The sequence below is a fragment of the Mchenga conophoros genome, linkage group LG5 (genome assembly GCF_057382185.1).
Source record: "Mchenga conophoros isolate Kocher_MC1m ecotype Shallow Benthic linkage group LG5, M_conophoros_male_GT1.1, whole genome shotgun sequence".
Lineage (NCBI taxonomy): Eukaryota > Metazoa > Chordata > Actinopteri > Cichliformes > Cichlidae > Mchenga > Mchenga conophoros.
Window position 1 is genome coordinate 40,395,815 of NC_140530.1, and position 138,641 is coordinate 40,534,455.

The window sequence follows — 138,641 nt, forward strand, 5'->3', positions numbered from 1 at the left end:
AGAAAAGCTTCTTACAGAAGACGTTACAGGTCTGTGAGAGCCAGAGATTTTCCTTGTTTGAGGTGACCAAATACTTATTTTCCACCCTGATTTACGAATAAATTCTTTACAAATCCTACCATGTGGATTCATGGATTTTTTTTTTCACATTCTGTCTCTCACAGTTGAAGTGTACCTCTGGTGCAAATTACTGACCTCTGTCATCATTTTAAGTGGGGGAACTTGCACAATCGGTGGCTGACTAAATACTTTTTTACCCCACTGTACATGCAGGTGATCGCATGACCGAACACCAGATTTCTGAGTTTAAACTGTTGGTGTGAGGATCTGATCAGAGTATTCTCACTAACTGTAAAGATGATCGGATCATTGATCAGCGCTTATCACTCACCTTCTTTCCATAAACTGCTCCCATGATCCTCGGTGCCCTGCTCAGGCCTCTCCCTGGCTCTGCGTCCTCCCCACAACTTCTCCTTCTTTTACTTTTTCCCAGCAGCCTCGGCGCCCCCTCCTCCGCCTTCCCCTCCTCTTGCTCACCCTGCTGCCTGGCAGCCTGACAGCCCGGTCGCTGGGCTCCGTTAACCCTGCAGACTGTGAGGCGACTCCGAAAACTTCATACCAGCAGGAACCAGAGAGGAGCGGCCAGCTGAGCACACGCAGTGTGACTGCGAGGAGGAGGCCACCTGTTCCTGCCTGACTCCCTGCTTTCAGCTGTGAGGAGTTAAGGAGCTCCGGCTGGATTAAAGTAATCAGAGGAGACAGCAGAGCTTTAAGTCTCCTCCTTACCTCCTCTCAGAGGAGTGCAGACAGTCTGAGGAGTTCAGCGTTCATACGAATGAAGTGAACCAGTGACACACATTTGAATATTAATGCTGCATATCGATCTGATATTGGCGCTGGTATCAGATCGATATTTGTTAAATCATTCTTAATGAACAAATACGGGTCAAACATGCTGAGAAACATGTGAACCTTTCTGTGGTTTATTTACAGCCTGCAGCACATTAGAAACAGGCACGTTTACACCCAGCCCTCCAAAATAAAGGCTGGGAGGTGTTTTATTGTGAAAAGTCAAAGTGACAGTGATTTAATGGTCAGTGTGTTTTGATGGTTCATGTCATAAATCAGGACACACTGCTCTGCCCATAATCAGCTGACTTTAAAAGGTAAAAGTCTTCAGTATTAACGACCAGACTGATACTAATGTTTGCAGTGCCACCCAGCAGTGCTCATCAGTCTTCAGCGTTCGGTTCCAGTCCGAGTTTCTTCGCTGGCAGAGGCCCGTTGTGTTTGTCTGGAGCAGATTTAGGAGTTCAAACCTCACACGTTTTTATTTCACTGCTTCATACGATTCTTTCACAAGTCCACATTTTATTTCAGCAGCTCAATTGTTTTCCTTTCCAGTCATGTTATCATAAAACTACACCCCAAACACGACCTTCATCATGCAGAGCATCCTGGAATTGATCCCCGAACTTCTGATTGGGTCACACTCACATGGAGTCTGCTACTGCTGCCCCCTGGAGGGCTGTCAGAGCACTGCGGCACGATGGCGAGGTGCTCTTTACAGTAAAAACCAGTTTTAAATTTGATTTTGAAATCACCATCAGGGATTCTTGTTTAGGTTTAAAAGCAGCAGGTAACCTCAGAGAGCACCTCCACCGCCAGCTCGTCTCCTGCTGCACCTCAGTCTGAAGAACAGACCTCACAGCGGGAGCCATCAGAGGTGCACCAGGACACGAGCCAGGGGGTTGGGAAGCGTATCTGTAACCGGAAGGTCGCCGGTTCGATCCCTGGGCTCTCTGTCCTGGTCGTTGTGTCCTTGGGCAAGACACTTCACCTACCGCCTACTGGTGATGGCCAGAGGGGCCGATGGCGCGATATGGCAGCCTCGCTTCTGTCAGTCTGCCCCAGGGCAGCTGTGGCTACACCTGTAGCTGCCTCCACCAGTGTGTGGATGTGAGAGTGAATGAATAGTGGCATTGTAAAGCGCTTTGGGTGCCTAGAAAAGCGCTATATAAATCCAATCCATTATTATTATATCAGATCTGGTTTTGAGTTTTAAGGACCTTCCGGGACCTTTATGCCCACCCTCCACCACCAAAATAACTCCACCACACAGAAGCTGGTCTTCAGACTGTATTTACTCATGTACACAATAAATTAAGCGCCATCCCGTCTCAGGGAATCAAACCTGCGGACACAACGTGCCCCTTATCACATGATCTGGTGTGGACCCGGCACAGGTTTCATGGAGACTACAGGTCGTTGGCGGGCGAGGTCTCCGGCTCGTCTTCGTGGCTCGGCCCCGACATCTGCATGAAGAGCTCCCTCAGTTCTGTGATGTCATCAGTGAGGGATGGCAGGGGAGGGACGGACCGCTGCTCGCGCTCCTCGATGAAGTCCCAGAGGCGGACGCTGTTCATGAACTAAACAGAGAGACAGAGTTTAGAGACTACTACACCCAACAGCCTTCCACTTATGGACAACAACAAGGACTCAAACTGACCCGCACACTCCCCTCCGAGCTCAGCTGCTTCCGTGGGCGCTCGGCCTCCGCCCGCGATCCGTCCGGGAAGGCGTGGAGGTACAAACACTTCCCACCAAACGGACACGAGCCACGGCCCTGATCAAAGTACTTACAGGCCTTCTTACTGCAAACACACACAGAGTATGACTGAAAGCTGAACACACCTTAGCTACCTTTGTTTACACCACCTGAAAGCACATCCTGGAAGATCTTTGGATCCTCTTCATAAGTGCCTGAGAGCAGGTGGGCGTGACACAGAGAGGCAACTCACCCGACTCCGGACTTGAAGAGGTCTATAAGGTGGTCTTTCTCATCCTGGTCCTCCACCCAGTACATCGACGGGATGACGAACTCTGAGATGACCCGACACTGTGGACACGACCTGAAAGAAACAGAGAGGTCATCAAACCCAACCAGACCCAACCAGAGCCAGTCACGCCCAGCCAGACCCAGTCAGGCCCAGCCAGACCAAAACGATATGACCAAAACCTCATATCCCGATATAAGACATCTATCGTCCGATAACGATGTAAATCACAACAATGTAACATTTTCTGTAAATTCTGTGAATCTCGGGCAGCTCGACCTGCGTGAAGTGTTTCCAGCTGCACGTCATGTAGCTGGAGTCGAGTGTTTTAACCGATGAATGAAACGATACATTTTTAGACATAAGTTGTAACGGCCGCCGTTTCCTTTGTGAGTATTTATTACACGGCGTGCTGCGGGGAAAAGCCTGTTCTAACGTTTGAGTCTACGGTTTATTTTTTAGCACCTGGCGGCTCTTTTTTGCTTCTCATCCATCAATGCTCTGCATAGTCTTTCACGTGATTCAGTTTATTTTGAAAAGTCTCAACAGGGTCCTGAGCTTTATTGTGAAAGGTTTATGTGGAACATAAACAAGCGGACATGCGATGGTTTTCCCGTCGTTGTTGTTAACGACAACACATAAAAACAGGCGCATGTCCGTCCGTAGTGTGGTTATATTAAATATAAGAGAAAGAGAGAACTTTAAGAAATGAATATAGCCACTACAGCGATCATCAAAACGATGAGAAAATATTGCTATAAAAAGTTTATTTTGCAACACCATGAAACAAACGATAGCGTAAAATGAAACGATAGATGTTTTTATATCGTCATCCGATATACAGCGGAACCCCGACTTACGAAATTAATTCGTTCCCGAGGGTTTTTCCTAAGTCGAAAATTTTCATAAGTCAAAGCACCCATCGCGACTTTTGAGTGAACGATAGGCTATAGGCTAATTGCTACCTGCAACAACAACACGTCGTTCCGGTGGAACAGCGAAGCGCAAGGACTAAGGGGGTTGTCACATGATTCGGAAGGCATTGTGGGCATTGTAGGCGTTCTGGGCCAGAGCCAGTGGATTTTGTTACGCGAGTATTTTGCCGTAACACAGGCTGAAATATTGCCGTTAAGCGCCTTCGTAACTTGAATTTTTAGTTAAACTGTTCCACTGTGTATCGCTATATCGAACAGCCCTATATGAGAACATACCTGAGTGGTGAATGACAGGTGTATAAAAAGTGTAATCAGACAAGGCAAAATTGGAATTCTGAAATGTTTAATGTTAGTCTTTAGAAATTACAGAACATTTAAGAAAGACTTCCAACTGGAGAATTATTTGTGTAGTTTGATCGTTTGGTATCCCAGCTGAACATATCAAAGGTTTAAGTGAACTTCTTATTTTGGGAAAGCCTGGAGATGAGTGTCATTATTTAATATCTGTAGTTATTTTAAAATACCTACCTGTATGATTTAGGTGAAGTTTAAATGTTTATGAGAGGAAATTATTATTCAGCAGACTTTTGTATTATATTTGCTCTTTGACTCAGGGAAGGATCCTAACGAGAGTGAAACAAAGTAAAGCCCCAATCAGATCTCACGAGACACCATCAGTCTTGGTTTCCCCCCAGTATACAGAGACCCAGTCCCTGACCCTGGTGCCTGACCCCTGACCCGGTCCTGTTGGATTCTTACTTGATGATCTTGTTGTGGAAGTTTCGGGTGCAGCGCCACTTTCGGATGCAGGACAGACAGAAGATGTGATTGCAGGAGGACAGGATGCCGAACCGGCGCTCTGACGGGTTCGCCTTCTGCACCACCACGTCCATACAGATGGAGCACACCTGAACAACAGGTAACTAATTAAGGCCGGTCACCAAGACAACCAATCCCAAAACAAATCAAACCCACCTTGTCATTGCTGAGCTGGGCCGCAAACGCCTTCTCCATGTCGGCCTCGAAGGCCAGCAGACACATCTGCAGACAGACACGAGATCATTTACAGCTGCAGCACATCTGTGTGCGCTCACACTGATGAACGCAAAGAGGTCACTGAAACGCCATGAGCATGCACACCTTCTCGTGCGCTCTCCTCTGCTCGGGGTCCTGGGGGTGGAGCACCTGCAGGCCGCACACCTCGCACAGGTCGCCGTGGAGATACGTACAACTGTCCTCATAGAAACAGCGCCCGCCGGCAGCGTAGGGACACAGCTGGGGGAGGTCCGGGTAGGCCCCGCCCACTGGAGGAGGAGCTGCAGAGAGCACGGGTAAACATCTTCATGTGCTACCAATAAGAGCCAATCAAATGTGAGGATTCTCAAGTCTTACCTCGTTCCTGCGCCGAGGCGTCTAGACCCGCCCTGATGGCATCCACGTATGAATGCGGAGATGCAGTCGCTGCTGCTGTGACCTCTGACCCCGAGTTGTCTGATGGGCCCCTGAACACGTCTTCGACGCCCAGCACTGAGAAAACACAGAGGGGGCGGGGTTACCTGCAATCATTATCGTGACTCTGTAAGAGCTTCATCGTCTCCTCACCTCTGTCTCTCAGCACCAGCGTCTTCTTGGCTCCACCTCTGCCAGACCTACTTGCCCCTCCTCCTCCTCTTCCTCCCCCTGTCAGGTCCTCTGAAGTTCCGCTCCCTCCTCCTCTGGATGACAGCCTGATGTGATCATACCTGCAGCACAAACAGGAAGTGAAATGAGTCACAGTGATGCAAACGTAGGTGAGAGGTAGGCAGGGCCTTACCTGCAGCGCTCTCCGTAGGCACACGCCCCTCTCTGGTAAAACTTGCAGATGGTGGAGGGTTTGCTGGTACTCGGGTCGTGGGAGAAGAGACAGCGGTTGCCTTCCCTGCACACGCCGTGGAGGAAGTACCTGAAACGCAGCACACCTGTGAGCCACAAGACCTGCTACTCTAGTGAAATCACTCTCGCAGTTTAACCTGTTACCTCAGTTTACTGTGTGTTTACTTCACATTCTGACCAATCAGGATCCTATTCTACCCGCCCAGGTGTTTCAGACCCCAGGGTGACACAGAGAGGACATCTCTTTGTTGGACGGATGAATATTTGATGGGAGAGGTGTCAAACTCTTTGACTTTTATAAGACTTTATTTTTTACTTTTATTTAAATAACTTTCAAAACAAAGTTTTTAACTTGTAGTTTTGTACACGTGCTACATTTTTCATCTTTTCATCATTCTGTTTGTGTTTTGATTCATCAAAGATCTTACAGAGGCCACGCTCCCTTTGATTGAGTTTAAACAGGTGAGTTCTAAAAACATTCTCCTCCTGTGCCCTTATAATTGTCTCTGACTTGTGATATGAACCCCAGATAAACTGTTAAAGCCTTCTCCAGTATTGAAAAGTGCGTCATCTGCATACAGTGACACTTTTCCTTCTCATCCCACTCTTTTACATCCTCTTTATTCTGTAACAAAAGTTTAATACAGGTGTTACAAAGGGGGAAATTATCTCTAGAGGCCAGAACAGTTTGTGTGTTAGGCTGTAAACATGTTTATTTCTGCTGTAAAGTTTTAACATGTCAGTCTGTGGGGAGTGAGTCACTGCTGCCCCTGCTGGACACCAGGGGAACTGCAGTTGCAGTCTCAGCGGCTTCTAATTGGCTGTTTGACAGTTTGTTCCCCTCCCACCCCCTGTAACCTACCAACTACCTGAGAGCGCTCAGACTCGGACCAGCTTCCGGTGTTCCTGTGCTTGTTATTGAAGTTTCACGCCATCAGCGGCCGCCTTCATTTTCGCAGGAGGGAACGTTCACGTGACCCCGAGGTGAGCCTCGGGGCGGAGTCTGCCCTCTGATTTAAAGCTGCAGCTCTTTACGTGACTTTAAATCAGAAGTATCGATCCTGGAGAAGCTGATTAGTCTCAGCTTTCACTTAAACACACCTGGAATCACTGATTACTAATCGATCAGTTAGAGTTAGAGGCACACGCGCTGACGAGGACAGGCGAGTGCGGAGCTAAGAGCTAAAAACATTAGCACGAGGCTAACAGTCCGCGGACATCCGGGTCACACCAGCGCGACACCCGACGACACTCAGACAGATCACACACACACACACACACAAACGCCCGCGCGCGCACGCACCCTCACCTGCAGGTCACCTGTTTGGTGCTCATCTTCCCCGCGGACCTTCAACAACTGCTCCGAGCTGTCACCGCGGTGCGCCGCTTAAACCGCTCCGACGGAGAACGGCGGGCACAGCAATAAGGTTCCACTTCCTCCGGAAGTACGAACCCGTGGAAAGCGTCTCTTTTAACACAATAATCACAACACAATCAGGTTTTTTTTGTTATTTTGCAAGTGGGATTTTTGAAAAGCTGGAATGTGAAGGTCTCTGTGTGTTCGGTAATAAAATAGAGCTGAAAGTGTTTGAGTGTTTTCAGTTGGAGTTTCTTTGCCAGGGTCTGTTCCTGCTTCTTCTTTTCTACTTTTTCGTGCTCTTCATGTCGTCATATAAGCTGGTGGTGTTACCACAGCAGAGAAGTTTCCTTCCAACATGCGTCATGTTTGCAGTGTTTTCATTTAGTAGGTAAATAAAGTTAATTCATAATATTCTTTTCACAGACCGGCAGTCATAAAGCAATGAACAACAATTACAACACAATAAAGAAAGAATCACGTTACAAAAGAATTTAAGGTACCCCCCCCCCCCCACACACACACACACACACACACACACACAAGAACAAAACAAAACAACAAAACACAAATAGTGAAAGAATATCAGCAGAAGGGTGGATTAAACCGGAAGTATTCAACTGCTTTTAAAAGACTCCAAGAGTCGACTAAGCTGGAGTGGTAAACTGGTAAACCTAATATTGTCTTTAATCGAAAATAAGATTACAACTCATAGGTTGCCTGCTTTACTCGAGCTTTTCAGAATCAGCATACTTTATTAATCCCAAGGGAAATTATGTGGGTTACAGTTGCTCCAGTACAGTAACATTAAGAAAAACAGACTGGACTATTTAAAATAATCAAATTACAGCATTTATGTTAGACGACTTTTAATTACCTGATTAGCCCACTGACAATGAGAATTTAAAAAAGATCTTGTCCATGTGCAGCATGTTAACACTACTGGAAGCAAAAATAACTTGAAAACACAACTTTCTTTTTTAAATTTTTTATTTATTTATTTTTGCTCTGACTGTATTGTGAGTCTGTGGTCTGGGAGAGAGTCTGTAACTCTGTCTGGAAATACAGTAAATAATGACCAATGCTGGGTAATTAATTATATAGTTACTTCTTCAAAAAAGTAACTGAGTCATGCAAACAACAAAGTGTTTTGCAGCTGTTTACCTAAAAATGCAGCCAAGGCGTTTCTTAAACAAACATTTCAAACTATTTACAGAACAATCAGCTGTTCTGCATCAAATCTGATGCCACACAAATTATTTGTGCCGCTCCAAAAATAATTTGTGTCCACTATGAGATGAAGGAGAACAACAGCCTGATACCTGCAGGCCTGACAGCAGCAGATGTTTCACTGCTGTAACACCTGTAACACTCAGCAGTCGCCTCATTGTTCTGACACACACAACAAAACTACTGACTACACTACACACTAACTACACACTAACTACACACTAACTACGCACTAACTACACACTAACTACACAAGATTTGTGCTAAACGTCGCAAATCTCTCACATCTCAAACACGCCGTCACTCCTAAAACTTCCCCTCCCTAAACAACTAACAACTAACATAAGGACGTTGTCATAGCCTGTCAACCACGTTGATTAGCTGCGTATATACGAATGTGAATCGCATCAGCCAGTCACTCACTGACTAACACTGCAAAACAGAATTGTTAAAGTTTTAATTTCAATTCAGGGTAGATTTGTTTTTGTGCACAAAGCAGATTTTCTGTGTGCAGAAACCGTGCCAGCAGTGAGGGAACATTGCTGAGGATGGATATCGTTGAGGCTGCTGCAAGGAGCTGTGACTTTAGGGTGGTTGGTGCCTGTTGGTGGTAATGAGCATGAAGCTGAAGAGGGGTCCTGTTGGGGTTCTGTTGGGCTTGGTCAGCCATCAGGTGGTGGCCTCCTGCTCTCACTGGAGCGAATCACGACTGAGTGTGGAGTGGCTGAAATGAGAGTCACCACCTCTAAATCTATGGCCACGATCCTCAGCCAGAAAAGGATGGAGTGCCCACTCTGCATCAGGGATGAGTTGGTGCCCCAAGTTGAGGAGTGTGTTGTTCACGAGAACGAGAGATGGATGGATTGGGGCCACAGCTGCAGTGATGTGGAGGGAGTCCATCCTGGTGAAGAGTCACTCAAGCTGGGCTCAGAGTAGAGCTGCTGCTCATCCACATTGAAAGCAGCCAGTTCACGTGGTCTGACTAGGATGCCTCCTGGCTGAGGGGTTGTGGGCGTGTCCCAGGACCAGCACACTCTGGAGTTCCCCTGGATGAGCTACGGGGGAGGGAGGTGTGGGGGTTCTCTGCTTAGACTGCCAGTCTCCACGACCCAGCTGCAGATGAGTGGAAGTAAATGGATGGATGGCATCATGTTTATATCAAACTTACAATATTGTTTGGTAATAGTGTAATAACGCAGCTCGATTGTCTGTCCTGAGGTCTGTTCTGTAGCAAATACAAGAAAAACGTTTAAGAAAGCAAATAAGTCGGTGTTCTAAAGAATATGTTTGCTTACATCAGGTGAGATGAGTCCTCCGTCACAGGTGGTGCAGTCAGTGAAGATGGTCACCTGCAGGATCAAGGTAATTGGCTCTCCAACCCACAGCCACTGCCACTGTACTGGAGGGAAGCTGGGACAGTGTTAAAGACTTTCTTCAGGCAGTAATGGAAATAAACCATCCTTAACATACTACAACACGCCAGCTTCTGTGTTGTTTGATCTGGAGACAATAAATACATTTATATTGATTATGTCAGTGATGTAACTACAATACAAAGCTACAGGAAGCCTAAACTTGGTGTAGAATAATTACATCTGAGACTTTGTTTCATTGTGAGATTATTAAATAGGCTAACAACTAAATATAACATTTAAATGTGATCATATTTGTCACGGCTGGGGGCAGTCGTGTGGTGTATTGAAAAAAGGATCCAAAATGCAGGTACTGGCTGGGGTGCGAGTGAGTGTTTATTTACAGCGGTGAGAAGGTGACAAAACAGGAAGAGCAGAGCGGGGAGTAAACAAACCTAAACTGGGAAAACTAAAGAACAAAACTTAAATCGATCGTGGCTCAAGAGTTGGGAGTTCACCTTGTAATCGGAAGGTTGCCGGTTCGAGCCCCGGCTTGGACAGTCTCGGTCGTTGTGTCCTTGGGCAAGACACTTCACCCGTTGCCTACTGGTGGTGGTCAGAGGGCCCGGTGGCGCCAGTGTCCGGCAGCCTCGCCTCTGTCAGTGCGCCCCAGGCTGGCTGTGGCTACAGTGTAGCTGCCATCACCAGTGTGTGAATGTGTGCGTGACTGGGTGGATGACTGGATATGTAAAGCGCTTTGGGGTCCTTAGGGACTAGTAAAGCGCTATATAAATACAGGCCATTTACAGGCCATTTAAACCAGACACTCATGGGAGGAGGAGCAAAATGCACAAAGAGAGATGGCAGAGAGACGCAGAATGAATACCAGGTAACAGAATAATGCAGACTGAGAAGGCATTAAACAGATGACGCGACAGAGAGCACAGGAAAACACAGGGCTTAAATACACGGGGAGTAATCAGGGAATGGGCCACAGGAGGGAGACACAGCTGGGAGCAATTAGGCTAACGAGACAGGGGAGAGGTAAAACTGAACACACTGACATGAGACATGAACTTTCAGAATAAAACAGGAAACTAACAGACACAGAGACCCAGACAGGACACTGAACTTGACCGGCAGACTCATGAGCATACACAATAACACCATGGACAGACAGAGGGAACACAGGCAGGCATGAAACAAAACACTAACACATAGCAAACCTAAACAAAATACAAAACAGAATAACCGAGAACAAAGAATAATGTAAAGAAACACAAAACACCGAGTCCTCAGACTCAGGACCATGACAATATTTAAAATATAATTAAATAACAAAAGCTACAGTGATGACATTGTACTCATTTGCTGTTCAGTAGAACAGGATGTTGGATGATCACCTGATTGTGGATTTGAAAATAAAAGTTTGTTGTTAATTATTATGTTTAAATCATACAGTGTTTATATTAAATGTTGTACCAGAAATCTCTAAAGTTCAACGAGATCAAACATAATGTGATTTAGTTGCATTTAATTAGTGTGTCAGCAAATTTTAAAAAGTTACCACAAATAGTTTTTGAATGTAGTAGAAGCTGAAATGTTTGTCAGAGGGTAAAAGTTCGTCCTGCACAGTCAGAAACTTTGAGCACGATGTCGTTATCTTCAGTAAGCATTACTTTTTTTGAGGCAACGAGTTTGCACAATTTTTTTAAGTTCTGGGAACTAATGAGAGCCTCGGTGCCCCCCCAACCCCACCTAACACTAATAGGTTAGATAGAGCGCAAGCAGCAGTGTGTTTGATGATGAGGTCGGTATGTGCGATCCCACAGACATGCTGTGAAACACGCCTGAATCTTTCCATAGTGCCTGTTTTATTTACAGCCACATTAAAACTACAGAAGCTGAGCCGAGTGCTGACGAGCACATTTACATCCAGCTCTTCAAAATAAAAGCTGAAAGGTCTGTTTTATTGTGGAAAGTAAAAGTCACTGCAATTGGCAGATTGAGGCCCACAGGCAGCAGCTGGTGCTGACGGAGGGGAGGGCTGGTCAGCCGTGTCGTCGTGCAGGAGATCGGGGAAATGAAATGCGATCGGCTCATCTGGTGCAGAACCAAAACATGGAAGAGACGATCAGAGTCTCAGGACAGGAAGCTGCCCTGAAGCAGAGCTGCTTCAGTCACGTTCAACGTGATGATAAAACCGGATGATGTCAGATCTTCTGACTGTGTCAGAGTGACGGGAACCTCTGGTTTCCATCTAAGTGAAATGTGATTGGTCGACTTCCAGTGAGATGCAAATCTGTCATCTGACTTCGAAGCTCGTGTATCAGGTGTTCCTGACAGGTGAGACGGAGAAACTGAGGCGTGTCCTGTGTGCTCGGCCAATCACAGCTCAGTGACGACTGCAGTCAAAGCCGGCTGTTCTCCTTGTTCTCTGGAAATAATGACAGTTGTTCTCAAGTTTCTCTGTCTTTTATTTTGTATGGCACTTCCTGCTGTAACGTCTTCAGCTTATTCAAAATGCTGCTGCCCGTCTCTTCACTATCACACGCAGCATCTTCTCATCGTCGGCTTCCTGTTTATCACAGAAGTCCTAACATTGGCTTATGAACGGTCCTGCTCCTCCATACCTCTCTGATGTTCTTCAGCCTTGTATTCCCTCGCCGGCCCTTAGATCAGCTGACCAGCTGCTTTTGGTTGTCCCGAAAACTAGGCTGGAACTTGGAGAACTTTTTCAACTGTGTCTCCCAAACTTTGGAATACGTTGCCTTTAAATATGAGACAGGCATCTTCGCTTCCTGTTTTTAAGTCTCTTTTTCCGTTTGGAGCGGTGTGAGTTGATGTGCTCTTTGTTTTGTTTTTGTGCAGCATTTTGTGTTTTTAAATGTGCTCTTTAAATGAAAGCAGGCCTGTGATTACAGGACATTGAAATCCCAGAATGCACTGCAGCTCAGGTCCCGTTTCCGTGACAACACTGCCCACGCAGTCCAAAGGTCGCCTTGTTCGAGGGGAAAAAGTGACAGGTGAGCCTGGTCACGTGACCATCTTTGTGACTGCACCCACAACCCGATAGGCTGGGGCCAGACAGTGATGTTATCTGATAGGCTGTAACCGCGCAGACGGTTGAAAAGGAGAAGGAGAGAAGAAGAGGAAGGCAGAAGTCAAAGAGGAGAAACGGAGGAGCAGGACGAGAGGAGACGAGAGAGGAGGAGGTGATGGAGCGCAGCGTGATCCGTCTGACTCACTGTCAGAAGGAGATCTTCTGCTTCTCTGTGCCGGAGCAGTGCCCGAGCTGCGGGGAGGAGCTGAGGGGGAGCAGACTGCAGGAGGCGCCAGTCAGCCTCCCCTCCCCCTTCACCAATGGGCACAAGACGTCCTGCTGCCTGCTGGTCACACCTGCACACGACAACCTGGACAGGTAACACACACACAGGTGAAGGTACTCAGGTGTTTACACACAGGTGAGCACACTGCCAGGTACACAGTCAGTGTACCCACAGGAACATGAAGAAGTTTGAACCAGTCATCATACTGGACCAGGTGATACGAGTATAACCAGTGTACCCAGTAGAATTACTAAATCAATCCCACCAGTCCAATCAGTGTACCCAGTCTAACCAGTGTATCCTGCTGTTTGATCCTCAGAGACTTTGATGGGGCGGCTGATCTTCACACCGGCATCTCCAACACCAAAGGTAGGTCTCTGAGGTCAAAGGTCACCTGGTGATCGTGGGCTCAGGTGCGAGCAGACAGGTGGAGGCTTGGTCAGGTGTCGTTTCAGCTTCAGATCAAACGTTCGCAGACAGTCACCATCCTCTCGCAATAGGACGCTACATGATCGCTGACCACGCCCCCGACCTGCCATATCCCTGATTTCATCTAATCAAAGACGTTCAACCACGTCTCAGTTCGGTCACGACGACAGGAAGGACGAAGGCGAGTGCAGAGCGTCGGTGTCAGTCGGCGACTTTACCGACTGACACCAAAATCAAACTTTCAGACACGTTTAAACATTTCATTTATTTATTTCACACTTGGTCAACAGCTTCCACAGTTAGTTCTTTCAGACAAACCAACCACACTTTCTATCAGTAAAGCAACCACGTGTGAAAAGCAGCAGGAAGAAGAAAATATTCTTATTAAACCCCGCCCCCTCTCTACAATCCAACTTATATTGCAAGCGGGCACCAAAAGTCAAGGAACAAACTAACATTAACATTTATCTCCGGTCCTAACAACACATTTACAATCAGAATATACCACTCCACATAGTAACAAGGAGAAAAGATGAGTAAATAAAATAATGGATCCTTTTTCAGTGAACTCCAATTTCATATTGAGTTATCGTTTTAAGATAAGATAAGATAAGATAAGATAAGATAGAACTTTATTAATCCCTCGGGTGGGTTCCTCTGGGAAATTCGACTTCCAAAAAGCACAGCACCGACAGAAGTTACAGTTACAGAATTGTTATATATATATATATATATATATATATATATATATATATATATATATATATATATATATATATATATATATATATATATATACACACACACACACACACACACACATATATAAATACAGAGACAAATATAAATAAAATATACAAAGGGGATAAATAGAATAAATAGGAATAAAAAATAAAAATACAAGTGAATTGCACATTTCAAGTATTGAGTCTATTGCACTGTTGACTATTTACAAAAAGTATTGCACAAGGTATTGTACAGTGAGGTGAAGAGGCACTACAGCTTAGTTTTTTAATTTTAATTTTATACATGTAACACTTTTTAAAACAATGTAAATTTATACAACTCTTTAAATGATGATGAAGACACTTCCACAGTCGTATACCTCTAACCGTTGGACTCATTAATCTTTGTGTAGCTGACGCTTAAAATAAAATTTCCTTCTGTCTTCTCCCCCCGAACACGTTAAAAATACTCTTTGTAACTTAAAAGGCAAAATATTATTTTTTAGCCTTAAACGTAATTAATAGTGTCCGTGGTTTCACTAAATCTCCTAATTTTAATAATTTAGATTTTATAAATAATTTATTTTTATGTTCTCTAAATTTAACGTTATGAATCATTCATCTCAGACAGATGTGATGTGATCCTCCCGCAGCGCCTGACAGATTTCAGCTCTGCAGCCAAACAATGATCAATAATCAATGTGATCGATGACCCGTGGCCAGTGATCAGAGTGATCAGCTCCTCCTACCTGTGTGCAGGTGTTGTGTATAACTACACTCGTGGCGGCGTCCGCAGGGATCAGAGCGGCTGGGAGCGCAGCATCAGCGTCCCTCTGGTCCGACCCGACATGTTCCACCTGCTCGCTCAGTGGGACCAGTACCTGGAGCGCTTCTCTGACGGGCCTATGTGGGACCCTGCCTGGCACAGGTAACTCACACCTGACCTTCCTGACAGTTTACCTGAGAGCTGTTTGAAGGCAGGAAGCTTGAACGCGTTCTGTCGTTATGAGCCTCCCTCGCTGTCAGACAGGTTCGAGGTGACCCGCGGTGGTCGCCAGACACAGGCGTGTTTCGCTGCCACGGCGCCTTCACCACCATCACCTGCAGGTGTAGAAATCTGTCGACAGCTTTTCTCTCTGTGTGTCGCAGGTTTGATGAAAACAACCACAACTGCTTCAGCTTCTGCTTGCACTTTGTGAACGGCGTTCTGGCAGCCGAGGGCCGCGGCGCTCTGAGCAGAGACGACTTCACCCACACCTTCATCCTGCCGAGGATGAGGAGGGTGTCCAAATACACCACGCTGTACCGGCACATCCAGAAACACCAGTTCTACAAGGTGGACCGACAGCAGCACGCTCAGGGGGCGGAGCCCAGCAGCTGAGCAGCTGTCATTGGTCACATGTGACGCTTCAGTGTCAGACCTGATGTGCAATGAACTGACCTACGCACACACACAGACACAGAGCTTTGGTTCATGTCTGTGTGTGTGTGAGGATTTGAACCTGGGGCTGCTCGTCCTCCACCTGATCTTCTTTAGCTCGTTAGTTGTGTGAATTTTGACCTTTTGTTGTCCCTGAGCCACACCGAGGGTCTCAGAGGAAATTACATCTTTTATTTTATTCTGAAATAAAGTTTCTTAAATCACACTTCCTGCAGCTCTCTGGCGTGGAGCTGCAGGTTTTCACCCTCAGGGGGCAGAATGTGGCGGGATGGTCATCGCCATGACCGTGAAAGTACGACCATGCAGCATTTAAAGCATGGAAGTACTCACATTACTTTGAGTTTTAGTCCATAAAAAGTGATAAAAACATTAGCGTCCACTGTACACTCTGCGTGGGAAGAAAACTTCTTACAGCGAAACATTAAACTTCAGATCTGAGCGAGCAGCGAGCACGCTGCCACGGGAACGTGACATTCACAGAGAAACCCCCGGATCCTCCCACTGACATGACCGCTGTGGGCAAACCTCCACCCGCCCCACTCCTGCTAAACTGGTGACAATAAATTTAAGAGCAACACGACTCAGTGCTGCTGAATCTGTGATTTTATTTCTTTTCTGATGTGTTTTACTTTCATCTGTTGGAAAGAGTATATACACAAAACACGATTTTATTTTATATGCTGCAGGTGATAGGTTTAAATGTTAAACAAGTTAAACACTTTTAAACACTGTTGCATATAATTTAATATTTGCTTGATGCAAAGATTAAAACAAATAAAATAAATTTTAAAAAGAGACTTTTTCATTTGATTACATTGTGATGGATTATGCAGGAAAATAGAATTGGGCTGAAAGGTCAATTCTATTTTATTTATAGCGCCAAATCACAACAAAAGTCGCCTCAAGGTGCTTCATATGGTACAGTACATACAGAGAAAAACCCAACAATCATATGACCCCCTATGAGCAGCACTTTGGCGACAGTGGGAAGGAAAAACTCCCTTTTAACAGGAAGAAACCTCCAGCAGAACCAGGCTCAGGGAGGGGCGGGGCCATCTGCTGTGATTGGTTGGGGTGAGAGAAGGAAGACAGGATAAAGACATGCTGTGGAAGAGAGACAGAGATTAATAACAGATATGATTCAATGCAGAGAGGTCTGTTAATACATAGTGAGTGAACAAGAAACACCCAGTGCATCATGGGAATCCCCGGCAGCCTACGTCTATTGCAGCATAACTAAGGGAGGATTCAGGGTCACCTGGTCCAGCACTAACTATATGCTTTAGCAAAAAGGAAAGTTTGAAGCCTAATCTTGAAAGTAGAGATAGTGTCTGTCTCCTGAATCCAAACTGGAAGCTGGTTCCACAGAAGAGGGGCCTGAAAACTGAAGGCTCTGCCTCCCATTCTTCTACATTCTACTTATTCAGGTTGTGTATCATGTTTTTAAAAAGTAACTAAGTAATAAAGTAACTAATTATGTTTGAAGATAAATAATCTGTAAAGTAACACAACACATACATAAAGGCGTGTGCTGCTGAACTTGGGGAGCCGCTACAACGAGTCTTCAATCTCAGTCTGTGACTGGGGAGAGTGCCCGCCCTATGGAAGACATCCTGCATCGTCCCGGTCCCCAAAAGAACCGGCCCAATGAGCTGAATGACTTCTGACCGGTGGCACTGACGTCACATCTTATGAAGACTCTAGAGCGGCTCTTCCTCAACCTCCTCCGACCACAGGTACAACATGCCCAGGACCCACTACAGTTTGCATACAAGGCGGGTGTCGGAGTGGAGGATGCCATCCTGTACCTCCTAAACAGAGCCCACTCACACCTGGATGGGGGAAAAGGCACGGTCAGGATCCTGTTTCTTGACTTTTCCAGTGCCTTTAATACCATCCGGCCCTGTATGCTTCAGGAAAAACTGAACAGGATGGAGGTGGACCCCTGCCTGGTGGCCTGGATCTCCGACTACCTCACCGACAGACCACAGTACGTCAGGCTGAAGGACATCACGTCTGACACAGTGGTCAGCAGCACAGGAGCACCACAGGGAACTGTGCTGTCCCCTCTTCTCTTCACCCTGTACACCTCTGACTTCTGCTACAACTCTGAATTATGCCATATTCAGAAGTTTGCAGACGACACGGCCATCATGGGGTGTATCTGGGATGATCAGGAAGAGGAGTACAGAAGTCTGGTGAGGAACTTTGTCGCATGGAGTCACACAAACCACCTGCAACTCAACACCTCAAAGACTAAGGAACTGGTTGTGGACTTCGGGAGGTCCAGAGAAGGTCCACTGCCGGTTCAGATAGAGGGGGAGGAGGTGGAGGTGGTCAACAAGTACAAGTACCTCGGGCTGTGGGTGGACAATAAACTGGACTGGTCATGCAACACAGAGCACCTGTATAAAAAAGCCCAAAGCCGACTGTACTTCCTCAGGAGGCTGAGGTCTTTTAACATCTGCAGGAAGCTCCTGAGGATGTTTTACCAGTCGGTGGTTGCTGGAGTACTTTTCTATGCTGTGGTGTGCTGGGGGAGCAGCACAGCAAAGAAGGACTCATCCAGGCTGGAGAAACTGATCAGGAAGGCTGGCTCTGTGGTCGGCATGACCGTCCTGTAAAAAACAGAATCGTTTTGTATTCAGAGAAATTATTATGCGTTTGGTATTGAGGTGAAAAGAAACACAGTTTGTCCCGGACTTCAGCTAGAATGGAAAAAGACACAAAGCTGCAGTTTTTCTGCGTCTTTACGCTGCACAGCTGCTTCTTCTCTCATCCTCCCCCTCCCTCTCCTGTTGCTCCTTCAATCATGAAACTAATCAATGATCAGCTGATCAGCTTTTCTCTCTTGTTTATCTCTCACTTTGTGCCAGAAAGAGGAAACCAGCAGATGTCGCGTTAAACAACAGCAGCACGTTTGATCAGCTGTTGTTAGAATTTATTTAATATTACTTTCTAGTATCAGCTGATGTTTGCTGGAGCCACAGCTGTAAAGCTGCTGGTCATGATGTCGGTTTGGATATGTGGTGAGAGGGAAACATGAAGATGAAACCAGGAGATGTCCTTACTGAATCATCAGAGCTGAACAGGTGATGGAGAAACAGGTTTACCTTTTAGGTGACATGGATGAGTTGAAGTTATGAACTGTTTCTGAGAGACAAATAACACCAGGATCCTTTTTTATGTAGCTGACAGCTGGTAACTGTGCAGGGGCGGGTCTAGCAAAGTGCTGCCAGGGGGGCAGGTAGGGCATTAACAGGGAGAGGGGGGCACAAAGAAATACTTTTCTTTCTTATTCTCATTTAAAATGCCAAATCTACGCCCTTGTTGCATAGACACATTAGTTGTGCCGCTTCTTAATGACAGTATCTTAGCTAACAACCCCAACTACCAGATTCAACTTGTAATTAGCTAAAAATAACTTAGCCTACCAGTGAGAGGGATGTTGCTAGCTGGCAGTTTTTTCAAGCGATGTTGAAATTTCCACATTCTGACACTTCAGGAGCTGTCTGCTCAGCGCAGCATCAGCACCACGGAGATACACGGATACATCCGTAAACTCGATCAATCCAGAAAGCTTTAATGAGCAGCTGGATTTGTCTCGCATTAACTGTTTGTCAGTGTTGGGAAAGTTACTTTTAAAATGTATTCCATTACAGAATACAGAATACATGCCCCAAAATGTATTCTGTAACGTATTCCGTTACGTTACTCAATGACAGTAACGTATCCTGAATACTTTGGATTACTTAATATATTATCATGCTTTTTACAACAACGTGAATGTACTATTGCTGTGTGATTTATTACTATTACTGAAGGTCCGCGGCTCCGAACCGTAGTAAAGGGACCTCTGACTAATACGGCGGGGTCCCTGTCGGCTCGTAGCCGAAAAATAGCTTTACTTTGTTGTGTGGGTCAACTTTTCTTGCGAGAGACAGAGAGAGGCGTTGAAAGACTGCTCCAACAGAACTTATTGTTTTCGGAGGAAAACAGGAACACAGTGTACAGTCGAGTCTTAATAGCTTACTTACAGCTGGGCTCGTCAGGCTCTCTTCTTGGCTGCAGTGGTTATTATTATATTTACATGCTTCCAGCTCCCGTTTTTCCTCGACGACAACTCGTACCTTTCCACTCCCCTTTTTGTCCCTCCTCGCTCACAGACCCATAACGTGTATGGCAGTGCATTCTCCCTGCAACACGGACTACACTACCCATGATGCTACATTCTTTAGAGCTATGCTTGTAGCATTCTGCCTGTTACCTTAGCACAACAACAACAACAACAACAACGAAAAGGCGCTCTCTCACCCAGGAAACACACAGTCGCAGAGAGAGAGAGAGGGCGTCACCCTGTAACCATGGCAACCGTAACGCTGCCGCCTGGAACAACAGAGCGTAGCTGTCAAACAAAACCCAAACAGTCCTGACCCGCGACAATATGAAACAGGAAAGTACCGCAGTGTAATCCATTTATTTCAACAAAGTAACTGTATTCTGAATACCACCTTTTTAAACGGTAACTGTAACGGAATACAGTTACTTATATTTTGTATTCTAAATACGTAACGGCGGTGCATGTATTCCGTTACTCCCCAACACTGCTGTTTGGAAACAGAGGACATCGAAATGCAGCTGATTGAACTGAAAAGCTCGACTCTGTGGGGTCAAAGTTTGCAGAACTACGAATGCAGCTGGAATCCACAGCTGTGTGTGTTCATGGAGCTGCATTTTCACCTGCTGGACATCACTGCCTGACAACTTTAACTGTCTTCAGAACATTGCAGAGGCCTTATTGACAGTATAGCGCTTTTTACTAGTCCCTCAGGACCCCAAAGCGCTTTACACAACCAGTCATCCACCCATTCACACACACTGGTGATGGCAAGGTACAGCCGCCCTGGGGCGCACTGACGGAGGCGAGGCTGCCGGATACTGGCGCCACCTCTGACCACCACCAGTAGGCAACGGGTGTTTTGCCCAAGGACACAACGACCGAGACTGTCCAAGCCGGGGCTCGAACCGGCAACCTTCCAAGGCGAACTCCCAACTCTTGAGCCACGATCGCCCCTTGGCTCTACATGTCTGTGTGAGCAGATTTTCTCTCACATGACTGTCCTCAGGTAGCCGTCTGAATGCTGGAGACCAGAGATCACATTAACATGTGTATCTCTGTGTTAACAAACATGCCATATTGGCCCAGTTTATTTTTCTTATCATTGTTGTGAGGAGACCATAAATAGCATTTGCATTTTCTGTTGTACAGTTCAATTCAATTCAATTCAATTCAATTTTATTTATATAGCGCCAAATCACAACAAAAGTCGCCTCAAGGCGCTTCATAGATACAGAGAAAAACCCAACAATCATATGACCCCCTATGAGCAAGCACTTTGGCGACAGTGGGAAGGAAAAACTCCCTTTTAACAGGAAGAAACCTCCGGCAGAACCAGGCTCAGGGAGGGGCGGCCATCTGCTGCGACCGGTTGGGGTGAGAGAAGGAAGACAGGATAAAGACATGCTGTGGAAGAGAGACAGAGGTTAATAACAGATATGATTCAATGCAGAGAGGTCTATTAATACATAGTGAGTGAGAAAGGTGACTGGAAAGGAAAAACTCAATGCATCATGGGAATCCCCCGGCAGCCTACATCTATTGCAGCATAACAAAGGGAGGATTCAGGGTCACCTGGTCCAGCCCTAACTATATGCTTTAGAAAAAAGGAAAGTTTTAAGCCTAATCTTAAAAGTAGAGATAGTGTCTGTCTCCCGAATCCAAACTGGAAGCTGGTTCCACAGAAGAGGGGCCTGAAAACTGAAGGCTCTCCCTCCCATTCTACTTTTAAATACTCTAGGAACAACAAGTAGGCCTGCAGAGCGAGAGCGGAGCGCTCTAATAGGGTGATATGGTACTACAAGGTCATTAAGATAAGATGGGGCCTGATTATTTAAGACCTTGTATGTGAGGAGCAGGATTTTGAATTCAATTCTGGATTTAACAGGAAGCCAATGAAGGGAAGCCAAAACAGGAGAAATATGCTCTCTCTTTCTAGTCCCTGTCAGGACTCTTGCTGCAGCATTTTGGATTAGCTGAAGGCTTTTCAGTGAGTTTTTTGGACATCCTGATAATAATGAATTACAGTAGTCCAGCCTGGAAGTAATAAATGCATGAACTAGTTTTTCAGCGTCACTCTGAGACAGGATATTTCTAATTTTAGAGATGTTGCGCAAATGGAAGAAAGCAGTCTTACATATTTGTTTAATATGTGCGTTGAAGGACATGTCCTGGTCAAAAATGACTCCAAGGTTCCTCACCGCGTTACTGGAGGCCAAGGTAATGCCATCCAGAGTAAGAATCTGATTAGATACCATATTTCTAAGATTTTCAGGGCCGAGTACAATAACCTCAGTTTTATCTGAATTAAGAAGCAGAAAGTTAGCGGCCATCCAGGTCTTTATGTCTTTAAGACATTCCTGCAGTTTAACTAATTGGTGTGTGTTATCTGGCTTCATGGACAGATAGAGCTGGGTGTCATCTGCATAGCAGTGAAAATGTATGCTATGTCTTCTAATGATACTGCCTAAGGGAAGCATGTATAATGTAAACAGAATTGGTCCTAGCACTGAACCCTGTGGAACTCCATAATTAACCTCAGTGTGTGAAGAGGACTCTCCATTTACATGCACGAATTGGAGTCTATTAGATAGATATGATACAAACCACTGCAGCGCAGTACCTGTAATACCTACAGCATGTTCTAATCGCTCTAATAGGATATTATGATCAACAGTATCGAACGCTGCACTGAGGTCTAGCAGGACAAGCACAGAGATGAGTCCACTGTCAGAGGCCATAAGAAGATCATTTGTAACCTTCACTAAAGCTGTTTCTGTGCTGTGCTGAGCTCTGAAACCTGACTGAAACTCTTCAAATAAACCATTCCTCTGCAGATGATCTGTTAGCTGTTTGACAACTACTCTTTCAAGGATTTTTGATATGAAAGGAAGGTTGGAGATTGGCCTATAATTAGCTAAGACTGCTGGGTCTAGAGATGGCTTTTTGAGTAAAGGTTTAACTACAGCCAGCTTGAAGGCCTGTGGTACATAGCCGATTATTAGAGATAGGTTGATCATATTTAAGATCGAAGAATTAATTAATGGCAGGACTTCTTTGAGCAGTTTTGTAGGAATGGGGTCTAAAAGACACGTTGATGGTTTGGAGGAAGTAATTATTGAAGTTAACTCAGAAAGATCAATTGGAGAAAAAGAGTCTAACTTAATATCAATGGTACTAAGAGTAGCTGTAGATAATATTACATCTGTGGGATGATTATTGGTAATTTTTTCTCTAATGATAAAAATTTTATTTGTGAAGAAGTTCATGAAGTCATTACTAGTTAACGTTAAAGGGATGGTTGGCTCAAAAGAGCTCTGACTTTTTGTCAGCCTGGCTACAGTGCTGAAGAGAAACCTAGGGTTGTTCTTATTTTCTTCAATCAGTGATGAATAGTAAGATGTTCTGGCTTTGCGGAGGGCTTTCTTATAAAGCAGCAAACTATTTCTCCAGGCTAAATGATGATCCTCTAGATTTGTGACACGCCATTTCCTCTCCAGATTACGAGTCATCTGCTTTAGGGTACGTGTTTCAGAATTATACCACGGAGTCAGGTACTTCTGATTTGAGGCCTTAGTTTTCACAGGAGCTACAGTATCCAGAGTCGTACGTAGTGAGGAGGTGAAATTATTAACAAGATAATCGACCTCTGTTGGGGTAGCGTTCAGATAGCTGCTTTGCTCTGTGTTGGTACAGGGCATTGGAGATGATAACAGTGGGTGGATTATATTCTTAAACTTAGTTACAGTGCTTTCAGAAAGACATCTACTTTGATAAAGTCTACTCTTCACCGCTGTGTAATCAATTATTGTAAAAGTAAATGTTATCAGGAAATGATCAGACAGGAGAGGGTTTTCAGGAAACACTGTTAAATGTTCAGTTTCTATGCCATATGTTAAAACAAGATCTAGAGTGTGATTAAAGTGGTGGGTGGGTTCTTTTACATTTTGAGAGAAACCAATTGAGTCTAATAACAGATTAAATGCCATGTTGAGGCTGTCATTTTTAGCATCTACATGGATGTTAAAATCACCCACAATAATTATTTTATCTGAGCTCAGAACTAAATTAGATATAAAGTCTGAGAAATCAGACAGAAACTCTGTGTAAGGCCCAGGTGGACGATAGATGATAACAAGTAAGACTGGTTTCTGAGTTTCACAGCTGGGGTGGACAATGTTAAGCATCAGGCTTTCAAATGAATTAAAAGTCTGTCTTGGTCTTTCATTAATTAATAGGCTGGTGTGAAAAATTGCTGCCACACCGCCCCCTCGGCCTGTGCTTCGAGGTTTCTGGTAGTTAGAATGGCTCGGGGGTGTTGATTCATTTAAACTAACATAATCATCCTGCTGCAACCAGGTTTCTGTAAGGCAGAGTAAATCAATTTGTTGATCAATTATTAAGTCATGTACTAACAGAGACTTGGAGGAGAGAGACCTAATATTTAATAATCCACATTTCACTGTTTTACTCTTTGGTTCAGATGTGGATACTGTATTGTTCTTTCTTTGTGATTGTTTATGTTTAAGTTGTTTGTTGCTGGTTTTTAGTTTGTTTTTTGTCTTTTTGGAAGCTGACACAGTCTCTATGGAGATGGGTTTTTGGGGGGGTAGCAGGAGGAGAGAAGCTGCAGAGAAGCGTGTAAGACTGCAACTCTGCTTCCTGGTCCCAACTCTGGATAGTCATATTTTGGGGGGTTTAATAAATTTGTCCATATTTCTAGAAATGAGAGCTGTTCATTTGCTGTTATGGATAAAAAGTCTTTTTTTGTTTCATAATAGCTGATAACTATTCACTGATAGCTGCCAACATCTGCGAACAAATATTCAAATATAATTCTATAAAGTTGTCCTATATAGTGTGTAACTGTTGATATAGAGCGTTATTAAATCTATTGCTAATGCAATCATATGGCACATTGACTTCTGAGGAAATTTAGATGGCACTCATCATCAAAAAGGTTGCCGACCCCTGGTATAGCCTGTATAATAAATAAATATGCAGCCCAATAAGTATAAAATCCAGAAAGCTACAAAACATGGTTCAGTTACAAACACAAGTCTAACTTCAGTTTCACTCTTTTTATTACAAGTAATGAAATTGTTTGCTTAAATTTACACAACAATTAACCCGCTGGGCTTCAGGATATAACGGCTCACTTTTAACTACGTTTGATTTTACATTTATTATTCATTTTTTCTCACCTTGTTTGTTTCATTGTTTTTTCAGCACAACCTACAACTGATCTGAAATCACACAAGAACATAAAAACGTTCATTTTATTTTAAAAACTTATGCACAAATTTGATAAACAATAAAGTTTTACACAACTACAGACCTAAAAATGCAGCCGATGCATCTGGTGATTTTGGTACAACCTTTTAAGAATACTACTAAAACTAAAATTAAAGAACAATCAGGTGACACAATAAGAAAAAGTAGTTTGTCCACCACAAGACAGAGGAGAACCCCCACAGGGATAAACCTGCAGGTCTGACAACAGGAAGTGGATCACTCGTCCTGGAGACAGAGTTTACACTGCAGTCTGCCTTTGTGACGTTCATAAGTGCCCTCACTGACACACAAAACAAAACAAATGACTACACAACACACTAACTACATACTCCAAACTAGAGATGGCACGATACCACTTTTTTATGTCCGATACCGATACCGATATCATAAATTTGGATATCTGCCGATACCGATATGAATCCGATATAGTGTTTTTTAATCAACAAAACTGTTTTTTAAAATATCTTGCTGCATTTTGCAAGTCTGCAAGTTCATACTCAAGTTTAAAACAACAACTACACTAAAGCTATTCTGTTATACCTGTATACAAAAAAAATATTTCATATTTCAGCAATACTGATCAATCTAATAAACTTAGACCTACACCATCCTCCCTATTCTGGTATTTTAAAGAGTACTTAGCGTAAATATTAAGCAACCTAACTAATACGGTTCCAACTCCCAGCAACAACAAAAATAAATAAATAAAAAATAAGGAACCACCCCTCACGCGCCACCTCATGATGCTTAATCGACGTAATCAACCTTAATTTGATGCAGTGTGAAAAAAAATGCACAGAAATCAATTATTTTTCAAGAAATATTAAATAGATTCAACATCTTTCTTCAACAAAATTGCAGACTGCACAGATGGTACCTTCCCAAAGTAAAAAGTACTATAGCTTACTAGGGTATATAGTAGACTTAATAGTCACTATATACAGTAATTGACTTCTATTCATTTTACATCAGATTAAAACTTTGGCTGTCAGATAATTATTTATTAAAAGCTAGACATTTTAAATGAGAATAAGAAAGAAAAGTATGTCTTTGTGCCCCCTTTTCCCTGTTCATGCCCTATCGGCCCCCCTGGCTAAACTTTGCTAGATCCGCCCCTGCACAGTTACCAGCCGTCAGCTACGTAGAAAAAGATCCTGGTGTAGAAAGTAATAATAAATAAATTCTAACAACAGCTGATCAAGCTTAAACGTGCTGCTGTTGTTCAGCCGCTGGTTTCCTCTTTCTGGTGCAAAGTAGGCCAAAAACAAACAAGAGACACGGACTCGCGACAGAAAAGCAGATCAGCTGATCATTTAAGCAGTTTCACGATTGAAGTAGCAGCCGGAGAGCGAGAGGCAGTCGCTTGTTAAGCTTAACGTGGGAATGCTTTACAAACATTCAGAGATGGACTTACACACTTGCTTTACTTCTCTCGGGGATAACTTTGTCGGAGATGAAATGCCAGGTTGCTAGTGAAGCTCCAAATGCTATCCAGACCACCGACAGGTCCGGCATGCCACAGCTGCTCTATCACGTGATGCATACTGCTCCGACTGCTAACGTTCTGAGGTGAGTTACGGCGTGTTGCAAGTTTTGCGAGGTGCTTTCGTGATATTTAATGGATCGGATTACATTTTTTATTTTTCTCCGATATCCGATCCAGTAATTTAGGTCAGTATCGGACCGATACCGATACGTAATATCGGATCGGTCCATCTCTACTCCAAACATCACAAATCTCTCACATCTCATGACTCGCTGTCCATATCCCTCTCTATCTCTCTCTAAAAAACTCATTGCATATATTTTTTATAACTCTGGTTTTAGTAGCCTGCTCAAAATGTGCTCTGGCACAGATGTGGGCGGGGGTGACATTATACGATATGTGTTACTATTTATATTTAGTGTTAACTTGTAGCTAGGCTCAAAGCAGAGGTGTGGACTCGAGTCATGTGACTTGGACTCGAGTCAGAGTCGAGTCATTAATTTTATGACTTTAAACTTGACTTGAAAAAATGTTCTAAGACTGACTTGACTTGGACTTTTACAGCAGTGACCTGGGACTTGAATTGGACTTGAACCGGTTTACTTGAAAAGACTTGATATTTCACCCCAAATATAACATTTAACACGCATATTATATAGAAAGTGGGCATTATTTATTCAAACCACACCCGTACGTACAGTGGGGTAAAAAAGTATTTAGTCAGCCACCGATTGTGCAAGTTCCCCCACTTAAAATGATGACAGAGGTCAGTAATTTGCACCAGAGGTACACTTCAACTGTGAGAGACAGAATGTGAAAAAAAAAATCCATGAATCCACATGGTAGGATTTGTAAAGAATTTATTGGTAAATCAGGGTGGAAAATAAGTATTTGGTCACCTCAAACAAGGAAAATCTCTGGCTCTCACAGACCTGTAACGTCTTCTGTAAGAAGCTTTTCTGTCCCCCACTCGTTACCTGTATGAATGGCACCTGTTTAAACTCATCATCTGTATAAAAGACACCTGTCCACAGCCTCAAACAGTCAGACTCCAAACTCCGCCATGGCCAAGACCAAAGAGCTTTCGAAGGACACCAGGAAAAGTATTGTAGACCTGCACCAGACTGGGAAGAGTGAATCTACAATAGGCAAGCAGCTTGGTGTGAAAAAATCAACTGTGGGAGTAATCATCAGAAAATGGAAGACATACAAGACCACTGATAATCTCCCTCGATCTGGGGCTCCACGCAAGATCTCATCCCGTGGGGTCAAAATGATCATGAGAACGGTGAGCAAAGATCCCAGAACCACACGGGGGGACCTGGTGAATGACCTGCAGAGAGCTGGGACCAAAGTAACAAAGGTCACCATCAGTAACACACTACAACGGCAGGGAATCAAATCCCGCAGTGCCAGACGTGTTCCGCTGCTGAAGCCAGTGCATGTCCAGGCCCGTCTGAAGTTTGCCAGAGAGCACATGGATGATACAGCAGAGGATTGGGAGAATGTCATGTGGTCAGATGAAACCAAAGTAGAACTTTTTGGTATAAACTCAACTCGTCGTGTTTGGAGGAAGAAGAATACTGAGTTGCATCCCAAGAACACCATACCTACTGTGAAGCATGGGGGTGGAAACATCATGCTATGGGGCTGTTTTTCTGCCAAGGGGACAGGACGACTGATCCGTGTTAAGGACAGAATGAATGGGGCCATGTATCGTGAGATTTTGAGCCAAAACCTCCTTCCATCAGTGAGAACTTTGAAGATGAAACGAGGCTGGGTCTTCCAACATGACAATGATCCAAAACACACCGCCCAGGCAACAAAGGAGTGGCTCCGTAAGAAGCATTTGAAAGTCCTGGAGTGGTCTAGCCAGTCTCCAGACCTCAACCCCATAGAAAATCTGTGGCGGGAGTTGAAAGTCCGTGTTGCTCGGCGACAGCCCCAAAACATCACTGCTCTCGAGAAGATCTGCATGGAGGAATGGGCCAAAATACCAGCTACTGTGTGTGCAAACCTGGTAAAGACCTATAGTAAACGTTTGACCTCTGTTATTGCCAACAAAGGTTATGTTACAAAGTATTGAGTTGTATTTTTGTTATTGACCAAATACTTATTTTCCACCCTGATTTACCAATAAATTCTTTACAAATCCTACCATGTGGATTCATGGATTTTTTTTCACATTCTGTCTCTCACAGTTGAAGTGTACCTCTGGTGCAAATTACTGACCTCTGTCATCATTTTAGGTGGGGGAACTTGCACAATCGGTGGCTAAATACTTTTTTGCCCCACTGTATGTGTGCGTGAGCTGTAGCACAGCCAATCAAATTAACCAGATTTTTTTTAAAAAGAAAAAAAAAAAAAAGCTCAAAAAAGTTATTTTTTTCAGGTACATAAACTATGAAGTAGTCAACAAAAAACCGAAATGCAATATGCAAAACATGCAAGAAGATAATCACAGACAGAGATGGAACAACTTCAACTTTCTCCGACAGTTGAAGTTGCATAAAGAACGTAGGTGGTGCTTCATGACTTCATCTAACTAGCAAATGTTGTCCAGGCTCCGTTGGTGATACAGTTTTTTTTAATGTGTATGATATTTTTCTGATGCGATTTTAAAGCCGGTCCTACAAGCGCATCCAAGAATAACATGCAGCTTATCTCAGAACTGTCGGTGAAAATTATTCTTGGAGCTAGGTTTAATTGAGCTGCATTTTAAAGAGGTGCAATTTCACAATTTGTGTATATTTTCTAAGTTCACTATTTCGTCATGTGTTGAGAAAAACACAGATTTAAAAATTACATGGTCTAATATTTACATTTAGCATAACTGCAACATGCTTCTTTTTTTCTTTTTCTTTTTTAAAGACTCGAAAGGACTTGAAATTCAAAGTTTCAGACTTGTGACTTTACTCGGACTTTTACACCAGTGACTTGAGACTCGACTCTGACTTGCCTGACATTACTTGAGACTTGACTTGTGACTTGAGGATAAAGACTTGAGACAAAACAATGACTTGGTCCCACCTCTGGCTCAAAGTGTTAATGCTAACTTATTTTAATAAACAACATTATCACATGCAAACCCAGGGAGGCAGTACGGGTGTCGAGAGCAGAGATGGGCAGTAACGCGTTACTTGTAATGCGTTACTGTAATCTGATTACTTTTTTCAAGTAACAAGTAAAGTAAGGGATTACTATTGGAAAAACGGTAATTAGATTACCGTTACTTTCCCGTAGGAACGCTGCGTTACTGCGTTACTAAAACCGTGATTTTTTGCGAGAATGTCTCATGACAGTGACGTAAGCGAGTGCGACGTTCGTGACAGCAGCTGTGTGCAGATCAACAATGGATCACATATCGAGTGCAGAGAGAGTATGAGCGTGCAGCGTTTAAAGTGTGGAAGTACTGACCTTACTTTGAGTTTGATTCCATAAAAAGTGACAAAAACATTAGTGTCCGCTGTGCGTGGGAAGAAAACTTCTTTTTACAGCGAAAAAACCCCTAAACGTCCAAACAAGCACCGAGTAGCTACGACGTAATGGGAAACTCACAGAGAAACTCGCGGATTCTTCCACTGACCGCGGCACACCTGCACCAGGGTAAACCTCCGCCTGCCCCACTCCTGCTTTACAGGTGAAAATAGAGCAACAGGACCGCTGAGTCTTTGACTTTATTTATTTTCTGCTGTGTTTTACTTGCATCTATTTGAAAGACTGAGTGTAAACACACAAAATATTTTATTTTATGAGCTGGAATGTGCAGAAAATAGGTTTAAATGTTAAACTAATTTCTTCCAGTCAGAGAATGTTGCATATAATTAAATCTTTGCTTGATGCATAAAGTTAAAAGATTAAAACTAATAAAACAAGTTTTAAAAAGAGACTTTTCCATTTGATTACATTTTGTATGATGGATTATGCAGAAAAGTAGAATTGGGCTGAAAGATCTATCGCTTTATCACCTATTCAGGTTGTAAATCGTGTTTTTAAAAAGTAACTAAGTAATTAATTACTTTTGAAAATAAGTAATCAGTAAAGTACTGTGGCCCCTAGAGACAAAGCACGTACAAACTCCAAAACACATGCAAATTCCAAAACACATGCAAACTCCAAAACACTTGCAAACTAAAGAACACATGCAAACTCCAAAACACTTGCAAAATCCAAAACACATACAAATTCCAAAACACGTACAAATTCCAAAACACTTGCAAACTAAAGAACACATGCAAACTCCAAAACACTTACAAATTCCAAAACACTTGCAAACTAAAAAACACTTGCAAATTCCAAAACACAACGGAAGTGCTCCAGGACGCTAGGGGCAGTGTTGAGCTCGATTTGCAAAATAAACGGCAAGTTTGTCTGTATGGGACGGTCTAGTCTCCGTCGCGCTTCCCAGGTTGCCTAGCAACCGTGATACTAACCGCTGGAAACGTGTCATACAACTTGGTTTGACAGAAATGAGGGAGAACATATTTTGTTCATTTGTTTGTTTGTTTCTACATGAGCTTTGTGTGATTTGATAAGTATCTGAGGCTGAGACCACAGGACAGTAAAACATGATTTTTGGGCTTCATTTCTGTACTGAACAGTCATTTCAAGATTAATTAGTAAATAAGAATTAGCTGATGTTGTTCATGAGACTAAAGTCATATCACTTTGGTAATGTAAATATAATATGGCCAATATTCTAGTTATTATATTAATCATTATTAGCTATTACAGCAGTGAACATGAACTCTGTGTCAAATACTGAGCCTCAGTACAGATTCAAGTTGCAGTTATTTACATGTCTTATCACCTTAAATCTTCACTCAAAGACAAGTATCTTTGACAGTGCATATATAGGTGTATCATATATAAGAGACAAATGTTGTTCCTTCATGTTGGCATTACTAAATTTGGCTCATTGCTTACATATATTTATAAAAACAAAATGTACAAGCTGTGATAACTGTTTCTGATAAAATGAAGAGTAGACTGATATATGAAATATTCCTTTATTGGGTGAGAAAATCAGACCATGTCATAACTGCTTTAAGTCATACAGAATAGATATCAGAGCCTTAAACAGGCTGACGTCTGCTAAATGGGTCAAACTGGGCAGAAAGTCTACAAACACATAACATCCTTATAGAATATGATGTAACACCATAGATCAACTTAGCTCAGAATATATAAAGCATATAAACAATTACAGCAATATGATGCAACACACACAGCAGCTACTGATCCAAAATACTCAAAGCTTCATAGAACTGAAACCAACATTTACTTTTAGCTCCATTCTGCTGCTGATACAGACTTTAGGTTTCTGAACATTAAACTTGTTGCTGCCTTTCATAGTGTGTAACTTGAAGGCCCTGAGTACTCTGAGTACTTTCTCCCACACTGGAAACACTGGGATGATCACATTATTTGAACATTACCTAATAAGACTGATTCAGCACAGACAGTTATGTTAAACTTTTCTAGCAGTCCTTCACAAACAGGGAACAGTCTGTCTATTCTCTCCATCTGTCAGCTGCTGCTGGCTCTTCCTCCTCCTCTTCCTCACACACTGCTGAGTTTGTCCTGGTGGATCATCAGGGCTGCAAAGCCTCACAGATGATGTGCAGCAGTGGGTCCCTCAGTCTGTCCTCACTCTGGACACTTGCAGTCGTCACACATGGAAATCAAATGTGTGATAAGCTGCAGGATTCAAACACAAGTATAACTTATAAACACATGTTCATACTTTTATTACACAATCAGAGAGAAAGAAACAGAGAGAGAGTGCAGGACAGACAGACAGGTGACAGTCTCAGGTGTACACACTGCTACAAAACAGCACAAAAGAAGGAGGATTTAGTGTTTGTGTTATTACGAAACAAGAGGCGTTCCCAGATGGTGCAGTGGACACACATGTGTGACTGCTGTGATTAAAGCATCTTTCTTTCAGCTTAACGAGTGAACCGTCAGCTCGTTCAAACACACGTTAAAGTGCGTTTGGCTCGACACCACCGAACAGAGGCAGCAATATAACATAGCTCACATTAACAGTGCAGTGAATCTTCCTTGTGCTGTGATATTCAGGACTGCAAACCGAGCAGCATCACTGACTTTCAGCTTGTTGTGTTTGTGGATATATGACTGACTTTAATTATCCACAAAATCATCACATTCTCTGTCAGATTAAGGTCGACTATATATATATTTTTTAAAGTAAAGGCTTTAAAACCAAGTTAATTCTGAAAGTACAGACATGACTAATGTCACATAACTTTCCCGACATGTGGCCAACAATAATGGTTTAATGTTCTTCATTAAAAAAATATTTGCGCATAAATAAGTGACATAATATTCAGTACTTACTTCTGAAAGTTTACTCTTCCTCCGCTCCGCTTCCACCGTTTTTTTTTTTCGGCAAAATTATCCACACCACCACCGCACTATGAAGTCTGGGATATGTTGGGCCATGAAGGGAAATTATGGACGCATTTGAGGGCCGCATTTCGAGCAGCCTTTGAATTGGGAAAGCCTTCTCTTGTCGCTGTGACGTAATCGGCCATAAAATGCGGCCTTTAAGGCTGCAAACCCCAAATCCGGTCATTGGTACTTCCTGGCTTGTGTAGTTACTAGGTAACAAAAGCTCAACACTGCCCCTAGCGTCCTGGAGCACTTCCGTTGTGTTTTGGAATTTGCATGTGTTTTTGAGTTTGCAAGTGTTTTGGATTTTGCAAGTGTTTTGGAATTTGTACGTGTTTTGGAATTTGTATGTGTTTTGGATTTTGCAAGTGTTTTGGAATTTGTACGTGTTTTGGAATTTGTATGTGTTTTTTAGTTTGCAAGTGTTTTGGAATTTGTACGTGTTTTGGAATTTGTACGTGTTTTGGAATTTGTACGTGTTTTTTAGTTTGCAAGTGTTTTGGATTTTGCAAGTGTTTTGGAGTTTGTACGTGTTTTGGATTTTGCATGTGTTTTGGAGTTTGTACGTGTTTTGGATTTTGCATGTGTTTTGGAGTTTGTACGTGTTTTGGAGTTTGCATGTGTTTTTTAGTTTGCAAGTGTTTTGGATTTTGCATGTGTTTTGGAGTTTGTACGTGTTTTGGAGTTTGCATGTGTTTTGGAGTTTGTACGTGTTTTGGAGTTTGCATGTGTTTTGGAGTTTGTACGTGTTTTGGAGTTTGCATGTGTTTTTTAGTTTCCAAGTGTTTTGGATTTTGCATGTGTTTTGGAGTTTGAACGTGTTTTGGAGTTTGCATGTGTTTTTTAGTTTGCAAGTCTTTTGGAGTTTGCATGTGTTTTAGAGTTTGCAAGTGTTTTGGAGTTTGCATGTGTTTTGGAATTTGCATGTGTTTTAGAGTTTGCAAGTGTTTTGGAGTTTGTACGTGCTTTGTCTCTAGGGGCCACCGTAGTAAAGTAACGGGATTACTTTTTTGGGGAAGTAATCAGTAATTAGTTACTGATTACTTTTTTCAAGTAACTTGACCAACACTGGTCGAGAGATTATTTTAGGGTGCCACCTCGTAGATCCGCCCCTGTTTCAGAGGCTTTTAGTGGCAGATGGATGGAGTGCATCCACACAGGTGGTGCTGGCAGCGTGGATGGATCGATTCATTACCGGAGGGACAGCTTCCGTTTTTAGCCTGACAGGAAGTGTTCGTCAGATTAAGGATGACAGGAGCCCGCAGGGGGCGGTTACGGGGAAAGAAGAAGAAGAAGAAGAAGAAGAACTGTGTGTTCTTTACCAAAAGAAAAGTGAGTGAGACTTTGACATTGACACTGTATGACAAGGTAATTGGGAAAGTGAGCTCTTTTAAGTACTTAGGTGTTGTGTTTGATTCGAGACTGACATGGCGGGAGCATATTGATCGGATTGAAACCAAATGCAAAAAAGTTATTAATGTTATGAGGTGTGTAGCTGGGAGGGGTTGGGGAGCGAGCCCTTCTGCTTTGAAAAGACTTTACCAGGCATTAATTAGGTCGGTCTTTGATTATGGGTGTGTGGCATATGGTTCAGCAGCTCCTTCTGTGTTGAGACGTTTGGATGTTCTGCAATCGGAAGCCCTTAGAGTGTGCTGTGGAGCTTTTAAAATGTCTCCAGTCAGTGCCCTACAGGTGGAGATGGGAGAAATGCCCCTAGATCTTAGGAGGAAGCAAGTGTCGGTGAATTACTGGGTTCATCTTGGTGGTCATGGTGACGCACATCCCACAAAGGAGGTACTTTTGGAATGCTGGGAGTATGGAAGAAGTCAGAAGGCTCATTTTGGAAAGGTGGGGAATCAGTGGGCTAAGGAGTGTCAGGTGTATGAACTTAAAATATGTCCTGCAGTAGTGTTCTCTGTGGTTCCCCCATGGTTATTGGAGACCCCTCCTGTGGACTGGTACTTGCTGGATCTGAAGAGAACATTGAAAGGCAGATTCGATCTTGTTTCAGCATTTCATTTTCACAGGTTGACTGCATACCCTGAGTGTATTCATGTGTTCACGGATGGTGCTAAAAGTCCAGTTACTGGAAGTACAGGGTTTGGAATAGCAGTTCCGTCAAAAAATATTGGAATACACAGACGCACTTCGGATGGACTGGCAGTGTACACGGTTGAAATGGTAGCAATTTTGGTAGCATTGAAATGGGTAGAGTGTTCGAAAATCAGGCAGGTGGTAGTATGTTCTGACTCGGCAGCTGTTCTTTCAAGTCTACAATCGTTTTGTTCGAAGACAAGGCAGGGCATGCTGTATGCTATTCTGGAGACTGTCAGCAGAATAAGGTGTTGTGGTGGCAATATTCACTTTCTTTGGGTGCCAGCTCATGTAGGGATCAGTGGAAATGAAAAGGTGGATAGGTTGGCGAAAAGAGCGTTGACTAAAAATAGGACTGAGATGGAAATTGCAAGCAGTGGATCTGAAGCGAAAGGTATTGTTTGGAGGCAGGTTGTTCAGGAGTGGCAGAAGCGGTGGGATTCAGGGAGTACGGGCAGGCAATTGTATCATCTTAAGAAGGAGGTGGCAGTGAGTAGGTTGTATAGGGGTAGTAGGAGAGATGAGGTGGTCATTACCAGGCTTAGACTGGGACATTGTGCATTAAATAATACACTACTGATGATAGGAGAACATGAGACGGGGCTTTGTGGAGTGTGCCAGGAGGAGGTGGAGACAGTAGAGCGTGTAATACTGCGGTGCAAGGGCTATGATGTGGAGAGGTCAGTTCTGCAAAATAGATTGAAGGAGCGGGGAATTGGGGAATTTAATCTGAAGAGTGTGTTGGAGGGTAGTAGGGCACAGGTGAGGGAACTGGTGGGGTTTCTGAAGGCTATAGGTGTTTATGACAGAGTGTAGGGTTGTTGTTTTTTTGTTTTTTTTGATACAGCTTGTGAACTCACTGTCCGACCCATACTCCGGAACAGTAGGAGGCGGTAATGCTCCTTTGCGTTGGTTGCCAACCGCCGTTAAACACAAAGAAGAAGAACTGGAGGTGGAACTACACGGAGGAGACCGACAGTTCCTGTCGGACAGAGATTCGGTGAAGCCACAGCCAAACAAACCGCGCGGAGGCTAACAACTAGCAGTGCCAAACCCGCAGTCCCGGCCCGGTTCGACCCCAGGCAGCATGTACGCGGACTTCCGGGCTCCCCGGCGCCGCCTCCGGGTCACGGAGGAGTTCGAGGCTCCGCTGCCGCTCACCCCGCGCGAGAGGAGCCACTTCCAGGCAGAGCTCCTCAATCAGCACGTGCTGGTCTGTGATCCGGAACACAGCCAGAAGATCCACGACCAGGTCTGACCACACCCACCTCACCTGAGCCCCTCCCATCTCTGCAGAGTTAACAGCCGCGCGTGAGAACACGGGCACAGACGGTCACGGGGTCCGTGTAGTGACCGTTAGACACAACCTGGGGCGGAAACAACATATCAAACAAGCACATATTGCCTTGTTTGCCTTAGAAAATTTGGATTGATGTATACGAGGTTTAGCCAGTAAGATTAGTAAATGAATCAAATAAACTTCGTTTGCTTTATTTCCAGGGTCAAAAAAGCCAAACAATATTTTCCATAACAGAGAGAGCGGTCAGAATAGATCATAGAAACAACAACGGCACAGAAATCGTGCCAGGAGAGATAAAGAACATAAACAAAGACACATGAGGAATCTCTTCTTTCTGACAGGAAACAAAATGAACAGTTAGCATCAGTCTTTTTTATATCCTACAAGAAAAGTTCTGGTGGGGTCAAAACAATGAATGATTTTTATTTGATTTTAAAAGGAATTTTCTTTACTGTGTTGGCTAACAGGAGTTTTCTATGGTAAGGTCCAAATTTTCTTCCACTCCAGGTCCCAGTATAATTAATTATTCCAGTGAGCACCGGCCGCTGGGACACAAGTTGTGTCTTTCTGAAATAGAGTTGGTTTGTCACTGGTCCTGGTGTCGAGCGCACAATTTGACGTCACATCCTGACCAGCCGGTGCAGTGTGTGAGGTGCATCAGCAATTTGCTCCCGGAGGTTTCTTCCTGTTAAAAGGGAGTTTTTCCTTCCCACTGTCGCCAAGGTGCTGCTCATAGGGGGTCATATGATTGCTGGGTTTGTCTCTGTATGTATTATTGTACATCTACTGTACAATATAAAGCACTTTGAGGTGACTGTTGTTGTGATTTGGCGCTGGATAAATAAAATTGAATTGATGCAATTATGACTAAATCAGAATCCTTTATTAATAAGAGTAAGAACAATAAAAGACTCAACTAAATTAAATATATAAATTAAATACAATATATTACAAAGTCACAAAAAATAAGAAATAGCACTACTAAACAAATAGCTGAATGATAAATATCCAGATTATTACAGAGATTAAATATACATGATTGACATTTTTCACTCTAACCTGTAAAACGTTGTTTTCACTGGAGGACGTACAAACACTGTAACTACTCCACCATGTGTGTGTATTAGATGGAGTTGCACAGAGATGGCCACAGGCAGGAATGACTTCTTGTGTCATTCAGTGGTGCATTATGGGTAATCTCAGTCTCCCACTGAGCGTGTTCCTGTGATTGGCCAGCACGTCATGGAGTGGGTGGGAGAGATTGTCCAGCATTGTCTTTGTCTTGGACAACATCTGCCTCTCAGACACCATCCTAACGGAGTCCAGCTCCGTCCCCACAGCATTACTGGTCTTGTGATCAGTTTATTCAGTCTGTTGGCGTCTGCGACCCTCAACCTGCTGTCCCAGCATGCAACAGCACATAGGATAGCGCTGACCACAACAGGCTCATAGAAAATCCTGAGCATTGTCAGACAGATGTTGAAGGACCCCAGAGGTTCTGGCCCTTCCTGTAGAGAGCAGAGGTGTTTAAAACCCAGTCCAGTTTATTATCAGTGTGTACTCTGAGGGATTTATAGTCCTCCACAGCGACGCCCTGGACTGAAACAGGGCTCAGGTTTTAGAGATGACAATCATTCATGTGTGCTCACAGCTCAGCCAATCAAATTGGAAAGAGGCTTAGTCCCGCCCACTGCTCTGCCTGTATCCACCTTAGTGCAGCCAGGTGCTGACAGCTGAACACCTGTGCTCTTTTCAGGGTTACTTTGGTAAAGGGGTTCTGTCCAGATCCAGACCGGAGCACAACATCTCCAACCAATGGGAGCGTGAGTTTACACCTGCACAATGACATCATCTCCGGCCTCCTCCAATCAGAGCTGCTCTCTGGAGTCAGCTGGTCTCTGTTTCTGTTACAGAACACGAAGGCGTGTTTCTACCTGTGGTCTCACAGGCCAGGTTAGTGACACCACTTCGTGTCTATATTCTTAATCACACCACTTCCTGTTGTCGTTTGCTCACACAGTGATGTCACCTCTTACCTCACAGGTATGAGGAGCTGCTCAAGTGGGTGGGGTCAGCTCTGTCTGCTCAGGGATGGGATGAAGAGGCTGTTCATCAAACCCTGCTCAGGCTTTCTCAGCCAATACAAATGGAGGATGTGAGGAACCAGATGGGAGGGGAGGGGGAGGCAGAGGAGAACGGTGAAAGGGGGAAGGAGGAGCCGGAGCAAGAAGGAGGAGTCAGCCCCCAGATGAAGAGGTCAAGACGGGGGTCAGAGGTCGAGCCGGAGGCCAAGAGAAGCTGCAGGTAGTGTTTTGTTTCACTGCACCCAGGGTCCATTTAAAAATCAGTCAATTTTAGATTCTGCTTCCTTTACCTGACAAACATGAGAGGACAAATAAAACCTAAAACGAAAACACTATGTCGTTGCTTCTTCGGCTGAATTTGGCCGATTATCGTCAGTAATTTGACTCTAAACATCTGTGCAGGCAGACAATGGCATTCAGGCCAAAGTTCATAAACGGGTCCATGTGGTTTCTCCTCGTGTTATGGCTCTCAGCACAGTCAGGTGGTCTAGGTTTATTCAGATGATGCAGTTCAGTTTGTGTGAACCAGTTCTCTGTGAACACCTCCAGCTCAGAACAGGACTCCGACTCCAGTTTGGACTGTGATCCTGACTCGGATCCTGATCCTGCTCCTCTGGTTCCTGGTCCTAGTTTCCTCCTGGTGGTCTCTGACAGTGAGGTGGGTCTTCATGGTGGAGGAGAAAAACAGTCCTTGTTTTAATGATCGCAGGAAGCTGGAGTTAACATCTGATCACTGTGTATGTACGCGCAGACTGGAGGCGGGGTCAGGGAGGTGAGGCGGACACCGTTCTTTCTCTCCGAGTACCTGCAGCTCAGTCTGGAGGAGGTAATGCATTGTTTTCCTCATGTAGTCGTGTTTGACGTGTGTGTGTGTGTGTGTGGGGGGGGGAGATTTCCAGTTGAGCAAACAGCTGTTTAAGTAGAACTTCAGGTTCAGGTGTTCAGATATTGTTTTTCTTCTTGTTTTTATGTCATGCTAACATAGCTGTGTCGCTAGCCACCACGTAGCACATCATCATATACCAGCTAGTCCAACTTCAGTAACCCTACAAACTGCTGCTTAGCTTTCTGTCTTCATTTATGTCTGAAGTGACAGCAGAGCTGTACGTTTGAATCTCTGTCAGAACATGCTATATCATGTTTAGGTGGAAGCTAGCGAGCTAACTTCCTGCTAACTTCTAACTCTGCTAAACTTCATAAATTCTGTTTTCATGGATGCCTGGATGTTAAAATTCATTGTTACACCTGGTAAAGCAGCAACACTGATGATTTTATTACAGATGAAAGAATTTAGACACCTCCACGATGACAGCATCATCCACTCCCACAGGTAGATAATGGTGATGGTTGTCTGAAGGTTGTGTGGTTTCAGGCTTTCAGCTGCACTGAGCAGGTTTCACAGTTACTTCCAGGGGTGTCAGACACACAGCAGGTCCTACATTACCAACAATCCTCAACTCCGTCAGGTTTGACAGCAGTGAGCTCCTGCTTCACCTGAACAAGCTGAGATGTCAGTGAGGTGTTCAGAGCTGCTGTTGGGGTCACAACAGGTTCAGCTTCTTTGTCTGTGTCGCCCTCAGGCCTTCTTCCTGGTCTACAGTCTGGGCTGCCTGTCCGTCTACCAGCAGCAGGTAACTGTCTCTCTTTCTCCGCCTCATGTGTTTCACTCAAAGCTCCTCCCACTCTGACCTTATTGCTCTACTAACCTCTGATTGGTCAGGAACCCCTGTCCATCGTGCAGCTGTGGAGGACATTTCGGTCCCTGCGTCCTGATTTCATCAGCTCCTATGCAGTCTATCATCACTTCCGCAGCAAGGGGTGGGTCCCTAAAGGAGGGGGCGGAGCCAAGTATGGCGTAGACCTCAGTAAGACAAACACACAAACACTTGGGTAGGGGTTGCTATTAGGGCTGGGCGATATCATACCGTTCACGGTAATACCGGTATAATGTTAGGCAACAATAAGAAAATGAAATATCGCGATAGAATTTGGGTAAAACGTGCATGCGCAGTGCTTTTGTTTTCATACGCACATGGCCGAAAAAGCACGGCAGATCTTTGAATAAAACCGATGAACCAGAATTGGTTTGTAAAAATGGTGCCACTTCAGTGATGTGGAACTGGTTTGGTGTTTGTCCATCAGATACCCACCAAAGCACTTTTTTTTTTTTTTTTTGTAGAACATGCAAGCGGTATTTGTTGAACTAAGGTGCTCGTAAATCTGGGAATGATCTGGGTCCTAAACTCCATCCTTTCAGGTCCCAAAGTCAAACGAACACTGCAGCATCACTGAGAGTTAAAAACTGTCTAAATTCTTTCATCTGTAATAAAATGATCAGCGTTGCTGCTTTACCAGGTGTAACTATGAAGTTTAACTTCCAGGCATCCATGAAAACAGGATTTATTAAATTCAGCGGAGTTAGAAGTTAGCAGGAAGTTAGCTCGCTAGTTTCCACCTAAACATGACATAGCATGTTCTGACTGAGAGATTTCTGAAACATTCAAACGTACAGCTCTGCTATCACTTCCAACATAAATGAAGACAGGAAACTAAACAGCAGTGACGTTTGTAGGGTTACTGAAGTTGGGCTAGCTGGTATATAATGATGTGCTACGTGATCGTTAGCGACACAGCTATGTTAGCATAACATAAACAGTGAAGCTGGAGGACGAACACTAACACTTTTCCACTTATAAAAGTTAACGTGAGGGATCCTGATGGTTAGGGACAAATGCAATCGCATGGCAGGATGCTGTAAACGGACCAAACTTCAGTCAGGAGAACAACTGAGATAATCCATCCACAATACGAGGTTAGTCATTAATATACTGCAACAACATGGGAATAGAGCAGCTGCCAGAGAATTCAACATTAATGAATCAATGGTACAGAAGTGGAGGAAGCAAGAAGAATGAGTTTAATAAAGTTTGATTTATCTGACTGCTTTGTTTCGCTTAATGTGCCTTATAATCCCGTGCACCTTATGGTCCGAAAAATACGTACTGCACACTGCAGTTTAATGTTGCAAAGCACCTCTTTTTAACTTCAGTGGATATTATACATGGTTATGCTCAGGATATGTCAGCCCATTTCTACTGGAAATGCCTTTTGGTTAAACTTTCAGCAAGGAATTTGCATTTGCACTGTTACATTTTTATAAAGCTTTAATGTACATAAAAACCAGCTTCTTGTTTAAGTGAAAATAAATGGAAGGTTGTCTTTTTGCGCGAGTAAAGTTGTGGAGTTGTATTTTGTCTCGCATCAATTATATCGTCAGTTATATCGTTATCGCAAATTTTCAAATATATATCGTGATAAATATTTTTGGCCATATCGCCCTGCTCTACTTGCTATTAGTCAGAAAACGTGAATGAACCCCAGAGATGGAGCCTAAACTCATGGGCGGAGTCTAAAATATGACTGGCCAGGGGTCCGTTCTTCGTACCTTGCTTACTACATCCAAGATCAAATCATCGCGCTAACTTTGAGCTCGCTATTCCGGTGCTCCGAACACACCTGCTGTTGACGATTAGTATAGCTGGATGAAGTAATGTGAGATCACTGGGTGGCTTAACAGGGGCTACGCATCGATAGTAGAAACATTGATCGGCAACCCTTTGATTGGTCGGCGAAAATGTCGATGGAGCGCGCTCGGTATTTTTCGGCAGCAGAGCAAGAACTCTTGAGTGAGGGATTTCAGGAGTTTCAGAGTTTAATTAAAACGCAAGGGAACACTGCAAAGGCTGCAAAAGCAAGGAGAGAGGGCTGGCAGAAAGTTGCTGACAAATTAAACTCGTAAGTAATTTAATAATAATAATAATAATAATAATAATAATAATAATAATAATAATGATGGATTGGATTTATATAGCGCTTTTCAAGGCACCCAAAGCGTTTTACAATGCCACTATTCATTCACTCTCACATTCACACACTGGTGGAGGCAGCTACAGGTGTAGCCACAGCTGCCCTGGGGCAGACTGACAGAAGCCAGGCTGCCATATCGCGCCATCGGCCCCTCTGGCCAACACCAGTAGGTGGTAGGGTAAATTTATTATATTACATTACATTATATCCTCTTTCACATTAGAGCCACGACAGGACCCACTAGAACATGGGAACAAGTAAAAGTGAAATATAAGAATATTCTACAGAATGGTAATATTTATCACTTATATTGCTTTTAGTCTCTTGGAAAGAGACCCTGAAATAATCTGTTTGTTTATAACAGCAACCAAGAAAAGGGCAGAGCAAACAAAGACAGGTGGTGGTCCTGCACCCCCTCGTCAACAAGTTGGTTACCCTCACGGGAAAATCGATATCTCTCTATGAGCACACTGTCGCGCTGAGCTAAAGGATCCTGTCTGTCCCGCAATATACGCTGAATTCTGAGGACTCTCCTTATCAATCTTGCACCTTCCGCAATGGGTTGCTCGCGTAAACGGACAGGATATGGCTGCGACAGGCTTCCCAAATCCACCTTCGCTTTTATAGCCGTGGTCTCTCATCTTGATTACACGAAGTAATTTACAATTACTACTCTGAAATATGAATTACATCTGTAATAATCACATACATGTAATAGAATGTTAATAGTACATTTCCCTTTTTTAGGAAATGACCTGTATGTATCTGTGTGAAATCAATAAAAGGATCAAGTGCTGCATTATCTTTAGTTACATTGATGTTATTTATTTATGGTGAAACAGTGGTGGAATATCGCTGTTGCTTTCGTATGAATGACGCGGGCATACCTGCGTGGCCGCGATCTAATCCTGTTTACATAAAGTAAACCTGCTCCCCAGCAGGTTTACGCTTACGGATCTGTTGCTATGACAGCAAGTCCCGGATGAGCTTCGGGGAACCGAACGATCCGGGATCACGCAAAATCGTCAACAATCTAATCCGGCTAACCTACTTAGCGAGGTACGAAGAACGAACCCCAGGTGTGATATCTGATCATGCTGTGTTTGTTTTCAGTGTTGTACAGGAAAGGACCACCTTTCTACCACGCCAGGTAGCAAACACACACACAGCGGTGATTCTATGGAGGGCGTATCTTAGGGAAGCATCTTTGTTTTCAAAGTATTTCACATATTTTCTGTTTTAAACTCGTGACCTTTGACCTCTCTGATTATTCTTAGGGTCCATAACTTTGTCTCCATCCTCTTCCTGTAGCTACTCTGTGGTAATAGAACGGGCTGACGATGCATTCAAGGCCTCACCGTTGCGCCCGTTTTCGTGGCGTTCTCTGGCAGCTCTCAGCAGGATTACCGCCAACGTGTCGAAGGTACACGCCATCAGAGCGATCCCGCGTGGACCGAACTCTCTGCTCTTGGTTTCCTCAGAGAACCGCCTGTGTTTGTCTTATAGGAGCTGATGCTGTGCTACATCATCTATCCAGCCGACCTATCAGAGGCTGAGCTGGACTCACCTGTGTGTCTGAGAAAGCTGAAGGTCCAGGTAAGAAACCAGAACTGAAACTATCGATAATAGGGGGGGCTAAAACAGCTCCCAACAGCTAAAACAGGATCAGATAAAGAAGGATTATTTTGATCTGTGACTCATGCAGAGCTGATGCCTTCTGCACACAGCAGCGGGGGGCGCCGTGGCCACAGCGTGTTTCATTTGGGACATTTTTTCATGACTGACTCTAAAGGCATCGAACTGGCATCTTTCACTCTTTAGGCAGATGCGTGAACCACTCATGGAGCTCCTCTAAGCAGGATAACATGGAGCTGGAATGACCGTGCCTTATTTTAGACGAGGAGAAGACAAAATGTTCAAACTCCCTGTCGTGTCTTGATGTTCAATCATTCAGGGGAGGAAATCCCAAAATGTTGATTCTGTTCACCTGGATGTAGTCAGTGGGAGAACCGTCATTATCAGGTGACTTCTTCAGGCTCAGCTGACTGCAGCTCCCCGACCCTATGAACGGGCACCAAACTCATACCCGGCTTCTGCACCTGTCTCGCTTTGTGACTGTTAGTCTGTGCATTATAAATCAACTGATCATGAACCCAGTGTTAGCTCCTCCCACCGAAAACGGTACATCCAGATGAATAGAATCAACTTCCTGGGATTGTTGATGCTGATGTCCTTCAGGTCAGATATTCCTCATTGGACAATATGAAACCTCCGACCACATATCAGTGCTCTGACACTTTAAGTGAAGCCTCTGCTCTTCCTAAACTTCAGGCCTGTGAAGATTCAAGATGTGCACCGTTCAGACACTGATGTCATCAGATCCTACATGGTCCATTCCATGCAGCAGCTTGGTCGTTCTCCCTGTTGTTCTGACCGTGTCCCACCAGGACGAGACCCTGAATCACACCCCGAGATAGTCCTGGAGCCAGTGTGGAAGGACCCACGTGACCTTTGAGACGCTGCCTCTGAACCTGAGAGCCCGATGAGCCGTAGAACATGGATGTAGAAGCAGTGGTTGCCATGGAGCTGAAACCCAGGGTTAGGAGCTGCTTCCATCCCAACATTTCGGTTTTTAGGTCAACTTCATGCAGCTCCACCCCTCAGTAACAGCTGAGGTCATTAGCGTCCATCACACTGATCAACACTTCAGGAGGAGTGTCAGGGTTCAGTAAAGCTCCTGTTTCAGCAACACTGCCGTATCAACCTGTTATCAGGGATGTTAACATGTTAGCATGAGCTACTTAACTAAGAGCAATTACCCGTTAGCCATCTGCAAATAAAGAGTGAGACCAGAGCAGAGCAGCCAATCAGCCGAGCAGAGCTGATGAGGACTCATGTGACTCGATGAATAGAAGCTCCGCCTCAATGACCAAGTTGCTAGTAATGGGGGCGGGGTTTAGGGTTGCCTGCTGGTGAAACACTTTAGTGATGTAGTTTTGTCTCCACAGGAAGTGATCGTCAGCAGGTGGGTTTCCTCTAGAGAGCGAGCGGAGCAGGATGACATCTAATTGGCTGGCGTGAGACGCTTATGAGGTCATGAAATGGTGATGTCACATAAAAGGTCATGAGGCGTCGAATAGAATCTGTGTTTTCCGTTAAAAGACTTTAATGACTGAAGAAAGAAGAAATGTGAGCTCTCTGCCAGCCTCTCACCCTCACCTGTCCAGCTCCATGACAGGTGGTGATCAGCTGAAAGGTGTCAAGGAACGGTCATTCACTGACCTTTGACCCCAGGCCTTCAGGTACATGATTGGACCTGAATGCCTGTGTTTGAATGAAGTTCACACTCTGAGTTTTTACATGCTTTGATGAAATGCTGCCATACCTGTGCGTTGCAGGTGATTTTCTGTTTCTAATAAAGGTGAACACACCTGAATCTGCCTGTTTGTTGTGACTTCTGTATCACTGCACCACAGCACACTCATCATTTCCACACAGCGATGGTTTGTTTGAAGGGTTTTATGTTCTGACCGTGCAGATCAAAGGACGTAGAACCTCTTCGAGAACTCACGTGAGAACAGGTGTGACTGAGTGTCTTTAAGTCTTCATCGTGATGATGATGAAAGCAGGTTCCCTCTGATCTGCGGCTCCATCATGGAGCTCATTTGAATCTTTTCTTTTGGTATTCATCCTTTTATTTCCATTCACATGTTTTGTGATCATGAGAGATTGTTGCAGCTCTTCCACGTGTGGATACTGTTGAAAGGGAGCTGACGTAGTCATATTTTTGGATTGGGTAGCCTAGAAACGGATGGAAATAATAAAGACATTTTTATAGTACTTTAGTATTTTGAATTCTTGGCTGCGGTGTTTGTGAACGGCAGATTCAGGGAGGCGTGTCCCGAGCGAAAGGTGTCGCCCTCTAATTGGCTGTTTATTAACGTGGTCAAAGTCAAACTGCTTCAGTTTGTCTCACAGTTTTTAGTTTCTGTAACTCCGCGGCTGTTTTGTTTTGATCTCGCTGTATCCAGATCTCGCGAGAGCACTAGCCCTCCCGTCGTTCGCCATTATAGCTAAGAGAAGCGTCCCCCGGACGAGCACCGGAGAGGCTCCGTTACCCGGACACAGACACGTTTTGCTCGCTGACACCCGCCGAGCCACTCTGCATCCAGGTAAGCCCGGTACTGGCCTGTCCGCCGGGCTTCAGCCCGACTCGGAGCCCGCTAGCACGGAGAAACGGCGGAAGGCCCGCTCCTGTTAGCATGCTGAGCTTGCTGCTTGCTGTGGAGGACTCAGGTGACACTCACCTGGAGCCTCCCGGCCGAGCCCGCGCAAACACCGGACTCACCGATGGTGGTTTTCCGGCCTGGGGGGGGGTCACTGAGCGCGTGTTCACCTGAGAGGCTAACGTTAGGCTCACAGACATGTGCTGTTCACCTGTCTGAGTCATGCTACGCTGAGCCTCCGGGAGTCCAGGTGTAACGTTTACCTGCTGATCCCGTCATCAGATGATGTTTTCTACACTTTAAGTAGATTCTGACAGGCGTAACAGTGACGTCAGACACATGTGTCGCCAGGTATTTTTGTTTACCTGTTTGGTCACCATGGTAACTGATACTGATAAGCTGGTAATGGATTTAACTTGTACCTATTGGACAGCTGTGACAGGTGATTAAACTCTTTATCTCGGCGTGTGCATGTGTAGGTGCGCAGGTAGAAAGATGGCAGATGACCTGGACATCGAGGCGATGCTGGAGGCGCCATACAAGAAGGTGAGAGTCTGTTTGTCCTTTGCTCATGAGACTGTCAGCCGAACTCTGCTGCTCCACCCACTGCTGCTCACCTGCAGAGTTCTGCAGAGTAATTGGTCGCGCAGCGAGCTGGAAAATGAACAAAACTATGTCAGCTCAAAGTTCATTTGTAACTCCTCCTTCACCTACTGGCAGCGTTAAGGCTCTTTGACATCACTTCCTCTCTGGACCTTCCACAGGGATCTAGACTGACACCAGGGCTGCGTTCCAAAAGTCCATCCCATCTCCTATTCCTAACCACTTTCACTTTTCCGTGTTGAGGACTTAGGAAAAGAGAGGAGCCGTGCACAGAGAACTGAAATGACCTCACGCTCTTCTCTCATTAACAGCGTGGCGCCGGATGTCTGCCATGTTAAAACTGCAGACGTGCAGACAATGGACTACAAAATGTGCATCTTACTTCGCCACAACGTGTTGTGACCCTGATGTTTTATGGAGGTCATAGAAATGGGAACAGCCCGTTTAAAAATGCCCAAAAGAAAAAGTCTGTGAGACAGAGTTTACTGCAAACTGCTCAGACTAACAGTGAAAGAGTCCCGCCTTGTTTAATAGAGTAGATGGAAATCGGATGAGTGCGTGGGCGGCTCGTACAGTAACATGGTAAGTGGGACGGCTCGTGATCAGACGGTAAATGGCGTTCCTGTACTTCTGCACATCGTCCAGGTCACCTGTTCGCACAGACTTCAGTTTGTAATGATGCAGCTCTCCTGTAGATGAATCCCGAGCTCCACCTGAGTCCTAATCCTCAGACCCTCAGACCTTTGCACAGTGCTCACTGGTTTCTGTCACAAGAGTTATTTGTTAAATCCAAAGCAGACTGATTCTCCTTCAGCCTCCTCTCGTGTATCTGCCTCGCTGTTTTCAGAGACAAACACTTGAACCTGAGCTCACACTGGATTATTTTGGTTAGCGGGCCTGCAGCGCCCTCCCTCGCCCTCCCTCGCCCTTCCTCGCCCTTCAGATATTTTCCTCAACATGAAAAACCTCAGCTCAGTTCAATTCCACTTTATTTGTAGAACACCAGCAGTCGTATACAGGTGCTGTAAGGTAAGGACAGTGGCACAGAGACGCGCCCCCCCCCCCCCGTGTGCACACACGTGGTGACAGTGGCAAGGAAAAACCTTTCAACATGGAAAACCTCTGGCCGCTAAGCCCCTCCCCCTGTCTCCTCTCTGATCTTCACTCATGTCACGGTCGAGCCGTTACGTTTGTGATTTTCCTCCGTGTTCATACATTTTTGCGTCGACCAATAAAATGTCACCGTTTTTTAACGCTGGGTTTCATTTGCTTAACATTCACCGTTGTTTATAAATGATGATGAATATGAAGACGAAGCACAGCCCGCCTGCTGGCTGCTGGTTCAGCTGATACGTGATCATGTGACCAAACACTGCCTGAAATCCGCTGTGGCGCTGTGAGCAGCAGAGCGCGGCTGACCCTGATGATGATGTTGATGATGACGCGTCCTTCACATAATTAAACGCACATCTATCTCTCTTTGTAGACTTGCCTAACGATTTCTCACCTCTGCTCCCCTGAAAGCCACTGTGATCTGTCTCACTCAGAAGGTAGTAAAAGTCCCCATCATGCATTGCTGTACTCTGGTGCCCATGGTAACATGACTGTAGTTCCCTTGGTTAAACTGTCACCTGCTTCTGGTCCGACCCCCTCATCCCGACCCCCTCCACTGGTGAGGTAGTGCAGAGGATTCTGGGAGATGAAGTCGAAGAGTTAGCTTAGCTTAGCGTGGGGGTGGTCAGGACATGGGGGTGGGTGGGGCCTACCTGTGTGCAGGTGAGCAGCAACGTTGCTCTCTGCCAGAGGGAAGCACCGCGATTTAGAGCAGCAGCTCTGCAGGAAGTGCACAGTGTGACCTTGCACAACACAGGTGTGACTTCACACAGGTGTGCAGCTATTCAGTTTAATCAGATATTATTTATGTAGTGCAGGTGAGGGCGTGTCCTAAGCTCTGGTTCTGGTTCTTGGCTCTGAGTGACTAATGCCTCTTTTCCACTACTACCTGCTCCACTCAGCTCGTTTTCTGTTGTTTTCCATTACAAGTAGCGCCTCGACGTGTTGCTATAGAAACGTGGCCGAAAGTCTCGTAGTGTCATTCGTATGTGACACGATCAACGTAACAGCGGAGGATGGCGTCCTCGCCGCTGCACGGCGGGATGGTTTGTGCAGCGTTGTCTGGTTTAAAAATATGGCGCGTTTGATTTTTGTGTGGGAGACGCTCTTGTGACTCATCGAGTGATGCCGCTCACTGGCCAATTGCTGGCATGCAGTCTGATGACATCACAGTTTTGGATCTGCTCTCCTGGATCCCCGGCCAAGTAGGTATTAAAAGAGTACAGTACCAGGTACTTTTTTGGTACCAGGTACTTGCAGTTCCTGGAAAACCCTAAAACCCGAGCGAGTAGAGAAGGTGCGAGTGGAAACAAGGCTGTAATCCTCCTGTCTGCTTCAGGGCGTCACAGGAGTTTCACACACCTGAAGAGCAGCTGGACTTTGGAGTGTGTGTGTCTGACACACACACACACACACACACACACACACACACACACACACACACACACACAGCCCCTCCCCCTCCTGTTTGAATGACGCTCATTAAACTGTTTATATTTTCTCCTGTCCCCCCCACCCCCTACACTCCCTGACACCACCTCATGCTGTTCTCTGTCGACCCCGCTTAGGAGGACGCCAAAATCTCGAGCCCCAACGGACAGGACGAGCGCTCCAAGAGGTATTCACCTGCCTGCACATCCACAGCCAATCATCTGCCTCCTTCTCCTCCTATCCCAGCATCCTCCTCTGTCACATCAGTCCTCTGCATATCCTCCTTCACCTCCTCTTCTTCTCTTCCTCCTGCTTGGCAGCTCCATCTTAGGACGGCGTGTTGGCGCCACGTCAAGAACAAAATTGATCATTTTGAGAAAAAAGGCGAAATGTGGAGATGACTATTGTTTCAAGACGGCCGCTGTAGGCGCTACACAAAGATGAGCGAGACAAACTCATCAGCTCTTATTGTGATGCAACATCCATCCCATTTACTGCGCCAGGCTGTAACCATTGGTAACCGTGCATCTGCACCTTCTCTTCAGCGTCCTGACGCCGATCACCACGCCGCGTCTGTGCGCTATAGGAGAAATCACTTCCTTGTTACTAAAACAGAAGTATGACCTCACGACCCTGGAGGCAGTTTGTCCTGAAACACCAGCACATCTCCACGTTGTCTTGACGTGGCCTTGACACGCCGTCGTACCGTCTTCATCGTTTGTCATCCAATATATCCACTCTCCTCTGCACGTGTGCAAACCATCTCAGACTGAAAGCGTGACCGTCGGGACGTGTTCTGATTGGCTGCCGTGTGTCTCGCAGGAAGAAACGCAGCCGCAGTCGCAGCTGCGACAGGAAGCGCAGCCGGAGTCGAGACAGGAAGAGGAGCCGGAGTCGGGAGCGCAAACGTAGCCGCAGCCGAGACAGGCGGAGGAGTCGTAGCCGCAGCAGAGAGCACCGCCGCAGCAGAGAGCGCGGTGGGCGCTACAGAGACCACCACAAGCAGTAAGTTGCTTCCTGGTGTTTTTTTTTTTTTTTACATTAAAAGCTAACACACAGAGTAGGGCTGCCACGATTAGTCGACTATTTAGATCGTCGACGACTAATTTAATAGTCGACGCGTCGTTTGAAGCTTTGTAAGATCCCAGAAGACGCAGGAATAAGTAGCAGGATTTAAGAGTGTAATAACGGACTGAAACAGAAGATGGCAGCACTGCATGTACAAGGATGCCAGCTGCCGTTAAACCCCGAAGAAGAAGAAGCTGTGTCCAAATTCAGGAACCGCATCCTCCTGTGCCCGCATTTGTAGGCCGATTACGTTACAGCGACACGACGAAGATAGTCCAAATTCGAAGACTCCAACAAATGCGCCCTTCATTTCAGCAGATTTGAAGGATGAGTTGGGTGTGTCCTTCGTGGCCCAACCTATCCCAGAATTCATAGCGCGGCCCAGCTCAGTTTCCAACAATGGCGGCAGCTAGTTAGTTTTAATATTACTCTCATTATTCTTTCTGGGTCACAAAATAAACGTTTAACATATGTTCGAAAGCGCTCCGACGTTTTCGGAGACGTCTGTTACCCACTAGCTCGATAGCTAGCCGGGGGCTAGGCTAACTAGAGCCGTGAGAACACCGGACTCCCCGCAGATCGTTTTCAAACCCACCGCCGTCTTTCACTTAGATAACTTAAATGTTATTGTTTGGCTTTTTCAGTATTTTATTTGTTCCTGAGTAAATCTGTTTGGCTGAGATTAAAGTTATAGTTTTTACACAGCTGAATAAACGTCAAGCAGACAGCTGATCATCAGAAGTGTGAGATGCTCCAGAATTTACTCCAGTGTCCTGTTATATTTTAGATAGCAAGGAGTTTATTAAACTTCACCGAAACAATCTGCAAATTTCATTAAACTTTAATAAACTATCATCTTGTCTTTATTTTTAGTTAGCACAGACCTTAAACACTTAAAGCTGTAAGCTAATGATAGTTATATAAGAGCAGATGCTGCTGGTGCAATAAGCTGTACGTTTTACGTCCAATGGATGATGATCTGATTAGTCGACTAATCGCAAAAATAATCGGTGACTAGTCGACGATCAAAATAATCGTTTGTGGCAGCTCTAACACAGAGGAAGGCTTTTAACTTGAAAACTGTAGAGGAAGTGTTCAGTAGAACAGTAGAATCTGCAGTAGAACCCTGTGTGCATGTTTCAGCCGGCGGCGGTCGAGGAGTAAGAGTCCCGTCAGGAAGGAGAAGAGTCCAATCAGGTGAGAGCGTGGGTCTGAGGGGAGGAGTCTGTGCCTGTCTCACGGGATCAATAACTGGTGTTGATGGCGTTCTTTCTGCAGGCAGCCCATCGATAACCTGACGCCCGAGGAGCGAGACGCCCGCACGGTGTTCTGCATGCAGCTCGCCGCCCGCATCCGCCCCCGAGACTTGGAGGAGTTTTTCTCTGCGGTGGGGAAGGTGAGACGCCAACTTCCTGTTTCTATCGTGGGCCTGCTGCAGCGCCTCCTCAGCGTGTAGGGGTGACTGCAAGTCACGGGTAGTTTCTTCTTCCCACTTCCGCCGCGTGCTGACCACAGGCGTCGTCTGATTGGTGGGGTTTAAACCTTCAATGCTTTCGTGGCTCACCGCGGGCGCTCCTTCACTTCTCTTTTCTCTGGTTGGTGGAGTTCTTCTTGTCGTGATTTTTGATTCATTGCTTCTATTTTACTCGTTCACGCTACAGAGTGTACGTTTGTGTTTGGTCACAGAAAACGGTGGAGACAGAATGTCGCCGCCGTGCGCTCGAGCCTCGGCCGATCGTATCTGCGAGCAGTCGGACCCTCAAGCCCGCCCACTCGTTCCACCATCGGCGTGGAAAGGGTTTTCAAATCTACTCTACTTGGAAAAATCAGAACTGTAATAGGCCTTGGAGGGGTTTAAACCTTAGGGAAGTGATATCACTTCCTGTTATGATACGTGATAGTTCACACGTACGCTGTGAACACCATCGAATCCATAGTTATGTTTCTGCTGTGTGAGCTTTTTACTTGATCGCTGTCAGCTCCTCGGTGGAAGGACACGGCGCTCTGGGACAGGCCGAGTGTGTGACGCGTGAGCTCCATATGCAGAATGGTTACACAGTAAACATAATGCATATGTATGTTAGACAGACGATGGATACTAATGAAATGTGAACCGCGGCGCGGCCGGTCCCGTCAGGGGAACGTCCCGGCGATCCCTACCTCTGCACTGGCTTTACTCTGATTACTCCGGTGGATCGGCTGGTTGGTTCCTATGGCAACTAATGTTGCTCCTGTGTTTAGGTTCGGGACGTCAGGATGATCTCAGACAGGAACTCCCGCAGGTCAAAGGGCATCGCCTACATAGAGTTCGTGGAGGCAAGTTCAGTTCCTCTGGCCATTGGGCTGACGGGACAAAGGCTGCTGGGAGTTCCCATCATTGTACAGGCCTCACAGGTACACACACACACAACCCCGTTTAACTATCTCAGTGAGGACCTTCATTGACATAATGCTTTCCCAGCCCCTGACCCTGTGCAAAAGGTTTTTTTTTAAAAAGTGTTTTAATGCAATTTGGTGTAAAGGGGGATGGGACAGGTCTGTTCTTTTATTATTTATTAATAATTTTTATAATTTTATTGGTTTTTATAGTTTTTTTTTATAGAATAAAAGTAGCCAGGATTGGTGGCTAATTCTGACACTGACAGGTGAGCTGATCTTCCCTCGCTTAAGAAAGTACTGACATTGATGTGTGAATAAAGAGTTCAACCAAAACTAATGTAGTGTGAGTGCTGTGTTTACTAACACACAAATAAAACAAAAAAATGTAATAAAAACTTGAATTCAGTGAGGGTGAGATTCCCCCCATAGAGGTGAGGGAGGATCGGCTCACCTGTTGGAGATAAGACCTTTTTTATTGTTTTGTTACATATTAAGTATTTCAGACTGTTTCCCTACTGGTTGCATTATTAGAAAATGGGGACCAAAAGCTCTGTATTCCCCTTATATTGCTCACGTATTAAGACTGTAGGATCAGATGGCTAAGGCTGACACAGCAGGACGCAGGAAGCAAACAAAGGAGGAACATATAAACCACACTGGGACATTGAAGGGAGAGTAAGGGTCCAGTCGGCCGCTAGGACCGTGCACCTAAGCTTAAAACAAGTACAACTAAGCCACAATTCCCTAAACCTAATTGTAACCCTGACACTAAAACCACATTTTGAGCCTCAAAAATGTCTTCAAACTTGTGAGGACCGTGAGTGTGTCCTCACAAGACTGTTGGTTCTCACAAGTATAGTAGAATGCAGATTTTGGTCCTCACAAAGATAGCTAGACAGGAACACACACACAGACAGGCTCAAGTTCAGGTACATCAAAGTATTCTAAATGTTCGAAGTTTAGTGTGTGTGTGTGTGTGTGTGTGTGTGTGTGTGTGTGTGTGTGTGTGTGTGTGTGTGTGTGTCTTCAGGCAGAGAAGAACCGAGCTGCTGCTGCTGCTGCTGCAGCCAACAATCTGCAAAAAGGGACATCTGGACCGATGAGGCTGTACGTCGGCTCGCTGCACTTCAACATCACCGAGGAGATGCTGCGAGGGATCTTTGAGCCATTTGGACGGGTGAGACGAACACACACACTCACACACACACACACTCTCAGCTGTTCTCAGGTGACCCTCTGATGCCGTGTGTGTGTCTCAGATTGAGAGCATCCAGTTGATGATGGACAGCGAGACGGAGCGCTCCAAAGGATACGGCTTCATCACCGTGAGTTTGATTCCAGTGACAGAGACTGTGAGCAGAACCACCAACCTCTGATTGGTGAACCTGTGGGTCACCTGGTCACATTCAGGTGAGCCCGTTATGACGTGTCGGGCGTCACACGATGTGCTCTGATGTCAGTTTGCAGATGCAGAGTGCGCCAAGAACGCTCTGGAGCAGCTGAATGGCTTCGAGTTAGCTGGGAGACCCATGAAAGTGGGTCACGTGACCGAGCGGACCGACATCTCCATGGCGTCGTCCCTCCTTGACAGCGATGAGCTGGAACACACCGGCATCGACCTGGGAACCACCGGGAGGCTGCAGCTCATGGCCCGCCTGGCTGAGGGTGAGCCTGAGGTCACACCTGAAATCACACCTGTAACCCCGACTGTTTGTGTGACCTCTGACTTCTGTGTGTGCGTGTGCAGGTACTGGTCTGCAGATCCCTCCTGCTGCTCAGCAGGCTCTGCAGATGAGTGGGGCTATTGCCATCGGAGCCATGGCTGCAGTGACAGGTAACGACAACGTGGGCTTTAGGAGAGACGGCATCCATCCCACTTTGGAGATGAGCAGCTCTCATTTCCAGAAATCTGGCCAAATTTATTAAACCCCCCAAAATGTGACAGAGTCAGGACAGGAAGCAGAGCTGCAGTCTGACACACCTCTCTCCCAAACCCCCCTGAAACCCCATCTCCATAGAGACTGTCAGCTCCAAAGAGTAAAACAGTGAAATGTGGATTATTAAATATTAGGTCTCTCTCCTCCAAGTCTCTGTTAGTACGCGATAGAGATGGCACAATACCACTTTTTTATGTCCGATACCGACGTCATAAATTTGGATATCTGCCGATACCGATATGAATCCGATATAGTGTGTTTTTTTTGTTTTGTTTTTTAAATCAATAAAACAGTTTTTTTTTATATCTTGCTGCATTTTGTATAAGTTCATACTCAAGTTTAAAAAACTAAACTAAAGCTATTCTGTTAAACCTGTATGCAAGAAATACACTGCAGCCAAAATATGTCACAGATCAGCAAAACTGATCAATCTAACAAACGTAAACCTGCAGCATCCTCCCTATTCTGGTGTTTTACTTAGTGGAAATATTAAGCAACCTAACCAACAGGCTTGCACACTCTGAGCAAAAAAAAAATAGGGAACCACCCCCCACCTCGTGATGCTTAATCGACGTAATCAACCTTAATTTAATGCACATGTTAAAAAAAATGCACAGAAATCAATTATTTTTCTACAGTAATTAAATAGATTCAACATCTTTCTTCAGCAGAACTGCAGACTGCACAGACGGTTCCCAAAGGAAAAAGTACTACAGCTTACTGGGGTATATTATATATACAGTAATGGACTTCTATACATTTTACATCAGATTCAAACTGGTTGTAAGATTCAGATAATTATTTGTTAAAAGCTCGACATTTTAAATGAGAATAAGAAAGAAAAGTATGTCTTTGTGCCCCCTTTTCCCTGTTCATGCCCTATCGGCCCCCCTGGCTAAACCCTGCACAGTTACCAGCCGTCAGCTGCGTAGAAAAAGATCCTGGTGTAGAAAGTAATATTAAATAAATTCTAACAACAGCTGATCAAGCTTAAACGTGCTGCTGTTGTTCAGCCGCTGGTTTCCTCTTTCTGGTGCAAAGTGGGCCAAAAACAAACGAGAGACAGAAAAGCCGATCAGCTGATCATTGATCAGTTTCACATTGAAGTAGCAGCAGGAGAGGCAGTCGCTCCATATATCGGTTGTTAAGCTTAAAGCTGGAACGCTTTACAAACATTCAGAGGTGAACTTACACACTTGCTTTACTTCTCTGGGATAACTTCCTCGGAGATGAAATGCCGGTTTGGTAGCGAGGCTACAAATACTCAACCAGAGCGCCAACAGGTCTCGCACGCCACAGCCGCTCTATCACGTGAGGCACACTGCTCCGACGTGCTGAGGTTATGAGCTGAGTTACGCCATGTCGCAAGTTTTGTGAGGTGCTTTTGTGATATTTAATGGATCGGATTACATTTTTTGTTTCTTTCCAATATCCAATCCAGTAATTTAGGTCAGTATGGGACTGATACGTAATATGTGATCGGTCATCCCTATTACATGACTTAATAATTGATCAACAAATCGATTTACTCTGCCTTACAGAAACCTGGTTGCAGCAGGATGATTATGTTAGTTTAAATGAATCAACACCCCCGAGTCATTCTAACTACCAGAAACCTCGAAGCACAGGCCGAGGGGGAGGTGTGGCAGCAATCTTTCACACCAGCCTGTTAATTAATGAAAGACCCAGACAGACTTTTAATTCATTTGAAAGCCTGATGCTTCGCCTCGTCCACCCCAGCTGTGAAACTCAGAAACCAGTCTTACTTGTTATCATCTATCGTCCACCTGGGCCTTACACAGAGTTTGTCTGATTTCTCAGACTTTTATCTGATTTAGTTGATTTCAGATAAAATAATTATTGTGGGTGATTTTAACATCCACGTAGATGCTAAAAACGTGCCTGGAGTTTCCTTCCTCATAGTAACATGCTCATAGGGTCTCGTATGATTATTGGGGTTTGTCTGTATTATTTACATCTAAAGCTCCTTGAGATGACTGACGTGATTTGGAGCAACACGAGAAACTCGTGTCACACCTGTTGGCTGCTGGTTGGTTCCTGTTCACTGATGTGAAGTGTCGGATTCTTTCAGCGGCCATGAACCCGACTCTCAACATGAACATGAACTCTCCTGCTCTGAACCTCCCGTCTCAGCCGCTGGCGACGCACTGCTTCCAGCTGTCCAACATGTTTAACCCCAGCAGGTAAATACCTCGGCCCACGTGTGTCCACAGGTGAGGAGGAGGACCTGTAGGCCTCACCTGACCTGTGTGTGTGTGTGTTTCAGTGAGGAGGCTCCTGGGTGGGAGCTGGACATCCAGCATGACGTCATAGAGGAGTGTAACAAACATGGCGGCATTGTTCACATTTACGTTGACAAAAACTCCACTGAGGTAAGAACCTGACCTCTTACCTCTGACCTTATCGACTCAGCCGGTAGTCGTGAGCTCCTTGCTGCGGCCGCGGTGGAGAGAGTGAAGTTTGTTGGGGCAAAGCTTTTATTTTCCTGACTCTGACCTTCGTTTGTTCCTAAAGTCTGACTTTTGTTTCTTTCACTTTTGGTTTTGTTTACTTTCACTGCGATGACCTTTGACCTCTGCTGTTTCCAGGGAAACGTCTATGTCAAGTGTCCTTCGATCCCAGCCGCCATGGCTGCCGTCAATGCCCTGCACGGGAGATTCTTTGCTGGTAAGATTCCACGTCACATGACCTGTGTGTCGTTGGTCAGCCAATCAGAGAGCACCTCTGACACACTCTTACCTGTCCTTCCAGGTAAAATGATCACCGCGGCGTACGTGCCCCTGCCCACCTACCACAACCTGTTCCCGGAGTCTGTCACTGCGACGCAGCTGCTGGCCCCACCCCCACGCCGGTGACTCGTTGTCAATGCTGCCCTCTGATTGGACACTGTAATTCAGAGCCCAGCCCTGTCCTGCTGGTCGTCACACATGCTCAGTGTGGTTCCCGAGGTCAGAGGTCGGCAGCCGTTTGTTTGATACAAACATGTTGCCCGGTCTCGATTGGCTGGTTCCCCACGCCACCGTTTCTTCCTGTTGTAGAGTCTCTGTGCGGCCACGCCCCCAAGTATCGTCCAGTGATTGAGCTCTGTGAGCTGCGAGGGTGTGGCCTGATGACATGATTGGTTTGCAGTTTAAATGTTTTTGTAAACGAGTTTCATTTTGTAAAAATTGTTGATTAAATTTTATTTTCTGTCACTCTGAGCTGTGGCGTCTGATTCTGACGGGCACACGCCCGATCTGATTGGCTGTGAGCAGAGCAGGTCATTCAGGAGCAGGTCACAGTATTCAGATTACAGTGTGTCAGTGATGATGGTCTGTATTTACCTAGATATCAGAATTTGCAGTGTCACCATAACTAACACGGGTCTCTCATTGGACACTGGACTTTAGGTCCTCTCCTGCTGGTTCAATAAAACATTGATGTCTAAGCTTCTCCACAAAGTCCAGAACATGATCTCCATCAGCCAGGAGGGAGCATCCACACCTGTCCGCTCTGGGTGGAAGGATTATTCCGGACTGCGCGGCAAGCTGGGCAGCTCCACCCCTCCTCTTCCTCAGGGAGTTGCACTGTTTAAATGTAACCCGAGCTTCCTGCTGCGAGCACCTGAAATCAAAAGAGCTGCCATGGAGGGATTTTTATCTTTTCACTCAGTGAGACTGAGGAAGGAAGTAGAAAATTAATGGTTATTTCATGGCTTCTCCACTAATGAAGAAGCTTCTTTTGGCAGATACACTGAGCAAAAATATAAATGCATCACTTTTGTTTTTGCTCCCATTTTTCATGAGCTGAACTCTAAGTTCTGAAACATTTTCTACAAACACAAAAGACTCATTACTCTCATATCGTTCGCTGAGATAACCCATTCCACCGCACACGTGTGCCTTAGACCCCCCACACTAAAAGGCTGACATGTGCAGTTTGGATCTGTACACAATGGAAGCTGCAAACTTCCAAGTTCTTGCACGGCCAGCAGACTCACCGGACACGTCACCCATCGAGCATGGACACTGCTAGCATCATGGACAGGTTTTTTACGGGGCTCCCACACAAACGCAAAGCAGGAGAGGAAGCATCGCCAAATATGTTTCCAAACCAAACTTTTTCTTGTAAAACAAAGGGGGGCCCAGCAAAAAAAGTTTGGGAACCACTGGTTTAATCTCTGGGACAATCTGTGAAGTTTGTCCTGTGAACAACATTTTAGAATAGTTGTGATCAGGGTTACACTCTGGGCATCAATTCATCCCACTCTGAAGGGAAGCCACATGTTTGTGTTCAGCCTGTAGATGGCGCTGGTTAACCCCCCTCCTCTGCTACAGGCAGGTAAGTTCTCGCATCCTGTTTCAATGCTGCTTTATCATTTACAAGCCGGCATTAACACGCTGAAGGATAAGCAGGAAGTGAAACTCTGGCGAAAAAAACAGGCCGGACCTACAGGAAGTCAAACAGGAACTTTATTAACGAGTAAAAACAGCAACAGTCTGAGAAGCACAGAGAGAAGCCACCATCACCTCCTCACAGGAAGTCCTGCTGTGTCTCCGATTGGTGATTCTCACACGTACGCGGGTATTTTTGAAAACGGAGATTTTCCATTTTCGTTTTAAAAAATAATCCCGTCCACACATAAACGCAGAAATGAAGGAAAACGCTGCTATGAACATGCCAAAGCAACAGGTGGCGCTAGATTCCTAACCGTGTAGAAATGTTGGCCAATCAGAAGTCTAGAAACCTCGGTGGGAAAAAGTAAACAAGGATGGGGCATAGAAGCAGTGTCTTTTTTTTTTTTACTTTCCATAGAAGCAGTGTCGCTACCCGATCTGTACCGGAAACCCGATTGGTACCAGCCAGATGAAGTGTTTACTAACAATTGACAGTGATAGCGGACGTCATCATCACTATTCCAACAATCCTCTCCACACAGACAAGCATAAACACACTTGACTATCAATAAATCAAATTAAACACACGTTTGTGATTACGCTAATTCAGTTTACAATACGGTTCATTCGCTCAGTCAGCAGGTGACAGTGTCCTCGTACACTGGGGTGTTAACCTCCATTAAATGAACAGAAGAAGAAGAAAACATTGCACATGCGCAGTAAGGATCGGGGAGTCCTGATCCGTAACTATCTTTTTATTTTTTTGTTTTTGTCTACAATATATTAAATGTTTCATTATCGGAAACATTTTAAGAGATACTTGTTTTTCTTAACATCTTAACAGATACTCTGACCTGTAACTATCGTAAAATACTTCGACTGGAAGTAGACACCTTTCACACATGCGTGGTACAGATCGGGTAGTGACAAGCAGAACCGAGTCGAGTGTGGAGGGACAGTAACTGTGTGTATATGTAAGCATTTAAACACTGCAGAGAGTAGAATTAACAGTAACAGTATTGTAGAAATTCATTTCACCGAAACAATAACGTGACGCACAGTGTGACGTCAAAAAAGGCGCACACCTTTGACGCTGCGTTTTCTGCGTTTTCTCCATTTTTGTCGTCCACACGTAAATGCAAAAACGGAGTTTTCGAAATTATCCACCCTGGCCGGAGTTTTTAAAAATCTCCGTTTTCAGTTACTGAAAACGCCGTTTACGTGTGGACGAAAAGTGCAAACGCATAGAAAATTTTTCAAAAATACCCGGGTACGTGTGGACGTAGCCGTAGCCTCAGGCGAGATAGGTGTTTTCAGTGTGCCACCAGGAGGTGGCGCCACTTCTCCACTCCAAGTGCGGAACATCAACTCACTGAGCATGCTCACTGTGTTGCTCCACACCTGAAGAGCGATGTTTGAAAAGTGAGGTTAGCTCCGGTGTCGTTCGTGGAGCTTTTCTCAGACCTGTGTGTGTGTCGAGTTCTGGTCTTCTTGAAGGCAGACAAAATAACAGAAACACCTGATCAGCTACCTGTCCAGGTGTGTCCCACCCCTCGACCATTCAGAGCTGGGATACGGTTAAGGAAAAGGATGAAGATCAGCGCTGGAATGAGCACGCCTGCTGCTGATTGGTCAGCAGGGTGACTACCAAGCAGGTAATCACCTGCAGGTGTTAGATCTCATTCAGGTGAATGATGGTGATAGTGATGTCATCACGGTACCTTCGGGCCAGATCCACAGGCAGACTCAGCATCTTGGCGAGACGATTTGGAGCTACCGCTCCATACCCGTCGTCGCCAAGGGTGTGGCGGATCAGGTGGGTGGCGATATTCTGGTCCTCAAGCGCCGACAGGACCCGCCCCCTCCTCTCCAGCAAGAGGCGCTGCAGGTCGCCCAGCGTTGTGCCCTCGCAGGGAATTATAGGTCTCTGCTGCTGGAGGGCTGTGCAACGACAAACCACACACAGAGTCAGGACGATGACAGGAAGTAAAGACAGGTGGACACGTCTGAGCACGCTCACACCTCATGTGCACTTTTTGGAGCACTGTGAGTGATTATCTGTGACCTCAGTCTTCAAAAGAATCTCAAACTCCAACACCGAAAACATAAACAGGTGAAGACTGGCATGTGATGAGATGCTGGGACGGCTTAATGTAAAAACAAGGTGACCAAGAGGTGGCAATGGGACAGTTTCAGAATAAGGTCGTGGTTCAGGGTAAAATATGAACTCACCTTCTGGTGTGTAAACATATGGAGCATAGGGCTGTGCGATATGACCAAAATCTCATATCCCGATTTAAGACAGCTATCGTCCCGATAACGATATAAATCACAAAAATGTAACATTTTCTGTAAATTCTGTGAATCTCGGGCAGCTCGACTTGACGATGCATGAAACGATACATTTTTAGACATAAGTTGTAACGGCCGCCGTTTCCTTTGTGAGTATTTATTACACGGCGTGCTGCGGGGAAAAGCCTGTTCTAATGTTTGAGTCTAAGGTTTATTTTTTAGCACCTGGCGGCTCTTTTTTACTTCTCATCCGTAAATAATCTGCTCTTTCACGTGATTCAGTTTATTTTGAAAAGTCTCAACAGGATCTTGAGCTTTATTGTGAAAGGTTTATGAGGAACATAAACAAGCGGACACGCGATGGTGTTACCGTCATTGTTGCTAACAACAACGCATAAAAACAGGTGCTTGTCCGTCCATAGTGTTGTTATATTAAATATAAGAGAAAGAGAGAACTTTAAGAAATTCATACAGCCACTACAGTGACCATCAAAACAATGAACAAATATTGCCGTAAACAGTTTATTTTGCGGCACCACGAAACAAACGATAGCGTAAAATGAAACGACAGACGTTTTTATATCGTCATCCGATATATATATCGTTATATCGAACAGCCCTAATGGAGCATGAAAAAAAGTGAGTGGAGAAGAAACACGAGTAGGACTTCCTGATAATAATGAATTACAGTCGTCCAGCCTGGAAGTAATAAATGCATGAACTAGTTTTTCAGTGTATGCTATGTCTTCTAATGATGCTGCCTAAGGGAAGCATGTATAATGTAAACAGAATTGGTCCTAGCACTGAACCCTGTGGAACTCCATAATTAACCTCAGTGTGTGAAGAGGACTCTCCATTTACATGCACAAACTGGAGTCTATTAGATATGATCAGAATACAGTCGCTCCAAGACAACAACAGTAACAGACTGAAGTAAATTAAATAAAACCAAATATTACAAAGTTTGCAAAATGTATGTAATAGCGCTAACATATACAAATAGCTGTCAGACTCCTGAACTCTGCCTCCTGACATCTGACCCACGTTAACACATGGACTGAACATACACACACACACAATCGACAACCGTCAGTGTTGGGGAGTAACGGAATACATGCACCGCCGTTACGTATTTAAAATACAAAATATGAGTAACTGTATTCCGTTACAGTTACCGTTTAAAAAGGTGGTATTCAGAATACAGTTACTTTGTTGAAATAAATGGATTACACTGCGGTACTTTCCTGTTTCATATTGTCGCGGGTCAGGACTGTTTGGGTTTTGTTTGACAGCTACGATCTGTTGTTCCAGGCGGCAGCGTTACGGTTGCCATGGTTACAGGGTGACGCCCTCTCTCTCTCTCTGCGACTGTGTGTTTCCTGGGTGAGAGAGCGCCTTTTCGTTGTTGTTGTTGTTGTTGTTGTTGTGCTAAGCTAACAGGCAGAATGCTACAAGCATAGCTCTAAAGAATGTAGCATCATGGGCAGTGTAGTCCGTGTTGCAGGGAGAATGGACTGCCATACACGTTATGTGTCTGTGAGCGCGAGGAGGGAGAAAAAGGGGAGTGGAAAGGTACGAGTTGTCATCGAGGAAAAACGGGAGCTGGAAGCATGTAAATATAATAATAACCACTGCAGCCAAGAAGAGAGCCTGACGAGCCCAGTTGTAAATAAGCTATTAAGACTCGACTGTACACCGTGTTCGTGTTTTCCTCCGAAACAATAAGTTCCGTTGGAGCCTTTCAACGCCTCTCTCTGTCTCTCGCCAGAAAAGTTGACCCACACAACAAAGTAAAGCTATTTTTCGGCTACGAGCCGACAGGGACCCCGCCGTATTAGTCAGAGGTCCCTTTACTACAGTTCGGAGTCGCGGACCTTCAGTAATAGTAATAAATCACACAGCAATAGTACATTCACATTGTTGTAAAAAGCATGATAATATATTAAGTAATCCAAAGTATTCAGAATACGTTACTGTCATTGAGTAACGTAACGGAATACGTTACAGAATACATTTTGGGGCATGTATTCTGTATTCTGTAATGGAATACATTTTAAAAGTAACTTTCCCAACACTGACAACTGTACCCTCAAACACACAATAATAACATGGACTGAACCACCACTCACAACCACTAGCACTTTATATAGCCTCTGTAGGAATTATATCTCACTTATCTTAACTGCACTACTGTATAGCTCTGTGTAAATAATCATTCTGTACATTTGATAATTTTTAACCCTACAACTGTTTACAACTTGCATAGTTCCCATTTCTGTATAGCTGTATATCTCAGATTCTGTAAAGTTATTTATTTCATATTCTGTATAGTTTTTCATATTTATATCCTGTTCATAGCCTGTACATAGCTTGTACTCACTACAGCCTGTACATACTTATAGTTATAGAATATTCACAACATACTTCATACCGTGTACATTATAACATACCATAATAGACCCATTTCTGTAATATACTCACATATCTATATTATTGCTAATATATATTGTAATATATCTATATCACTAAAGCACTTCTGGATGGATGCAAACTGCATTTCGTTGCCCTGTACCTGTGCATGTGCAATGACAATAAAGTTGAATTCTATTCTAATTCTATTCTAAATAGTTCAGTTATAAATAACCAGAATATTACAGAGGTGAATATATATATATATATATATATATATATATATATATATATATATATATATATATATATTAATAGTTACAAGCTTTACTGTGTCTGTGAAGGTTCTCAGTCATCGTAGTCAGAGGAGCTTGCAAAGAAAAGTGTCTGGACTTCTTTAAGTTGCTTGAAGACGTTTCACCTCTCATCCGAGAAGCTTCTTCAGTTCTAAGGTCAAATGGTGGAGAGTCCCAGATATAAACCTAGTGGGAGTTTCCCCCCACAGAGAGACAAAAGGACCCCCTGATGATCCTCTAATCGCCTGAGCCAAGGTGTGAAACTGGGTCCCTCTTTGGGGGGTCACTCCCACTAGGTTTATATCTGGGACTCCCCACCATTTGACCTTAGAACTGAAGAAGCTTCTCGGATGAGAGGTGAAACGTCTTCAAGCAACTTAAAGAAGTCCAGACGCTTTTCTTTGCAAGCTCCTTTGACAAGCTTTACTGTGTTGCTATTTAAAGGATCAGTAACTGATTGGCACTGACCTGTCAGATGATCCCCCACGAGCTGGATGACCGTCTGTCGATGCATCAGCTCCCAGAGTCCATCAGTAGCGAGGACCAGGAACTTGTCTGCAGGTCCAACACAGTGTCGGGTGATTTCTGGCTCAGTGCTCAGATAGGGTGGGGTCAGGTAGTGCGGCGGCATCGTCCGGACCACCTCACTGACCGCAGACAGGACGTCCGGTCGAGTTTCATAGACCCGACTCAGCATATCCGCGCTCCATTTGAAGCGGACGTCACCGAACGCCCGGAAGGGCAGCAACAGGCCCAGTAGGCGGTCGTGGCGGATCACCGTCCTCTGCTCCGCTGGGTGCTCTCCCAGAATCCTTTGCAGCTCTTCGGGATTCTGCGCATTGTGGTCATTGGTGAGGTTGATCGCAGACCAGCTTCCGTCTGCCTCCTGGACGCCCAGGACTGCCCGACTGTCCCCCAGGTTGGCCACATGTAGAACGCCGTTGGAGATGTGGACGACACAGGCTGTGCAACCAGAGAGCGCCACCCGGAGGGGGGAGGTCAGAGACAACCCCTCACCAGGGAAAGACACCTGCCTGTGGGCACAAAGAGAGGCTTAACCTGCTGAAACAGACTCACCTGCAGGTTCTGCTGAAGAAAACACAACTTTGTTCTTACCTGGGGGAGGTCAGGGACAGATGCACCTGGGCTTCTACAGACAGGTCGTAGTCAAGGCGATGGAACGCATTGACCAGAGCTGATGTCGTTCTGTTGTCATCCTGCAGCCAATCAGAGAGAACAGATAATGATGTCACCACAGGTGAACTTTCTGCTGAAACCAAAACAGGAAAATCGGTTTCTGAAAAGTCCACCTGCACCTGGTTGAGACCAGGTAAAGGCTTTGACATTCAGGCATGTTTTGGGTTTTTTTTGGACCTGCACTGTCCGTGAATGTGATTCTGTGATGTGTCAGGACACCTGGTTACCTCCTCCTCATCCTCCTCGGTCTCCAGCCTCTCCTGCCAGTAGTTCCGGAGGCTATGGAAGGACGTCACCTCTCCATTGGGGTAGCTCAGGTCTTGGGGGTATTTATGCCATTCCAGCAGTGGTGTTACGGCCCGTTCCTCCTCCACCGCCCGTTCCAGCTCCGCCAGTGTCCTCAGCGGCAGCGCTGCCACGGCAATGTAGTAAAAGAGCCTCTGACTGACAGCGTGGGCGCAGGCCGGCCCTGTGTGACCGTCGAACACGCCAAACAACACGCCTCCACGGCCCGCTAGGCAGGTGGCGCTGCTCTGACGGTCCTCGCAGGGGAGGTTGGATGGCAACATGTTGCTATGAAAACCCAGAACGCCATGGGAGGCGGGGCCTCTGGGGAGGGTAAGGCTGTATTCATTGGCCTGGAAACAAACAGTCATTAAGATGTGTGACATCACCAGTTAACGCTTTCAGAGTCTGATTTTTGTCACCTTTAAGATCCGGTCGACCTGAGCGGAATTTATCTGCCCCGCCTCCTGTCCCGCCCTCAGCTTCCGGCTCCCACTGCTTGCTGAGTAATGGAGTCTGTGCAGCTCAGGTGGATGGGGAGGAGGCAAGGACAGGAAGCAGCACTGCTGCAACCTGCAGCATCCAGTATGGAAGGCGGTTCGCCCCAACATGGCATGAAGGCTGGACCTGCAGAAGGATCAGAGCATTTTGGTTTTCAGGTATCTAAAGTTTGACATCCCTACATGACCACTGGTGAAGGCCATTAGTGACTTCCTGTTCCACAGGAGGCGCCCTTGAGCTCATGCAGAATGAATGGGACTCAGTGGAGCTGTTCATGACTCTGATGGAAAGGCTCGGGACATTAGCTACTGTTCTATTCTTTGATGTTTCTACTGAAGTTTCTACTTTTTGTGCATATCAAGGATGTTAGAGCATCACCAGTCACTTTACTGCATCCTCCATGTTGATTTGGGGCATGAAGCCACCAGTGGCCTCACGATAGCTTCACATTCAACCACCACAACCAGCTGCTTCTTCTGCTGCACTTTGGCTACACTCCTGGCATCTGCCAGAGGTATCGTTTAGAAACAGGCGCCATCGAGGGACACCGATGTCCTGCCCTAACTAGGGATGGGTATCGAAAACCGGTTCTTGTTGAGAACCGGTTCCCACTGTTTCAATTCCTTGGAATCGTTTGCCATTTTTGCAAACGATTCCCTTATCGATTCCAGTCGCCCCGAATGACGTCACCACGTTGCGGAGCGTCATTTACCTGGCAGGAAACACGGCGCCTAAGCGGCTCAAACGCTCAAAAGTTTGATTATACTTTATGAGAACCGATGACAACAGGGCAACTTGCAAAGTAGATATTTCATTTAAGGGAGGAAACACTACGAATATGCAAAAGCATTTACTCACAAAACACGCGATGACACGTGTTTTTAATTCCTCGTGACTCTCAACCCAGCAGCAGCGCTAACGTTTGCACGTCCTCTCCCGTTAATGCGGCAGGTAAATAATCAACTAACAGTGCATATTATGTTAGCGCGATCTGCCTTATTACAAGACCTGCCATTACTGTACATGTAGGTGACCATGATGAGAGAGACAGAGTCTGGCTGGCGCTCGCTGGCAGTTCTCGCTGCAGTCTACCGGTAGCGTCTCCTTTCAGGCCAGGATAGACTAATGTCACCGAGCAGTGTCTAAGTTTGTGGTCAAAGGCTTGCACCCATTTGCCACAGCAGATGCCCCCGATTTTTGGTAAGTGAATGTGTTTAATTGTAGGCAGGGACATTACTGGATATTCTTGTGTAATTGCCACAGAACAATTTATGTTATACTTTGTTATTGCTACAGAAGAATGTTGCAGCTTTAAGGCAGGGATGACTCCTGGAGTTGCTTTCTCACTGCATATGCTTTATTTCACAATCAGATCGATTCGATAACAAAAACATACAGCAGCTCCTCTCCTACTCCTAGCCCTTCGCTGCGGTGGAAAAAAGAACGACTTCAATCCCCTTCAAGGAACATACGTACAAAATAGTTTTCCTGATACACCAATGGGGCGTTCAATGCCATCTTGTAAATATGAGTACTCTGGCAGAGTAACAGTTCAAATGAAAAATACAACAGAACAAACAAGCAAACAAAAAAAGAAGTGTGGGGTACCTTTGAACCAATGAACAAAGTATAACAATTTATACTTTTTAACATAACCCGACCCCGTCAATATGTGATATGTCTCACAAGAATATTTATTTTATTATTTTACATTTACAATTTTTTTTCCTGGGGACCCTGTGACACCCCATTGAAGAGCCGTAGGCTGGATCTCTCAAGATCTCACTGTTGGGTTTGTAAGGCCATGTTACTCCTAAATTTCTATCTTGTTCAAAAAGAAGATATAAAACAAAGCTCTGAGCTAATCGACCTTAGTGTTCTCCTTTTAAAAAAAAAAAAAAAAGAATCGATAAAGAATCGAATCGTTAAACAGAATCGAAAATGGAATCGGAATCGTTAAAATCTTATCAATACCCATCCCTAGCCCTAACTGACCAATCAGCAGGCAGCAGAATGCTGAACTGATTCAGCTTCACGGAGAAATAAAATAAATACAATTCTAGAAGCAGCTGGAAATCCTCAGCTCAGAGTGCCCCCTGCTGCACCACCAGCTGAACTGCGGCCAGTTTTTTGGAATAGACAGGAAGTAACAGCAGCTCTGTTCAGCAGCTTTTTCAGGTGAATTTTGGTTTTCAGAGAGTGACATCAAAGGATCAGCAGAAGAATCAGAACAGTGACCAACAAACAGATTCATTTATCACACTGAAAATAAATAAATCACTGTCCTGTGACTCTGAGGTTTGGCTCTAACCCAGAAACCAGGTTTAGTTAAACAGGATCAGCTGACGGTCAGCTGTGGTTCCGGTGGAAAGTTTTGACTAAGCACGACGCTGAAACTCACCCTGTCTGCCTGACGTCTCGTCTTCCTGATCACTCCTCCCGCAGCTGCGTCTTTGTTCCTGTGACCTTTGACCCTGCTGGTGACGCGCTCATCGATCAGTTACCTGTAAACCATCCTCTCACTTTCAGCCTGCTCAGTGTGGCACAGGCTTCATTCTTCACCATATTAAACATGCGAGAAAGCAGCCAATGTGTTTAATTACCTGAGGGGGAGGAGGCGGGGTCGCCAGCAGCTCTCAGGTCTGTCTGTGTGCAGGTGTTTTGTGCAGATCAGACACTGTTGTGCGTTTCATTCTTCATAATCGTGTCAGACAGCAGGCTGTTCCCACTGACCGTACACAAAACCTGCTCAGGTTCTCCTGTATCGGCGCACAGGTGAGTTCAGCACAGGTGAGCCAGAACATCAGCTTTAGGCTAAAGGTGAGTAAACAAGGTGTGTGTGTGTGTATCTGTGTGTGTATAAGTGTGTGTGTGTATCAGTGTGTGTATGTCTGTGTGTGTTTATCAGTGTGTGTGTGTATCAGTGTGTTTATCAGTGTGTGTGTCTGTGTGTGTTTATCAGTGTGTGTGTCTGTTTATCAGTGTGTGTGTGTATCAGTGTGTGTTTATCAGTGTGTGTGTCTGTGTGTGTTTATCAGTGTGTCTGCGTGTGTGTGTGTCTGTTTATCAGTGTGTGTGTGTATCAGTGTGTCTGCGTGTGTGTGTGTCTGTTTATCAGTGTGTGTGTCTGTGTGTGTTTATCAGTGTGTGTGTGTATCAGTGTGTTTATCAGTGTGTGTGTCTGTGTGTGTTTATCAGTGTGTGTGTCTGTTTATCAGTGTGTGTGTGTATCAGTGTGTGTTTATCAGTGTGTGTGTCTGTGTGTGTTTATCAGTGTGTCTGCGTGTGTGTGTGTCTGTTTATCAGTGTGTGTTTATCAGTGTGTGTTTATCAGTGTGTCTGCGTGTGTGTGTGTCTGTTTATCAGTGTGTGTTTATCAGTGTGTGTGTGTGTCTGTTTATCAGTGTGTGTGTGTGTGTGTGTGTGTGTCTGTGTATCAGTGTGTGTTTATCAGTGTGTTTGCGTGTGTGTGTGTGTCTGTTTATCAGTGTGTGTGTGTGTGTGTGTGTCTGTGTATCAGTGTGTGTTTATCAGTGTGTTTGTGTGTGTGTGAGATTATCAGTGTGTGTATAAGTGTGTGTGTGTATCAGTGTGTGTATCAGTGTGTGTCTGTGTGTGTTTATCAGTGTGTCTGCGTGTGTGTGTGTGTCTGTTTATCAGTGTGTGTGTATCAGTGTGTGTTTATCAGTGTGTGTGTGTCTGTTTATCAGTGTGTGTGTGTGTGTGTGTCTGTGTATCAGTGTGTGTTTATCAGTGAGTGTGTTTATCAGTGTGTGTGTGTGTGTGTGTGTTTATCAGTGTGTGTGTATCAGTGTGTGTTTATCAGTGTGTGTGTGTCTGTTTATCAGTGTGTGTGTGTGTGTGTGTCTGTGTATCAGTGTGTGTTTATCAGTGAGTCTGTTTATCAGTGTGTGTGTGTGTGTGTGTCTGTGTATCAGTGTGTGTTTATCAGTGTGTGTTTATCAGTGTGTGTATGTCTGTGTGTGTTTATCAGTGTGTGTTTATCAGTGTGTGTGTGTCTGTTTATCAGTGTGTGTGTGTGTGTGTGTCTGTTTATCAGTGTGTGTGTATCAGTGTGTGTGTTTATCAGTGTGTGTGTGTGTGTATCAGTGTGTGTGTTTATCAGTGTGTGTCTGCGTGTGTGTGTGTGTCTGTGTGTGTTTATCAGTGTGTGTGTGTGTCTGTGTGTGTTTATCAGTGAGTGTGTGAGATTATCAGTGTGTGTATCAGTGTGTCTCTGTGTGTGTGTGTCTGTTTATCAGTGTGTGTGTATCAGTGTGTGTTTATCAGTGTGTGTGTGTGTGTCTGCGTGTGTGTGTGTGTCTGTTTATCAGTGTGTGTGTATCAGTGTGTGTGTGTGTGTGTGTGTGTGTCTGTTTATCAGTGTGTGTGTATCAGTGTGTGTGTGTGTGCGTGTGTCTGTGTATCAGTGTGTGTTTATCAGTGTGTGTTTATCAGTGTGTGTGTGTGTGTGTCTGTGTGTGTGTCTGTGTATCAGTGTGTGTTTATCAGTGTGTGTGTGTGTGTGTGTCTGTGTATCAGTGTGTGTTTATCAGTGTGTTTGCGTGTGTGTGAGATTATCAGTGTGTGTCTGCGTGTGTGTGTGTCGGACCGTGTGCAGACCGCGTGTGGCGCAGACCAGCATCCAAACAAACCTCCACAGTTTCGGGTCTGAGGTGAGTCGGAGCTCCGGCGGCTTGATCCGCTCTTTTTTGCCTGCAGAGGGCTCACTGCAGCCGGCCGGCGCGCCGCTCCGCCCCGGGGAAGAGGCGCTGCGGAGCGGACAGTGTCGGTGTTTCCTCCGCTGCGGAGCGTATGCTAAGCTGCTAGCAGGCTAGCTGCCATGACGGGCTGTTTACAGGCTTACAGGCCGGAGCGGGGAGCCGGTATAAAGGACCTCATCGGCCGGGGAGCCTTTGGCTGGTGGCCGCACAGAGTGGCCTGTTAACGGCGTCGGGCTGCCATGAGCCGCGGGGGCGGTGCAGGTTAGCACAGTTGGTGGGACGGGAGGACCGGAGAGGATCGATACACGATTGATCTGCTGTTGCTCTGTGAAGAGGCATCTTATTACATGATGAACAAGAGGAAAAAGTCTGATCATGGTGAAGACCTGAGACAATCAGAACCTGTCCTCACCTGTCTTCCTGTGGTCCCCTATGTGTCCACATTAAAATCAGCTCTACAGCTTCCCCAGGTGTCTCACATGAGGGGGTCAGAGTGAATCTGATGGGACCCTGCTGCTCCATTCAATTCAGTTTATGTATATTACACCAAATCACAACAACAGTGGCCCCAAGGCTCTTTGTGTTGTAAGGTAAAGACACTACAATAATAGAACAGAAAAAAAGACCCCAACAATCATTTGACCCCTATGAGCAAGTTTGAAGCCTAATGTTAAAAATAGAAACGGTACTATGAGGTCATTAAGGTAAGATGGGGCCTGATTATTTAAGACCTTGTATGTGAGGAGCAGGATTTTGAATTCTGGATTTAACAGGAAGCCAAAACAGGAGAAATCTGCTCTCTCTTTCTAGTCCCTGTCAGGACTCTTGCTGCAGCATTTTGGATCAGCTGAAGGCTTTTCAGGGAGTTTTTAGGACTTCCTGATAATAATGAATTACAGTCGTCCAGCCTGGAAGTAATAAATGCATGAACTAGTTTTTCAGCGTCACTCTGAGACAGGATATTTCTAACTTTAGAGATGTTGCACAAATGGAAGAAAGCAGTCTTACATATTTGTTTAATATGTGCGTTGAAGGACATATCCTGGTCAAACATGACTCCAAGGTTCCTCACAGCGTTACTGGAGGCCAAGGTAATGCCATCCAGAGGAAGAATCTGCTTAGATACCATATTTCTAAGCTTTTCAGGGCCGAGTACAATAACCTCAGTTTGATCTGAATTAAGAAGCAGAAAGTTAGCGGTCATCCAGGTCTTTATGTCTTTAAGACATTCCTGCAGTTTAACTCATTGGTGTGTGTTATCTGGCTTCATGGACAGATAGAGCTGGGTGTCATCAGCATAGCAGTGTAAATGTATGCTATGTCTTCTAATGATGCTGCCTAAGGGAAGCATGTATAATGTAAACAGAATTGGTCCTAGCACTGAACCCTGTGGAACTCCATAATTAACCTCAGTGTGTGAAGAGGACTCTCCATTTACATGCACAAACTGGAGTCTATTAGATAGATATGATACAAACCACTGCAGTGCAGTACCTGTAATACCTACAGCATGTTCTAATCGCTCTAATAGGATATTATGGTCGACAGTATCGAACGCTGCACTGAGGTCTAGCAGGACAAGCACAGAGATGAGTCCACTGTCAGAGGCCATAAGAAGATCATTTGTAACCTTCACTAAAGCTGTTTCTGTGCTGTGCTGAGCTCTGAAACCTGACTGAAACTCTTCAAATAAGCCTCTGCAGATGATCTGTTAGCTGTTTGACAACTACTCTTTCAAGGATGTTTGATATAAAGGAAGGTTGGAGATTGGCCTATAATTAGCTAAGACTGCTGGGTCTAGAGATGCTTTTTGAGTAAAGGTTTAACTACAGCCAGCTTGAAGGCCTGTGGTACATAGCCGATTATTAGAGATAGGTTGATCATATTTAAGATCGAAGCATTAATTAATGGCAGGACTTCTTTGAGCAGTTTTGTAGGAATGGGGTCTAAAAGACACGTTGATGGTTTGGAGGAAGTAATTATTGAAGTTAACTCAGAAAGATCAATTGGAGAAAAAGAGTCTAACTTAACATCAATGGTACTAAGAGTAGCTGTAGATAATATTACATCTGTGGGATGATTATGAGTCTTTTTTTTCTCTCTAATGCCTAAAATGTTATTCATGAAGTCATTACTAGTTAACATTAAACAGTCCTGGAATTAAATCCTTAATCTAGTTACAGCACTTTCAGAAAGACACCTGCTGTGTTCAAATTTATTCCTCACTGCTGTGTGATCAATTATTGTAAACTCTACCTGTGTGGGTGGGCCCAGGACTGAGGAGAATCATCTCAGGTGTTCCTGGTGTGTTTTTCCTTTTCCTCCGTGGTTTTTATTCTGCACCTTCATGAAGGTAAAGTTTCACATCTGAATCTCCTGTCTGTGGTTCCAGCCGTGGTCGTGGCGATGAGCAGTAACGAGTGTTTTGGTTGCGGCCGCTCAGGCCACTGGGTGAAGAACTGTCCGAGTGGCGGCCGAGGGCGAGGGAAAGGACGCAGCAGAGGCAAAGGTGACACCCATCATCAAACCTCCATGAGTTTATTTTAAAGTTTATTAAAAAGCCTGTAGTTTTTACAGATGTCGCCATGGAGACGTGGAAACCTGTTTCCATTTCCAGCTTCTGCATTGGTGCTGTTATTGTGAACAGCTGACTATGTGACACACCCGGCGGTTCACCCCTGTCGTGTCGTTGCAGACCTGTTCTGTTACCGATGTGGCGAACTTGGGCACGTGGCCAGAGACTGCGAGCGCACAGAGGACGGTGAGGACACACGCTTACAGATCACAACAGTTTAAAGACAGGTGAGCACAGGTGTGATCTTTCCTGCAGCCTGCTACAACTGCGGCAGAGGAGGTCACATCTCCAGAGACTGCAAGGAGCCCAAGAAGGAGCGCGAGCAGCTGTGCTATAACTGCGGCAAGGCCGGTCACATGGCGCGCGATTGTAACCACGCCCACGAGCAAAAGTGCTACTCCTGCGGCAGCTTCGGACACATCCAGAAGTGCTGTGAGAAGGTCAAGTGCTACAGGTAAACTAATACTAAAGCTGAGCCTACAAACACAGGTGAACGGTCCAGCGTAACCTGTCCGTGTGCTCTGCAGGTGCGGGGAGATCGGCCATGTTGCGGTGCACTGCAGCAAGGCGTCCGAGTTGAACTGCTATAACTGTGGGAAGTCAGGTCACCTGGCGAAAGAGTGCACCATTGAAGCCACCCCCTAGCTGGCCTCTGACCCCTGACCCTACGCTCCCAAACCTCTTCTTTTATTCTCTGTTCGTGCCCTCTGATCCTCCTCTTGTCATTGGTCTAGAGGCCTGTCGGTCAGCCTCGTAACAGCCAGTCAGAGCAGACGGAGGGAGGAGGAGGGGGCGGGCTACAAAACCCATTTGTTCTTCTGTGTTTTAGTTTGGTAGCTGTGTTACGATGTACAGAGCTTTTTTAGACCTGAGAGAGTGATGTATGAAGGCCAAATTAGGCCCCTCCCCTCTGCCCTTTGGGTGGGGCTAACAGAGCCATGGAAGTTTGTATCTTGCCAACTTCATTTTTGTTTTTGGACCATATAAAATGATTGTCCCCACCTCCAGCAATCACCCAATAATATCGCAGGATGAACGAGCCAATCAGGACAGGTCGCAGCAGATGTTTTACAGGTGCGTTTTTGTGCAGGTCGAGGAATCGTACGCCAAGAAAAAAGCCGCAGGAAGTCTGGACAAAACCCCCAGAAAAATCTTATTTTTGTACATTTTACCTGTGAGCTGTTGTAAAGGTGTATGTTCTACCTGACAATAAAAAGGTAAGAAGGATGAGGGCGGAGCCTGCGGTGGCTGTCTTATTTCTTCAGACAGGCACCACTGACCCACAGGAGACGAACCGACCAATCAGATCAGAGGAAACGAGCTCCAGAGCTCACCTGAAAGCCTCATGGTTTAATTAACATCTGCAGCAGCTGGACAGAGCGATCCCTGACGACCTGCTCAGTTCCTCGCTGTCAGACACCTCCAGAATCTCCTCCTCTCATCATCATAATAATAATGGATTACATTTAAATAGCGCTTTTACAATGCCACTATTCATTCACTCTCACAGTCACACACTGGTGGAGGCAGCTACAGGTGTAGCCACAGCTGCCCTGGGGCAGACTGACAGAAGCGAGGCTGCCGTATCACGCCATCGGCCCCTCTGGCCATCACCAGTAGGCGAAGTGTCCTGCCCAAGGACACAATGACCGAGACTGTCCGAGCCGGGGTTCGAACCAGTACAAGACAAACTGCCAACTCTTGAGCCACGATCGCCCCAGTGTAGTAACAGTCATCATTGTTACTACTCTGATTACATCGAATGAACGACTGACTCAGTTTTATTAAGGACACAGGAAGTTTGATCTGCGTACAGTGAAAGAATAAAGTCGCTGTGGAAATAAAACATAAATAAACATAATGAATCTTTAAAAGTTCAATACAGGTCGTACATGAACATGTCATTCACTGCTGATGTACAACAATACATCCCAGCGTTAACCTCTGACCTCTGTGGTGTTCATGATCAGACTTCTCACTTACCTGGGCCAGGGGTGTCAAACTCGTGGCCACTTGTGGCCCATGTCACCCCTACTTATATAGGCAAGGCAAGGCAAGTTTATTTGTATAGCACAATTCAACAACAAGGTGATTCAAAGTGCTTTACAGAGACATTAGAAACAAAAACAAATAAAAAGCATGATTTAAAATTGATTAAAACAAGCAAACAAACAAACTAATTAACAATTGTTGTTGAGCTAAATGTTAAAATAAGTTCTTTCTGCAGTTGTTACATACCAACACACTGATGGCAGCAGTGCTCTGACGTGTGTGCAGACAGAGGACCAGTGTGTTTGTTTGCTCGTTCAGTGAAAGGCTTCAGTTTTGTCTTCTTATACAATGTTTGACATTTAAAACAACAAACAAAACATTTTAGGAAATATTTGTTGGCGTTTGTGGCCGTCCAATCAGATCTCACACAGCTCATATAAGTTTGAGAGTTCAGCGTGCACGTCCGTCATACAGCAGATGAATATTAATGTTCTACGCTTTCACATTAACTATTTTATTTCCTACATTTGTGTGTACATTTTTATTTTATCTTACATGTCGTTGTAGGCGGGCCGCTCGTCCTGCAGGGGGCAGTAGTGCAGACATAAAACCGGATGCAGTGGGGGAGCCGGTGACGTGTTTCCTGTTAGTGTGCGTGCTGTGTTCGTGTGTGTTTGGATGGTTTCTGCTCGGTTGTTGGATTAACGGCTAAACTCCGCAGCAGACATGGTGAGAATCAGCATTTTAATCTGTTGTGTTCACTGACGTCACAGCCGTGTGCACGTTAATCAATATTCATTATTAATCAGTGATCAGGAAGCGCTCAGCGGCTCTGTGAGGAGCCGCTCCTCCGACTCCAAACCGTGTTAAAACACTCTGAGTTAAAAATAACAGATTTTTGAATGGAGTCTGGTGGAGCAGCTGAAACATGGAGAAGACTGAGCAACCAAAGCAGACCGTGATCACCTGGTGTATCGATCAGGTGGCTGTATTGAACATTAATGCTCACGTCACCTACCGCCTACTGGTGTTGGCCAGAGGGGCCGATGGTGCGATATGGCAGCCTCGCTTCTGTCAGTCTGCCCCAGGGCAGCTGTGGCTACACCTGTAGCTGCCTCCACCAGTGTGTGAATTCAAATTCAAATTTTATTTGTCACGTACACAGTCATACACAGTACGATATGCAGTGAAATGCTTAGACAACTGCTCGTGACCTAAAGAAAACAAAAAAGGAAAAGGCTATGAATAAGATAGGAAATAAATATGAAAAATTAAAAAGGGTAAATTTAACTAGGAAGGAATAAAATATAAATTAAGGTTAAAAATGAAATAACTGTACAACACAAATTAGAATGAAGGGTAAATTTAACTGGGAGAATAAGATAAAATATATAAATTAAAGTTGAAAATAAAATAACTGTACAACAAAATACACAATATAGAACTATATAAGAATGTATGAAGAAATATAAATAAATATATACACAATAACAGCAGCTGTACAAGTATTAACTGGAATGAAGAATGTAGTGACCAGTGTTGTGCGATCCACATTATGTCTTGTGCAGTGCAAATATGCTTAAAGTGATTTAAGTAATGAAGTGAAAACAATGTCCAGAAAGTCCAGTGTGTGTAAGAACTGTATGTGTGGGTCAGTACTGTGTGGTGGTGTGATTGAGAGACCGTATCGCCTGCAGGAAGAAGCTCCTCCTCAGTCTCTCTGTGTTGGTCTTCAGGGAGCGGAATCGCTTTCCTGACCTCAGCAGAGAGAACAGTCTGTTGTTGGGATGGCTGAGGTCCTTCACGATCTTCCTGGCCTTGGTCCAGCACCGCCTGCTGTAGATTGAGTGCAGGTCAGGGAGCTCGGAGCGGATGGTGCGCTCAGCTGACCGCACAACCCTCTGTAGAGCTCGTCTGTCCTGCATGGTGCTGTTCCCGAACCAGGTTAAGATGTTTCCCGCCAGGATGCTCTCTATGGTGCACGAGTAAAAGTTCCTGAGCACCTTGGAGGGCAGTTGGAAGTCTCTCAAGCGTCTGAGGTGGTAGAGACGCTGTCGGGCCTTTTTCACCACGGTGTTGATGTGACAGGACCATGACAGGTCCTGCGTGATGTGAACTCCGAGGTATTTGAAGCTGTCCACTCTCTCCACTGGGCACTCGTTGATGACAGGGGTCTGGTAGTTCCTCTCCTGCTTAGTGCTGAAGTCCACTATCAGCTCCTTTGTCTTACTGACGTTTAGAAGGAGGTTGTTCCTCTGGCACCAGTTCTCCAGATTCCTAATCTCCTTCAGGTAGGCCGTCTCGTTGTTATCAGAGATCAGGCCCACCACGACGGTGTCGTCAGCAAACTTGATGATGGTGGTGGAGCTGGTAGTGGCCACGCAGTCATATGTGTACAAAGAGTACAGCAGGGGGCTCAGAACACACCCCTGGGGGGCTCCAGTGCTGAGAGTGGTGGAGGCTGAGACATGTCCGCCCATCCTTACTGCCTGTGGTCTGCCAGTTAGGAAGTTGGAGATCCACTGACACATAGATGAGCTGAGTCCCAGATGCTCCAGCTTGGTGGTGAGTGTGGAGGGAATTATGGTGTTAAATGCAGAGCTGTAGTCTATGAAGAGCATTTTAACATAATTCCCCCTTCTAGTGTCCAAGTGAGTGAGTGATGTGTGGAGGAGATGAGAGATGGCATCGTCTGTGGAACGATTTGGACGGTAAGCGAACTGTAGTGGGTCCAGTGTGTCTGGTAGTGAAGAAATGATGAAGTCTCTGACCAGGCGTTCAAAGCACTTCATCACTACTGAGGTGAGGGCTACAGGGCGATAGTCATTGAGAGAAGCAGGGTGGGGTTTCTTCGGGACAGGAACAATGATGGACTCTTTGAAGCATGTGGGGATCACCGACTGAGATAAAGAGATGTTGAATATCTCAGTGAACACAGGAGCTAGCTGGTATGCGCAGTCTCTGAGGATACGACCTGGGATGCCGTCTGGTCCTGCTGCTTTCCTGGTGTTCACTCTCTTGAAGGCTCTCCTTACTTCATGCTCGGAGATGACGAGCACGTTTCCGGTGCTGGCAGTATCTTCCTGTCTGCAGCCGTTAGCGCCGCTAACACTAGCATTGTTGGAGTCCTTAGCTGCACCCTCGAAGCGAGCATAGAAAGTGTTCAGCTCGTCTGCCAGAGTCACGGCCGCGTTCGTCATACCGGTTGTTGGTGCTTTATAGTCCGTTATTGTCCTTAGTCCCCGCCACAGGCTCCTAGAGTCACTCTGTTGGAGTTGTGACTCTAGTTTCCTCCCGTAGCGCTGCTTCGCCTCTTTCACCGCCCTCCGCACGTTATATGACGCGGCTTTGTACGGGTCCATGTCCCCCGTCGTGAGTCCCGTGTTGTAGGCAGCGGTGCGGGATCTCAGAGCGTCGCGGATGGTTTTATCCACCCACGGCTTCTGGTTGGGAAACGTTGTGATAGTCTTTGTCTCCACGGTATCATCCGCTAGTTTCCCGATGAATCCCACAACCGCTTCCGTAAACTCGTTGACATCATCGGAGCTGTTTCTGAACATGCCCCAGTCTGCGTCATCGAGTGCGTCCTGTAACGCGGCCACCGATTGATCCGTCCAGCGCGCGACCTTCCTCTGAACTGGAACTTCTTGTTTCAGCCTTTGTTTGTATTTTGGCATGAGGAAGATGGCGGCGTGATCAGATTTGCCAAACGGGGGGCGGGATTGTGCCTTGTAGCCGTCCTTGACCGTAGTGTAGCAGTGGTCCAGTGTCCTTTCACCTCTGGTGGGGCAGGTGATGTGTTGATAAAAGTTCGGCGCTGCGCGTTTGAGGTTGGCGCTATTAAAGTCCCCCGTCACAATAAGCGCAGTGTCCCGGTGTTGTGTCTGGTGCTGTGTGAGTGCCTCATGCAGCTCGCATAAGGCGGTGACCGTGTCCGCTTGTGGTGGAATATAAACGGCACTTATAATGACCGATGTAAATTCCCGAGGTAGATAAAAAGGACGACACATGATGGACAGTAGTTCCAGATTTGGTGTGCAGGAGCGTGTGAGAGGAACAACGTTCGCACTGTTGCACCAGTTGTTGTTCGCCATTAAACACACGCCGCCTCCCCTTGACTTCCCCGAGTCCCGTGTCCTGTCCATGCGGTGAACCGAGAAGAACTCGGCCGGCTGGATGGCGTGGTCCGGCACCGCTGGGTTCAGCCATGTCTCGGTGAAGCAGAGGAGATTGCAGTCCCGAATGTCTCTCTGGAACTTTATCCTGGCCCTGAGGTCATCAAGCTTGTTCTCCAGTGACTGGACGTTGGCGAGCAGGATGCTAGGCAGTAGAGGTGGGAATCACCATACATCCCACGATACGATATTATCACAATATTTAAAAATATTTTGCGATATTCAGATTCTGTACATAAAGGTTTATCAATATTCATTTTATCTAATATCAAAGTCTCGCACTCAGTCTTTCTCTTATTTCAGTTTTATTGTTGACAAACTGAACGGTTTGTATTACAGTCTAGTCCAACTGAACTGAATGCAACCATCTGGTACAATTACAGCTATTTATAAAAACTATGCAGCCCATTCAGCAACTGAAGAATTTGAAAGTAAATTAAAACAAAATATAATTTTACATTAAATAAAAAAGTTTTAAACTTCATTAAAATAAAACATGTCTTAAATTAAAATAAGTAAACTGCCAAAAAAAAGTTAAACACATTTGGACAGTGTCAGGATTCTTGCTCAGAAAAAGGAACTGATCAACATGCTCTGAAGTCAGAGTTCCAGTCCACAAAAACTTTTTTTATAACAAAATATCGATTTCTGCTGTCCCTGTATCGATACATTATTAGCAAACAAAATATCACGATACTACACAGTATCGATTTTTTTCCCCCACCCCTACTAGGCAGAGGTGTGCACGAGCTCTCAGCCTGTTCCTGACGCCGGCTCGCTTCCCTCTAGGCCGCTGCCGCTTCCCTTTGTTCTCCCTCAAGATCTCACTGAATGTGAATGTGAGAGTGAATGAATGGTGGAATTGTAAAGTGCTATATAAATGCAATCCATTATCAGCTTGATTAAACTGCTGATTTTAATGGAGTCTGGCGGCAGTCTGGGTCTCAGCTCTTGCCCAGGTGTCAACTTTACCTGGATAACACCTCCAGGCCCAGCTGCAGGCCAACAAGGAGAGGTTCAGAGGAGGTGCTTGGTGACCTCACGTGCTATTGGTTACCATGAAATTACCTCCTCTTTGAGCTCCACATGTTTCCAGATGTTTCTCACTCCGATCTTCTCTCTGTGCAGGCGAGGAACGCCGAGAAGGCCATGTAAGTACTTCCTGTCAGAGATGTGCCGTATGACCCCCCCCCCCCCCCCCCCCCCACAGACACACACCTGTCCTCCTCTTTCTGTGGTCCTCCTCCACCTGACCACCTCTTCCTGTCCTCCTCTTCCTCTTCCTGTTGTCCTCCTCTTCCTCTTCCTGTTGTCTTTCTCTTCCTGTTGTCCTCCTCTTCCTCTTCCTGTTGTCCTCCTCTTCCTCTTCCTGCTGTCCTCCTCCTCCTCTTCCTGCTGTCCTCCTCCTCTTCCTGCTGTCCTCCTGTTGTCCTCCTCCACCTGTCCTCCTCCTCCACCTGTCCTCCTCCTCCACCTGTCCTCCTCCTCCACCTGTCCTCCTCTTCCTCTTCCTGTTGTCCTCCACCTGTCCTCCTCTTCCTGTTGTCCTCCTCTTCCTCTTCCTGTTGTCCTCCACCTGTCCTTCTCTACCTGCTGTCTTCCTCTTCCTGCTGTCCTCCTCCACCTGACCTCCTCCTCCTGTCCTCCTCTTCCTCTTGTCCTCCTCCTCCACCTGTCCTCCTCCTCCACCTGTCCTCCTCTTCCTCTTCCTGTTGTCCTCCACCTGTCCTCCTCTTCCTGTTGTCCTCCTCTTCCTCTTCCTGTTGTCCTCCACCTGTCCTTCTCTACCTGCTGTCTTCCTCTTCCTGCTGTCCTCCTCCACCTGACCTCCTCCTCCTGTCCTCCTCTTCCTCTTGTCCTCCTCCTCCACCTGTCCTCCTCCTCCACCTGTCCTCCTCTTCCTGCTGTCCTCCTCCACCTGACCTCCTCCTCCTGTCCTCCTCCTCCACCTGTCCTCCTCCTCCACCTGTCCTCCTCTTCCTGCTGTCCTCCTCCACCTGTCCTCCTCTTTGGGTAAATGTGTCCCTCTGCTTTGTCTGTCAGGACGGCCCTGGCTCGGTTCAGGCAGGCTCAGCTGGAGGAAGGAAAAGTCAAGGTGAGTTTCGAGATCCAAAGCGTTTATCGTCATGTGTACAAAGAAAAGCATTTCTCTGTACAATGAAATTCTTTCTCTGCTGTCCACACACAGATGCCGGTTAATATCTGCAAATAGAACTAGAACAAATAAAATACATGTGCAAAAATTATTATTACTGTTAAAATAGGTCAGCTGTTCAAGAGTCTGATAGCTGTGGGGAAGGAGTTGTTGATGTTCTGGATTTCGCACTTCTAAACCTTGGTCCTAAGCAGAAGTTTGAGGAGTCCGTGTTGGGGGTGTGTGGGGTCTTTGAGGATGGAGGCAGCTCTCTTCTGGACTCTGTGATGGTAGATGCTCTGCAGAGAGGGCAGCGGGGTCCTGATGATCTTCTCCGCAATTGTTATCACTCTGCAGGCGGTTGCGGTCTATAGCAGTAGTGCTGCCGTCAGATAAACACCTGTCTGCCTGATCTCTCATCTGTAGGAAAGAAGACCCTTTCTGGCCTCAGAGTGCAGTGAACTTCCTAAAGCTGAAAAATGGAGACGACAGGTAGTCACACTGCAGCACTAGTATCAGTAGTGGTGATGGTACCTGCAGTCAGGTGTACTGAGTGTGTCCTGTGTGCCTGTTTCAGATTATCAGTGAAATCTCAAAGAAAGTCGCACAGATCCAGAACGGTGAGTCCAAGTCTCTTCCTCACTTGTCCCACTCCCCTTCTCTCACCTGTGCCTCACCTGTGTCTCTCCGTGGCTCAACAGTTGGGAGTTCGTCTTGCAATCGGAAGGTTGCCGGTTCGAGCCCCGACTCGGTCGTTGTGTCCTTGGGCGAGACACTTCACCCGTTGCCTACTGGTGGTGGTCAGAGGGCCCGGTGGCGCCAGTGTCCGGCAGCCTCGCCTCTGTCAGTGCGCCCCAGGGCGGCTGTGGCTACAATGTAGCTTGTGTGTAAAGTGCTTTGGGGTCCTTAGGGACTAGTAAAGCGCTATACAAATTAGAGATGGCACGATACCACTTTTTTATGTCCGATACCGATATCATAAATTTGGATATCTGCCGATACCGATATGAATCCGATATAGTGTTTTTTAAATATCTTGCTGCATTTTGTATAAGTTCATACTCAAGTTTAAAACAACAACTACACTAAAGTTATTCTGTTATACCTGTATGCAAAAAAAAATTTCATAGTTCAGCAATACTGATCAATCTAATAAACTTAGACCTACACCATCCTCCCTATTCTGGTATTTTAAAGAGTACTTAGCGTAAATATTAAGCAACCTAACTAATAGGGTTCCAACTCCCAGCAACAACAAAAATAAATAAATAAAAAATAGGGAACCACCCCTCACGCGCCACCTCATGATGCTTAATCGACGTAATCAACCTTAATTTGATGCAGTGTGAAAAAAAATGCACAGAAATCAATTATTTTTCAAGAAATATTAAATAGATTCAACATCTTTCTTCAACAAAATTGCAGACTGCACAGATGGTACCTTCCCAAAGGAAAAAGTACTATAGCTTACTAGGGTATATATATTAGACTTAACAGTTACTATATACAGTAATGGACTTCTATTCATTTTACATCAGATTAAAACTTTGGGTGTAAGATTCAGATAAATATTAAATAATTAAAAGCTCGACATTTTAAATGAGAATAAGAAAGAAAAGTATGTCTTTGTGCCCCCTTTTCCCTGTTAATGCCCTATCGGCCCCCCTGGCTAAACTTTGCTAGATCCGCCCCTGCACAGTTACCAGCGTCAGCTACGTAGAAAAAGATCCTCGAGTAGAAAGTAATATTAAATACATTCTAACAACAGCTGATCAAGCTTAAACGTGCTGCTGTTGTTCAGCCGCTGGTTTCCTCTTTCTGGTGCAAAGTGGGCCAAAAGCAAACAAGAGAGACGATCAGCTGATCATTGATCAGTTTCATGATTGAAGTAGCAGCCGGAGAGCGAGAGGCAGTCGCTCATTAAGCTTAACGCAGGAATGCTTTACAAACATTCAGAGATGGACTTACACACTTGCTTTACTTCTCTCGGGGATAACTTTGTCGGAGATGAAATGCCGGGTTGCTAGCGAAGCTCCAAAGCATGCCACAGCTGCTCTATCACGTGATGCATACTGCTCCGAGTGCTAACGTTCTGAGGTGAGTTACGGCGTGTTGCAAGTTTTGTGAGGTGCTTTCCTGATATTTAATGGATCGGATTACATTTTTTATTTTTCTCCGATATCCGATCCAGTAATTTAGGTCCGTATCGGATCGATACCGATACGTAATATCGGATCGGTCCATCTCTAATACAAATACAGACCATTTACCTGTGCCTCACCTGTGCCTCACCTGTGCCTCACCTGTGCAGCTGGTCTGGGTGAGTTCAGGATTCGGGATCTGAACGATGAGATCAACAAGCTGCTGAGAGAGAAAGGTCACTGGGAGGTCCGCATCAAAGAGCTCGGAGGACCCGACTATGCAGTAAGAGACATACACAGGAGTTCACGTTTAATCTGAGCCATCAAAGGGTCAGATTAATAGAACTGTTACCATAGTAACCACTGATTTAAAGCCTGCTGTGATGAGTCACGTGACCCTGAATGTTGTAATCTGTGTAACATCGTGCTGCGAGACTTTCATCAAATCCTGACTTGATATTGATAATCTTGATTTATTATCAGTAATCATGGCAAGTTATTGAAAATTCCAATTTATTTATCAATCGGCGCAATCGAAGCAGCTGACCGCGTGTTTGTGTCGCAGCGCATTGGGCCAAGGATGTTGGACCACGAGGGAAAGGAGGTGCCTGGAAACCGCGGCTATAAATACTTTGGAGCTGCCAGAGACCTGCCGGGAGTCCGGGAGCTGTTCGAGAAGGAGCGTACGTATTTGCATCACTTCCTGTTTGATGTCACACTGTCACACCATCGGTCCTCACCAAGTATGTAATCTCCCAGCTGCCCCAGCGCCGAGGAAGACAAGGGGGGAGCTGATGAAGGATGTGGATGCAGAGTATTACGGCTACAGAGACGAAGACGACGGCGTCCTTCTTCCTCTGGAGGCGCAGTACGAGAAACAAGGTTCATAATCCCCAGATTATAAAATAATCCAGAAAATATGTGAAAATCCTGGATGATGGAATTATTGGATTATAGTTCAGCAGATTTGAAGCGTCTGTTCATGCGTGTGACACTTCAGGTAACCTCACGTGTGTGTGTGTGTGTGTGCGCGCGCGCGCACGCGTGTGTGTGTGTGTGTGTGTGTGTGTGTGTGTGTGTGTGTGTGTGTGTGTGTGTGTGTGTGTGTGTGTGTGTGTGTAGCTGTGCTGGAGGCGGTCCACAGGTGGAAAACAGAGAGAGAGTCTCGAGTGTCTGGAGAGAAACAGCAGGAGGAGGAAGAGGAGGAGAGCATCTACACCGTCTACAACGAAGAGGTGAACTGTCTCTTTACCTGCTCAGCCAATCAGCTTCTGTCAGGTGACCTCGGCACACCTGAGAGCGGTTCACTCGTAGAAACACACCGTCTGGTGTGAACGTGCGACTCTGACATGTAATCCAGATAAAATGATCTGGGTTTTTCTTCCATGGATCATGTAATCCAGATCACTTTTGTCCTGGTCAGTAAGAACTGAATAGGATCACTTTAATCCGGGTACAGGTTTAAGGTTATCAGTACTTGTAGTGTGCTGAGATCGTTACCAAATACGATAAATTTGATGTTAACAGCTGGATTATTGCATTAGCCATGTTTACCTCGTCTGCTTTATCGTGATACGAGGACGAGCTGAAGACACTGAAACATTTTTCAAACGTTGAGGTAGACGTCATCCAGATGAGGAAGTCCCAGAAGGTCGACCCTGTTCATCGGTTTCAGTGAAACATTTCAGTGTCAGCTGGTCTTCGATCGATAGTTACAACAATTTGCATATCAATGATGATGAAACTGACCTCACAGCCCATTGTTAGTCAGTGCTGCTTGTTCATAGGGTCAGAAACCTGCAGTCAGCTGAGACTGAAGAAGTCACCTGATGACGATGTTTCACTGAAGATGTGCAGCTGAACAGAGTCAGCCTTCTGGGTCTGACAGACGGGGTTCACGTGATTTTTATTTCATTTTATTTAACATTCAATCCAGTGACCCAACGTCAACAACATGTGGGTTATTTACTGAAACATGGTGGACATTTCGAATCATCCTTAAATCATCCAAGTTAAATAAGTTTAGAGAAGAGAAAAATAAAGACTAATTTACTGACACACACAGATGTGCTTGAATATGAACAATCTTTTTTTATTTCTGCAGCCTGATGACCAGGAGGAGCAGGAGGAGCAGGAGGGAGAGGATGGAGGACTCGCCTTCATCGCACACGTACCTGTTCCATCTCAGAAAGAGGTGAGACACACAAACACGCTTGCCTGCAACGTGAGGACCCTCACTGCCAAGGATGACGCCTGATTCTAACCAGAGCCTTGAAAGCAGCTCTGACTGTGTCCGCTTCATTTAGATCTCCAACCTACATAGAGCCAACAACGTGGCCTACCTGAGTGGGCGTCACCTTTGGCACACCTGTGCAGGCGGTGTTATCTTTACATTTCCCAGGAGGTGCAGGTCAGCCTACCGTGCAGGGTTTCAGGAGAGTTTGGTCTGTTCAATTCACTTTTATTTACACAGCGCCAAATCACAACAACAGTCGCCTCAAGGCGCTTTATACTGTAAGGTCGACCCTGCAATAACACATACAGAGAAAAACCCAACAATCATATGACCCCCTATGACCAGCACTTTGGCGACAGTGGGAAGGAAAAACTCCCTTTTAACAGGAAGAAACCTCCCACAGAACCAGGCTCAGGGAGGGGCGGGGCCATCTGCTGTGAGAGAAGGAGGACATGATAAAGACACGGGTCGTGCCCAAATTCATGGGCTGCATCCTCCTGAGGATGGGTTTGTAGACCGATTACATCACAGCGACGCGCCGAAGGCTGTCCAAATTCGTAGACTCCTCCGAATGCAGCCGACAAATGCGTCCTGCTTTTTCCCGAATTTGAAGGATGGGTCGGGTGTGTCCTTCGTGGCCCACCATATCCAAGAATTCAAACCAGCCAAACTCCAGTTTCCAGCAATGGCGGCCGCTGCTAAGTTTTTAAATTACTCTTACTAATCTTTCTGGGTCACAAAATAAACTTTTAACATATTTTCAGGCGAGAAAGTAGTTGTGTAAACTTTTAATATCTGCTCGGTTTATCAAGATATCGCATATTTGCAAAAGTGCTTCGACGTTTTCAGAGACGTCTGCTCCCCACCAGCTCGACAGCTAGCCGGGAGCTCGAGGGTTACTGATGCGGCCGAGAGCGGCACAACTCCCGGCACATCATTTTCAGATCACCGCGGACTTTCGCTGCTCGGGTTAAATGTAATATATAAGTCACTTAGACAACCTAAAAATGTTATTGTTGGGCTTTTTTCAGTGTTTTGTTTGTTCGTGAGTAAATCAGTTTGGCTGAGATTAAAGTTCTTAGATTAGATTAGATAAAGTAAAACTTTATTAATCCCCCGGGTGGTTTTCACACAGCTGAATAAACGTCAAACAGAAAACTGATTAAACAGACGTGTGAGGCAGTCGAGAATTTCCGCCAGTGTCCTGTTATATTTTAGATAGCAAGGAGCAGACGGCCGAGTTTATTAAACTCCACCGAGACAGCGGTGACGCAGATCTGAAGGCAAGACCGTCCAATTTCACTGCCGTTTACTTCCGGCCTACCCGACCTTCTGAGGACCCGGCCCACGTAGACCGCCAAGGCTGGGTCCTCAGGAGGATGCAGCCCGTGAATTTGGACACGACCATGCTGTGGAAGAGAGACAGAGATTAATAACGGATATGATTCAGTAGAGAGGTCTGTTAACACATAGCGAGTGAAGAAGAAACACCCAGTGCATCATGGGAATCCTCCAGAATGGTCTAGTGATGAAGTACCTGTGGTACGTAGTTCAGGAGTAACCTCCCTGTCTGTCTGTCTCTCAGGTGGAGGAGGCTTTGGTCAGGAGGAAGAAGATGGAGTTGCTGCAGCGTTACGCCAGCGAGACTCTTCAGGCTCAGAGTCAGGAGGCCCGAGCTCTACTGGGGCTCTGACCCATCTGTCTGCTGCTGTAAATACAGGCGTGTTTTTTACCTTTTCTTAATAAAAACTTTCTGCTCTTCAGTTTCTTCTCGTCTACTTTTCTTGCTTATAGTGAACCTCAGGTCTGCCCCCTGCTGGACAGTGAAGTGAACAAATTTCATTGAGGGGAAAGAAATGTTGACTTTTAAGAGAATATCGGCACCAAACCACAGCAGCAGTCTCCTCCGGGCGCTTTTAACGTAGAGACTCGACAGCAATTTAGTGCAACTGATCTCAAAACTGGGAAAAAGAATCACAAACGTCATGATTTTTAGGAAAAAGTTCATTGTGACAGACTGGCGTGCATCCTCTCACCTGTGACAGCTAAAATAGGCTCCACCCCCCATGACCGTGACATGGATAAGCAGAAGAAAATGGCTGGAACATGTTTGTGCAGCTAAATTTGTTTTATTCTTTTGTTTTGTTTTGTTTTTACACGTTTTCATTTCCTTTCCAGCTGGATATCACAAAGGTTTTCCATCGCTATGGTAACGATGCTCTGCTTCTTCTTCTGTGTTGGCCCTCATATTCACACTACCTTTAACCTCAGCAGCAGCAGGGGTCAAAGGTTCATCAGCAGTACCTCGCTGTACTGTCAACACTGAGGTTACTGCAGTACTTCAGTCTGTGTCATCATGTGGCTTCAATCTGCCTGTTGATTGGTGGCAGCATTCTGCAGCATGTGGCTGATTAATGACCTGACGCTTCATGTGATGTCATGTGAGGAGGAAACGGCTGTGTGTGTGTGTGTGTGTGTGTGTGTGTGTCTCTCTGTTTGTTTGTGTGTGTGTGTGTGTGTGCATCTGTGTGTGTGTCTGTGTGTGTGTGCATCTGTGTGTGTGCGTCTGTTTGTATCTCTGTCTGTGTGTGTGTGTGTGTGTGTGTGTGTGTGTGCGTGTGTCTGTCTGTGTGTGTGTGTGCGTGTGTCTGTCTGTGTGTGTGTCTGTGTGTGTGTCTGTCTGTGTGTGTGTGTGTGTGTGTGTGTGTGTGTGTGTGTGTGCGTGTGTCTGTCTGTGTGTGTGCGTGTGTCTGTCTGTGTGTGTGTGTGTCTGTGTGTATCTCTGTCTGTGTGTGTGTGTGCGCGTGTGTGTGTGTGTGTGTGTGTGTGTGTGCGCGTCTGCTTCAGCGTCCTTATCTCCAGTGAACCAATCGTGACCCTGAACCTCAACTTGAAGCTGAACCTGAGGTGCTGTTGGATCCAGGTGACTCCTCCCACCTGTACAGGTACAGTTTACACTTCATTTATAGATCACATGTCTGAGACTTAAAGCTGAGTGTTTAGCTCAGGTAACAGGATCTATTTTTCAATTCCTGTTATCAGCTTAATATAGGAGCTAATCAACTAATGACCAAACATGACCAGGTTATCTCGAGGCCACGCCTTCTTCTCCTCCACAGGTAACCCATCCCTCATCTCTGTCTGTGTCACAGGAAAATACCGTACCGTCAGCTGAGCAGAAGCTTTTTTTGTGGTGACAACGCAAGTGTGCTGCATCAGGCTCCTCCCACTGGTGACATCGCAGCTGTGTGGATATAAAGAGCGATGAGCGGCAGAGGGACCTGCGCGTCATGTGGTGTCGAGGTTTCCTGCAGCAGACGGTCAGACATGTTTCCAGCAGGCAGGTCAGTGTGTGTGTTATGACATCCTATGAACCCAGACTGATAACTATTGATAATCTATTGATCGTGTCTTACTGTTTGTCGGACAACAGCAGGCTTCTTCACATGATGGAGGAAAAGTGAATAACTTGTCTTTCTCTCTCGTACCTGTCCGTCAGGCGGGCGTCATCTTCGATGTGGATGGCGTCCTGGTGCGTGGGTCCGCCGTGATCCCAGCTGCTCGGCGAGCTTTCAGGAAGCTCCTGGACAGTAACAACAACTTCCTTTTTCCCACTGTCTTCGTCACCAATGCAGGAAGCTGCCAGAGACACCACAAAGCCCAGCAGCTGTCTCACCTGCTGGACGTCCAGGTAGGAGGCTGCAGAACTTCCGATCGATTATTTAAGCTTTTTTGGACTCTTACGTATAATTTAACACAGTCAGCCTGTTTCCTCACCTCTCAGTGAGCCTCCTCCCTACCTGTGTGTGTGTCTCAGGTGATTCTGGTAAAGTTAATCTGTGCTCACCGTGTTCTCGCTGTGGAAGCTGTGACACGGCTGCATAAACACACTGAGGGCTTCTCCGTGTTCACGGGACTCTGTTGGGCTTTAATGTCATTAATTTATAACTTTAAGAGGTCCCATGACTCTAAATTCAACTCAGGAGGTGATGAAGAGGAGAGGAGGAAGATAGCCCTAACATCACATGACTGTCACATGGTGCGAGGGGTTGGCTCTGGTTGGTAGAGCTGCTGATACAAGTACCGATACTTTTACTCTTTAAAGGCAGCTGATGCAGGAGAGCAGAATCATCTATCTGCTAATTCTGAACACTTTTTACTGACCATTAAATTACTGTGACTTTGACTTTACACAGTAATGAGTTAACACAATAAAACACACCTTTCAGCTCTTATTTTGAAGAGCTGGATGTAACTGTTCCTGTCTCTGAGCAGCTCAGCTGACCCGTGTCACGACTCATGTGTGTTATTCTTGTTGTGAATGTTATGAATTTAACACCTTTAACCTCCGTTACAAATGAGCCCGTGTGGCTCAACACTGTGTAACATGATGTCAGACAGTGACATTTATTCAAATTAGTTCATTGTTTTGCCATGAACATTTTTAAGGCTGTTAGTGTTCACGTGCTAACATTAATGCGATTAACATTCATGTGGATCGCAGAACGGACAGACTTTGGATAAACTGACAGAGACATTTCAGGGACTTCGAGTCATTCTGCGCTCCAGATGGGTTACTTGTGTTAAAAATTTTAATTGCATTATGTTAACATTGACAGCCCTAAAATGTTTTAATTCATTGTGTTGTTGCTCATATCTGTGCTGTGATTGGACGCCAGGATTCATCCTGAATCCTCCTGACTTGAATGTAGAATCATGGGACCACTTCAAGTCTACAGCGCATCCGAGGGTCCATTTTTAAAGCATGGCTCACACTAAAGAACATCAGCGCGTCACTTTGTCTCGTGGAGGCGCCGTCAGTGGCTGGGTCCATCTTTTATCTACAGCTGTTCTTCGGACCACTCATGTCTCTCTCTGTCTGTAGATCACGCCGGAGCAGGTGGTCCTTTCCCACAGTCCTTTGCAGATGATGAAGAGTTTCCACGATAAATGCGTCCTTGTGTCTGGACAGGGGCCGGTGACACACATCGCCAACACGTATCCTCCTCAAAGTTCATCAGGGTCAGAAAACTGCAGACAGGACCTCATCCTGGTGCTCACAGAAAGATCACGAGGAGTTCCAGGAAGCAGGTTTAGCTGCAGCTCTGATTGCGCTAACCCTGAGATGAAGGAAACTTTTCTGTCCCAGAAATACTGTTAACCTCTACTCTGAGTCAGTTACCATGGTAACAGACTCCAAACTAACCTGCTGGCTGCCATGGTTTCTCTCTGACTCCTCCCCTCTGCTGCACCTGAACCAGCCAACTGACTCATTTCCTCATTCAAGTCAATTCTGTCCAAGCTCAGAGCAAACAATTAATCTGCAGATGTTTTTACAAAAACTATGATAATCAATCACACTGATGGATAAATGGATCTTATTTGAGTGAAGTTCAGGCTGAGATGACTTTAAAACTAAAGCTGAACTAAATGTGTTTAAAGTCACTGCAGACAGTCTGACTGTAATCGTGAAATGTAACCACTGAAAATCACCTGAGTCGGCCTCGGCAGGTCGACCCAGAACCAGATCAGCCAGAACATGGGCTCCGTGACGGATCAGCAAACCGAGTCCACTTGCACAGCAGGACGGATCGAAACAGATTTTTGATCAGGGATTCAGATCGGATTCGTCCCAGATGTTTTTTTTAACTTTTTTTTAGCTTGAAGCTGATATTAGAGCGACATTATCAGCATTTTTATCCAGTTATGACAGAACTCAGGGAATTCTTTATTTTTACTGGAATTTTTGAAATAATGAAATGGTCGTTAACTGTAGCAAACAGTTTTTAATTAAAAACAGACTCGAGTGCAGATCCCTCTTGGACTTCAGATGAATAATTAGATTTAAAATCAGATCTAAAATTAGGATTCATGAGCACGGTGGCACGGTGGTTAGCACTGTTGCCGCACAGCAAGAAGGTCCTGAGTTCAATTCCACCATCAGCCCGGGGTCTTTCTGTGTGGAGTTTGCATGTTCTCCTCGTGTTTGCGTGGATTCTCCCCGGGTACTCCGGCTTCCTCCCACCGTCCACAGACATGCAGTTAGGTTAATTGATCAATCTCCACTATCTAAATTGCCCATAGGTGTGAATGTGAGTGCGAATGGTTGTCTGTCTCTGTGTGTTAGCCCTGCGACAGACTGGCGACCTGTCCAGGGTGTACCCCACCTCTCGCCCTATGACAACTGGGATTGGCTCCAGCGCCCCCACAACACTGAAAAGGATAAGCGAATGGATGGATTCAAGTTGTGATAGCTGACATTATTAAAAATTACATCATTTCTGTCTGCATTGATGAAATCGGTGGTGCAAAGTGATTAAACTGATAAATGTCTTTGCATTCTTCGGTTCCCTGGATTAAAATCAAAGCGCTTTCTTTCTCTACTTGCGCACATGCTTAACTCAGGCTCAACATGCTCAGAGTTGGCTGAACTAACTCTGATCAGCTGATCACCTCAGTTTGTTTTTAAACTCGGAGTTTGATGAACACAGTTCCTGGAATACCCCCCAGGTTAACCTTAATCCTGCTTGTTAATCTGATTTTAACAAATGTTTCCAAATATTTGTCTGGATGATGAGACACTGTGAGGTGTTTTTCACTCAGACAGATTTTTTTGATTGCGGGACTTTAATTGTCGGAACGTCTGAATGAAAAATCTGGGTGTTGCAATCCTGAATGGCTCTTCCAGTTTGGGTTTTCAGAGGGTGATGACCATGGAGCAGCTCTCAGAACACCACCCCCTGCTGGACATGGTGGACCACAGCAGGAATCCCACACTTCCTGTGAGTCCTGCAGACATTAAACTCAGAGCCATTTGTGCAAACAGTTTCTGATTGGTGAGAATGAGACTTCGTTCTACCTGGTAAATAGTGCTGATTTTTTTTTTTTTTTTTTTTAAAAGCAAAAATGGCAGTAATCAGTAAGTTAAATTGCACTCCACATGCTCATTAGTGTTTCTTCTTCCAGAGTTATGTTTGTTCATTCCATCATCACTTTGTTTGTTTGTTTCAGTCATCTCCACCACAGAGTCTCCCCCAGATACAAGGTAAGACAGCCAACACACAGGAAGTGGAATGGCTTTTCTTCATCAGCTCCTTTTCTGACTTTCGGTGTTTCCATAGCGATCATCCTGTTTGGGGAGCCAGTCAGATGGGAGACCAATTTGCAGCTGCTGATTGACGTGCTTCTGACCAATGGCAGGCCAGAGTGTGGGTATGACACCCAGCTTTCACCACAGCTGCCAGTCTTAGCCTGCAACACGGACTTGCTGTGGATGGCTGAGGCCCCATCACCACGGTAACAACCACAGACTTACCACAGGTGCTAAAGTGGAGGCGTCCTGCTGATGGCTCTGACTGCTGCTGTGTTGCTGTAGGTTTGGCCATGGGATGTTCTTACTGTGTCTGGAGTCAGTCTACAGGAAGCTGACGGGTCGGGAACTGGAGTACAAGGCACTGCTGGGAAAACCCAGTCTGGTAACCTACCAGTATGCTGAGCAGGTGTTGCGACAGCAGAACTGCAACCGCAGGCTGAACACCATCTATGCCGTGGGGTAACCAATATCATCCATATCGAAATCTGTAACAAATAACAACAACACTGTAACCCCATCTGTAACAACATCACCATCTGTAACAACATCACTATCTATAACAACATCACTATCTGTAACAACATCACCATCTGTAACAACATCACCATCTGTAACAACATCACCATCTGTAACAACATCACTATCTGTAACAACATCACTATCTGTAACAACATCACTATCTGTAACAACATCACCATCTGTAACAACATCACTATCTGTAACAACATCACCATCTGTAACAACATCACCATCTGTAACAACATCACCATCTGTAACAACATCACCATCTGTAACAACTCCATCTGTAACAACTCCATCTTTAACGACATTGGTAACGACTCCATCTGTAACAACTCCATCTTTAACGACATTGGTAACGACTCCATCTGTAACAACTCCATCTTTAACGACATTGGTAACAACTCCATCTGTAACAACTCCATCTTTAACGACATTGGTAACGACTCCATCTGTAACAACTCCATCTTTAACGACATTGGTAACGACTCCATCTGTAACAACATCACCATCTGTAACAACATCACCATCTGTAACAACATCACCATCTGTAACAACATCACCATCTGTAACAACATCTATAATGACATCTGTAACAAAATCACCATCTGTAACAACATCTATATCAACATCACCATCTGTAACAACTCCTATATCAACATCACCATCTGTAACAACTCCTATATCAACATCACCATCTGTAACAACTCCATCTAGAACAACTCCATCTGTAACGACATCTATATCAACACCATCTGTAACAACTCCATCTAGAACAACATCTATATCAACACCATCTAGAACAACATCTGTATCAACACCATCTAGAACAACATCTATATCAACACCATCTAGAACAACATCTGTATCAACACCATCTGTAACACCATCTGTAACAACTCCATCTTTAACGACACCGTCTCTAGCCACACATCTGTAACTCCATCTATAACAACACCGTCTGTGACATCATCAGTAAAACATCATCTATAACAACATCTGCTGATAGCTCCTCCTCTATTTGATTGTCCTGTTATTGTGGCAGTTTCACTTTTCCAACTGAGAAATAAAGCAGTTCCTAATTGGGAATTGGTCAGATAAATAAAAAATAAAGTATAATTTAATCATGGCTTTGTTTGTAGTTGTGCTGGAAATTTCGTTTGATGTGTCAATCACATATTTTAATCATGTCATATTAGTAATAGTAACATCACTTTCTCACTTTAGTATAGCAAGCTCTTTCCTGACACCAGTTGTATGCATGCATGTAGAATGTTATCACTCACATGGTGGTGCAATTTAATTTAAGATTTTCCACAACAAAGTTTTGAATGCTTTGGAGTTTAATTAATTAATTATAGATTTTACACTGCATCTTGCAGCCCACCAGCAATCACTTGATGGTGTGACCCAGCGTCACACTTTGGGAACCAGTATCTACTTTATTGGCTAATCCAACTGTCTTCTTGTTTCCTAGTGACAACCTAATGACGGACATCTATGGTGCTAACTTGTACAACCGTTACCTGGGTCAGCGGCATGCTGCTGTGACAACCACCACCAGGCTGGTTGCCCGGGGAATGGGAAGTGAGGTGATGGCAGAGGAGGAGCCAATGTCTGCAATTCAGTGCCACTCTATCCTGGTACGTACATCACCTTTGAGGTTTACATCTTTCTTTTTTTGAATGGTGGATGGTCATTAAAAAATGAATTTAAATAATGAGGTTGGAGTGCAAAGGCTGTGATTCTAGCATCTACATGGATGTTAAAAACATCCACAGTAATTATTTTATCTGAGCTGAGCACTAAATCAAATAAAAAGTCTGAGAAATCAGACAGAAACTCTGTGTAAGGTCCAGATGGAGGATAGATGATAATCAATAAGACTGGTTTCTGAGTTTTACAGCTGCGGTGGACAAGGCTAAGCATCAGGCTTTCAAATGAATTAAAAGTCTAAAGTTACACACCGATTCGATATTGATTTTAGGGACCTCAGATTGGCGTAACCGGGTGTCATTACTGCCGACATGAATTACGATTTTACTGAATTTACGTTTACCCTTACCCAGCAGTTTTAAATTTCCTTCAATGTCGCCTGCTCTGGCCCCTGGAAGACAATTGACTATGGTTGCCGGTGTCTCTAGCTTCACATGTCTGAGAACAGAATCACCAATTACCAGAGTTTGACCCCCGGCGGGTGTGTCACCGAGTGGGGAAAAACGGTTAGACACATGAACAGGTTGGTGGTGTACCTGGGGCTTCTGTTTAGGACTATGCTTCCTCCTCACCGTGACCCAGCCGCCCTCTTTCCCCAGCTGCTTGGGACCTGCCGGGGAACAGCTAGCGGGGCCTACGCTATCTTCGGCTGCACCAGCTACAGGGGCCTGGCTAGCTACGGGTGAATGAAGGGTGCGAAGCCGAGTCTCCAATTTAGCAGAGGTGACAAAAGTACAGACATTCTGCTTCCGGTGGCTCGTAGCACCGCATGGCCGCATAGAGAGTGACCTCCGGCACCAACCGTGTGTTTTCCCCGGACTCGAGAGCTGTATTAGGGCTACATTGCCATTTTTCGATGCAAGAATGAGTGGGGATAAATCTAAAAAGGGAGGATACGGGCTACGAAACATTCTTGACTGTGAAATGGAGAAGGACGCCGCGGCTAGTGAGGCAAGCCTCTCATCGGGACAAGATGGCGACCGAGGTGAAGGTCTGGTTTGGCTTCGGGATGCTGTGAGTAGCGTACTGGTGGCTGAAATGGCTACATTGCGAACCAAATTGAAAAGTGACTTCAAAGCATTCGGTACGGAATTTCGGGAGGATGTAAAGAAGCAAATGGCTGAACTCTCTAAGGAATTGAATCAAAGACTACACGAGATGGCGGATCAGGTAGAGGAGATGACTGGTCGGCTAAAGCACGTCGAGGACAACATGGCTGACTCGGAACGCTGGGACACTGTCAAAGGAGCTTGCAAAGAAAAGCGTCTGGACTTCTTTAAGTTGCTTGAAGACGTTTCACCTCTCATCCGAGAAGCTTCTTCAGTTCTAAGGTCAAATGGTGGAGAGTCCCAGATATAAACCTAGTGGGAGTTTCCCCCCACAGAGGGACAAAAGGACCCCCTGATGATCCTCTAATCGCCTGAGCCAAGGTGGGGAAACTGGGCGTGGGTCCCAATCAGCCAGAGTTTCGGGTGAGCTCATTGTGAAACCTGGCCCCACCTTATCATGTGATTTCCTGAGGTCAGATGGCCCAGGATGTGAGTGGGCGTTAAGGCGTCTGGGAAGGATCTCAAAACTGGATTATAGATGGCAGAGAGTTGGTGTCGTAAACCCCGCCTCTGTTCAAAGATGGTCGCTCACAGTGGACATAGAAGCTTCTTTCACTCCTCTTTCAAACCATCTGTCCTCTCTGTCCAAAATGTGAACATTGGCATCCTCGAAAGAGTGACCTTTATCCTTAAGATGCAGATGGATGCTGAGTCTTGTCCTGTGGAGGTGGCTCTTCTGTGTTGTGCCATGCGCTTGTGAAGTGGCTGTTTGGTCTCTCCAATGTAGAGGTCTGGGCATTCCTCGCTGCACTGTACAGCATACACCACATTGTTAAGTTTGTGTTTTAGCGTTTTGTCTTTCGGGTGAACCAGTTTCTGTCTGAGCGTGTTGCTGGGTCTGAAATGCACCGGGATGTCGTGCTTGGAGAAAACTCTCCTGAGTTTCTCTGATACACCGGCTACATAGGGGATGACAATGTTGTTGCGTCTGTCCTTCTTATCCTCCCTCGCTGGTGTCTGGTCTTCTTTTCTGTGCCTCTTTGCTGACTTTAAGAACGCCCATTTAGGATAGCCGCACGTTTTGAGTGCTTCCTTTACATGTGTGTGTTCCTTCTTTTTTCCTTCAGGCTTAGAGGGAACATGTTCTGCCCCGTGGTGTAGGGTCCTAATTACTCCAAGTTTGTGTTCCAGAGGGTGATGGGAGTCAAAGAGGAGGTACTGGTCCGTGTGTGTGGGCTTCCCGTAAACTTCGATGTTGAGGTTGCCGTTCTCTTCAATGTGCATGGCGCAGTCCAGGAAAGGCAAACAGTCGTCCTTTGTGTCTTCCCTGGTGAACTTGATGTTTTTATCCACAGCGTTGATGTGCGCAGTGAAGGATTCCACTTCTTGTGTCTTGATTTTGACCCAGGTGTCATCCACATATCTGTACCAGTGGCTGGGTACTCTTCCTTTGAAAGAGCCAAGAGCCTTCCTTTCCACTTCCTCCATGTAAAGGTTGCTACAATAGGTGACACGGGGGAGCCCATGGCACAGCCATGTTTTTGTCTGTAGAAGCCTTCGTTATATTTGAAGTATGTTGTGGTGAGGCAGAGGTCTAACAGTGTGCAGATCTGATCGGGTGTGAAGTTGGTCCTGTCTTCCAACGAGCTGTCTTCTTGTAGTCGTTTTCTGACAGTCTCCACGGCCTCCTTGGTGGGTATGCAAGTGAAGAGAGAGACTACATCAAAGGACACCATGGTTTCATCTGGATCCAGGGTAAGTTTCTGGACCTTGTCGGTGAAGTCGGTGGAGTTCTTGATGTGGTGTGGGGTGTTCCCCACGAGAGGAGCAAGGATGGTAGCAAGGTGTTTAGCAATGTTGTAAGTGGCTGAGTTTATGCTACTGACTATGGGTCTGAGTGGGACAGCTTCCTTGTGGATTTTAGGAAGTCCGTAAATGCAGGGTATGGCATCCCCTGGGTAAAGGCGGTGATATGCAAGGCGGTCAGTGATTTTGTCCTTTTCAAGGTCCTGAATGCAAGCTATAACTTTCTTTTTGTAGCTGCTCTGTGGGGGGAAACTCCCACTAGGTTTATATCTGGGACTCTCCACCATTTGACCTTAGAACTGAAGAAGCTTCTCGGATGAGAGGTGAAACGTCTTCAAGCAACTTAAAGAAGTCCAGACGCTTTTCTTTGCAAGCTCCTTTGACTACGATGACCTGGATGACTGAGAACCTTCACAGACAACGCTGGGACATTGGTGTTAGGGATACACTTGTGCAGCTGTTGGAAAATCAACAGGCGCTTCAGGAAAAGGTGTCCGATATGGAGGGCCGCGCTAGGCGCAAAAACATCCGGATCTACGGCGTACCGGAAAACTCGGAGGGCTCGTCGGTGACTACCTTTGTTGAAAATCTGATCAAAGAACACCTAGGCGAAGATTTCGGCCCGGACCGTGCTCTCGGCATTGAGCGCGCACACCGCGCGTTGGGACCAAAACCACCCCCGAACGCCCCACCACACTCAATAATAGTGCGCTTCCTCCAGTTCTCCGTTAAAGAAGAGATTCTCCGCACGGCATGGAACAAAGGGGTACATATCCAAAACAAACGGGTGTATTTCGATCATGACTACTCCCTGGAAGTGCAGAAAAGGAGACGGGAATATATCCCAGTTAAGAAGGCTTTGAAGGACAACGGGATCCGTTTCCAGACACCACTAAGTAAGATGAGAGTGTTTTATGCGTCAGGCAATGTCCTATATAATACCGCGAGCCAAGCTGCCGAGGATTTAAGAAAGCGGGGAATAGCCGTGGGTAAGATCACTTTGGGGAACCAAACCAACAGGATGACAGAGGACACTTCCTACTTCCTTGGGAAACGCAGACAGCACACTGCGGGGGCGGCTTCCAGCAGCACGTGTGGGAAAAACTCCAAGCATTCCGGAGGGAGCAAGAAAAAGTGCCAGCAGACGAGTGAACAGCTGATGGCGGGACAACGGTGAGATAGCTGGCGGTAGAGTTTTGATAATCTAACCGCAGGAACACTGACTTTCGTATCCTTCAGAATTCATATTTCTTTAGGTTGGTGCCTACGGACATGGTTAGAGAACCACCACGTTATGTCTAGTAGCGATAAGAGACTGTTTTTGCTTATTCTTTGCCCTTTTTTGGCTTTTTTGTCGGTCACTCCCCTCTTGTCGGATGAGGAGCCCCACCTTGTGGCCAGTCCCCTCAATGTCAAAGGACACTCTTATATCCTTTGTATTGGAAGCTCTTGTTAATGTTTGGTGTGTTTGCTGTTCAGTGAGTTCTGGTTGTGATGTTCTGAGGTCTGGGTTGATTATGTTGTATTCCACATCTCCACTTGATGGCTTATAATTTCTATAAAATGCTGTCACTAAATGTAAATGGCCTGAATAGCCCTATTAAAAGAAGCAAATTAATTTGCCAAATTGAAAAAGGAGACCGTAGATTTGGCATATTGGCAAGAAACTCATCTAGATAATGCAGAACATGAGAAATTAAAAAAGATGGGTTTCAGACATACATTCTATTCATCGTATAGGGCCGGGAAAAAACGAGGAGTAGCTATCCTTATCTCAAATAAAATAAAATTTGAACATATATCTACTATAAGTGATAAGGAAGGTCGGTTTGTTTTAGTAAAAGGTAGAATAGAGAATAAGGCGGTCACACTATTAAATGTCTATGCACCCCCAGGAAGCAACGCAAGCTTCTTTAAGAAGATATTTGATTTGATCTCTAAGGAAACGGTGGGAACTCTTATTTGTGCAGGAGATTTTAATTTACTGTTAAATCCCAGATTAGACTCAAATAATAGGGACAGGAAAAGCACGTCTGGAGGGAAACGGGTTAAAGGAATGTTAACGGAATTAGGACTTATTGATGTGTGGCGATCTATCCATGGGTCAGCGTCAGGATTCACTTTTTACTCTGCTCGACACTCAGTGTATTCGAGGATAGATTACTGTTTTATGTTTAATAGGGATTTACACAGGATAAAAGATTGCAGAATAGGTCCAAGAGATGTCTCTGACCACAGTGGACTTTATATAACGTTACATTTGGACGGGACACGGAAGACAACTTTGTGGAGACTAAATACCGGTATGTTAAATGACCCCGCTTTTGTGAAACAAATGACAGCCGATCTTAACTTGTACCTGCAGGACAATAATGGAGAGACAAATCACAGTATTGTATGGGATGCAGCCAAAGCTGTCCTCAGAGGAAAAATAATTGCGTGGTCGACCATGATTAAAAAGAAAAAGTCACAAGAATTGTTACAACTGCAGAATAGATTAATGGCCTTGGAACAGTCAGGTCTAAAGGATAAAAATACTACAGTAACCCACCAGATCAGACCGATTAAGCAGGAGATAGATAAGATATTGAGCGAAGAAGTAGAGAAAAACATAAGATTTATGAAACAGAGGTATTATGAGGCGGGGCCTAAGGCGGCGAAGCAGTTGGCGTGGCGGATTAGAAAACAGCAAGCTGAAAATAATATTTATAAGATTAGAGACCCGGTTGGTAACAATGTTGTAACTGACCTGGATAAAATTCAAAAAGCATTTGAAATGTATTACAAATCCTTATATAGTCAATCTACTCAGGGTGATGTAAATAAGATGACTGACTTTTTGAATTCCTTAGACCTGCCTACGATTGGTCGAGAGGCAAATAATAAGTTAACGTCCTTAATATCTCGGGAAGAAATAATTAAAGCTATTTCTTTTAAAGCCTTAAATCCAATAAATCACCAGGTACCGATGGGCTCCCTGACGAATGGTACAAAACCATGAGGGAAAGCCTTCTTCCCCTGTTGGAAACTAGTTTTAATTATATTTTGAAAGGAGGTCTGGTACCTCCTTCTTGGAAGGAGGCCTTCATATCTGTTTTGCCAAAGGGGGGGACAGGATAGACTAAACTGCAAATCTTATAGGCCGATAAGTGTCCTGAACTCAGATTATAAACTATACACAACTATTTTGGTGCGAAGAATGGATGCTGTAATGCCTTCTTTGATTGATGAAGACCAAACGGGTTTCTTGAAAAATAGACAAATAGACAAACCCACGATAATATTAGCCGAGCTTTACACATCATCGAACACATTAATAATAAGAAAACAAGCTCAGTTATTCTTAGCTTAGATGCTGAAAAAGCATATGATTCAGTGAATTGGGACTTCCTCTTCCTAGTGATGAAAAGATTTGGTTTCTGTAGCGAGTTTATAAGATGTTTCCAAGCTCTTTATTCTCTCCCTACTGCCAGAATAAAAATTAACGGTAGCCTCTCCGATACTATTTTTCTAGAACGAGGATGTAGACAGGGGTGTCCAGCAAGCCCCTTCCTCTTCAACTTGTTTATCGAACCTCTAGCCCAGGCTATACGTCAGGAAACATCGTTGAAAGGGATTGTAATAGGAGGGGACGAGTACAAGGTGTGTTTATACGCAGACGATGTCTTGGTGACAATCACGGATCCCAGCTCAGGTATACCAGTGTTAATGGGGATGTTGGAAACATATGGCCTGTATTCAGGGTATGTCCTTAATGTCAAAAAAACTCAAGTTCTGACATTTAATTTTTCTCCGGACCAGACACTACTGGCAAAATTCAAGTTTAATTGGGAGGCAACTGCTATCAAATATTTGGGAGTGTTTCTGCCTAGAGATCTGACACAACTGTATGATATTAATTACAGTCATATTAATAGAGAAATATATAGCGATCTCAACATTTGGGCCTTGCTCCCTCTCGACCTTGGCAACAGGATACAGATAATTAAAATGAATATTCTCCCCAAACTACTCTTTTTCTTGCTTTACCTATTCAAATTCCAGAGAAGCAATTCAGAGAATGGAATAAACAGATTTCGAGATTCATTTGGCTTAACAAAAGACCAAGGGTGAAGTTCTCTACTTTTCAGTTGCCGAAAGAAAAAGGGGGCTTGGCTCTACCTTCATTAAGGAATTACTACTTATCTGCTCAGCTGAGGTCCTTGGTGTGTTGGTGTAATCCATCTTTTTGTGCGAGGTGGAAGACTATTGAGATGTCTCTCTCGGACACGCCAATCCAGTCTAGACTTGGTCACGCAGCTTCTGATTTGGACGATACCTTGACGCCCAGCCACTGGGTCACTTTTACATTAAAAATATGGAGGGGAGTGGTCAAGCAGGCGCAACTCCAGGAAGAGATAAAACTTCTGAGGTGGCCAGCGTATGACCCTGATTTTTTTACCTGCTTCCCACGATAGTAGATTTAAACAATGGGTGTTGCATGGAATCACTGCTGGGTGTTTGGTTATTGTAAAATCTAAAATTATGGCTTTTGATACCCTATGCAAGACTTACGATCTCGAGAAACAAGACTTTTTTCGATACTTGCAACTCCGTGACTATATTGGCAAAAGACTGAAGAGCTGTGTCCGTGGAGACTTCTCGATTGTTAATATTTTCACTCCAACATGTAGCGGGACTTCTGCTGGAAGAACATTATACGCTATTTCATAACGCCTAAACAGAAGTCTAAATTCAGTGCTACACCTGCGTTTTGCTGGAGGAATTGTGGGGAAGACATGGCTGATTACGGTCATGTATTCTGGTCCTGCCCACTCATACAACCCTTCTGGACGGAAGTTGTAAAGATAATTTCAGAGGTGTTGGGATTCCACGTGTCTTGTACATTTACCTCATTGTATCTGGGATATTTTACAGACGATTTAGCTGCAGATGATGTTTACCTTCTGAAAGTTCTCTTGGCTTCTGCGAGGAAGGCCATAACAAAACGCTGGCTCTGTAGAGACCCTCCCACTGTAACACTTTTTACCTCTATAGTGGAAGACGTCAAATTGATGGACTGTATGACTTTCACTCTGCGACTGCAGGGAGATTTGGGAAGGAGACGATGGAGAAAATGGCTGGACTTTACAGCTTGTGGCAGCGCCCTTTAATGCATAGAATTAGTAATGCAGACTTGCTGACATATGTATGTGTGGATGTGCAGATGTATGTACGGACGTATGTTATCTTCCCATGACCTCATACTGTTTCTGTTTTTTCTTTTTCTTTTTTCTTTTATCTTGTTGCATAAAAATGTTCCTAAACAAATAAAAATTGTCAAAAAAAAAGTACCGACATTCTTTATTTAACTAGAAGTACAGGCACTTTTGTTTAAAAAACAAAAAAAAAGTATTGAATCAACTTCTTTACTTAAGTAAAACTGAAAAGTACGGGCTCTGAAATGTACTCAAAGTAAGAAAATAAAAAGCGGTTCCTTGAACAACAATTCTACCACCTATTTGTATATAAACAGAGCTTTGTGCATTATCAATATGATTATTATTATTATTATTATAAAATAATAATTTTTTTTCCCCCGACGGAACAGTTTACCCTGCCTGGGATAGGGTTACCGGGGCCCCGCCCTGGAGCCAGGCCCGGGGAGGGTGCCCGAGGGCGAGCGTCTGGTGGCCAGGCCTTAGTCCATGGGGCCCGGCCGGGCACAGCCCGAAGAGGAGACATGGGCCCATCCTCCCCCAGGCCCACCACCCGCAGGAGGCGCCATAGGGGTCGGGTGCATTGTGTGCCGGGTGGCGGCCAGGAGCGGAGGCCCTGGCGCACTGACCCCCGGCTGCCAAGACTGGCAATAGGGACATGGAATGTCACCTCTCTGGTGGGGAAGGAGCCTGAGTTAGTGCGTGAGGTTGAGAGGTACCGGCTAGATATAGTCGGGCTCACCTCTACACATGGCTTGGGCTCTGGAACCAGTCTCCTGGAGAGGGGCTGGACTCTGTCTCAGTCTGGAGTTGCCCCTGGTGAGAGGCGGCGGGCTGGGGTGGGTATTCTAATATGCCCTCGGCTTGCTGCCGGTACGTTGGGGTTTTTCCCGGTGGATGAGAGGGTTTGTTCCCTGCGCCTTAGGGTCGGGGAACGGGTCCTGACTGTCATCTGCGCTTATGGGCCGAGTGGCAGTTCAGAGTACCCAGCCTTCTTAGAGTCCTAGGGGGTGGGGGTGCTGGAAGGTGCTCCACCTGGAGACTCTGTTGTCCTGCTGGGAGACTTCAATGCTCACGTGGGTAACGACAGCGAGATCTGGAGGGGCGTGATTGGGAGGAACGGCCTCCCTGATCTGAACCCGAGCGGTGCTTTGTTATTGGACTTCTGTGCTAATCACAGTTTGGCCATAACGAACACCCTGTTCTAACATAAGAGTGTCCATAAGTGCACGTGGCACCAGGACGCTCTAGGCCATAGGTCGATGATCGATTTTGTAATCGTATCACCAGACCTGCGACCATATGTTCTGGACACTCTGGTAAAGAGAGGGGCTGAGCTGTCAACTGATCACCACCTGGTGGTGAGTTGGATCAGGTGGCGGGGGAGGACGCTGGACAGACCTGGTGCACCTAAACGCGTAGTGAGGGTGTGCTGGGAACGTCTAGCAGAGACCCCAGTCCGCGCGATCTTCAACGCACACCTCCGGCAGAGCTTCAACAGCATTCCGAGGGAGACTGGGGACATTGAGTCCGAATGGACCATGTTCAGCGTCTCCATTGCCGAAGCTGCTGCATTGGGCTGTGGCCGCAAGGTGGTTGGTGCCTGCCGTGGTGGTAATCCCCGAACCAAATGGTGGACACCAGAGGTGAAGGGAGCCACCAGGCTGAAGAAGGAGTCCTATCGGGCTTGGTTAGCCTGTGGGACTCTGGAGGCAGCCGACAGGTATCGACAGGCCAAGCGGAATGCGGCTTGGGCAGTGGCTGAAGCAAAAACTCGGGTGTGGGAGGAGTTCGGAGAGGCCATGGAAAAAGACTTTCGGAAGAGATTCTGGCAAACCGTCAGGCGTCTCAGGAGGGGAAAGCGGTGCTCTACCTGCACTGTGTATAGTGCTGGCAGAGCGCTGCTGACTTCGACTGAGAAAATTGTCAGGCGGTGGAAGGAATACTTCGAGGACCTCCTTAATCCCACTGACACGTCTTCCGAGGAGGAAGCAGAGTCTGGGGATGAGGGGAATGACCTGCCAATTTCCGGGGGCGAGGTCACTGAGGCAGTTAAACAACTCCTTGGTGGCAGAGCCCCTGGTGTTGATGAGGTCCGCCCCGAGTTCCTGAAGGCTCTGGACGTTGTAGGGCTGTCCTGCTTGACACGCCTCTGCAATGTTGCGTGGAGATCAGGGGCAGTACCTGTGGACTGGCAGACCGGGGTGGTGGTCCCCATCTTTAAGAAGGGGGACCGGAGGGTGTGTTCCAACTACAGGGGGATCACACTCCTCAGTCTCCCTGGGAAAGTCTATGCCAGGGTGCTGGAAAGGAGAGTTCGTCCGCTAGTCGAACCTCGGATACAGGAGGAACAATGCAGTTTTCGTCCTGGTCGCGGAACACTGGACCAGCTCTTTATCCTCTCGAGGATACTTGAGGGTGCATGGGAGTTTGCCCAACCAGTCTACATGTGTTTTGTGGACTTGGAGAAGGCATTCGACCGTGTTCCTCGGGGTGTCCTGTGGGAGGTGTTGCGGGAGTATGGGGTGTCTGGCCCATTGCTACGGGCCATTCGATCCCTATACAACCGTTGCAAGAGCTTGGTTCGCATTGCCGGCAATAAGTCGGACTCGTTCCCGGTGGGTGATGGGCTCCGCCAGGGCTGCCCTTTGTCTCCGGTTCTGTTCATAATTTTTATGGACAGGATTTCTAGGCGCAGCCAAGTGGCGGAGGGCTTTCGCTTTGGTGGCCTCAGAATCTCATATCTGATTTTTGCAGATGATGTGGTTCTGTTGGCTTCATCGGGTGAGGGCCTCCAGCTCGCACTGGAACGGTTCGCAGCCGAGTGTGAAGCAGCAGGAATGAGGATCAGCACCTCCAAATCTGAGGCCATGGTTCTCAGCCGGAAAAGGGTGGAGTGCCCACTCCGGGTCGGGGATGAGTTCCTGCCCCAAGTGGAGGAGTTCAAGTATCTCGGGGTCTTGTTCGCGAGTGATGGGAGAAGGGAGCCGGAGATCGACAGACGGATTGGGGCTGCAGCTGCAGTAATGCGGATGCTGCACCGGTCCGTCATGGTGAAGAGGGAGCTGAGTGTAAAAGCGAAGCTCTCAATTTACCGGTCGATCTACGTCCCTACCCTCACCTATGGCCATGAGCTGTGGGTAGTGACCAAAAGAACGAGATCGCGGATACAAGCGGCAGAAATGAGCTTCCTCCGAAGGGTGGCTGGCCTCTCCCTTAGAGATAGGGTGAGAAGTTTGGCCATCCGGGAGGGGCTCAGAGTAGAGCCGCTGCTGCTCCACATCGAAAGGAGCCAGTTGAGGTGGTTCGGGCATCTGACAAGGATGCCCCCTGGGCGCCTCCTGGGTGAGGTGTTCCAGGCATGTCCCACCGGGAGGAGGCCCCGGGGCAGACCCAGGACACGCTGGAGAGATTATATCTCTCGGCTGGCCTGGGAACGCCTTGGTATTCCCCCGGATAAGATGGAGGAGGTGGCTGGGGAGAGGGAGGTCTGGGCCTCTTTGCTTAGGCTGCTGCTCCCGCGACCCGGCCTCGGATAAAGCGGATGAAGATGGATAATTATTTTTTTGGTTGCCTACATTTTAGAGGGTGACTTTACCTCCACATCTGGACAAAAAAATGAGTACAGTCATAGGTTAAAGTGGGAAGGATTACTATGAGCACATTTGCACTCACTCCAGCCTGCTTTAACTTCCAAGTATAAACACTATAAATTATATCATTGAACCTAAAGTAATGAAAACATGAGGTGCAAAATGTAGGAAATTGTCAAAAATTAAATACTCAGATACATACACTTGAAATTTCTACTTCAGCACAGTAACGATGTATAATTACCTGGTTACTTCCCACCTCCCCAATTCAGTAATCCTGGCCTCCAGAGCTTTAAACAGGCTACATTTATGACATGTATTGTTATTAGTAAAGGAGGCCAAGGAGTGATTAAATGTCTGACACAAGGAGCAGGAAAGTGCAGGATGAACAGGTGAAGAGGCCCTGCTGCTAGCGACTCGGCTGCAAGCTAAGCGTAGCTAAGCTAAGCTAAGTTAGTGAATCCCTAAAGACAGTGAGTGAATACTGTGACTGTAATTAGTGGGTGAATCAACACAGAGTGCTCTTTGGATAAAGCATGTGACGATCACACCATAAGATAAGTCATTATCTAAAACTAAACAGGCTAAACAAAAACATCTGTGAACTGTAACAGGAACAGGAAGTGATACTGTATTGCAGAGAGAGCCAACACCAAGTCAGTAAATCAGGGCTATTAAGCCTAATTTTGATTTTGAGCATCAGCGATTTAGTCCTTCAAAATAAAAGCACATCTGAGGACATCTGAGTTCAAAATAATAAGAGTGCAAAAATGCTTATCTTCCCATGTACCTGTCCTCAGGTGTGCACAGGTGTCTACAATCCCCGTTTCCCACTGCCTAGTGACCAGAATAGCAGCATCATGGAGACGGTGTTTCACGGTCACAGAGACCTGGTACCGGAGCCTGACCTGATGGAGCCGAGTTACATGGTGGAGGACGTGGAGGCTGCTGTGGACCTGCTGCTGCAGCAGGAGGGCTCTGACCTCTGACCTTCACAACGGGAAACCTGCACCTGGTTCTCATCAACATACTCCTCTGCCTTTAATCAGAGCTGGTGCTAAATTAGATTGCCTGGAGGGACACACTCTCTCCTACTCTGATTGGTTGTTTCGTTGGAAAAAGTCCTGATCATCAGTGTGTTGAATAAAGTTTAGAAATCTCTGAATTGTGTTTTTATTTGGATATTTTTTGGCAGATATCATCACGTATCCTGAGGGGAGAATGACAGAAAGAGAGCAGCTTTATCTACATTTGTATCCGAGTACAGACACAGACAGGCTTCTGCTCTCACTGGCAGCCTGTCACGGTCAGCCACCAAAAGCTGCGAGGAGCAGATCACAGACACATGCTTCATCCACAAACATTCCAGACATACATAAGTACTAATAACTTTCTACATTCATGGGTCAGAATAAAGCTTTTATAATAACGTGAGATGTCTATTAGTCTTTGAATCTGTAAATGTAGAGCTGTGGAGCTTAGAGACGTGTTTGTTTCATTTAAACTCAGTCTTATCGAGTTTGAATGTTGTTGATAATCTCTCTGTGCTCCGTAGGAAAGACAAGATGATCTTGTAAATATGAAGATTCGTGTTCTGCAGTTTGGTGTGAAGGCCAACAAACTGTGTGGTTCCACTGTAACCTTGGTTCTCTGAGTGACAGACAGTCTCTCCACTCCGTTACATATTGCACCTGTACAGATAGCTTTTGTGCCTTTTGGCAGCAAAGCAGGGTTGGAGCTCACTAAGCACACATATGCACTACCAAGTGGACATCAATCGCTGGTTTCACTTCTGCACAGAGGTTTTATATGCAAGCTGTGGGGCATGGCCGGGCTACCCATAGCGTGTTAAAGAAGTATCCACACGTGTGTGTCAATACTGCAAATTTTGTTATTGGTCGGATACCAAGTAAATACAGGACCAGTGTTACCTATAGAAACGCTTTTAATCCTTCAGGAAGCCTGTCGGAGAGAACAGTGTGTCCTGATTTATAAGATAATTCATCATCAATCATTTTAAACATCATTAAATCACTGTAACTTGTACTTTCCACAAAAACAACATAACACAATAAAACACAGCTTTCAGCTTTTATTTAGGAGAGCTGAATGTAAACATGCCTGTCTCTAATGTGGCTGTAAATAAAACAGGCACCACAGAAAGGTTCAGACATGTTTCACAGCATGTTTGACAGATATTTGTTCTTTAAAAAAAGATTTCACACAGTTCAGAGGGCGCTGATTAACAATAACGTGAAATTACAATCTGATATTGTAGCAGAAAGACTGAAGTCGTGTTTGGATACCATTAGAGATGACCGTCAGTCTTTATGCAAGGAACACATGTAAGTACCAAAGTCAGGTTGATTCTGGATGTGACGGATCAGAACTGAAAACAGGTTTATGTTCTTTATTGATATATTTGAAGCCTTTGATTCTGTAAACCACAAATTCTTAATCGATGTTTTGGACTACATTTTGGTCAGTACTTCAAAAAAGCATTAAAACATTTTATAATAATGGTAATATTTGGGTTAAACTTTGGTGGAAACCACTCGGAGAGTTCCCATTTCTCAGGCGTTAAACACGGAGGTCCTGCTGAACGTACGGTTACGGTGTAACCTTGGTTCTCTTAACCCTCTGGGGTCCAGGGTCAGGCACGTGCAGGGGGGGGGGGGGGGGGGGGTGGAAGGGGCTTGAGCACCCGCCCCTTTAAACGTCTCTGCACGGCCCTGTCCAGGGTATACAGTGGGGCAAAAAAGTATTTAGTCAGCCACCGATTGTGCAAGTTCCCCCACTTAAAATGATGACAGAGGTCAGTAATTTGCACCAGAGGTACACTTCAACTGTGAGAGACAGAATGTGAAAAAAAAATCCATGAATCCACATGGTAGGATTTGTAAATAATTTATTCGTAAATCAGGGTGGAAAATAAGTATTTGGTCACCTCAAACATGGAAAATCTCTGGCTCTCACAGACCTGTAACGTCTTCTGTAAGAAGCTTTTCTGTCCCCCACTCGTTACCTGTATGAATGGCACCTGTTTGAACTCATCATCTGTATAAAGACACCTGTCCACAGCCTCAAACAGTCAGACTCCAAACTCCGCCATGGCCAAGACCAAAGAGCTTTCGAAGGACACCAGGAAAAGTATTGTAGACCTGCACCAGACTGGGAAGAGTGAATCTACAATAGGCAAGCAGCTTGGTGTGAAAAAATCAACTGTGGGAGCAATCATCAGAAAATGGAAGACATACAAGACCACTGATAATCTCCCTCGATCTGGGGCTCCACGCAAGATCTCATCCCGTGGGGTCAAAATGATCATGAGAACGGTGAGCAAAGATCCCAGAACCACACGGGGGGACCTGGTGAATGACCTGCAGAGAGCTGGGACCAAAGTAACAAAGGTCACCATCAGTAACACACTACAACGGCAGGGAATCAAATCCCGCAGTGCCAGACGTGTTCCGCTGCTGAAGCCAGTGCATGTCCAGGCCCGTCTGAAGTTTGCCAGAGAGCACATGGATGATACAGCAGAGGATTGGGAGAATGTCATGTGGTCAGATGAAACCAAAGTAGAACTTTTTGGTATAAACTCAACTCGTCGTGTTTGGAGGAAGAAGAATACTGAGTTGCATCCCAAGAACACCATACCTACTGTGAAGCATGGGGGTGGAAACATCATGCTATGGGGCTGTTTTTCTGCCAAGGGGACAGGACGACTGATCCGTGTTAAGGACAGAATGAATGGGGCCATGTATCGTGAGATTTTGAGCCAAAACCTCCTTCCATCAGTGAGAACTTTGAAGATGAAATGAGGCTGGGTCTTCCAACATGACAATGATCCAAAACACACCGCCCGGGCAACAAAGGAGTGGCTCCGTAAGAGGCATTTGAAAGTCCTGGAGTGGCCTAGCCAGTCTCCAGACCTCTACCCCATAGAAAATCTGTGGCGGGAGTTGAAAGTCCGTGTTGCTCGGCGACAGCCCCAAAACATCACTGCTCTCGAGAAGATCTGCATGGAGGAATGGGCCAAAATACCAGCTACTGTGTGTGCAAACCTGGTAAAGACCTATAGTAAACGTTTGACCTCTGTTATTGCCAACAAAGGTTATGTTACAAAGTATTGAGTTGTATTTTTGTTATTGACCAAATACTTATTTTCCACCCTGATTTACGAATAAATTCTTTACAAATCCTACCATGTGGATTCATGGATTTTTTTTTTTCACATTCTGTCTCTCACAGTTGAAGTGTACCTCTGGTGCAAATTACTGACCTCTGTCATCATTTTAGGTGGGGGAACTTGCACAATCGGTGGCTGACTAAATACTTTTTTGCCCCACTGTATGTGGAGTCGGAGCCGCCGGCTGGGGAAGCCAAGTAGGCAGTGAGACAGTGCCAGGGAGAGAGACCCTTTTGCAGCAGCTCGGCCACTCAGTGGATGGCCGAGGTAGGACGAGACCCAGGGCCTGTCCCAGGAGCTGAGCAGCCGACCTGCACCATCCACGACAGGGGAGGGGCTGGTGGCTCAGGCCACTGAGGGCCCAAGTGAGGAGTGACCCAAGAATTGTCACCAGGGCATAGCAGCCACTCTGCGCCGTCAGGCGGCCAGCAAGAGTAGGCCTGATGAGACACTGGCAGACAGTCGGGAAGTTTCAGCTCACTGCGCGGGCACTTGCAAGCCATGTGACCCGTGACACAGGGGCAACGCACTAGACAGAGAGCCAGCGCTGCATGCTGGAGAACACTCACTCCCTGGCTGACCTATCAGACACACCGAGGTCGGACTGGCGTGTGAGCCAGCGAACCGCGGGCTATACGCCAGGGGAACACAGGCCACAGCAGCAGTACAGCTGCAAAGACGAAGGGCCAAGGCAGGGATGCGACCTGAAGGGTCCATCCACACAGCCACGGAGCCACCCAGCCGTCCACAGACGGTCTAGCCCGTCAGACGCAGCGAGGTCCGACTGGCGTATAAAACCGACGAAGTGCGGGCAATATGCCAGGGGAAGCAGCAGTGCTGGCCACTAGGCCCAACTCAAAGGATGTCAGGAGAGAGGAGGGCGGTTGGAGGACAGCTGAGCCTAGACTCCGAGTCCTCCCCGCCTTCACTGGCCCAGGCCTCACAGAGGCGGGGCCATGTGAGGGAACGCTGCAGCCATCATCCCCTCCCCATTTTAGCCTGAGAGACACAGGATGGTGGAGGGCTCACCATGTCCCCACCCCGCCTGCAGCTGTCGTGTCAAGCTCCATCCCTATAGAGGGAGCGACAAAATGGCCGCCAGCAGGGCAGCAGTTATCCTCATGCCCCCGTTAGGGCATGCCGCCCTCCCTCATCCGGATGGGCCAGGGGCGCGGCTTTCAGGGGAGGGGCCAAAGGCTACTACTCCCACCATGCATGGCAGCAACCAAGTGCGGGCAGGGGACCATAAATGCTGGGAGGCAGGACACTCAACTGCTTACAACCAGACCAATCAGGCAGCAGCGGCACCTTAGACAGGAGGCGCTGTGGCTGCGTGAGAGCATCAACCTTGAGGTCCGCTCTAGTAGACAGGACCTCAGGAGGGGCTAATTCCCACACTCGGCATGCTCCAATCAAGAGCTGAAGGGACACATCTCGCCCAACACTGGGCCTGGAGACCAACTGGGGGCAGCGCAGGGACAGGTGGGCAACACCGGAGGAGAGGATGGAAGCTTCTTCAACATCCGTCACCTGATGTCTACCTCCACCGGCCCAGGCCTCACATAGGCGGAGCCATGGGAGGCCTGCTGTGGGAGGGGAGGGAGCCCATGGCCTGCCTAACTGGTGTCACAGCAGCGGCAGCCATGTTCCCCATAGTAGCCTGCTCTCTCATTTTTGGAGGCAGGAGAAGGGGGAGGGACGGCCATTTAATGCTTTCAAAAAACCAAGCACGGTCTGCCTAGTTCGTGCTGGCAACAAAGCAGTGCATGCAAGCGTCAGCTTCTTTAGCCAGCACAGCATGCTCTAGCTGCTTTGATGTAGTTGTTTATTTTCCCTTTTTCGCCCAGGCACAGCCACACTGCTCGTGCCTATCGTCAAAAGGCAAAAATGAGGAAATGAAAGGTAAGTGACGGAAGTGACGGACAAGGTAAGCCACTCATGTTGTAACTGACGTCAGACGCCGGAGATTTTGGCGTAAAATTAAAGTGAATAGTAGTTTAGATTTGAACAAATTCATTTAAGCTTCAGTATTACCAAATACACTTATCAATTGTCTTATAACTAACAACATTTGTCTAAATCATCTCCAACACCCTGGAGAACAATGGGGAGAGTTTAGAGGCTCTCAAAGATTACATTGATCAGTGCTTCCAGGATCTCGTGATGGAGAAGGCCCAGAGCGCAGCTTCCCCGGCCAAATCTGAAACGCCGTCGTCGAAAAGACAACGCCCGGCAGATTCCCCCGGCACAACATCGCCAGCCGGCAAAGATATTGTCGACATACTGGAGTCAATCGACCAATGATTGTCCAGTTTCGACGCAAGGCTGTCCTTGGTGGAGATTCTTCACTGGGAATTTAAATGCTTGCGAGAATCCCTGGAGTTCAGCCAGCAGCAGGTGGAAACGCTCGCTGCTGAAAATGCCACGCTGAGGGAGTCGGTGAGTTGTGAGTTGAAGTATTGATGTGTTAAAGGTCAAAGGTCTCTGCTCCTCTCTCTCTGTTCCTCTCTCTCTCTCTCTCTCTCTCTCTCTCTCTCCCTCTCCCTTCCTCCCTCTCTCTCTCCCTTCCTCCCTCTCTCTCTCTCTCTGTTCCTCTCTCCCCCTCTCTCTCTCTCTGTTCCTCTCTCTCTCTCTCTCTCTCTCTCTCTCTCTCTCTCTCTCTCTCCCTCTCCCTTCCTCCCTCTCTCTCTCCCTTCCTACCTCTCTCTCTCTCTCTGTTCCTCTCTCCCCCTCTCTCTCTCTCTCTGTTCCTCTCTCTCTCCCTCTCTGTTCCGCTCTCCCTCTCTCTCTCTCCCTCTCTCTCTCTCCCTCTCTGTTCCTCCCTCTCTCTCTCTCTCTGTTCCTCTCTCCCCCTCTCTCTCTCCCTCTCTGTTCCTCCCTCTCTCCCTCTCTCTCTCTCTCTGTTCCTCTCTCCCCCTCTCTCTCTCCCTCTCTGTTCCTCTCTCCCTCTCTCTCTCTCCCTCTCTGTTCCTCCCTCTCTCCCTCTCTGTTCCTCTCTCCCCCTCTCTCTCTCCCTCTCTGTTCCTCTCTCCCTCTCTCTCTCTCCCTCTCTCTCTCTCCCTCTCTGTTCCTCCCTCTCTCCCTCTCTCTCTCTCTCTCTGTTCCTCTCTCCCCCTCTCTCTCTCCCTCTCTGTTCCTCTCTCCCTCTCCCTCTCTCCCTGTCTGTTCCTCCCTCTCTCTCTCTCCCTCTTTGTTCCTCTCTGTTCCTCTCTCCCTCTCTGTTCCTCTCTCTCTCTCCCTCTCCCTCTGTTCCTCCCTCTCTCTCTCTCTCTGTTCCTCTCTCCCCCTCTCTCTCTCCCTCTCTGTTCCTCCCTCTCTCTCTCTCTCTGTTCCTCTCTCTCTCCCTCTCCCTCTGTTCCTCCCTCTCTCTCTCTCTGTTCCTCCCTCTCTCTCTCTCTGTTCCTCTCTCCCCCCCTCTCTCTCTCTCTCTCTCTCCCTCTCTGTTCCTCTCTCTCTCTCTGTTCCTCTCTCTCTCTCTCTGTTCCTCTCTCTCTCTCTCTGTTCCTCTCTCTCTCTCTGTTCCTCTCTCTCTCTCTCTGTTCCTCTCTCTCTCTCTGTTCCTCCCTCTCTCTCTCTCTGTTCCTCTCTCCCCCTCTCTCTCTCTCTCTCTCTCTCCCTCTCTGTTCCTCTCTCTCTCTCTGTTCCTCTCTCTCTCTCTGTTCCTCTCTCTCTCTCTCTCTCCCTCTCTGTTCCTCCCTCTCTCTCCCTCTCTGTTCCTCTCTCTCTCTCTGTTCCTCTCTCCCTCTCTGTTCCTCTCTCTCTCTCTCTCTCCCTCTCTGTTCCTCTCTCTCTCTCTGTTCCTCTCTCCCTCTCTGTTCCTCTCTCTCTCTCTCTCTCTCCCTCTCCCTCTGTTCCTCCCTCTCTCTCTCTCTGTTCCTCTCTCCCCCTCTCTCTCTCTCTCCCTCTCTCTGTTCCTCTCTCTCTCCCTCTCTCTGTTCCTCTCTCTCTCTCTCTCTGTTCCTCTCTCCCCCTCTCTCTCTCTCCCTCTCTGTTCCTCTCTCTCTCCCTCTCTGTTCCTCCCTCTCTCTCCCTCTCTGTTCCTCTCTCTCTCCCTCTCCCTCTGTTCCTCCCTCTCTCTCTCTCTGTTCCTCTCTCCCCCTCTCTCTCTCTCTGTTCCTCTCTCTCTCTCTGTTCCTCTCTCTCTCCCTCTCTCTCTCTCTGTTCCTCTCTCTCTCTCTCTCTCCCTCTCTGTTCCTCCCTCACTCTCTCTCTCTGTTCCTCTCTCTCTCCCTCTCCCTCTGTTCCTCCCTCTCTCCCTCTCTGTTCCTCCCTCACTCTCTCTCTCTGTTCCTCTCTCCCCCTCTCTCTCTCTCTCCCTCTCTGTTCCTCTCTCTCTCTCTGTTCCTCTCTCTCTCCCTCTCTCTCTCTCCCTCTCTGTTCCTCCCTCTCTCCCTCTCTCTCTCTCTGTTCCTCTCTCCCCCTCTCTCTCTCCCTCTCTCTCTCTCTGTTCCTCTCTCCCCCTCTCTCTCTCCCTCTCTGTTCCTCCCTCTCTCCCTCTCTCTCTCTCTGTTCCTCTCTCCCTGTCTGTTCCTCTCTGTTCCTCTCTCTCTCCCTCTCTGTTCCTCTCTCCCCCTCTCTCTCTCCCTCTCTGTTCCTCTCTCCCTCTCCCTCTCTCCCTCTCTGTTCCTCCCTCTCTCCCTCTCTCTCTCTCTCTGTTCCTCTCTCCCCCTCTCTCTCTCCCTCTCTGTTCCTCTCTCCCCCCTCTCTCTCTCTCTCCCTCTCTGTTCCTCTCTCTCTCTCTCTGTTCCTCTCTCTCTGTTCCTCTCTCTCTCCCTCTCTCTGTTCCTCTCTCTCTCTCTCCCTCTCTGTTCCTCCCTTTCTCTCTCTCTCTCTGTTCCTCTCTCTCCCTCTCTGTTCCTCTCTCTCTCCCTCTCCCTCTGTTCCTCCCTCTCTCTCTCCCTCTCTGTTCCTCCCTCTCTCTCTCTCTCTCTGTTCCTCTCTCTCTCTCTGTTCCTCTCTCTCTCCCTCTCTCTGTTCCTCTCTCTCTCTCTCTGTTCCTCTCTCTCTCCCTCTCCCTCTGTTCCTCCCTCTCTCTCTCTCTGTTCCTCTCTCCCCCTCTCTCTCTCTCTCTCCCTCTCTGTTCCTCTCTCTCTCTCTGTTCCTCTCTCTCTCTCTGTTCCTCTCTCTCTCCCTCTCTCTCTCTCTGTTCCTCTCTCTCTCTCTCCCTCTCTGTTCCTCCCTCACTCTCTCTCTCTGTTCCTCTCTCTCCCTCTCTGTTCCTCTCTCTCTCCCTCTCCCTCTGTTCCTCCCTCTCTCTCTCTCTGTTCCTCTCTCCCCCTCTCTCTCTCTCTCTCTCCCTCTCTGTTCCTCTCTCTCCCTCTCTGTTCCTCTCTCTCCCTCTCTGTTCCTCTCTCCCTCTCTCTCTCTCTCTCTGTTCCTCTCTCCCTCTCTGTTCCTCTCTCTCTCTGTTCCTCTCTCCCCCTCTCTGTTCCTCTCTCTCTCTCTGTTCCTCTCTCTCTCTCTGTTCCTCTCTCTCTCTGTTCCTCTCTCTCTGTCTGTTCCTCTCTCCCCCTCTCTGTTCCTCTCTCTCTCTTTGTTCCTCTCCCTCTCTCTGTTCCTCTCTCTCTCTCTGTTCCTCTCTCCCCCTCTCTGTTCCTCTCTCTCTCTGTTCCTCTCTCCCCCTCCCTGTTCCTCTCTCTCTCTGTTCCTCTCTCCCCCTCCCTGTTCCTCTCTCTCTCTCTCTGTTCCTCTCTCTCTCTGTTCCTCTCTCTCTGTCTGTTCCTCTCTCCCCCTCTCTGTTCCTCTCTCCCCCTCTCTGTTCCTCTCTCTCTCTCTGTTCCTCTCTCTCTCTCTGTTCCTCTCTCTCTCTCTTTTCCTCTCTCCCCCTCTCTGTTCCTCTCTCTCTCTCTGTTCCTCTCTCCCCCTCTCTGTTCCTCTCTCTCTCTGTTCCTCTCTCCCCCTCCCTGTTCCTCTCTCTCTCTGTTCCTCTCTCCCCCTCTCTGTTCCTCTCTCCCCCTCGCTGTTCCTCTCTCTCTCTCTCTCTGTTCCTCTCTCCCCCTCCCTGTTCCTCTCTCTCTCTGTTCCTCTCTCTCTCTCTGTTCCTCTCTCCCCCTCCCTGTTCCTCTCTCTCTCTGTTCCTCTCTGTCTCGTTCTGTTCCTCTCTCTCTCTGTTCCTCTCTCTCTCTCTGTTCCTCTCTCCCCCTCTCTGTTCCTCTCTCTCTCTCTCTCTCTGTTCCTCTCTCTCTCTCTGTTCCTCTCTCTCTCTGTTCCTCTCTCCCCCTCTCTGTTCCTCTCCCCCTCCCTGTTCCTCCCTCTCTCGCTCTGTTCCTCTCTCTCTCTCTGTTCCTCTCTCTCTCTCTCTGTTCCTCTCCCTCTCTGTTCCTCTCTCCCCCTCTCTGTTCCTCTCTCCCCCTCTCTGTTCCTCTCTCTCTCTCTCTCTCTCTGTTCCTCTCTCCCCCTCTCTGTTCCTCTCTCTGTCTCTCTCTGTTCCTCTCTCCCTCTCTGTTCCTCTCTCTCTCTGTTCTTCTCTCTCTCTTTCTGTTCCTCTCTCTCTCTGTTCCTCTCTCTCTCTCTGTTCCTCTCTCCCCCTCTCTGTTCCTCTCTCTCTCTGTTCCTCTCTCTCTCTCTGTTCCTCTCTCCCCCTCTCTGTTCCTCTCCTCTCTTTTCCTCTCTCCCCCTCTCTGTTCCTCTCTCTCTCTCTGTTCCTCTCTCCCCCTCTCTGTTCCTCTCTCTCTCTGTTCCTCTCTCTCTCTCTGTTCCTCTCTCCCCCTCTCTGTTCCTCTCCTCTCTTTTCCTCTCTCCCCCTCTCTTTTCCTCTCTCTCTCTGTTCCTCTCTCTCTCTTTCTGTTCCTCTCTCTCTCTGTTCCTCTCTCCCCCTCTCTGTTCCTCTCTCCCCCTCTCTGTTCCTCTCTCTCTCTGTTCCTCTCTCTCTCTCTCTGTTCCTCTCCCTCTCTGTTCTTCTCTTCCCCTCTCTGTTCCTCTCTCTCTCTCTCTCTCTCTCTGTTCCTCTCTCTCTCTGTTCCTCTCTCCCCCTCTCTGTTCCTCTCCCTCTCTGTTCCTCTCTCCCCCTCTCTGTCTCTCTCTGTTCCTCTCTCTCTCTGTTCCTCTCTCCCTCTCTGTTCCTCTCTCTCTCTCTGTTCCTCTCTCTCTCTCTGTTCCTCTCTCTCTCTGTTCCTCTCTCCCCCTCTCTCTCCCTCTCTCCCCCTCTCTGTTCCTCTCTCTCTCTGTTCCTCTCTCTCTCTCTGTTCCTCTCCCTCTCTGTTCCTCTCTTCCCCTCTCTGTTCCTCTCTCTGTCTCTCTCTGTTCCTCTCTCTCTCTCTGTTCCTCTCTCTCTCTGTTCCTCTCTCTCTCTGTTCCTCTCTCCCCCTCTCTGTTCCTCTCCCTCTCTGTTCCTCTCTCCCCCTCTCTGTTCCTCTCTCTGTCTCTCTCTGTTCCTCTCTCTCTCTCTGTTCCTCTCTCCCTCTCTGTTCCTCTCCCTCTCTGTTCCTCTCTCTCTCTCTGTTCCTCTCTCTCTCTGTTCCTCTCTCTCTCTGTTCCTCTCTCTCTCTCTGTTCCTCTCTCTGTTCCTCTCTCTCTCTCTGTCTCTCTCTGTTCCTCTCTCTCTCTGTTCCTCTCTCCCTCTCTGTTCCTCTCTCTCTCTGTTCCTCTCTCTCTCTGTTCCTCTCTCTCTCTCTGTTCCTCTCTCTGTTCCTCTCTCTCTCTCTGTCTCTCTCTGTTCCTCTCTCTCTCTGTTCCTCTCTCCCTCTCTGTTCCTCTCTCTCTCTGTTCCTCTCTCCCTCTCTGTTCCTCTCTCCCTCTCTGTTCCTCTCTCTCTCTGTTCCTCTCTCTCTCTGTTCCTCTCTCTCTCTCTGTTCCTCTCTCTCTCTCTTTCTGTTCCTCTCCCTCTCTGTTCCTCTCTCTCTCTCTGTTCCTCTCTCTCTCTTTCTGTTCCTCTCTCTCTCTGTTCCTCTCTCTCTCTCTGTTCCTCTCTCTCTCTCTGTTCCTCTCTCTCTCTCTGTTCCTCTCTCTCTCTGTTCCTCTCTCCCCCTCTCTGTTCCTCTCTCTCTCTGTTCCTCTCTCTCTCTCTGTTCCTCTCTCTCTCTCTGTTCCTCTCTCTCTCTGTTCCTCTCTCCCCCTCTCTGTTCCTCTCCCTCTCTGTTCCTCTCTCTCTCTCTGTTCCTCTCTCCCCCTCTCTGTTCCTCTCTCCCCCTCTCTGTTCCTCTCTCTCTCTGTTCCTCTCTCCCCCTCTCTGTTCCTCTCCCTCTCTGTTCCTCTCTCTCTCTCTGTTCCTCTCTCCCCCTCTCTGTTCCTCTCTCTCCCTCTCTGCTCTGACAATCATCAGATATACAGTTGAAACCAGATATTTACCCTTCAGATAAAAACACTTTTTTAATTGTAACATCAAATCAGACTAAATGTTTATTTTTTAGGTAAATATAAAAACACATTTGTTAACTTTAAGAGTAAAGAGAGAAACTGTCTGTGTTTCTTAATTGCAAATGGCACCAAATTGTATTCAAACTGAGCCACACTTATGGAGCTCCACAGCTCTGTTCCTGGTGTTTTGTTGACATCTCTTGATGTTCCCATGTCACAGAAACAGGCTCTGTGTTTTGCTCTCCTGCATTTGATGAAAGTGATAAAAATAGAAGCTCTGTCTCTCTTTATTCTGACATTTAGCTAATTCAAAAGATTTTAAATATTTATTTATCCAAAACAAAACAAGTTTACTCTAAAATGATGTTGTACAGTAAAAAATGTTCTTGTGTTTTCCATAAAGTGTAAATATCTGGTTTCAACTGTGAATATACTGCTGTGTATAGAAGTTCCTCTTGTTTTGCATAGAAATATACTGAACAACATACAAAGCATAATATATAAAATAACATCTACCAGAGTTTTTCCTTTGAAAGAAGCTCCTTATGTCCATTCTTGTATATCAGTGCATTACTGAAACAGATTTATTTAGCCGTGGAGGGAAACAACTGAAAATATAAAATAAACACACATGTAAGCTGAGACTCTCAGAAACAGCATTGTTGTTGTTCGGCTTTTCATTTCACCATTTGCTGATTCACTTGAAGAACGAGTAACGTAAACGTATCAGTTTGATATCAGTCTTTCGTGATACACCGTCATATTTACATTATTTGTACAGCTTTGGTACCTGGTCGAACTTCAGTTCTCTGCCTGGCTGCGCTTCTCTAACAGCGCACTCGCAGGCAGCAGCTGCCCCGCCCCTCACTCAGTGTCTGAGCTCAGATCATACCAATATTAGGGGGGATTTACGCACAGTCGTAAATTCCCACAGTGTGCGCTATGTGCTTCGAATATTGTGTGTAGTTTTTGTTTTATACAGTTATCAGCCAGGCATGTAACTATGAAAAAATTACACTCCAAAAGACCCCGGGCTTCTGAAAAAACAACCCGGGCTTAAGCCCAGTAAGCCACCCCCCGCCCCTGGTTATTATAAGAGATAAGTCATGAGATTTAAAGGCTTGACAAATGAAGTGGCCAGCTGGATCACACTTGCTGAGCATAAGTGACCATCTTCCAATTTTTACAATCTATGATAGGAATTACAAGATCAATAAAATGGACAGTAAAAAAGAGTACAGACGAGTAAGAACAGAAGAAAGAATGAATGCATTTAAAAAAGATTTATTGAAGGAAAACTGGGGTGAAGTATATCAGGAACAGGACGTTAATAGTGCTTATAATAAATTCCTTAGAATATTTACATTACTGTACAATACCAACTGTCCAATAAAGCAATATAGTAGGAAACAGAAATATATGGACTGTCCATGGATAACAAAAGGTCTGCAAAATGCATGTATAAAGAAAAATGCTCTATACAGAGAGTTCTTAAGAACGAGAACTAAAGATGCTGAAATCAGATACAAAAGATATAAAAATAGGTTAACTAATATACTTAGATTTAGTAAAAAGGAATACTATAAGAAGCAATTAGATATAAATAGAAATAATAATAAAAGATTATGGGAAATCCTGAACAGTGTTATAAAATGTGGGACTGGACAAAAGAACTATCCCAAGTATTTCATTTGTAATGATCATGAAGAATACAATATGGATGTTGTGGCAAATAGTCTCAATGAATTCTTTGTAACTGCTGGACCAAATTTAGCAAGAACAATCACTCATCCTGGGAAAGCACAGGAAAAACCCGATACACTGATTGACAGAAATCCATATTCTATGTTTCTCACAGCCGTTGATGAAAATGAAGTTCTTGAAATTGTCAAAAAATGTAAAAATCACAAATCTTTGGATTGTAATGATATTGATATGATAGTGGTTAAAAGAGTCATTGAGGCTATTATAAAACCATTTACATACATCTGTAATTTATCATTTCAAACTGGTCGATTTCCAGACAGAATGAAAATAGCAAAAGTTATACCTCTATACAAATCTGGAAACAAACACCATTTCACAAACTACAGGCCTGTCTCTTTACTACCTCAATTCTCAAAAGTTCTTGAAAAACTGTTTAAAAACAGACTGGAAAAATTTATAGATAAACATAAACTACTCACTGAGAGTCAGTACGGATTCAGATCAAGCAGATCAACATCATCGGCACTATTAGATTCAATAGAATACATCACAAATTCCATAGACAAAAAGCAATATGTGGCTGGGTTATTCATAGACTTGACAAAGGCATTTGACACTATAGATCATGATATATTAATAAGAAAACTGGAACGTTATGGTGTCAGAGGGGTAGTTTTAGATTGGGTCCGGAGTTATTTAAGTGACAGAAAGCAGTTTGTGAAAATAAATGGTGGTTGCTCCTTATGTATGGACATTGCTTGTGGTGTACCCCAAGGGTCAGTTTTGGGTCCAAAATTCTTCAACTTGTACATTAACGACATCTGTAAAGTGTCCAAAGTATTAAAAATGGTTCTCTTTGCTGACGATACAAACATATTTTGCTCTGGTGATGATCTGCAGAATTTATTGGAGGATATGAAATAAGTAAAGTGAAGTTCTGGCTTGATAAAAACAAATTATCATTAAATTTGAATAAATCTAAACTGATGTTATTTGGAAATAGTAGTTTAAATACAAATGCAAAGATTCAAATAAATGGTGTTGATATTGAAAGAGTCAGTGAAAATAAATTTCTGGGGGTAATAATAGATGAAAAACTTAACTGGAGAGCTCACGTAAGATATATTCATTCCAAAGTATCACGAAGCATTGCAGTACTAAACAAGGCAAAACAGGTATTCGACAGAACATCACTTCATATTCTCTACTGTTCACTGGTTTCACCATACTTAAGCTATTGTGCAGAGGTCTGGGGCAATAACTATAAAACCACATTACATTCACTTTTTACTCTTCAAAAAAAAGCAATTCGAATCATCCACAATGCAGGTTATAGGGAACATACAAACTCACTATTTTTGCAGTCTGAAATATTGAAAATTGACGATATAGTGAAATTCCAAACAGCACAAATTCTATTCAAAGCAAAAAATAAAGAACTGCCAGGTAATATTCAGAGTATGTTTTTTTTGAAAGAAGGAAGTTATAATTTAAGGGGTTTTTGTAACTTCAAAACAATGAAGGTACGTACTACAAGAAAAGGCTTTTGTGTTTCTGTTCAAGGAGTGAAACTATGGAACAAACTGAATATGGAATTAAAGCAATGTCCAAACATAAAACTGTTCAAAAAGAGTTATAAAAATATGATCTTCTCGATCTATAAAGAAAAGGAAAATATTTAAATTAAGTGAATGTCTCTATTTAAAAACAAACAAACAAAAAATTCATGATGTGATATTATAGTATATAGTATATCAGAAATCTGTTCACTATTTTTATTACAAATTATATCAGTAAGGAAGCTGACTAAATATTCACTGATAATTTATGGGACAGGGGTGGGATTAAATAAGTGTATACTTCTTCCCACTCCCTTTCAACATGTAAATTAATCAGAATGTTTTTTTGTATGTAATTTGTATAGTATATTTTTTTTTCTCTCATTTCTTTTCTAAATGTACTTGTATATTGTTCACATGTTGAAATAAATTACCAATCAATAAATTACCAATCAAATGCTCAAATCTATGTTTTAAGTTCTGAGCATTATTAAAGAAATTAGAGCTGAAATGTGCCTTTAAGGGCAACACCCTCACGTTCATTGATGTGTGTGTGTTAAAACTCTTTGATGTTTTTGGTCACATCTCTCAGCTTTCAGCCTCTTTGACCTCTTCAACATGGCGCCCGCAGTGGAACACCTCGGGACAGGAAGGAGGTCGGGCGCTGCGCCTGCGCAGTTGCTCTGTCCGGGTCCCTGTAAAGATGTCTGAGCAGGCGGGGAGGGAGCGGAGCGGAGGACCCGAAACAACGCGCAGAACCCGCAACTGTCCGCGACTTAACCGGCCAAGGTAAGCGCCGACGGTCCCGCGGGCCGGCTCCGGGCGCACCGACACGCGGCGGAAGGTGTCAGCTCCCGGTGGGGGCTGGACAGTGGCGCGCGGGGCGGCCCAGCTCGGAGCACAGAACAGAAATGTTAGTGAGGGCGCGCGACGCTGTGGCAGGGGCGTGTCCGCCATCTTGTGAGTGAAGTGGCGCCTGAACAGCCGCAGGTCTCTGAGCCTAATGGCGGCTAACTGCCGATGTGACCGCGCGAAGGTTCCGAACCCGACCTTTACTGAGCGTGCTGCCCAGCCTGACCCCACCGCAGAGCCGGACCGGCCGTCACCGTGTGTCCGTGTCGGTCCCGGGCTCCCGAGCAGCCGCCGCAGCCTTTTGTTGTCCTCCTCCCCCTCTCTCCCTCCTCCCTGTTTGTTTGGGAAACCTGCACCGCGCATGCGTGTAACCATGGCGCTAGTTTCTGCGTGTAAGAAAACACGATCAAACGTGTCGACAGCGCGCTAAAATCTGTCTGAGCCCATCGATCATTGTGATCAATTTAATCACTGATCGGCTGTTTGCCGCCGTCTGACGTCAGCGCGCCACATTAACCCGCGGGATCGGAGCAAGCACCGAGACCGCCACAACACACACGCACATAGACGCCTGGATGCACGCACGCGCCAACACACCTGAACGAGCACCTGTAACGCTGATCAAACTACTGATGAGTTTGTCTGATCTGTATGGCACTCTGAGCAGGGCTGGGTGTGCTCACCGATTCTCACTCAGTTATTCTAATTCTGATCATTTATCAGTACATGGGCATATTTTTACATCTGTGTATAAAACAAAGCTGACACTGAGACAGGTGTGAGCATCACAGCAGAGGCCTTTGTGTCAGAGTAACTGAGGATAAAACAAAAAGCCAGCAGCAGCAGATTTTCCTGGAATAACTTTTTATAGCAGATAATGTTAAAAATATTCTACAGTAGATCAAAAACTGAAGAAAACCACAAATCAACACGTGAACATTACCTGATGCTGCTTAAGGGAAGCAGAGCACACTGAGAGAGAGCTGTGCAGGAAGTGTTTTTTTTATCCTGGTGGATTCAAAAAAGCCAAAGTCAGAGAAAACTCGTGACCACGTGTATCAAACGTGAAACGTAGTTTGGATCTTCTGTTGCTGCTGGTTCAGTGAATTTTGGTCTGAGAGTGACGAAGACATGTCGGCTTTCAGCCCCGACAGCGTGCACGTGTCATGGGGTGAACCATCCTTGCTCTGTTTATATATTTTTACCTGCTCGTTAATCGTTGCTGTTTGGCGAGTGTTGAAATGAGCTTCTGGTATTTCTGTCAAAATACATTGTTATTATTATTATTATTATATATTATTATGTCAAATCGATACCATTATTTGTAAAACCCACCCCTACCTCTGATTGCAGCTGCACACCTGTCTGACTCATTCTCACCTGTGTTTTGTTTTGAAGGCACGTGATGTCATTCTAACTGCCAAGATGTCCAATGACAGCCAGGGATTGGTGAAGGGGGAGGCGGCCATGATGCTGGCTCCCTCTGGCTCCGCCTCATCTCAGGGACCACCCCTTTCTCCGTCCACTGCCTCTAAAGCACCTGAGCTCCCAGGTACGCTCGTTTGCCTCTTACCTGTCCCACTCACCGTACTCCAACCCTGATTACCCTCTCTCTCTTTCTCCCCCCCCAGATGAGTTGGTTCAGGCTGGATGGTCCAAGTGTTGGTCTCGGCGGGAGAATCGGCCATATTACTTCAACAGATTCACCAATCAGAGCCTGTGGGAGGTGCCAGTGCTCGGCCAGCATGATGTTATTGTGAGTATTGCCTGTGCTTATCATTTACAGTTATTGATTGACATGCAGTTATTGATCAGGTACCGATCTGTGTCTGCAGTCTGATCCTTTAGGTCTAAATGCGGCTCCTGCAGAGGGCGGGGACAGTAACCTTGGTAATGGTCAGAGGAAGAGGAGGAGCTCTGAGGAGCAGGGGGGAGGACCTAACAGCTTCAAACGTGCTAAGGTAAAACGGAGTCCTAGGTTGGATGAGCCAGAAAGATGCTCTGCTGTGATTGGCTGACATACTGACCTTCATGCCCGCTGTTACATTTCCTATGCCACGATTAGTAACCTGACAACCAATCACAGCAGAGTGTGAATAGACTGACGTATGATGCTCCGAGTGCAGGTGAGCGAACCCTGACCAGGTCTGTCTGTTACCAGGTGGAGCCGACCACGCCCATCTCTCCCAGCACTCCTGGGGTCAAACCCTGGAGCTCCGCCCCTGAGGACAAACAGGCCCAGTCCGCCACACCCACCACACCGAGCCCCGCCCCCGCGCCGTACAGACCAGCTGTGTGAGTACTGCATGTTGTTTTGTTTTGTTTTGTTGAAGGACCTTTTTGATTGGTCGGTGTTTTCAGGATTTACTGGGACCTGGACGTGCAGACCAACGCCGTGATCCGAGAGCAGGCCCCCGCCAGCCACCACCTGCCCCCCCACCCCGAGATCGAGCTCCAGCGAGCGCAGCTGGTCACCAAGCTGAGGCAGCACTACCACGAGCTGTGCCACCAGAGGGAAGGTATGCCACACGTGCAGGTTGTGTACTGGTAGCTCCTCCCCCACAGGTGAGAGGTGGAGGGAGAACACATCTTCAGATAGGGTGAAGGTCAAAGGTCATCAGAGACTTTGGAGCCGTCCAAGCCCGAGTGTTCATTAATGGGTATGACGGGCATGTGTGAATGTGAGCTCTGACCAGGTGTTGGTTCTCTGCCTCAGGTATCGATCCGCCCCGGGAGTCCTTCAACCGCTGGCTGCTAGAGAGGAAAGTAATTGACAAAGGTCACGACCCCTTACTGCCGAGTGACTGTGACCCTGTTATCTCCCCATCGATGTTCCGAGAGGTCATGAACGACATCCCTATCAGGTGACTTTAAAATCGAGTGGCGTTCGCGTCTCGTGCTCATGGCGTTCGTTTGCTGTGAGGAGAACATGAGATTTGCTTTTAATTGAGTGATAAATGTCTGACACTAGAAATAGTCTGAATTTATTGATCAGAGATCATGTGCAGATTAATATATTGATCAGTGATTGGTTTGTGTGTGGCAGGTTGTCTCGCATTAAGTACAAAGAGGAGGCTCGGAAGCTGCTCTTTAAATACGCTGAAGCTGCCAAGAAGATGATCGACTCCAGGTAGGACCCAGCTGACCAACTGCTGAGCTCAATCCTGCTGAGATTATCAAGTGGGCCCGTGCTCTGACCTCTGACCTGTCACCCATGCAGGAATGCGAGCCCGGAGAGCAGGAAGGTGGTGAAATGGAACGCCGAGGACACGATGAACTGGCTGCGCCGAGATCACTCTGCCAGCAAGGAGGACTATATGGTAACCTGTGACTTTCGCTTCATCTGTACTCGTTACACGATTGCTTGTAGATCACCTGTACAAGTCGCCTGTGACTGTCACTGGTGTATCTGCAGGACCGTCTGGAGCACCTGAGGCAGCAGTGCGGTCCTCACGTCGCCGCCGTCGCCAAAGATTCTGTCGAGGGAATCTGCTCCAAGATCTACCAGCTGTCTGCGGAGTACAGCCGCCGCCTGCGCCAGACACACCTGAGCCTGCTGCAGGACCCGCCCACTGGTACACTTCAGTCCTGTGTATTATTCACCTGTGTACCTGGCTGTCTGAGCCCATAGTGTTCTGTCTCTGCATGTTTCAGAGGCGTGTGCGTCCCCGCCGCAGTCCCGCCTTGTCTACTGTTACCCGGTGCGTCTGGCGATCCCGTCGCCGCCGCTGCCTCGTGTGGAGCTTCACTTTGAGAATGACATGGCGTGTTTACGCTTTAGAGGAGAGATGGTCAAAGTTAACAGAGGACACTTCAGCAAACTGGTCAGTAACCCCGTGGTAATCTGATTACCTTAAAAATTGTAATCCGAGTACATAACAGCAACCTAGTCAGTACCTCCGGTGTAATCTGTTTACTTTTTACATAGTAATACAAGGACTCAAAAGAGTAATCAAAGTACTCATCAAAAAGCTGGTCAGTAACGCATTGTAATCAGATTACTGTGTCCAATCTGTCCCGTTTGTCTCTCACCTGTCTCGCTGCAGGAGCTGTTGTACAGGTACAGCTGTATAGACGACCCTCGCTTCGACAAGTTCCTGTCCAGAGTCTGGTGCCTCCTGAAGAGATACCAGGTCAGCTGACGGCGTGCTCGCTCGGTTCACCTGCTTCATTAGCTGCTCAAAGCTAACCAGGTGTGTGTGTGCGTGCAGGTGATGTTCGGCAGTGGTGCTAACGAGGGGAGTGGCCTGCAGGGGGCGCTGCCGGTGTTGGTGTTTCAGACGCTGAACCGTCAGTTTGGTGTTTCTTTCGAGTGCTTTGCCTCGCCACTCAACTGCTACTTCAAACAGTTTTGCTCCGCCTTCCCTGATACCGACGGCTTCTTCGGGTCCAGAGGGTGAGGTGACACAACTGGACAATCCGCTGCACAGTCTGTCCACTCTCCCTGTCCCAGCGTGACAATCTGGCATGTGTTTCAGGCCCTTCCTGTCCTTCTGTCCGGTCAGCGGCTCGTTTGAAGCCAACCCGCCGTTCTGCGAGGAGCTGATGGATGCAATGGTGACGCACTTTGAGGTCAGTACTAGTCTCTGATCTGGCCTCTGAAACGGACTGTGATCCAGGGTTTCTGATCCGGTCTCCTGTCTTTCTCAGGACCTGTTGGACCAGTCCTCGGAGCCTCTGTCGTTCATCGTGTTCGTGCCTGAGTGGCGTGACCCCGTGACTCCAGCTCTGACTCGCATGGAAGGAAGTAGATTCCTGCGTCATCAACTCAGCATTCCCGCCTACGAGCATGAGTACCGATCAGGGAGTCAGCACATCTGCAAAAGGTACTCGCACTACAGTGCTGTAGTATTACTGTAATACTAATATTGTGTACACTGAATTACTGATTGATTGTAGTAGCCTAATACTCTGATTACTTTATATATTATCAGGGATGAGATGTACTACCGGGCTGTACACGGTACTGCAGTTCTCTTCCTGCAGAACGACGCCGGCTTTGCGAAGTGGGCGCCTACTCCAGAGCGTCTGGCCGAGCTGACAGCAGCGTACCGCGCCTCTTCCACCCGCATTTCCTCCTTGTCGTCCCCTGGCCCTGCCCACATCTCTCCTGGAGATAGAGACTCCGCCCCCAAAACATCTGATAGGACACAGAGTAACGTATTGTCACCCGGTGGCCACGACGACAACAACAACAACGACAACAACAGCAGCGGTGATAGTGGCAGCAGCAGCAGTCCTCGAGACAAAGTGTCCACCGTGTAGGCGGGGCTTGTGGAGGCCACGCCCTTTCGCCTGTTGGACAGTTGTTTCAAGTTTTGTTTTCTGACTTGTCTCGTTCAGATTGTCTTTCACCAGCACCTGTAGCAAATGTTTATCCATAATGCCACATGCCACCAGGGGGTGGGCGAAGCCTGAATTAGCCCCACCCTCTGCTGGCTTTAACCCCGCTCTGTTGTGATTGGTCAAAGCTCTGGAGCTTTTTTTATTTTTAAAATTTTTTTTTAAAACTTGCAGCTGATTCTTGTTCAGCTGTGGCTTCTGTTGTTCAGCAACAAACATCACAGCCAATCAGTGAGCAGCGACTTCGAGCTCCAGCAATAACCCCCCCCACCTGTAATGTCACTTGTGACCACGGAGGACTCTGATCCCCGCACCCATAGGGCTTTCTGATTGGTCAATAAGGCAGCTACTGTTTCTATTGGACAGATCTTTGTTTTTCTGGGGTTTGATTTTGTTTTGTTTTTTTCAGTCCTGCTTCTGGTCCCGCCTACTTATAATGGCCCGGCCAGTCAGTGTGGGGAAATGGACTACTCATGAGGTGGAGGATTAACAGTTAGGTGGGAGGAGGTGGAGTCAGATTCAGACTGTTGCTCGGAGACAGACGCCTTAGAGTGCGGGGTCACTGACGCTGAGGGGGCGGGGTCTCATGTAATCAAACTGACAGACATTTGTGTGAACACGACAGTTTTTTGTCATTAACGTCTTTTTTTTCGGGTTCATCAAACGTTTGTCAGAAAAATTAAAGTTTTTTTTTATTTAAACTTTTGGGAGTTTGCTTTGTGTTTTGTTTATTTTATTTTTAAGTGTTTCAAACATTTTTTTCCCTCTTTTCTGCTCTCTGGCTCCTCCCACTCAGTAACCTGACACTACAACAAATGTTTGTTCTGGGATTGGCTGGCTGTGGCCCAATGAGGCGTCTGTTTCCAGGGCTGGCAGCAGTGTATATAGTGTATAGCCTGTTGATGTTTTAATTTAAAGCGACGGTGTGAAACCAAAGCGACAAAGCTGCGATAGACAGACTCCTCCTCCTCACATCATCTTCATCATCATCCGGTGTGCGTGAACTATTTCGAAGATGTTCCTGACCCTCAGAGCGTGCGCCGCCATTCTTACGTTCCTCTTCCCGTTCAGCACGAGGTCATGTGTTCAGGTGTTTCGTGCTGCTGCAGCTTCACTTGTTTGGTCACGTTAAGAACGTTCGTCACGGCTTCGACATGTGACAGTAATGTAAAGCACCGCAGGACGCCACTCTGGATGTGTTATTGGCATCAAACCCTGACATGAACTGTCTTAGTCACCGTTGTGTGATGGCGTGCATTTAAATGCTGCCCTCGCCATCACACAAAGGTCACTATGAAACTTTTTGCAGTTTTCTTGGCGAGCCGAAGCGCTCACAGAGATGCCATCATAATCTGTCTCCACGGGAACAAATGCACCAGGAGAAACGTGACGCAGGACGCGATGGAACAGCGGATTTTTACACGTGAACGTAATTGTCGTTGTGACACTCGCTCACATGTAAGGATTAACGCGCGTGTGGTGGATTAACTCCGAACCAGGAGTGTGCACGTGAGCCGAGCACTGGTTCTTTGATGTCACAGTGAATACTGAGCTGTGATTGGCTGCTCTGGCAGCAGCAGTGAAACGTGCACATGATGCTCCGGTGATGCAATCAGAGGCTCATCCACTGGGCCCGCCTCCATAGGTGTGTGTCCTGGTCATAGCTGCGTCCATGTGCCCAGTTACTTGTGCACAAACTCCAGGTGTTTGTCAGAGGGCGGAGCTAGAAGTGCTGATAGCTTAGCATAGCACAAAGTCGCTAATGTTGCAGCTGCAGACGTCTCACTTCATCTGACTCACCTGCTGGGTTCACTCCTCTTTGACTGTCTGTGATGTAGACACCTTACTGGAGGCGGCGGCTCGCCAAAGCCTGGCTGTAAACAGGAAGTGGTCCATCTTGTTTGTTGGCCCCTCTGCAGATTGTAAATAGTGTCTGTACTCCAGTAAAATCTGAAACCAGTAAAACCAGTGCTGTTCCTCTTTCTGCTACAGTCACATGACCTCACACAGTCACACCAGTGTAAATGTTTGTCATCTACAGTAAGACCATCTGCAAGTATCATTTGTCGTTTCTGTGTGATGACAGTTTAAACAAACTTCACGTTAGTCAGTTTTCAGTGTTACACTCTCACCTGTGACGTCACCCTGGAGTCTGCCTGCCGGGGTCCATCCCCATGAACAGAACAGAATAAAATAGCGGGTTTTCTCTGAGAACACGGTTGGTGCACACAGAAATGACATTCTGATGCATTTATTCTTCGTCAGACTGCACAGCAAAACAAACTGCAGTAATCGTCTGAGTCACAGCTGAGATGCTTTCCTATCCTAGCCTCCTATCTTCCTATACCTGCTGACAGCACACCTGTCCACGTTTATGATTTGTCCTAAGCTCCGCCTCCTTTGAGTGAATGCGCTGAATGACCAGAAATCCTGAAATTCATAGCGCAAGGCCCAGGACCCGAGGAACAGGTGAGGATAAGCTGATGACCCACCTTCTCTAGAGAAGCTTCTGACTGAAAACGCTGCTGAGGCTGCTCGGCATCAATCCCGCGGACCTGACATCACGTGTAGCACCTGTTCTGTACCGGTTCACAGCCGTTACACACTTTTACAGCTCGTGCACTTGCATTAAAGCGGTGTTCAGTGATATGACGACATCTAATTTTAGAATTTGTATAATTTTTAACATTTCGTATAATTTTAGTATTTATGTTTTATAGTAGTTTTACATAATATGTTTGGTGCCTGTCAGTATTTATCTCCTTTTTACATTGTGCTCAGTATGAAGTTAGTGAGTCACGTGCTGACAGCGATCAGGTTTGTACCTTTCATTGTGTGCCTTACGGCATTCACACTATTGTGTTCCTGTTTCTCTTTAAACTTTATTATTCTACCTTATTCTAGTTGCTCCGTTTCTTTGCTGCGTAACTACTCCCTCAGTTTTCATCCGGTTTTCACCATTCAAAATTTAAACTGTTCTGCTGATTCTGCTAATGCCAGATATATCTTTTGGTGCTCATAGCTTTTATACCTTTTGAAATATTAAGCTTTTTATGCCATTTTTTGGCCCATTTTGATCAATGGGACCTCTCAGCTCTTCAGCAAAAATGTCAGCTCCTTCACTTTCAGCAGAGAGTTCAGCTTTTTCCACCTCTTTTCAATACAAGCCTCTTCTGCTCCGGTTTGGCTCAGTGAGATGAGTAGCCGCCTTAAGACCAGGGGGCGCAGGTTCGAATCCTACCTGTGTCTGATGCCCCACATCTCCTCTTGCACTTACTCTGCCCTTTTAAATAAAGCAGGTTTAAGCAAAGAAATAAGCTTCTACACCGCTTTTCAGCAGATAGTTCTGCTTCTGCTTTTTTCAGAGTCCACTACACGGCATTCAAACTTTTTCTATTTTTTTTTAAACAGGCACACCTGTTCAGGGCTGAATGTCGCCACTGATTTCTATAACTGATTCGATTCAGTCAGTCACAAGTATTCTAATTCTGATCATTTATCAGTACATATTTTTATATCTGTGTATAAAACAAAGCTGACACTGTGCTTCAACAGAGGTGTGAGCGTAATTAATTGAGGATAAAACAAAAAGCAGAAAGCAGAAACCTGGCCTGACTTCTTATAGATAACCTTACAAATACAAATAACCTTTTTTTTTTTTTATAATTGAAGTCTTTATTTGTTTTTAACATTTCACAACACAAAAACAAACAAAACAAACAACAGAAAAAATATATATATATAAAAAAAATATAATAATAATAATAAAAAAAAACAAAAAAACAAAACAAATCAGTTAACTCAAATCTTTAAGTCATTCCCTTACTGAGTGCCTACACAAACAAACAGTGCAGCAAGCGTACAACATGACTAAAGATAATTGCCCTGACCAAATAAGTTCCAACCATCTCAGCCAAAAACACGTCCCCACGATTTGTCAAAACCCTCCCTATCATCATTAATCCTAGCCAAGAGTTTTTCATACGACACCATTTTCAGCATAGTTTCTATTCTGGAGGAGATGGTTCCTTCCATACACTGAGAATAACTCGAGCCGCTGCGATCACCCCCACCTTTATAACCACAAAGTCATATTTTGAAACCCCAGGTAATACTGGCCGATCCCCTAATAAGCACAGTCTTGGTGACAGGGGTATCATCAAACCAATCCACCTTCCTATTTTGTCCAATACTTTTTGCCAAAAGGGATAAACTTTCCCACATTCCCAAATAGCATGCATAAATGTCCCTGGATCTGAACTACATTTCCAGCATACATTACTGGGACTAATTCCCATTCTATAAAGTTTGGATGGAGTGAAGTACCACCTGTGTATTAATTTATACTGAGTAAATTTACCCCTGGCCTCTCTTATATATTTATCAGAGAATGACAAAATTCTGCGCCAGTCTTCTTTAGAGATTGCACAACCCAGATCCCTCTGCCATATAACCCTCAAGTTTTCACATATCTCTTTTTTTGGATTGTTAAACAGTTTGTAGAAAACCGCCGCCCTATGTGCTGTACTGGACAATTCTAAAAACTCCACCACCATATTTGAGCTTTGAGCAAATTTTCCTTTGGTAACACAATCCCTTATTTGTAAATATTTCCAAAAATTATTTTCTCTTGTCAAACCGTATTTTCGGGTTATTTCAGCAAATGACATAAACACTCCCCCTGAGTAAAGATCACTTATCCTGCGTATGCCTTTGACAAGCCATTCCTTCCAGAACACAGTTTTCCGCCCAATCCTTACAGCAATATTGTTCCATAGCGAGGCATAAGGTTGTCTTAGATGAGATGCTCCACACAACTTGTGCACCTCCACCCAGACAGCTTTGGAATACCTGAGCACTGGGTTATCATGAGAGTCTTGTCCATTAGTTGCCGCGCCCTGCGAGAGAACATCCAAAGGTGTGAAGGGGCTCGCTAGTTCCTGTTCGATCTTCATCCAGCTCAGCTCAGAGCCCGATCCTGTCCAGTATTTGGCCAGTCTTGACAATTCAAAAGCTAAATTATACAACTTCACATTTGGGAGGGCCATTCCCCCAATGTCTTTAGAGGCCCACATTTTCTTTATATTCACTCTCGGCTTCTTGTTATTCCACAAAAAATCTTTGATTAACTTCTCAATTTGACCAAATATGTGCAAAGGAATTCGTACAGGTAACATCATGGAAACATAATTGAACTGTGGGACCACCATCATTTTAATCACATTAACTTTACCCCATAGTGTAAGATTCAATTCACCCCATTTATCCAGATTTGTTTTTATCTTTAGGAGGAGAGGTTCCACATTTGAAAGCATAATATCCTCCAAGTCGGGTTTTAATAATATTCCTAAATACTTCATACCTGAAGGTGAGTACTTAAAATTGAATGGAGTAACGCATCCAGAATGACATGATGCTGACAATGGCATGCCCTCTGACTTGTCCCAGTTTATCTTATAACCTGACAACCCTGAAAATGACTCAACACACGTGAGTAGCGCTGGTAGAGACTGCATGGGATCCGTCAATACTGCTAAGATGTCATCAGCATATACAAACAACTTGTGTTCCATACCCCCTGCATGAACACCTCTGACACCCCTGTTTGCTCGAATAGCCAAGGCCAGCGGTTCCAGAAATATTGTAAAAAGCAACGGGGACAAAGGGCACCCCTGTCGGGTCCCGCGAGTAAGATGAAAAAACCCTGACACCAATCCATTTGTCAAAACCGCTGCCCTTGGACTTGCATATACAGTTTTGACCCAATTACAAAACCCAGGCCCAAACCCGAACCTTGCGAGGGTCATCATAAGGAAGCCCCATTCCACCCGATCAAAGGCCTTCTCAGCATCTAGCGAAAAGGCCGCAACCGGGGTTAGGTTAGATTCGCTTCTGTGCATGAGATGAAGAAGTCTTCTAATGTTATCACCTGAGGACCTATTTTTAATAAAGCCAACCTGGTCACCATTAATGATATCTGGTAATATTTGATCCAGGCGGGAGGCCAAAACCTTTGTCAAAATTTTGCAATCAACGCCCAAAAGGCTTACAGGCCGGTAATTTGCTGGGTCCGACAGATCCCTATCCTTTTTAGGAATAAGGGAGATCAGTGCTTCATTAAACGTACTCGGCAAGGAACCTATCTCCAATGCCTCAAGGTAAACTTTATGCAGGACTGGGGCTAAAATATCGATATATTTCTTATAATACTCAATCGGGAAGCCATCCAAGCCTGGCGATTTCCCATTCTTCATTAATAAGATCGCAGCCCTGACCTCTTCTTCCGTTATAGGCTCATCCAGTCTCGTTTTCTGTTCCCCAGAGAGAGTAGGTAATTGTAGACCTGAAAAAAATGTCTCCACCTCCCCTTCATCAAGCGCACCAGCAGACGTATACAAATCTTGATAAAATAATTGGAAAACTGAGTTTATTTCCTTCGACGAGGTTATCACTTGGCCGTCCTTCTTAATCATAGATATATTATTCAAATTATCTTGCTGCTTCAGTTGTCTTGCCAATAGTCTTCCACTCTTTTCGCCACCTTCATAAAATTTTGTTTTGAGCCTAAATAAGGCATATTCCGCCTTTTTGTTATAAATGTCATTCAACTGGTATTTTAATTTACATATAGTCTGATATTTATAATTTGAATATTGACTCGCTAAGTCCTTCTCCAACTCCCGTATTTCTTTATCCAAGGTTTCTACCCGTTCTAGATCACTTTTCTTAACTTTTGATGCGTATGCAATCATTTTTCCTCTTATATATGCTTTAGACGCTTCCCAAACTGTGGCTACTTTGTCTGTGGAACCCATATTGATTTCGAAAAATTTTTTGAGATCCTTTGTTAACTCCTCACTAAAACTCTTGTTCTGCAACAACATCGTGTTAAGCCTCCAGCGGCCCCTCTTCGTTCTATCCGTGTTCAAGTCAATTTGCAACTCTACTGTGGCATGATCACTAATAGCAATGGCACCAATCTCACAGTCTACGACTGACTCGACCAGAGACTTTGATATTAAGGCGAAATCTATCCTCGAATATGTTTTATGACAGTTGGAGTAAAACGTGTATTCCCTTGAACTGGGATTAACTAACCTCCAAATGTCCGTTAAGCAAAGATCCTCTGTCAGTAAATGAACAGCCTCTCTGTCCCTGGGTGTAGACGTACCCCTGGGATTACTCTTATCAATTATCCCATCCATCACCTGGTTGAAATCCCCAGCCAATATCACCTGCCCCACATGATCCCCTATTATCTTATTAATTTTGTGAAAAAAAACTGGCTCTTCCTTATTAGGTGCATAAAAATTGCACAAAACTGTTCGAACCCCATTAATTAAGGCCTCCAAGCATATAATGCGTCCTTCGTCATCATTATACTTCTTCAGCAACACGAAGCTTAATTTCTTATTAACAAGGATCAATACACCATTTCGTTTACTCGAATATGAACTATGAAAAACGGAGCCCACCCAGTCTCGTTTAAATTTTTTCGCCTCTTCTTCCCCCGCAATGTGGGATTCCTGAATAAACGCTATATCTGCATTTTTAGATTTTAAGTATGTTAGAACCTTCCTCCTCTTGATTGGGTCCCCACATCCGTTTATGTTCCACGATATTATTTTAGTCTACCTGTTCATCGCTTTCTAACAGAAATGGGGTAAGGCACACCTTGTGCGCTTTACAACACAACACAAATATATGCATAGGCACTCAATATTACAAAACCCATCTGGTCTTATCAAACTAGCCGTCATTAAAAAACTAACAAAAAAACAAACAAACCTGAACAAAACCAACACCCTTCTTTGCATAGCAACTCTGAACAACGTTGCTAAGCGCCCCCTCCCTCCCCTCCTACCCAAGCCTAACCAACTTTAGCTTGAGACCCCAAACTGCTCGTGGTCCGTGAGACACGCTAATCATCCGACAGCAGCACCACCGCCGCAGCCCCATTGTGCCCATTGTTTGTTTGTTACCTTATTTTAAAATCCACATACACTACTCCGATCTGTTACATCATGTCCCGCATTCCTCTAAGTCGACTCCTGCAGAAATTTCTCGGCCTCTTTTCCGTCTTTGAATGCTTTCTTTTGTCCGTTCCACGTGAAAACGAGCGTTGCAGGATACATCAGCCTATGCTTCACTTGTAGCTCCCGAAGACGCCTCTTCACCGGATTGAATGCCTTCCTCTTCTCCGCCAGCTCCTTTGTAACATCTTCAAAAAAGGAAAGCTTGGAGCCTTGCCAATCGACTCCACGCCTCTCTCTGGCCACCCGAAGCACTTTCTCCCTAGCAGATGAACGTAGAAAGCGGACATGTATCACCCTGGGAGGCTCGTTAGGTTCCGGCATTGGTACCGGGGAACGGTGGGCACGTTCAATTTCAAATTCACTTCCAGAAAGCTCAAATGCTTTGGCAGTATTTCCATCACATATTTGTCCACGTTCCCGGGTGTCTCCACACTTTCTTTGAGTCCAATGATCCGTACATTATTCCTCCTGCTACGGTTTTCAAGGTCCTCCACTCGCGACCACAACGCGTCCATCCTCTTCTGGAATTTGTCCACTTTTGCCTCGGTAAGCACGCTGGCATCTTCCATGTCTGATATACGTTGTTCCGCCTCCCCTAACCTCACTTTTATATCTTCCACCGAATCTTTCAATTCTTTAGTGGCCTCTTTAATAGTGGTGACATCTTTTGCTACGACCTGAAGAGTAGCGTTCATCTTCTTAATTTCTTCAAAAATGTCTTTTTTGCTCTCGCTCCCTATACCGTCCTCAACTACTGGAGAGGCGGCCTCAGATGCAGATGCACTTTCGGGTGGTTCCGGAGCGAGGCTAATGCTAGCTTGCTTCTTCCTCGTGGTAGCTCCCTTAAAAAAGTTTGCTTTGTTGTTACCTGCCATTTTCCAAAGACGGTAATCCTTGAAAAGCTTCAAAGTCCACAAAGGGCGTCCAATTTACGACTACAGCTGGAGTGTATGTTTCCAGATTCAGAACATTAATCAACAGGCTTTAGGAGCGCCTCTAGTGTGCGGCCATCTTCTTCGGCGGTCCCACGTGACTCCCAAATACAAATAACCTTAAAAATATTCTGCCATAGATCAAAAACTGAAGAAAACCATGAATCAACATGTGAACATTACCTGATGCTGCTGAAGGGAAGCAGAGCACACTGAGAGACAGAGCTGTGCAGGAAGTTTGATTTTGTCTTGGAGGAAAGTCAGAGAAAATGTGTGACGATGTTTATCCGATATGACATTAGTCAAACTCAAATCGATTTGAATGGGGAAATCGATTTTTTAAACCCACCTCTACACCTGTCTGCACAGGTGACCTCCTTACGATCACAAATCCTCCGGAAGTCAGTGCTTTTATTGTGAAGCGGTGACAGGAAGTGCGGTTGTATTCGGTTTTGCCGGAAGTGGAAGAAGCAGCA

General features: G+C 45.8%; 11 protein-coding genes and 1 long non-coding RNA gene across 19 annotated transcripts in view; 9 read left to right on the forward strand and 3 right to left on the reverse strand.

Moving 5' to 3' along the window:
* The window catches only part of LOC146575146 (actin-associated protein FAM107A-like), a 23,463-nt gene extending 22,798 nt beyond the window's left edge, over positions 1-665 (reverse strand). Inside the window, exon 1 of the mRNA XM_085275356.1 lies at positions 392-665. Coding sequence (XP_085131482.1) covers positions 392-415 — 24 coding nt within the window. The 5' untranslated portion in view covers positions 416-665. The remainder of the gene's footprint in view (positions 1-391) is intronic.
* A 1,461-nt stretch (positions 666-2,126) lies between these two features.
* mkrn2 (makorin, ring finger protein, 2) lies at positions 2,127-7,084 on the reverse strand. The gene is made up of 10 exons (XM_085275359.1): positions 6,954-7,084; positions 5,586-5,714; positions 5,375-5,514; positions 5,165-5,299; positions 4,913-5,088; positions 4,748-4,813; positions 4,532-4,680; positions 2,802-2,912; positions 2,510-2,654; positions 2,127-2,429 (listed from the first exon to the last, which is right to left on the reverse strand). The coding sequence occupies exons 1-10, from the start codon at positions 6,977-6,979 to the stop codon at positions 2,259-2,261; spliced, it is 1,248 nt and encodes a 415-aa protein (XP_085131485.1). The 5' UTR covers positions 6,980-7,084; the 3' UTR covers positions 2,127-2,258.
* Positions 6,539-9,736, forward strand: LOC146575148 (uncharacterized). Its single transcript, XR_014892535.1, has 3 exons — positions 6,539-6,628; positions 7,428-7,500; positions 9,532-9,736. It is a non-coding gene; the product is annotated as an uncharacterized LOC146575148 (long non-coding RNA).
* Positions 9,737-11,810: 2,074 nt separating this feature from the next.
* On the forward strand, positions 11,811-16,195 carry LOC146575149 (MKRN2 opposite strand protein-like). The gene is made up of 4 exons (XM_085275662.1): positions 11,811-13,004; positions 13,232-13,281; positions 14,826-14,994; positions 15,216-16,195. The coding sequence occupies exons 1-4, from the start codon at positions 12,802-12,804 to the stop codon at positions 15,445-15,447; spliced, it is 654 nt and encodes a 217-aa protein (XP_085131788.1). The 5' UTR covers positions 11,811-12,801; the 3' UTR covers positions 15,448-16,195.
* A 19,288-nt stretch (positions 16,196-35,483) lies between these two features.
* tsen2 (TSEN2 tRNA splicing endonuclease subunit) lies at positions 35,484-45,603 on the forward strand. Its single transcript, XM_085275362.1, has 12 exons — positions 35,484-36,168; positions 37,973-38,039; positions 38,130-38,169; positions 38,260-38,520; positions 38,850-38,958; positions 39,052-39,126; positions 39,881-39,931; positions 40,021-40,165; positions 43,281-43,317; positions 43,479-43,590; positions 43,674-43,763; positions 45,176-45,603. The coding sequence occupies exons 1-12, from the start codon at positions 36,004-36,006 to the stop codon at positions 45,233-45,235; spliced, it is 1,212 nt and encodes a 403-aa protein (XP_085131488.1). The 5' UTR covers positions 35,484-36,003; the 3' UTR covers positions 45,236-45,603.
* A 568-nt stretch (positions 45,604-46,171) lies between these two features.
* LOC146575151 (RNA-binding protein 39-like) lies at positions 46,172-58,139 on the forward strand. 2 transcript variants are annotated; one of them, XM_085275360.1, is made up of 15 exons: positions 46,174-46,339; positions 46,873-46,939; positions 49,678-49,727; positions 50,363-50,545; positions 51,752-51,805; positions 51,887-52,004; positions 52,850-53,002; positions 54,018-54,164; positions 54,247-54,312; positions 54,448-54,652; positions 54,735-54,821; positions 57,017-57,128; positions 57,212-57,317; positions 57,534-57,612; positions 57,697-58,139. In XM_085275360.1, exons 2-15 carry the CDS (start codon positions 46,889-46,891, stop codon positions 57,798-57,800), a joined length of 1,515 nt encoding a protein of 504 aa, XP_085131486.1. In that variant the 5' UTR covers positions 46,174-46,339; positions 46,873-46,888; the 3' UTR covers positions 57,801-58,139. The 2 variants fall into 2 exon arrangements, with proteins under 2 accessions (XP_085131487.1, XP_085131486.1); XM_085275361.1 differs by lacking the exon at positions 51,752-51,805 and having other exon boundaries at positions 46,172-46,339.
* Positions 58,140-59,380: 1,241 nt separating this feature from the next.
* On the reverse strand, positions 59,381-69,170 carry LOC146575152 (pyruvate dehydrogenase [acetyl-transferring]-phosphatase 1, mitochondrial-like). Its single transcript, XM_085275363.1, has 7 exons — positions 68,905-69,170; positions 68,703-68,805; positions 66,223-66,427; positions 65,743-66,153; positions 65,435-65,535; positions 64,787-65,352; positions 59,381-61,262 (listed from the first exon to the last, which is right to left on the reverse strand). The coding sequence occupies exons 3-7, from the start codon at positions 66,409-66,411 to the stop codon at positions 60,994-60,996; spliced, it is 1,536 nt and encodes a 511-aa protein (XP_085131489.1). The 5' UTR covers positions 66,412-66,427; positions 68,703-68,805; positions 68,905-69,170; the 3' UTR covers positions 59,381-60,993.
* Positions 68,791-74,838, forward strand: cnbpb (CCHC-type zinc finger, nucleic acid binding protein b). 7 transcript variants are annotated; one of them, XM_085275371.1, is made up of 5 exons: positions 68,791-68,941; positions 73,418-73,534; positions 73,721-73,786; positions 73,856-74,054; positions 74,128-74,838. In XM_085275371.1, exons 2-5 carry the CDS (start codon positions 73,432-73,434, stop codon positions 74,243-74,245), a joined length of 486 nt encoding a protein of 161 aa, XP_085131497.1. In that variant the 5' UTR covers positions 68,791-68,941; positions 73,418-73,431; the 3' UTR covers positions 74,246-74,838. The 7 variants fall into 7 exon arrangements, with proteins under 7 accessions (XP_085131497.1, XP_085131495.1, XP_085131498.1 ...); XM_085275369.1 differs by lacking the exon at positions 68,791-68,941 and adding an exon at positions 68,958-69,076; XM_085275372.1 differs by lacking the exon at positions 68,791-68,941 and adding an exon at positions 69,025-69,121.
* Positions 74,839-76,191: 1,353 nt separating this feature from the next.
* On the forward strand, positions 76,192-88,041 carry isy1 (ISY1 spliceosome associated protein). The gene is made up of 11 exons (XM_085275365.1): positions 76,192-76,321; positions 80,896-80,918; positions 81,811-81,862; positions 82,328-82,393; positions 82,479-82,521; positions 84,213-84,325; positions 84,608-84,725; positions 84,802-84,924; positions 85,165-85,277; positions 86,147-86,236; positions 87,864-88,041. The coding sequence occupies exons 1-11, from the start codon at positions 76,319-76,321 to the stop codon at positions 87,969-87,971; spliced, it is 852 nt and encodes a 283-aa protein (XP_085131491.1). The 5' UTR covers positions 76,192-76,318; the 3' UTR covers positions 87,972-88,041.
* Positions 88,042-89,064: 1,023 nt separating this feature from the next.
* LOC146575155 (haloacid dehalogenase-like hydrolase domain-containing 5) lies at positions 89,065-108,635 on the forward strand. Its single transcript, XM_085275364.1, has 10 exons — positions 89,065-89,223; positions 89,431-89,622; positions 89,778-89,969; positions 91,164-91,276; positions 92,967-93,060; positions 93,290-93,323; positions 93,400-93,574; positions 93,654-93,830; positions 95,368-95,533; positions 108,053-108,635. Exons 2-10 carry the CDS (start codon positions 89,569-89,571, stop codon positions 108,239-108,241), a joined length of 1,194 nt encoding a protein of 397 aa, XP_085131490.1. The 5' UTR covers positions 89,065-89,223; positions 89,431-89,568; the 3' UTR covers positions 108,242-108,635.
* A 14,997-nt stretch (positions 108,636-123,632) lies between these two features.
* pcif1 (phosphorylated CTD interacting factor 1) lies at positions 123,633-131,162 on the forward strand. The gene is made up of 16 exons (XM_085275374.1): positions 123,633-123,791; positions 125,253-125,406; positions 125,486-125,610; positions 125,690-125,815; positions 126,016-126,149; positions 126,216-126,373; positions 126,571-126,718; positions 126,901-126,984; positions 127,075-127,174; positions 127,270-127,429; positions 127,509-127,678; positions 127,901-127,987; positions 128,066-128,250; positions 128,333-128,426; positions 128,505-128,680; positions 128,789-131,162. The coding sequence occupies exons 2-16, from the start codon at positions 125,280-125,282 to the stop codon at positions 129,117-129,119; spliced, it is 2,205 nt and encodes a 734-aa protein (XP_085131500.1). The 5' UTR covers positions 123,633-123,791; positions 125,253-125,279; the 3' UTR covers positions 129,120-131,162.
* Positions 131,163-138,591: 7,429 nt separating this feature from the next.
* The window catches only part of LOC146575157 (deoxynucleotidyltransferase terminal-interacting protein 1-like), a 6,493-nt gene continuing 6,443 nt past the window's right edge, over positions 138,592-138,641 (forward strand). Inside the window, exon 1 of the mRNA XM_085275375.1 lies at positions 138,592-138,641. This exon is cut by the window's right edge and continues 259 nt beyond it. The gene's annotated coding sequence lies outside the window, so the exon portion shown is untranslated.

Excerpts from the sequence above, each read along its gene's own strand:
- mkrn2 (XM_085275359.1), bottom strand. The coding sequence starts at position 6,979 with ATGAGCACCAAACAGGTGACCTGCAG. Across the intron at positions 5,515-5,585 it reads GCCTACGGAGAGCGCTGCAG|GTATGATCACATCAGGCTGT; the intron begins GTAAGGCCCTGC and ends TTTGTGCTGCAG. Across the intron at positions 4,681-4,747 it reads CCCAGCTCAGCAATGACAAG|GTGTGCTCCATCTGTATGGA; the intron begins GTGGGTTTGATT and ends CCTGTTGTTCAG.
- cnbpb (XM_085275373.1), top strand. The coding sequence starts at position 72,014 with ATGGAAGAAAGCAGTCTTACATATTTGTTTAATATGTGCGTTGAAGGA. Across the intron at positions 73,787-73,855 it reads CTGCGAGCGCACAGAGGACG|CCTGCTACAACTGCGGCAGA; the intron begins GTGAGGACACAC and ends TCTTTCCTGCAG. Across the intron at positions 74,055-74,127 it reads GAGAAGGTCAAGTGCTACAG|GTGCGGGGAGATCGGCCATG; the intron begins GTAAACTAATAC and ends TGTGCTCTGCAG.
- LOC146575155 (XM_085275364.1), top strand. The coding sequence starts at position 89,569 with ATGTGGTGTCGAGGTTTCCTGCAGCAGACGGTCAGACATGTTTCCAGC. Across the intron at positions 89,970-91,163 it reads CTCACCTGCTGGACGTCCAG|ATCACGCCGGAGCAGGTGGT; the intron begins GTAGGAGGCTGC and ends CTCTGTCTGTAG. Across the intron at positions 93,575-93,653 it reads GCTGAGGCCCCATCACCACG|GTTTGGCCATGGGATGTTCT; the intron begins GTAACAACCACA and ends GTGTTGCTGTAG.
- LOC146575152 (XM_085275363.1), bottom strand. The coding sequence starts at position 66,411 with ATGTTGGGGCGAACCGCCTTCCATACTGGATGCTGCAGGTTGCAGCAG. Across the intron at positions 66,154-66,222 it reads AGGTCGACCGGATCTTAAAG|GCCAATGAATACAGCCTTAC; the intron begins GTGACAAAAATC and ends GTTTGTTTCCAG. Across the intron at positions 65,536-65,742 it reads CCGAGGAGGATGAGGAGGAG|GATGACAACAGAACGACATC; the intron begins GTAACCAGGTGT and ends GATTGGCTGCAG.
- pcif1 (XM_085275374.1), top strand. The coding sequence starts at position 125,280 with ATGTCCAATGACAGCCAGGGATTGGTGAAGGGGGAGGCGGCCATGATG. Across the intron at positions 126,985-127,074 it reads AAGAAGATGATCGACTCCAG|GAATGCGAGCCCGGAGAGCA; the intron begins GTAGGACCCAGC and ends TCACCCATGCAG. Across the intron at positions 128,427-128,504 it reads CAATGGTGACGCACTTTGAG|GACCTGTTGGACCAGTCCTC; the intron begins GTCAGTACTAGT and ends TGTCTTTCTCAG.
- LOC146575149 (XM_085275662.1), top strand. The coding sequence starts at position 12,802 with ATGGAGCGCAGCGTGATCCGTCTGACTCACTGTCAGAAGGAGATCTTC. Across the intron at positions 13,005-13,231 it reads GCACACGACAACCTGGACAG|AGACTTTGATGGGGCGGCTG; the intron begins GTAACACACACA and ends TTTGATCCTCAG. Across the intron at positions 14,995-15,215 it reads TGGGACCCTGCCTGGCACAG|GTTTGATGAAAACAACCACA; the intron begins GTAACTCACACC and ends TGTGTGTCGCAG.
- tsen2 (XM_085275362.1), top strand. The coding sequence starts at position 36,004 with ATGTACGCGGACTTCCGGGCTCCCCGGCGCCGCCTCCGGGTCACGGAG. Across the intron at positions 38,959-39,051 it reads TGGTGGTCTCTGACAGTGAG|ACTGGAGGCGGGGTCAGGGA; the intron begins GTGGGTCTTCAT and ends ATGTACGCGCAG. Across the intron at positions 43,591-43,673 it reads TTACCGCCAACGTGTCGAAG|GAGCTGATGCTGTGCTACAT; the intron begins GTACACGCCATC and ends TTTGTCTTATAG.
- isy1 (XM_085275365.1), top strand. Across the intron at positions 81,863-82,327 it reads TGGAGGAAGGAAAAGTCAAG|GAAAGAAGACCCTTTCTGGC; the intron begins GTGAGTTTCGAG and ends TCTCATCTGTAG. Across the intron at positions 84,925-85,164 it reads GGCGCAGTACGAGAAACAAG|CTGTGCTGGAGGCGGTCCAC; the intron begins GTTCATAATCCC and ends GTGTGTGTGTAG.
- LOC146575151 (XM_085275360.1), top strand. The coding sequence starts at position 46,889 with ATGGCAGATGACCTGGACATCGAGGCGATGCTGGAGGCGCCATACAAG. Across the intron at positions 46,940-49,677 it reads TGGAGGCGCCATACAAGAAG|GAGGACGCCAAAATCTCGAG; the intron begins GTGAGAGTCTGT and ends GACCCCGCTTAG. Across the intron at positions 57,129-57,211 it reads AACATGTTTAACCCCAGCAG|TGAGGAGGCTCCTGGGTGGG; the intron begins GTAAATACCTCG and ends TGTGTGTTTCAG.